The sequence below is a fragment of the Argentina anserina genome, chromosome 5, assembly GCF_933775445.1.
Source record: "Argentina anserina chromosome 5, drPotAnse1.1, whole genome shotgun sequence".
NCBI classification, from domain to species: Eukaryota; Viridiplantae; Streptophyta; class Magnoliopsida; order Rosales; family Rosaceae; genus Argentina; species Argentina anserina.
In genome coordinates, this window is record NC_065876.1 from 1 (window position 1) to 120,197 (window position 120,197).

At 38.0% G+C, this 120,197-nt stretch overlaps 20 protein-coding genes and 1 long non-coding RNA gene across 32 annotated transcripts; 11 read left to right on the forward strand and 10 right to left on the reverse strand.

Annotated features, from left to right (window-relative positions):
• Positions 1-1,961: 1,961 nt before the first annotated feature.
• Positions 1,962-5,237, reverse strand: LOC126793481 (zinc finger CCCH domain-containing protein 17). Its single transcript, XM_050520018.1, has 3 exons — positions 4,947-5,237; positions 4,315-4,425; positions 1,962-4,200 (listed from the first exon to the last, which is right to left on the reverse strand). Exons 1-3 carry the CDS (start codon positions 5,106-5,108, stop codon positions 2,236-2,238), a joined length of 2,238 nt encoding a protein of 745 aa, XP_050375975.1. The 5' UTR covers positions 5,109-5,237; the 3' UTR covers positions 1,962-2,235.
• A 2,022-nt stretch (positions 5,238-7,259) lies between these two features.
• LOC126793482 (uncharacterized) lies at positions 7,260-11,960 on the reverse strand. Of its 4 annotated transcripts, XR_007672069.1 has the most exons (7): positions 11,675-11,958; positions 11,529-11,560; positions 10,239-10,418; positions 9,398-9,448; positions 8,615-8,676; positions 7,897-8,481; positions 7,260-7,810 (listed from the first exon to the last, which is right to left on the reverse strand). XR_007672069.1 is itself a non-coding variant. In XM_050520020.1 (6 exons), exons 1-6 carry the CDS (start codon positions 11,749-11,751, stop codon positions 8,427-8,429), a joined length of 444 nt encoding a protein of 147 aa, XP_050375977.1. In that variant the 5' UTR covers positions 11,752-11,960; the 3' UTR covers positions 7,260-8,426. The 4 variants fall into 4 exon arrangements, 3 of the variants coding, with proteins under 3 accessions (XP_050375977.1, XP_050375978.1, XP_050375976.1); XM_050520020.1 differs by having other exon boundaries at positions 7,260-8,468; positions 11,675-11,960; XM_050520021.1 differs by having other exon boundaries at positions 7,260-8,465.
• Positions 11,961-19,850: 7,890 nt separating this feature from the next.
• On the reverse strand, positions 19,851-28,224 carry LOC126794859 (uncharacterized). Of its 2 annotated transcripts, none has more exons than XR_007672188.1 (2): positions 28,199-28,224; positions 19,851-20,611 (listed from the first exon to the last, which is right to left on the reverse strand). It is a non-coding gene; the product is annotated as an uncharacterized LOC126794859 (long non-coding RNA). The 2 variants fall into 2 exon arrangements; XR_007672187.1 differs by lacking the exon at positions 28,199-28,224 and adding an exon at positions 21,624-21,649.
• A 1,627-nt stretch (positions 28,225-29,851) lies between these two features.
• LOC126793797 (uncharacterized) lies at positions 29,852-36,981 on the reverse strand. Its single transcript, XM_050520420.1, has 7 exons — positions 36,808-36,981; positions 36,412-36,644; positions 35,374-36,067; positions 34,296-34,662; positions 33,999-34,093; positions 30,863-31,057; positions 29,852-30,394 (listed from the first exon to the last, which is right to left on the reverse strand). Exons 1-7 carry the CDS (start codon positions 36,979-36,981, stop codon positions 29,852-29,854), a joined length of 2,301 nt encoding a protein of 766 aa, XP_050376377.1.
• On the forward strand, positions 36,958-104,092 carry LOC126794855 (basic transcription factor 3-like). Of its 4 annotated transcripts, none has more exons than XM_050521647.1 (6): positions 36,958-36,962; positions 102,506-102,575; positions 102,874-103,022; positions 103,108-103,164; positions 103,574-103,612; positions 103,731-104,092. In XM_050521647.1, exons 2-6 carry the CDS (start codon positions 102,508-102,510, stop codon positions 103,922-103,924), a joined length of 507 nt encoding a protein of 168 aa, XP_050377604.1. In that variant the 5' UTR covers positions 36,958-36,962; positions 102,506-102,507; the 3' UTR covers positions 103,925-104,092. The 4 variants fall into 4 exon arrangements, with proteins under 4 accessions (XP_050377604.1, XP_050377602.1, XP_050377603.1 ...); XM_050521645.1 differs by lacking the exon at positions 36,958-36,962 and adding an exon at positions 101,858-101,955 and having other exon boundaries at positions 102,508-102,575; XM_050521646.1 differs by lacking the exon at positions 36,958-36,962 and adding an exon at positions 101,896-101,960 and having other exon boundaries at positions 102,508-102,575.
• Positions 41,803-46,817, forward strand: LOC126793798 (type I inositol polyphosphate 5-phosphatase 12-like). The gene is made up of 11 exons (XM_050520421.1): positions 41,803-42,649; positions 42,858-43,110; positions 43,308-44,118; positions 44,362-44,486; positions 44,638-44,722; positions 44,934-45,096; positions 45,199-45,239; positions 45,338-45,608; positions 45,814-45,937; positions 46,034-46,394; positions 46,482-46,817. The coding sequence occupies exons 1-11, from the start codon at positions 41,803-41,805 to the stop codon at positions 46,815-46,817; spliced, it is 3,417 nt and encodes a 1,138-aa protein (XP_050376378.1).
• LOC126794857 (uncharacterized) lies at positions 49,716-56,483 on the forward strand. The gene is given in 9 exon segments (XM_050521650.1): positions 49,716-50,040; positions 50,042-50,147; positions 50,447-50,565; positions 50,697-50,751; positions 50,867-51,030; positions 52,210-52,386; positions 53,070-54,108; positions 54,276-54,428; positions 55,920-56,483. Coding segments are annotated over 7 exon segments (1,125 nt in total). The 5' UTR covers positions 49,716-49,747; the 3' UTR covers positions 53,281-54,108; positions 54,276-54,428; positions 55,920-56,483.
• On the reverse strand, positions 54,422-55,926 carry LOC126794853 (probable aquaporin TIP3-2). The gene is made up of 3 exons (XM_050521642.1): positions 55,656-55,926; positions 55,274-55,524; positions 54,422-55,199 (listed from the first exon to the last, which is right to left on the reverse strand). Exons 1-3 carry the CDS (start codon positions 55,792-55,794, stop codon positions 54,807-54,809), a joined length of 783 nt encoding a protein of 260 aa, XP_050377599.1. The 5' UTR covers positions 55,795-55,926; the 3' UTR covers positions 54,422-54,806.
• On the reverse strand, positions 56,627-58,938 carry LOC126794845 (probable leucine-rich repeat receptor-like protein kinase At1g68400). Its single transcript, XM_050521631.1, has 3 exons — positions 57,888-58,938; positions 57,371-57,775; positions 56,627-57,252 (listed from the first exon to the last, which is right to left on the reverse strand). The coding sequence occupies exons 1-3, from the start codon at positions 58,762-58,764 to the stop codon at positions 56,660-56,662; spliced, it is 1,875 nt and encodes a 624-aa protein (XP_050377588.1). The 5' UTR covers positions 58,765-58,938; the 3' UTR covers positions 56,627-56,659.
• LOC126794847 (abietadienol/abietadienal oxidase) lies at positions 63,864-68,029 on the reverse strand. Its single transcript, XM_050521633.1, has 9 exons — positions 67,757-68,029; positions 67,184-67,514; positions 66,410-66,559; positions 65,825-66,061; positions 65,242-65,331; positions 64,844-64,922; positions 64,573-64,694; positions 64,270-64,397; positions 63,864-64,165 (listed from the first exon to the last, which is right to left on the reverse strand). The coding sequence occupies exons 1-9, from the start codon at positions 67,996-67,998 to the stop codon at positions 64,063-64,065; spliced, it is 1,482 nt and encodes a 493-aa protein (XP_050377590.1). The 5' UTR covers positions 67,999-68,029; the 3' UTR covers positions 63,864-64,062.
• Positions 74,995-77,304, forward strand: LOC126794851 (uncharacterized). The gene is made up of 5 exons (XM_050521639.1): positions 74,995-75,350; positions 75,792-75,934; positions 76,238-76,422; positions 76,737-76,850; positions 76,928-77,304. The coding sequence occupies exons 1-5, from the start codon at positions 75,069-75,071 to the stop codon at positions 77,068-77,070; spliced, it is 867 nt and encodes a 288-aa protein (XP_050377596.1). The 5' UTR covers positions 74,995-75,068; the 3' UTR covers positions 77,071-77,304.
• On the forward strand, positions 77,524-79,419 carry LOC126793801 (alcohol dehydrogenase-like 6). The gene is given in 9 exon segments (XM_050520424.1): positions 77,524-77,608; positions 77,700-77,826; positions 78,011-78,067; positions 78,177-78,281; positions 78,283-78,479; positions 78,686-78,768; positions 78,863-78,938; positions 79,042-79,103; positions 79,270-79,419. Coding segments are annotated over 9 exon segments (882 nt in total). The 5' UTR covers positions 77,524-77,568; the 3' UTR covers positions 79,405-79,419.
• LOC126794852 (NDR1/HIN1-like protein 6) lies at positions 79,781-80,815 on the forward strand. Its single transcript, XM_050521640.1, has one exon. It carries the CDS (start codon positions 79,809-79,811, stop codon positions 80,643-80,645), a length of 837 nt encoding a protein of 278 aa, XP_050377597.1. The 5' UTR covers positions 79,781-79,808; the 3' UTR covers positions 80,646-80,815.
• Positions 81,216-83,937, reverse strand: LOC126794848 (uncharacterized). The gene is made up of 4 exons (XM_050521634.1): positions 83,770-83,937; positions 82,898-83,669; positions 82,340-82,506; positions 81,216-81,731 (listed from the first exon to the last, which is right to left on the reverse strand). Exons 1-4 carry the CDS (start codon positions 83,916-83,918, stop codon positions 81,524-81,526), a joined length of 1,296 nt encoding a protein of 431 aa, XP_050377591.1. The 5' UTR covers positions 83,919-83,937; the 3' UTR covers positions 81,216-81,523.
• Positions 84,051-85,701, forward strand: LOC126794856 (uncharacterized). 2 transcript variants are annotated; one of them, XM_050521648.1, is made up of 4 exons: positions 84,051-84,246; positions 84,346-84,478; positions 84,570-84,684; positions 85,329-85,701. In XM_050521648.1, exons 1-4 carry the CDS (start codon positions 84,110-84,112, stop codon positions 85,382-85,384), a joined length of 441 nt encoding a protein of 146 aa, XP_050377605.1. In that variant the 5' UTR covers positions 84,051-84,109; the 3' UTR covers positions 85,385-85,701. The 2 variants fall into 2 exon arrangements, with proteins under 2 accessions (XP_050377605.1, XP_050377606.1); XM_050521649.1 differs by having other exon boundaries at positions 84,349-84,478.
• Positions 85,925-92,056, reverse strand: LOC126794849 (uncharacterized). Of its 4 annotated transcripts, none has more exons than XM_050521638.1 (13): positions 91,871-92,056; positions 91,413-91,455; positions 90,718-90,982; positions 90,559-90,633; positions 90,413-90,471; positions 90,118-90,253; positions 89,214-89,310; positions 89,053-89,119; positions 88,628-88,726; positions 87,647-87,736; positions 86,918-87,072; positions 86,459-86,560; positions 85,925-86,344 (listed from the first exon to the last, which is right to left on the reverse strand). In XM_050521638.1, the coding sequence occupies exons 3-13, from the start codon at positions 90,962-90,964 to the stop codon at positions 86,194-86,196; spliced, it is 1,278 nt and encodes a 425-aa protein (XP_050377595.1). In that variant the 5' UTR covers positions 90,965-90,982; positions 91,413-91,455; positions 91,871-92,056; the 3' UTR covers positions 85,925-86,193. The 4 variants fall into 4 exon arrangements, with proteins under 4 accessions (XP_050377595.1, XP_050377592.1, XP_050377593.1 ...); XM_050521635.1 differs by having other exon boundaries at positions 91,819-92,056; XM_050521636.1 differs by lacking the exon at positions 91,871-92,056 and adding an exon at positions 91,611-91,795.
• LOC126794846 (CDT1-like protein b) lies at positions 96,800-101,438 on the forward strand. Its single transcript, XM_050521632.1, is given in 10 exon segments — positions 96,800-97,073; positions 97,150-97,269; positions 97,998-98,178; positions 98,180-98,221; positions 98,971-99,037; positions 99,040-99,320; positions 99,323-99,700; positions 100,154-100,355; positions 100,443-100,533; positions 101,153-101,438. Coding segments are annotated over 10 exon segments (1,599 nt in total). The 5' UTR covers positions 96,800-96,936; the 3' UTR covers positions 101,253-101,438.
• Positions 104,093-104,201: 109 nt separating the features above from the next.
• Positions 104,202-105,216, forward strand: LOC126794854 (kunitz trypsin inhibitor 5-like). Its single transcript, XM_050521643.1, is given in 4 exon segments — positions 104,202-104,314; positions 104,424-104,803; positions 104,806-105,000; positions 105,003-105,216. Coding segments are annotated over 3 exon segments (612 nt in total). The 5' UTR covers positions 104,202-104,314; positions 104,424-104,475; the 3' UTR covers positions 105,092-105,216.
• An 854-nt stretch (positions 105,217-106,070) lies between these two features.
• LOC126794478 (GEM-like protein 4) lies at positions 106,071-107,524 on the reverse strand. The gene is made up of 4 exons (XM_050521210.1): positions 107,225-107,524; positions 107,053-107,139; positions 106,552-106,832; positions 106,071-106,429 (listed from the first exon to the last, which is right to left on the reverse strand). Exons 1-4 carry the CDS (start codon positions 107,397-107,399, stop codon positions 106,241-106,243), a joined length of 732 nt encoding a protein of 243 aa, XP_050377167.1. The 5' UTR covers positions 107,400-107,524; the 3' UTR covers positions 106,071-106,240.
• Positions 107,525-109,230: 1,706 nt separating this feature from the next.
• On the forward strand, positions 109,231-110,373 carry LOC126794877 (DNA-directed RNA polymerases II, IV and V subunit 12). The gene is made up of 3 exons (XM_050521670.1): positions 109,231-109,380; positions 109,475-109,567; positions 110,142-110,373. The coding sequence occupies exons 1-3, from the start codon at positions 109,335-109,337 to the stop codon at positions 110,162-110,164; spliced, it is 162 nt and encodes a 53-aa protein (XP_050377627.1). The 5' UTR covers positions 109,231-109,334; the 3' UTR covers positions 110,165-110,373.
• A 666-nt stretch (positions 110,374-111,039) lies between these two features.
• On the forward strand, positions 111,040-118,218 carry LOC126793543 (uncharacterized). Its single transcript, XM_050520094.1, has 7 exons — positions 111,040-111,169; positions 112,677-112,784; positions 112,897-112,940; positions 113,805-116,672; positions 117,207-117,308; positions 117,485-117,659; positions 117,776-118,218. Exons 1-7 carry the CDS (start codon positions 111,167-111,169, stop codon positions 117,989-117,991), a joined length of 3,516 nt encoding a protein of 1,171 aa, XP_050376051.1. The 5' UTR covers positions 111,040-111,166; the 3' UTR covers positions 117,992-118,218.
• The last annotated feature ends 1,979 nt before the right edge of the window (positions 118,219-120,197 follow it).

Genomic DNA, 120,197 nt, shown 5'->3' on the forward strand with positions numbered 1-120,197 from the left:
CCCTAAACCCTAAACCCTAAACCCTAAACCCTAAACCCTAAACCCTAAACCCTAAACCCTAAACCCTAAACCCTAAACCCTAAACCCTAAACCCTAAACCCTAAACCCTAAACCCTAAACCCTAAACCCTAAACCCTAAACCCTAAACCCTAAACCCTAAACCCTAAACCCTAAACCCTAAACCCTAAACCCTAAACCCTAAACCCTAAACCCTAAACCCTAAACCCTAAACCCTAAACCCTAAACCCTAAACCCTAAACCCTAAACCCTAAACCCTAAACCCTAAACCCTAAACCCTAAACCCTAAACCCTAAACCCTAAACCCTAAACCCTAAACCCTAAACCCTAAACCCTAAACCCTAAACCCTAAACCCTAAACCCTAAACCCTAAACCCTAAACCCTAAACCCTAAACCCTAAACCCTAAACCCTAAACCCTAAACCCTAAACCCTAAACCCTAAACCCTAAACCCTAAACCCTAAACCCTAAACCCTAAACCCTAAACCCTAAACCCTAAACCCTAAACCCTAAACCCTAAACCCTAAACCCTAAACCCTAAACCCTAAACCCTAAACCCTAAACCCTAAACCCTAAACCCTAAACCCTAAACCCTAAACCCTAAACCCTAAACCCTAAACCCTAAACCCTAAACCCTAAACCCTAAACCCTAAACCCTAAACCCTAAACCCTAAACCCTAAACCCTAAACCCTAAACCCTAAACCCTAAACCCTAAACCCTAAACCCTAAACCCTAAACCCTAAACCCTAAACCCTAAACCCTAAACCCTAAACCCTAAACCCTAAACCCTAAACCCTAAACCCTAAACCCTAAACCCTAAACCCTAAACCCTAAACCCTAAACCCTAAACCCTAAACCCTAAACCCTAAACCCTAAACCCTAAACCCTAAACCCTAAACCCTAAACCCTAAACCCTAAACCCTAAACCCTAAACCCTAAACCCTAAACCCTAAACCCTAAACCCTAAACCCTAAACCCTAAACCCTAAACCCTAAACCCTAAACCCTAAACCCTAAACCCTAAACCCTAAACCCTAAACCCTAAACCCTAAACCCTAAACCCTAAACCCTAAACCCTAAACCCTAAACCCTAAACCCTAAACCCTAAACCCTAAACCCTAAACCCTAAACCCTAAACCCTAAACCCTAAACCCTAAACCCTAAACCCTAAACCCTAAACCCTAAACCCTAAACCCTAAACCCTAAACCCTAAACCCTAAACCCTAAACCCTAAACCCTAAACCCTAAACCCTAAACCCTAAACCCTAAACCCTAAACCCTAAACCCTAAACCCTAAACCCTAAACCCTAAACCCTAAACCCTAAACCCTAAACCCTAAACCCTAAACCCTAAACCCTAAACCCTAAACCCTAAACCCTAAACCCTAAACCCTAAACCCTAAACCCTAAACCCTAAACCCTAAACCCTAAACCCTAAACCCTAAACCCTAAACCCTAAACCCTAAACCCTAAACCCTAAACCCTAAACCCTAAACCCTAAACCCTAAACCCTAAACCCTAAACCCTAAACCCTAAACCCTAAACCCTAAACCCTAAACCCTAAACCCTAAACCCTAAACCCTAAACCCTAAACCCTAAACCCTAAACCCTAAACCCTAAACCCTAAACCCTAAACCCTAAACCCTAAACCCTAAACCCTAAACCCTAAACCCTAAACCCTAAACCCTAAAACCCTAAACCCAAAACCCTAAACCCTTAACCCTAAACCCTTAACCCTTAACCCTTAAACCCTAAACCCTTAAACCCTAAACCCTTAAACCCTAAACCCTTAAACCCTAAACCCGTTTAGATGAAATTTTCACTGGAATATCTATGAGATATCGATAGGATGCTGTAACCTTTTCAATTGAATAAGATCCGGTCATCCACAGAAAATGCAATTGATAAACTAGCGAGAAATTATTATGTATGAACAAGTGGGAGAGATGATACTAATAGAGATCTTATTGTTATCTATTGTTACAGCAGCCATGCACACAAACAAGCACAGCAAAATGCCTAAAGCACAAGGAAAACTCCCATTAAATCAGAGTAAATACAATGAAAAGGATTCAATTAACCAAAAAGGTCCCTAATTCGTAAAGAAACCAGAGCAGCCACGTTAGTTGAACAGAATCAAACGAGTTTGAGGTTCTGGAAAAGAGCAGCCACTCCTGTAATTGTTGCTCATCTCCCACCTATTTCCCATTACCTCGGATCAAGAGAACATGACACCAATCTTCTTAGCAAAGTCATCCCCGTCTTCCTCCTCCGGGTATTCCTCTTCACCATCAGCATTTTCACCTTCTTCGTAAGTGTATTCACCATCCTCTCCTTGCTCATAATCATATTCCCCTTCCCTATTATCTTTGGCCTCAAGATCATGATCCTCAGGTGTTTCATCATATATCACACCGTCTTCAGTCTCCTGCTCCCCCTCACTCTGCTCATTGGAAGGCTGCCCAGGAGCCGTATCAATCTTTTCATTTTGAATTCCAACCGCATCAATGGTTGCAGACTTGCTCTCTTCTTTGGCCACAGGAGGCTGACTGTCAAGCGTCCCTGAAACAGCTCCTGTCCCAAAGCCACCTGGATCGGTCACTGGGCTTTCTTTCACGCTGTTGCCTAGTTTATCAACAGAAAACTTTTTCCTGCTCCCAGAAGATCCGGCAGCTGCTTCAGCTTCTCTCTTCCTCTTCAGAATCTCGCTAAGAGGCTTTGGCCCTTCAAATGAGAGTTCACCTTCGGATTGCTGATTTTTATCCGTGTTTACATTACTTGGTTTTCCAAGGTAAGAGTGCTCCCTAATTTCTGCATCTATCGCACCTTTCAGCTCTGAAGGACGTTTTGAACGAGAGAACTCGTTGCCTCCTTCATCCATTACCTCTCTCCTGATGCGAGGAGGCCCGAAATGTCTCCCCTCATTATTAGAGTCGTCTTGCACCCTTCCTTGTATTCTGTCTCGAAGCCTTCCTTGGTGGGACATACTTTGGGGCCTTCTGGGCGACATCCTATCTCTACTTCTGTCACGACTTCTTCCTCCGGCTTCCCTCTCCTGGCGCAAGTCACTACCATTTACTGGGGAAGTCCCAACTGGAAGCTTTATTCTGCCACGGAGACGACTGCTGAGGGAGCTCTCATGTAAGGGCAATTGCTGTGAATCCCTATGAGGACGATTTTTTCGCTCGTTAACACGGCCATCGTAGTCATTGCTAATGATGGATCTCAGACCATTTCCCCCCCTATGTTTGGACAAACGGTGCCGCAGGTCTGACCCATCCATGTGATCTGGACTATCAGATTTACGATGACCCCTCCTCTCTGAATGCGCAGGGCCGACAAGCAGTCTCTCAGATGAAGCCCTGTGCTGCTCCCAAGCATATCTTCCTTGCATCTGATCATAAGGATCATAGCCTCGTGGGTCATGAAACCTTTCTCGATCACCGTCAGCAACTGAATTGTAATCAGCAGGACGGTCCAAATCATACTCATTCATAGAATTCAAGTTTCTTCCATCATGAACTCTTGTTCTTCCAAACTGTTCTTCACCATGGTAGTAATCAGAATCTCCAAGCTCATCGTCTACAAGAACATCAAAGCCAGGAGAAGATTCCCTCAGGTGCTCATCAACATCCTTCCCATTTTGGAATCCATGATTTTCTGGCACATGAGCTTGAAGAAAATGATTGCCCTGACCTGTAGAGTCTCCATTCATAGCAGGGAAAGCACTTCTTGTCTCGTATGTAAGAGCCTCATCATCAAAGTCTCTGCTTGGTCGTACATTCCTATCAATGCCAACTCCATTTCTTGGTGGAGCAGTCTCAACCTCTGGAGCAGGTTTGGGTTGAGGAGCCACTCCAACAACTTTTGAGGCACTTACCTGAGGAAACTTCATCTCTTGAGTGCACTTTTGAATGCCACCAAAAACCTTCTTCAGACTTGAAGGTTCTGTACCATGGGTGGCTGCTGGGGCCTGTGGAGCTTTACTAGTAAAAATAGGATTTGGTCCATGTGAGAAAGGGCATTTATCAGCTTTTGAACAAAATCCCCTTTGAAAGAAGATACATGGGACTGCTTGTTTACTTGAGCTGAAGGTAGCAGCAGGTGTTGTAACAGTATGTGGTAGAGGCAAAGAAGGTCCAGCGGAATTTGCAGCTGGGCTTCCTAGCAAACCATCAAGAGGCTGGAGAGGAACAATAAGGGATTCATGTCAAAAATAAGTGTTTAATTATAAAACATCAATCTTAAAACAAAACAGATAAAAGTTGACGAGTGAAATAAGAAAGAAAAGACTTACTGGATGCCGAAACGAGCATTTCAAATTTAGGCAATTTCCATTCAACCAGAACCAGCAGTCCCTAGGATTGTACAGAGCATGTTCACTGTGGCGATATTCACATTCACTTCCCTACCAAATGGATATCAATGAGGTTATAATCAACCCATCACGAGTTGGTAAATTATTTACTAACAGGACAAAATTTAAAGGCGTTCGAATATTCTAATCAACAACCGTTGCATCGGTAATGTTACAATCCAAAACATGGTACTAGACTTATTGTCATTATGTTCTAATAAGTTTTGTTTTTCATATAAAGTTTAAGGTTTAGGTCTGAGCAGAAAGAAGAATGGGTTCTACGTTCTGTGCATCCTATATATGACTTTGCTTAGAACAAGAAGATGAATCACAAGAGATATTACAATTCAGTTTATCCAACAATCGAATACCTTTAACCCCTTAATCGATTCTGAGTATATGAAAACCCGAAATACTACCGCAGCAGTTACGAAACAAACAGAAGATAGAACTAATTCAGATTTTAAAAGATCCATGAAATCCAATTCCGGAGATGAAATTGATTTAAATCTGAACCGAGCCTAAGATCCCCAACCCCTAAAGAAACCCTAAACCGTGGAGAAAGGCGGAACCTTTTTGCAGGAGACGGGGGAGGCGAGGAAGTAGACGCAATCGGTGTTCCTCTTCAGGGCCTCCTCTTCGGGCGAAGGCTCCGGTTGCTGCTGCTGCGGCGGCTGTTGCTGTTGTTGGGGTTGTGATTGTGGTTGTGGCTTCTGTTGTGCGCCGACTACCATGGCGATTAAACCTCGAGGGATCGAATTTGGGTGACGGATCGATTTGAAAAGCGACAGAAGACAAGCCGATCCGATCTTAAACAAGAGCCGCCACAGAGATAGAAGAAGAAGAAGAAGAAGTGGGGTGTATATGAAATTATGAATAATATGATGATGAGGATTTAAGCTAAGCCTTTTTTTTCTTTTTTTTCGTCTCCTTTTATAAAGAACCAAGGGCCCAAGAAACAAACTGAAGATTGTTAAACCCAAAAAACAAATGAAAATATAAATCAAACGATAAATAAAAAGAGAAAATGTTGATTAAATGAAGATTGCGAGTTGGATTCATAAAAGGAAAAAATGACCAATTTACACAAATTTAGTATTTTTTGACCATTTAAATGACAAAATTTAAATTGTGACAAAGTACCGTATCTATACCTATTTGACTAAATAGTACAAAAATTATGAATTTGGTATATTTTTTAGATTAGTTTACCTTTATCTATTTAAACACTTAGTTAATGAGAGATATCACTTTGCCGGAACTTCACCGGACTCCGAGTTTCGATCACCGGCATCCGGTCACCGATCGTCGGAAAAAAACTCTAACATCCAATAATCCTTAATAATAAATTACTGACACTCAATAACTGTTGTGAAATTATTTTTAAAACTCGCAAACGCACGAATCGTCGTTTGTATAATATGCAAGTATGAGGTCGTTCCAACTAGAGATTGAGAATCTATTTAATCCTAACTTAATTGATCTAAACTAAGAACATAGATTTTAGGTTTTCAAATAACAAATTATAAAATAAACAAACAAGATAAAACCTAGGGTATCAGAATCAACCACTAATAATCTTATTTATGTATCAATGCAACTAATGGATTCTTTTGTATATTTACACGACAATTCTCCTATCTAAGTCCAGGTACGACACTTAGACCATAATTTTCCTTAAGTGTATGATACTCTCCAGGTCCGACAGAAGTCGTATTTCCTAGCATGAAGTATATCCAGGTACGGCATAAATTTAACATGAATGACTCATTACGTTCTAAGAAACAAGAGAACCATGCAAAACATTATTTCATGTACGACAATAATATAATTCATAACTCTTAATCACAAGAAGCTAAGTTGAATTATATTACATGTACGCCTCAAATTTATTTTCTAATTACTATATGCAAAGCTCTGAGTTGATCAATCAAATAACATAAACATAAAACATTAATTCAAATAGTGACTACAAATTCATCATACATAAACTATAAATCCATCAATTAAACATTAAACTACACAAACAATCATGAAAGGGCATCATTATAACCCTAGAAAAAGGTTTAACAAACTATAATCAAGAAAAACAAAACAAAAAACATAAAAGAATGGAATGAGGAGGATTGATGGATGATCTCTGCTCCTTTGACATCTACATTATGCTCTGGAGGTCCCATTTCATATGAAATTCGTGCTCTTTTATATAGGAAAGATTATTGCTCATCTTTGACTTCAGTTTCCTTATAAGACTTGGTTTAAGACTCCTAACTTGATACGAAACGAGAAAATCTTGAAATATCTTTTATAAAAGTAGGAATCCATATACTTTTTGCATATTCATCTGAATCATTAACATTAATGTATTGGAATTGAATGAAACTTGGCAACATAATTTGAGTTCTCCATAAATGTTAGCAAACCCGGTAGATTTCAGCTCTGACCTCTCGTCACTCAAATGATCATAACTTCCTCTCAGGGTATCGAAATCAAGATCCGTAAAATCTTACATCAGTAACCTCTAATAACAATTACTGACATCCAGTAACCTTTAATAACAAATTACTGACACTCAGTAATATCTAATAACAAATTACTGACATCTAATAACGTCTAATAACAAATTACTAACACCTAATAACTTATAATAACAAATTACTAATACCTAGTAATCATGTTACTGACCCGAGTAAAATTATTATTGACCCTCAGTAACCATGACAATTGTGGTTTTCTCCCATAGATCCTAGAACTCAAAATCGACAAACCTTGCCATTGAACTCTGAAACTGACTCAACGACACAGAGAATTGAACTCTCATCATCCATATAATTCCAAGATATATCAAATCAATCTCCATATCAGCATAAAAGGAACACTAGCTATACCATACAAATCAAATGACTTATTCAGGAACACTAGCTATAACATATATCAGCTGTAATCTAAATGACTTCTTCCAGCAAATTGTGCTCATCCTTCAAGTACAATTCAAAAACACAGAAGAAAGAAATTGACAATTCACAGTTTCATAAAGTGCTCACAAGTACAATCCCTGAATATACCAAAATTGATTTCACAAAACGCAAAAATTAAGCCATAGTCGAACCCATCTTCGCTGACCTGCGCCAGCTTCGTCTCTTCAGTTTGACTAGTGTCAGTCTGATGACACAGTGCTTCTTTGTCCGTCATCTTCAGCCCGGAAATTTGTCTTCTCGTTGACGTGTCGTATCCAAGTCCCAAGTCCCAACGAAACCCAGCTGCGGTGCTAGTAAGTGGTAACCAGAGATCGAATTCCATAGCCCGACGCTAGACTTGGCATCAACACCAACGATCGGTGCTCCTCCGGAGTGTAAAAGAGATAACTCTTATTATCGGCTATTTAGAATGTTATCTTTTTACTGCTTGCAAAATAAAATCTTGCATGACTTTCTACCTAAAAAAAAAAATTATCAGTTTTTGAGCTTTAAGTTTCTTCGGCAGGGCTCAGCACAAGTTTCTTCTTCTTTCTGCAAGGCTTACCCACTTCTTGGATGGCATAATGGTACTTATAACCAGTTTCTGTATTGACTTGTGTCCTGCTGGTGGCATAGTGTATGCTTTCCAATAAGTTCAATACATTATCTATCTTACGAACAAGCAACTAAAAACAAAAAGGTAAGGCAGACCCATGCATCCAAAAGAAAGACGAAGTATCAGACCAAAAAAAAAATGAAAGAAAGACTGAAGTAATAACACAAAAGGTAGCAGATTGTATAGCAACTGTATGTTATACTTATACACGCATTTAAAAACCATCTTGCACTCATACGAGTGAGCAAAGAGGAAAAAGCTAAATGGGGTTGTTTTTTTGAAATGGAAGCTAAATGATTCAGATAACATAAGATTAGAAGAAGTGTCACACGTCTAGAGATACAGGAACCATACTGCTGTTGAAACACTTGAAAGCTTTTTGTAACAAAAATGGCAGATCGGTCGTATTAGATGGACATGAATCACTTTCTAGGTTCCAGAACAGACGTTTGAAATGTGCTTCAAGCGGTGAAGTTCACTCAAGAAGTCCATGGACAAACCAGGCGACCCAGCACCCCCTGCTGGAGCCATTAACTTAAGATTACCAAAACACCCATTATAGCATGTAACTGCTGTGTGTGTGTGTGTGAGAGAGAGAGAGAGAGAGAGAGAGAGAGAGAGAGAGTGTGTGAGTGTGTGTGTGTGTGTGTGTGTGTGTCACATTCACCTGACGAGGGGGTCTGAATTGACCCCATGCTGCTCCGCTTCCTGAGTACATAATGGGTCTTTCTGAAATATAAAAACTAGAAAATTAACTGACAGCTAATTGTCTGGACTTCTCATATGCTGAAAATTTGGTACATTGTAAATACGTTTAGTGATTAGCATATGCTTAAATGAAGTTCATATAAGACCTTATTCTATTTTGGTAGACAAAATGGGAAGCAGAACAAAACAATATATGAAACAAAGGGCTTAGTGGTACATACTGCTTGACTATAGAGGAAGATAGATGAACAAAATTAAATCAGAGCGACAAACACAGATTTGTAAGATATAAAATTTGCCATTTCAAACACACAGTTGGGACACAAAACTCGAGTCCGCCCATGTGTGAGAAGCTTAAATAACATTTAATCCTACTGAGCTTTTTTTTTTTGACTTTCCTAAAGTAGATAAGATTCTTGTAAAAAAAATCATCCTTCTTTTGTTAAGTACAGTTTGATGAGATATGATTTGTCAAGTATGAGTAGATTCTATAGATCAAAATATAATCATATGTAAAAATGTTATTATCCTTCTTATAGTTGACAAAACACTGGCTGGATCACATGCGTGAAGCTCTGAACCACTAGACACTCAGCTGTCTTCAATCCTTTTTTGCTCAAGTTTTTTAGTGAACTATATCATCTATAGCATCAATTTGGATACCATAATCACTTGAATATGTCTTACTTCATGCAGGCTTTAACAGTAAACCTCATAATAACCAACGAAATCTTCCACTGACCTGATAGATCTATAGATGAATCATTGAAGCAGTGCATTACGGCTGCCCAACCTGCATTTGAAGTTAAGTAGAACTCAAGGGTTACCATTTGAAATGCATCATGTTATGCAATTAAGAACCAACTTTAACATGTAATCAAACAAAAAAACAGATGCACCTTATATGTTGTCATGTAGAAAGCAAAGCAGCAAAAATTTAGAGAAAAAAGAAGGTAAATTTCCAGGAGTGGAGAATGTTCGTGCAGTTCAAACCACAAAGAAAAGAGATAAACTCATAGGCCAAGGAATACTAAAATAGTATTCTCTTCTTTTGTAAACATTTTGAGATACAATACAAGAATGACTTTCGAATGAAAGATGTGCAAGATTTAGAAGTACAATCAAAAGACTGTTCAGATGTCCACAATCTGTACCTAAACATCTGCAAATTTGGGTCTTAATAAATTTAACAGCTATTCCTTCTTTGTAGTAAGGATACTTTAAATTTCAGCATTTCCTGATATAAAACTACTAAAATTACAAAAGGAGCACCAAAGCCTAATCTTCAATGAACTTAATATTCTTTTAACATCAGAGTATCTTCTATGCATGGCATGCATCTTCACATACAGTGTGAACAACTTAGATTAAAAGAAATCATATAAATACACGGTAGGCCCTGAATATAAATTATTTTCATACACGCCATGCATACAAGATTTTCTTATTTACCATGCTGAAATACAATGCATCATGAGGGAACATACATGGTGATATCATTTGTATGGCATTGTATACACGTAGTTACATATCATGCCTAAACAAAATATAATAATTCTTTTTCAACACTTGTAGACACATACGATTATTGAAGAGATCAGAAGCTTGACTGCTGCAACACCCCTCTAGAGCAATGAACAAGGGTTGCAAGGTTACATTTAGAAGACTGCTGCTACCTGCATCCCCATGATTACCTCTTGTGGAGGCAATTTGATTCTTTTCCAAATCATTCCCCTGAAGATTGTTAATTTGATGAAACCGCTCTGAAACAATACATGTAACTATAATACATAAAGAGCCAGCACATTTTGCAAGCAGTTTTAAACAGATACATCCACAAATGCCACAATTCATTTGCCATTCAATTCATTAAACAAAAAAATTGAAAGGTATGTAGAGAAAAAAGATACAGAAAACAGCCTTTTGGCCTAAAGGCACCCTCCCTACTATGAGAGACCCAGGATGGTTAGGATCTAATGGAGTTGTTCCAAGACCTTTTAGAATCTCCAGAGACAATTTTTAACGAAGCTTTCCAAGACTTTTAGAATGTCAGTATTACATAACACTAAAGTAGAAGTCTAGTCATATAACACGCTTTCCCGGTGAACTGGAACTTTGGCTTTAGGAAAAAATAAATGATGAGGAGAAAAGGAAAGTTTCAGATTTGTTGGGGTCAGTAGAAAGAATGAGATTAGTGAGTCTGAGAAGGTTTGCCAGGAGATGGAAGGTGGAAGCTAATGGTGCTTCCCTCATGCAAGTCTATCTAGTGACAATAGCTCTCTGATTCAAACTTAATTTTGTCTGGAATGCCAAAGGTCAGGGTCCTAAGTTGGTTGGTGACGCATAAGAATGCAAATCCGTGAGTTGCTTGTGGCTTATTTTTCTCACTAGTAAAGCCACAAAACTATGTTGTCGGGGTAAAATAGGGATTTTTTTTAAAAATGAAATCAATCGCATTTGTTGCAGTGTAATATGACAATTTGGTGAAGATTTAGGCTGCACTTGAACCCTTAAGCCTATATAAAAGTGGTCAAGTTACATGATACGACATAAGAAGTACAACTGCATACAATATACAATTGCCTAGGCGACGAGTGTTAGTCAATGTATCAACTCTAATTCCTGCTGCCAGTTGATTGCAATAGCTCATGTAACAGTAAAATAAAACAAACACACATGAGCCATTCGACGATTCAGTTGATTCATACCCAGTCGTGTAGAAAACTTGCAATGGAACACTATTAGAGACCCAATACATGTAAATGCATCCCGAAAAAACATTGAACACAGAAAAATTGGTCAACAACAATTCAGAAATAGAGGAATTTAATACTCAAAAAACGAACGGAAGAAATAGAATGAAGTGGTGTTACCTGCGGACTTGCGCCTGTTGAGAGCACGATTTCTGCGATGCAGTGAAATGAGATGCATGTCAATGTTTAGTTTTACAAATAAAATTGGAAGAAGACCGATTGTTATTCTATTTTCTCAGATATATAGTAAATAAATGGAATGATACCTCTGATTGGGAGGAGCGTAGCGCCTGACAACTGCGGCTGGATCTGCTGCCGCCGCTGAACTGGAATTTTCCAGCATCGGAATTTTGGTGGCCACTCACAGTCTGTGATGACTTTAGTCCAAACCCTATATCGAAGACCAGAAGACTTCCAAGCTCAAAGCTGCTCAGAGGGATATATGTACACACCGGACACACACTGCCGTATAGATATAAGTATATTTTTTTTTTTGGTTCAAAGAATATAAAACCTTTCTCCCCGTTCTCAAAGAAAGAAAGAAAGAATAATGCCTTTCCAAAAAAATTTCATATTTCCCCCTCTTTTTCTGCTCATATGAGTGCTGGTTCTGGGTGGTCGGATTACTTCATTCGAATTCCACCAACAAAATTATCCGGCGCGGATTAATTTCTGGATTTAGACTGCATTTTCCTTATGGTTTCATCCGTGGTAATTTTTTACTTGAAAGTGTGAAACTATCTATAAGATGCAAACAAACGTCCATTAAAAAAAAATTACGATACAAATATAGTTCTCAATTCATTGCCATAGATATATTTAATCTTTCACCCTATTAATATCTTCTATTATAAGATTTTAACTTGTTATTAGTTGGGATATTCCTCGAAAGAATTTACCTAGTTAAGATCTTTCTCCACTAGATTCAATTAATTGAGCTCTTTCTTTATAGATCTCTCATATTTTAGATTTTCAAAAGAGAGCTTCTATTCATACCTCTCAAAAGAGTATTTAGACTTTGTTTCAGGATGAAATAATTGTGTATTATTGAATGATATGAGGGCCTATATATAGGCATTACAAAACCACAATCTCGTAGGATTCGGAGTCCTAATCTATTACGGAGATGCTAATCTATCTCCTAACATGAAACCTATTAGGCTAAAACACACACAAGGGTATAATATTAATTCTCCCGGAACACTCCCCCTTGTGTCGCATGCCTAGGTTGCATGATGCACACATCGTTGCCTCGGTAAAAACCTTGTCAAGCAAAATAAAAACCTCTTGGGTAAAAACAAAAGCTTGATCGAAGGGAAAAAAAGCACAACGCACCATCTACATTTGATAGCATCATGTGAGGTAGACTCTCCCTGAAGTCTACGAAACAACTCCCCCTGATTAGTGCCATAATCATGGAGTACAAAGAACAACGTATATAACGTTCATTACATGCTTCTCAAACATAGTCTTGGGCCAATGATTAATCATTAATCTAGCCACACATCCTTATATCATACATGCTATACTTAGACAAACTTAGATCTTAGGAAACAAGATTGCATAACAACTCAAAACAAGAGTTTGCAATGAAAATCAGATTCTCAGATAGAATGACATTTACTCACTTAAACGGCCATAACTTCTTCGTTAAAATAGGTATCAGCGAACCATAAAATGTTCTGAAAAGTAGACACCCGTGGCTTTCCAGTGACATAAGGTTCACAACCTCATCCGATCGGAGCAGTTCACAATGCTCTGTCGAAGTTGACTGACTTGCAAATTTCCGGACAGAACTGTCCTACTTTGCTAAAACGGCCATAACTCACTCAATATGATAGCTATGAACAAATGGTTGGTGTCCCTGGAAAGTATACACATAGGCCTTTCCAACGGTACCAATTTCACCATATTCCATTGAGTGATCTGTCTTATAGGTCTCGTTGAAGTTGACCTACGAAACTGGACAGATTCTGATTTGTCACATTCAATGTGTCTTTCGCAAAAAGAATGGGGGAATGGACCAATGAAGGACTGATTTTAGTCCGAGACGGAACCATACGCATCCTCTACGCTACCAGTGTCGACTGCTACACCAAGGTGTACGTTGATGTTGCTGGAGCTGCTGGCGGCGTTGGTGTGGATAGGATTTGTGTTGGTTCACTAAGTGTAGAACTAAACCCATGTCAAAGAAGCAATGCAAGTCCAATGACAATGCGTAGGCGCATAGTTAATCACGTCATAATGAAAGCAATAGTGTCCTAAAAACACTAACATGTATGAATGTATAGCTTATTGAATCTGTTCATCATCTATACTTAGACGGAATAGAGAATCAAGAATTAGCTTCATATGAACACATATGGGTATGAGTTCTTGCAACCGATTGTACTACTTTCTCTCGAACGTCGCAATCTGATTACATAAGCTCTCCGTGGTATAGAGGTATTTAAAGTCCCTCATGCACTCTCATATCTACGTCAAGATCCCTTTACAGATATTCTATGATAACTATCATATGCTGCAAATCAGTTTTCATGGACACTACTACTGATCAAGTAGCGGAAATCAATTATGTCCATAACGAGAGAATATAACTCATCGTAGTCAATACTAGGATAATGAGACAATCTTTGCGCCATAAGTCCTTCATATATCACATGACTTCATATTTCTCATTACACTTACGAACAACGACCAACATAACAAGTCTAGTTCAGCCTGTATTGATTCTTTCCACTTCGGTCAAGTTGCTCATCGTTGATGTTTTACAACGGAATAAGAGCATAAGCGAATACATCATCAATCATGGGAGATCAATCCGTTAAACACACGAGCGCGCTGTATACGATCAATTCGTGAGATTTCTATTCTTCTCTAACATCAACAAAACGAGTCTGTAGCGTCCCACAGAAACTTAGTTGATACACATGTTTAGAGAATATCTCTTGATGATCGGAGAAATACTTGTGCCTACACACTTCGCTTCTTTCTGGTTTTGATTCCAGAGAATAATGGTCTCCCCCTCATCTAAGCAGGAGCCAAGACCGAAGCTATGACCCTTACTAGTCCATCTTTGCGTTTGCCGCCCTTGTTTTGTGGTGCACTACCACGGGCGCTGACAACACCACAGCGTACGATGGTGCCATCGCCGGCTTCCTTCCCACTGTCAGGGATGGTGCCAACGGTGCTAGGACCAGGTCATATGAAATTCTCTCATATTCTGAGAGTTCCAACCTTACCGGCACATCACAGCATTTATGTGCGATCTCGTCACTTTCGCAATATCGGTAAAGTCATTGAGCATCTAATCTTTGACTTTCTGGAGGTAGATAATGCGTTGCACATTTACTCACTTTGAGTAGTGCGGGATCTTAATGAGACATAGTGCCACACCACGTCAATTCCTGGCATTAAAACTGGAATGGGAGCATTCCATATCTCCCCCTAACGACGAGAAGTATGTCTCATCAAAGTGACCGTCTGCTAATATCGCAGGATAGAGATCAACAGTTGTAGATTGGAAATAGCGGACAAGTGTTGGTGATTCATAAATCATAACCAACCAGAATACTTAATCGTTTCAACTAGACCCATTGAGATAACAACAATAGAGGCACATAAACAACTTTAACCAAATAGGCGTTAGTGAAAAGAACGTTGGGACCGTATCCAGTGACCATCTGGTACGCACTAAACGCTTGGCAAGTTTTGGTCTGAAACAAATAAGTGTCGCTGCATGTAACATCAATACATATCCCCATGCAAAAATCGGCAGGTTAGTACCCATAACCAAGTCTGAGCTCTGCTAGATCGTGCGGTGAATGAACATGAGGAATAATATGTTCAACGACGATCCCAGTAGACATGCAAAACGAAATCATCAAAGTCGTGAGGTGAACTCTCCAACGGTATCCATTCAAATAAATTTGAGAGGATAAGAAGGGTGGTGAGCCCTTAGGATGATGATCATAGCTAAAAACTTTAGCGAATGCAGCATTTCTTGTGGAAAGCAAAGCGACGTGTGACCAACGCGTCGATGCTCATAACCTATACCATAAAAATACCGAAAAATGTCCGAATTCGGTTGGATAGGGTCCACTAATGTCACCTTAAATACTTCGTAAGAATGAAATATTCTCGGTTGGAGCCTTAGCAAATAAGGACTTCCTTGAAATCTAGCAAAAGAACAAGCTTTGCAAAATGAGCGATGGGCATCAGAGATTACCATGGAGGCATTAGAAAACACGGGAGGCATCAGAAGCTCCTGTGAAGGAGGGGATGCCGCCACCGACGGCCTTAATGTCATGGAGCCGCCGAAATAGGCAGGCTCGGCCTCACCGTGCATGGCACAGATAGGCTCGGCCTCACCGTGTGGAGCACGGGTGAGGTGGTCCTCCAATCGCTTCGTGAACATGAAAAATAGATGATCATGTGAATTTCAAAGAACTCGAATCATCATATCTTGTTCAAAATGACCAAAAAAAGATCATGTCAAAACCGAGAAGACAGTAAAACCGAACCCATGATTCAAAGAATCTTGAGTTACATAAAGCTACTGATGCAGGCAAGCAAAACTATGTCTGCAGGCTAACAAAGGTACTGTCGAAGCTTGAAAAAGATACTGTCAATGAAATCTGACAGATTTATTCCTCTCCATTCTTAACACAAATATCAAGATGAAAATCCATCATTGGCATGAATGGCCTTTAAAACTTAGCAATGCACGAAGATATACAACACAATCTCCGCACGAGATCCGTAAAACAACTACATGCGTTGTAGGACAGTGTGGGTGGTTACGCAATTAGCAAGACACTCGATTTCACAGCGGACATTCTCAAAATGAAGATTAAGAGAGTCAACGACGCGGTGAACTTCTCTACACAATACGCCGTAGGATATTGTAAGAGATGGGATTGAAACAAATGGCAATCCCATCGAATGTATCACATGGCAATAGAACTACATTCTTCAACTTAAGAGTTGGAAAAACATGGTATTAGAGCAGGTGAATACCAAACAATTACGGTGGAAAACCTTCCATTTGGTGCGGGTGGTCACCAATAATAATAAAATCATTTGAGCTATGAAATGACTTGGAGAAAACCAGAAAATTAACCGGAAAACCATGTCAATATAACTCAAAACCGGGTGAAATTTGGACTGGGAAAACGTGGCAGCAAGAACTGCTGAAATATGCGGAAAACATGACGAGAAACGACGGAAAAAAAAAATCGTCGGAAAAAATCGTCGGAAGCCGACGGCACCGATTGCCGGAAAACTAGCCGGCGGCGGCCGGAGCTGGCCGGTATGGAGTCCGTAACTTCAGGTCTGACATGGAACGCCGTCCGGAACCGGATGGCGGTGCCGGAAACGCCGGAAAATGGTCGAAAGGCGGCGAATACGCCGGAAAACATTCCGGAAATGCCGGAACAGTAACCGGGAAAAACGACGTCAATTTTGACGTTCCGAGGTCCGTTTTCTAAATTTTAAGGTCCAAAATCACAATGTAGTGCTATTGGGGTCCTATGTAACCCAAAAGCGGCCAATTTAAAAACCACGTGAGTTGCAAACGTTGACCATGCATGCTAAGCCAAGTCAAATAAAATTCTCACGAGTCAATCTTGTAAATAAGAAATACGAGAAATTTTATAGAATATGCCAATATTTAATACAACACAAACAAGCTTCCAATTCCAATAGACGACTTAAGCTAAAGTCGAGCAATAATCATGGCAATGCCAACGTCATACTTGAAAAATAGTAAGCAGAAGACATAGTCAAAATAGATTGACTAATCAAAAGTCTGTAGCAACAAAATCTTGCATATCGGATTGGGCGGAGCCTTAGCCTGAGGCTAAAAAATGTGCTTACTTGAGAATGGAAGAATGTTACGTTTCCATCTCCAAAATTCCCTCAAGAAATAGATACATGTGCCAAAAATGGCATGCGTTTCTTTGATGTGGATTATGCATCAAGGTCAACTCTGATAATACAACGTCATAGACGTTCATTAAATCACTTTTAAGTGTGTCCCATAGAATTCGTTATTTTTGGAATATTTTTGTCAGCAAATAGTGTTGCATCAGAGTAATGAATCAACTCAAATAAATGAGTACGTAGACCTTGAGATTATCGTTTATAGACATGAGTTTAAGAAAACTCAAACATTCAAATAACAGTCGCGATGGCGACGCATCCACCCTAAACGAGGGTTGTATATGTTTCAAATAATCAAAACTATTCAAGTATGTAACCAGAATTAGAAGGTTGTGATGTATATGGTCACAAAATAATCGATGCATATCGGCGATTCTCATGATCGCACCCAAAACAGCGGTGCACTCAGGCGACCACACGAAATCGATATCTTCCTTTTTAAATAATAACGTGACTCCCTCAGGACCGTCACACGAAAAACGTCGACCAAGAGGGGAATCATATCCCTCTTTGGTCTCATCGGCGTTATAAGAAAGGCCGGAAAAGAAGACATGAAAAAGGCTAATAGCGCCCGATAATTTATATATATATCTTCAAAAGCAGCAACTTTAAGAAAAACATACTTGTTGGTCTGCCAAATAGACCGCATATAAGTAAATTGCTCTGCAAATCGATCGTTATGCATGAAGTTGCTTGTTGAATTCCTTTTTCGATCTTTGTCCGATGACATAAAAATCTTGGGAGGATACGATCGAAATCGTATGTAGATGGCAAAAGTATCGTCCATCGCAGCATGAATGTCATCACAATAGTATGACGAGCAATGATTTTTCCTCTACGAGCACGTGAAATATCGTTAGAAATAAAAACGTGCCAATGAACATTTAAATAATGAAATAGGAAAAAGGAAAAGGAAAAGAAAATATAGGATGAAGCCCAAATGGCTATTGTGCCCGGCTGCAGGTGTCGCGAGCGGGGATGCAGGGGTCGCGAGCGGGGCTGCAGGTGTCGCGAGCGGGGCTACAGGGGTCGCGAGCGGGGCTACAAGGGTCGCGAGCGGGGGTGCAGGGGTCGCGAGCGGGGCTACAGGTGTCGCGAGCGGGGCTACAGGGGTCGCGAGCGGGGCTGCAGGTGTCGCGAGCGTGTGTGCAGGGGCTGTGCGGGGCTGCATGCGGCTGCGATGCGGGGGCTGTAGGGGTGCATGCAGGGGCAGCGTGCAGGGCTGCGTGCGTGCGTGCAGGGGCAGCGAGCAGGGCTGCATGTGGCTGCGATGGGGGGGCTGCATGGGCAGTGTGCAGGGCTGCGTGCGGGGCTGCGTGCAGGGCAGCAAGGCAGGCTGCGCGCAGGGATGCGGGGCTGCGGGGGTAGCAGCGGGGGGGGCTGCAACAACGGCGAGCAGGGGCTGCGCCGACGAGGAGATGTCGGAGGCCGGAGACGACGACGGCCGGCGGTGGAGAAGAGAAAAAAATTCTAGGGCTCTAAAAGTTCAGGGTTTTAGGGCAACGTGCTGATAACGTGTTTCAAGATGAAATAATTGTGTATTATTGAATGATATGAGGGCATATATATAGGCATTACAAAACCACAACCCCGTAGGATTCGGAGTCCTAATCTATTACGGAGATGCTAATCTATCTCCTAACAGGAAACCTATTAGGCTAAGACACACACAAGGGTAGAATATTAATTCTCCCGGAACAGACCTCTTTTTTTCACAAGTTTGTTTTGACTTTTTCAACGTTTGTGAAATTACCAAAAAAACATATAAGAGTAAAAAAAAAAAACAAGAAAATTCTCAACCAGCCTATTTTTAAATAGCGAATATAAATGATTTTTTTATTTCTCGTCAATCCTTTATTTATATATTTATTTCAGGAAAATCTCAATTCAGAATAATAAGTTGAATAAGATGATTTAATTACTTTTATTTTGTATTATTAAAAATACAATAAAAATAACATTATTATTCTTCATGTATCAATTGAAAAACTACATAAATTTTTTTGAGAAACTTCTGTTAGGATCTGAGAGAATAAAATTTGTTCAATAGATGTTATAATTTTTTGTGTTGATTTTACTATTTTGGTGAGTTTCAAATCAATGAATGAAAAAAAATATTATTAGTCATGAATTTTGGAGGGTTAGAGAAAATAAATTTGAGAATATAGATTATGTAATTATTAAGAATTTTTCGAATTGTTTATAATAATTGAATAAAAGTAGAATTAGAAAGATATTAATGGATAGTAAATTGATTTGATATCTAAGAATGATATATTGATTATGGACATTTTCGAATAAAATAGAGAGGTCTAAATATCATTTTAAGTTTTTGTAAAAGTAAAAGAGAAGTCTGCTAAGTGAGGAGGTCCAAATACCGTTTTTGAAAATATAAATAGAAGCACCTTTTCAAAACTGTACATCACATTAGGCCTCGAGAACATTCTCAAATATTTTTTCTTTTATTATCAACATTAAATATTTCTTTACGTAAGAAAATTGTAACAAAAGAAGAGAGATGCATCAAGCATGTATTTCGACGTAAGAGCAGTACATGGTATCAATCTATAGATACATACGTTCTCGTATTAATGTAATCCTATAGCACCAAAGAAGTTATTTTATAGCATTGTACATGAAACACTGACTACAGCTGAATCGGATAAAACTTTCACATGTACAAGTACAAACACTCGTTTCAGCAATCAAGAATCAGACAAATGGATTTAGCCAAGCAAATGGTGCAAATATAACTGATCAACTGTCTCTTCTGGCTGTTTCATGGACCTCGCATTTTCTCAACGATGTTCCTACTCTTCTCTTCGATGCTCCGCCTCTTTTCTTCCAATTTCTCCCCCATCTTCTTGCCCAGATCAAGCATTCTTGCTCTTCGGCCCACTCTCTTTGGCTTTGATTCATCCTCTTTGTAACGACCCTAAAATTTCGAGCTTCAAAACTCAAAATCTTAGAATCGTTAAACACAAAAATAATCTCAATGAAATCGAAATCATTTTAATGTCGCAGCGGATCACATCTGAGTTTAAAATATAACTCAGTCAAGCCGATTATTACAAACCCAAATGATAATTCAACATATAACAAATGGAATTGTATAATCCTCACAACAACCTCACAAATAAAATCACACCAAATCTCACACACAATCCACGCTGGAACCTCACCACGACTGGATGCGATCGACTTCGAGTTTTCGGAGTCGTCACTCAATCACCACTACTCAGCACCTGCGGAAGTATTCCCTACACCATTGAAATTGGTGCACCGGGATTGCAACACAAACCCGGTAAGCTTTACAGCTCGTATGAGTAAAATATTAAGATAACTCAAGTCTCATAAAAGACACAACTCCACATCAACACAGTAAAATGAAAAATCATGAGAAAACGAGCAACCCATCTGGTTACTCTAATACTTTCACAAAATGGTATCTAATGAGCGCTGGTACACATCCGTTACCCCTCACTTAGTATACCGCTGATGTTGGGTAACCACCCGCCACCCAACATCCAAACAAGCTGAGTACCCATGATCAGATAACCACCCGTTACCTCCATGCAGTACTATGGCAGACAGACTAGAGCTCTAACTGTATCGTAACTTTCGCCCGGCCAAAGGCTAGGTTCCGACTTGCCTCACATGTACAATAATCTCACATCATATTGTACCACAAATCACGTCCGAAGACAAATCACAATATTTCACATTTTCCGTGATAAAATCACATGTACAATAATCTCACATCATATTGTACCACACATCACGTCCGAAACAAATCACAATATTTCACATTTTCCGTGATAAAATCATGTACAATAATCACTCATCATATTGTACGTTTTAAAACTTTCACAATATATCCATAATAAAAATCATAACAGTATATTATATAGCAAACTATATATATTCGTATTTATTTACCATTTATACCGCATATACATAGTCCACTATATCCTATACATGTCATATTTCATAAACACCTGAAAAATTACGTACGATAATCTCACATCATATCGTACCATTGAAATCACATACACATGCACAATTTTTCTGTCACCGAAATGACTATTTTCAATGAATTATTAACAGTACGTAATTTAATGAACGATATATATATTATGTACCTATTACCATTATACTATATATATATAGTCCACTAAATTATATACATGTTATAATTCATTTGATAAACACACTTGCAAAATGTTGAATCACCACGAGGGTAGATTCGTAATTCAGTGAGATTTTACTCACCTTATTGACTTGAGCGTAAATCCTCAATTTCCGATGATACTCCCTTTCCTCGATTTAGCGATCACCTTAAAAAGATAAAAACCAGCATTTAGAATCGTTTCGTAAACCTTTAAATGCCGAAACAGTAATAATCGGTTACTGTTCAGCAATTTTGGTTTATACGAAGTTACTGTCCACTGTTCACTATTCACGGTTACTGTACAATACTCAATTAATACGTATTTCTGTACGTATAATACTATATACGTATTTCTGTACGTATAAATATTATATACGTATTTCTGTACGTATAAATATTAAATACGTATTTCTATACGTATAAATAATAATACGTATTTCTGTACGTATAAATATTAATACGTATTTTCTGTACGTATAAATATTAATACGTATTTTCTGTACGTATAAATATTAATACGTATTTTTGTACGTATACGTACGATTTAAATGTAAATACAACTCAGTAAATAAAATTTACTAAATTACCCTTTTACAAATTACTTTTTACATTTACTGAAAGTAATTTATAATTACATTTACCGAAGGTAAAATTTAATTACATTTACCGCAGTAAATAAAATTTACATTTACATTTCAGTAAATTACCAAAATACCCCTATCGGAAAATATTTTCACACCGCCGCACGTGGCGGCGCGTGGGGCACACGCGCCACCCGCCGGCAGGCGGCGCGTGGGGCTCACTCGCCGAAGCCACCCACGGCGCGTGTGACGCCACCCCGGCCCAAAATCACTCCCTTTTCTTTTCCCTTCCTCCTCCACTGCCTCATGCCGCTCCTAGACTCTTACACACTCCCACACGCGCCGCCTAAGGCGGCGGTGTCTACCATACCCTCCTTCCTCCGATCTTCTCCAAAATCACTCCAATTCGATTCCAAAAATTTCAACAACCCATCAACACAACCAAACAAACGTAAAACTCACCTAATCAAACTCTTGGATGCACCGAAGCTTGTCGGATCGGCAGTGCTCGGCTCGGGTGAGGGGCGGTGTGGCGAGCTTGGGTTTTGGCGAGGGGGAACTCGTGATGCCGTAGGGAGGAGCGGTGTAGCACACAACCACCTGGATGAGGAGATCGTCGGCAATGGAGTTTTCGGAGGGGGAAGGCTCGGTGTCGATCCACCGCGACGAAGGAAGGCGCGTCTTGCTTCGGGAAGGATGCAGACGTGTTGTGGTGGAGCAGCGACCGGCGGTGAGCAGCACGGAGCTGGAGTTCGTCCGGTCTTGGTGGAATTTCTTGAAGAAGGGGGAGTCGGGGGAAGGAGAGAGAGCCGAGAGAGAGAGAGAGAGAGAGAAAAAGGGGGGGCGGCTGTTTGGAGAGAGTGAGAGAATGGGTTTTCCTGAAATGGAAACCCTAATCTCTAAATCATTCTATTTATACTAGTTTCCAAATCGGAAACTAACTTCCGACGTTAATAACTTTTACGTACGTCGTCCGATTAGAACGCGTCACATATCCACGAATTCGTATCGACGTGCTCTACAACTTTCGTGAAGAAAGTTTTCACAACCGAGCGACGAAATAAAAGTCGATAAATTCGTTCGGAAACGTAACGTTTTCTTATTAAACGTTCTCGGAACGTTTCCGTTCCCGTTTCGTAACGTTTGCAAGTAATCGTATTCGGTTTAAATCAACTTCACAACTTAATAGAATTTAATTCAACCAAATATCGTTTTGAAAAATTGGGGTTATTACAATCTACCCCCCTTAAAGGAATTTCGTCCCGAAATTCAAGCTCACTCAACAAACAGCTGTGGATATCTGGTCATCATGTCTGACTCTAGCTCCCAAGATGCATCACCCTCATCATGGTGACTCCACAATACCTTGACTAATCCCACTTCTCTCCTCCGTAGCTTCTTTGTGGATCTATCCAGGATACGAACCGGTTCGACCACAAATGTAGCATTTTCCTTCACCTCAATGGTGCTATGATCAATCACATGTGACTCATCTGGTACATACTTCCTCAGCATGGAAATGTGGAAGACGTTGTGTACACCTGACATGCTAGTAGGCAAGGCTAGTCGATAAGCTAGTTCGCCCACCTTCTCAAGTATGTCAAAGGGTCCAACGTACCTCGGAGCCAACTTTCCCTTCTTGCCAAATCTCACTACACCCAAATTTGGCCCAACAGATAGGTGATCGACATGGACCACCTTAAGTGCCTCATAGGGTACCATGCCGATGCTGGAATGGTAACTGTCGTTGTAGGCGAACTCAATCAATCTCAAATGATTTCACAGCTACCTTACAATCCAGCATACGAGCTCTCAACCTATCTGCTGTTACCTCAAACTTCCTCCATTAGACAATTTGTCACATGTCCTAACAATAATAGTTGCAAGTGAGCTACTCAAAATATAATCATCCTCTCGAAACATAATGATGTTTTCAGCATGGAGGCGTTGACGCCCTATTTTGTCTAGTTCACCCCTCTCTTGCGATTTGACAGACTATCCTCACGTCAAGAGGTAGCTCCTACCACTGAGCAGGGTCAAAACTCTCAACATCTAACATGAGTCAAATCAATGGTTAACACATGCCTCCTACTTACATTACACATAGTGATTTTCAAATAAACATGCTTTATCACGACAATAACTTCATGACTTCACCACAATGCATTGCTAGAATAACGAATCTCCCAATCCTTCCAATCAACAAAATAATCTTATTTCAAGATCATCTTATTATAACCATAAAAGTTGTCGTGCATGATACCCACCCAAGTACCCTATTTGTATCGTTATCACTATAAGGAAATCTTAACTCATCGAGTTCACAACCATCACAGAACACCATCTTGGACTATGAATTACTCTCAAACAGTTCACCAGAGAATCGACTAATATACGCAAAAGGCTGTAGAAAATTCTACCACCACCACAAGAGAGATGCATCACGCATCCTACCCCTCTCATCAAAACTTACCATCGAAAATTAATTTCTGCTTCTTGCTTCCCTGAGTGGTGTGCCACAATTTACAAGTTAGACCAAGGTGGTATTTATCCCACAACGGTGAAACATGAAAATTAAGCGAATTTACAGCGCAAAAGCCTACAAGACCGCGACCGAGATATACTTTACCCCCTGGTTCATACATGCCTCAAATTCATGACATACGGTCCCACACAAACGCCCCAGTGGCATCATCTAACATATTGATTTCCCCCACCGTCGTAGTACTAATAAGTTCTGCAATTAATTCAACAACGGAAGCTGGTTATTGGGTCTATTGTCTCCTCAAAATCAACCCAAAAATGGTTGCTACACCACCACTATAAACAGTTGTTTCTTTACTTTCATTAAGGACTCTCATGGTCGACACATTCGGCCAACATAACTTCTCCGCAAACAGCAATATAATTGATTACTCTTTATCGTAGAATTATCCCTTATTGAACACCTCAGTCAACTTCGCCTTATCCAACAATAATAATCTGATGCATGGAGGGAAGAAGTGCATCTAAGTCTTCCCATACTAACACCACTTGCACTTGAAAAGAAAATTGATTTTTCAACCATTTCTTTATCGGTTGGAAGGTGCTTGTCACGAAAATTCGTCAAAACACCATTAAGCTAAGGTCATCTCATACCTTACCTTCAATAGAGTTACTTCACCGCCATTGCGTCTCATTTGGACCTGTAGCATTGTGAAGTTCAAATCCCCAACACCAAAATAATTAAATCCTGAAAGATCAGCGTTCTCAATTAAATGCTCATCTAGCAAAATAATTAATTCGTGACGTCAAAAATGAAATTTCTCTAACACATTAGATTTCTTGCTCAGCCAAGAACAATGTGTAACTTCAATTGTCAATGTCCGAAACAAAACGAGTTGAAACGCAACCACGACGTATGAGAATCTCAGTTTAATAATTGTATCACCACCTTAAGGACGTATCACACACATCATCAATCCTAGGTAAATGATACATAGTCTTGATGGTCACCTTAATCATTCCCCTATAATTCACACTCAACCGCATGAGACTTCTTTTTATTCACGAATAACACCGGCACCACTCAAGCTGAGACACTAGGTTTGATGCACCCTAGGTCTAATATGTCATCTATCTGCTCTTTCAATTCCTTAAACTCGTTCTTTCCCAATCCCATAAGGCGCCTTTGATACAGATGCTATACCAAGCACATCATCAATAAGGAAATCACCAACTCTCGAAGAAGGTAACTCCGCATCTCCTGAAACACCTCACTATACTCGAATAGTAGAACAATGTCTGTGATAGCCACTTCTAGATCCACAAACTCCACATTTTCCAAGACTCTAGCTATCATGGCATTATCCGACTCGAGGCACAGATACGAAACTCTGGTTTCCTGGGTCTATGAAAGAACTCATCATGTCCACACAATCAATCACCGCGTACTGCGGCCTCAACCAATCAATTCCTCAGATCACATCATAGTGTGGTCCGGAATCACTATCAAATAAGCAGAGAACTCTCTACTTCCAATCACAATAGGACAAGCCTTTCATTGTCTCCAATTTCGAGGAACACTCCAAAAGCGAAGTGACACATAAAGAGTTTCCCATAGGCGTAGGAATCAATCCTAACCCCTCCACTGCCAACTATCAATAAATGAATATGGCTATCATCCTCTTTTCTAACTCAGAGTACTCAATCATCACCAAGTAGGTCCCAATACTCTGATCCAGTGGTCCGCTACCATATGATCCAAGCGTCATGAAATGACAGCACTAGTAGCTCACTCATGTCCTTGATCAACCTCAACACACGACTATCGTCTCTAACGATAGCAACAAGATCAACTTGTCCTTCCAGTGGAGCAGCCTCCTCAAAAAGGTTCTCCACATTGCGGACTCGGCCTGCAGCCCTAACTCGGCCTCGACCTCTCGTCCGTCCTCGGCCCTGTCCACGGCCATTTTCCAATTTCATCACCATTCAACAATTAACACTCAGTCATATATGTGAAGTCTCGAATTCGACAAAATAGACCCGACTGATATCAATCATGAAATTTCAGAAGGAGGTGAATCATCGGAGTATCGTCACAATACTCTCTACAGGACCAAACCATAAGGTGTGGCTCCTAACACTCTCGCGTACCCGACGACATATCAATACCGAGGAGCATGTGATGGGAGCCCGCCTGCAGTCGGATCATCGCTCCTGGATGGTATTGATAATCGCCAAACACGCACTTAGGCTCTGATACCAACTGTAACGACCCTAAAATTTCGAGCTTCAAAACTCAAAATCTTAGAATCGTTAAACACAAAAATAATCTCAATGAAATCGAAATCATTTTAATGTCGCAGCGGATCACATCTGAGTTTAAAATATAACTCAGTCAAGCCGATTATTACAAACCCAAATGATAATTCAACATATAACAAATGGAATTGTATAATCCTCACAACAACCTCACAAATAAAATCACACCAAATCTCACACACAATCCACGCTGGAACCTCACCACGACTGGATGCGATCGACTTCGAGTTTTCGGAGTCGTCACTCAATCACCACTACTCAGCACCTGCGGAAGTATTCCCTACACCATTGAAATTGGTGCACCGGGATTGCAACACAAACCCGGTAAGCTTTACAGCTCGTATGAGTAAAATATTAAGATAACTCAAGTCTCATAAAAGACACAACTCCACATCAACACAGTAAAATGAAAAATCATGAGAAAACGAGCAACCCATCTGGTTACTCTAATACTTTCACAAAATGGTATCTAATGAGCGCTGGTACACATCCGTTACCCCTCACTTAGTATACCGCTGATGTTGGGTAACCACCCGCCACCCAACATCCAAACAAGCTGAGTACCCATGATCAGATAACCACCCGTTACCTCCATGCAGTACTATGGCAGACAGACTAGAGCTCTAACTGTATCGTAACTTTCGCCCGGCCAAAGGCTAGGTTCCGACTTGCCTCACATGTACAATAATCTCACATCATATTGTACCACAAATCACGTCCGAAGACAAATCACAATATTTCACATTTTCCGTGATAAAATCACATGTACAATAATCTCACATCATATTGTACCACACATCACGTCCGAAACAAATCACAATATTTCACATTTTCCGTGATAAAATCATGTACAATAATCACTCATCATATTGTACGTTTTAAAACTTTCACAATATATCCATAATAAAAATCATAACAGTATATTATATAGCAAACTATATATATTCGTATTTATTTACCATTTATACCGCATATACATAGTCCACTATATCCTATACATGTCATATTTCATAAACACCTGAAAAATTACGTACGATAATCTCACATCATATCGTACCATTGAAATCACATACACATGCACAATTTTTCTGTCACCGAAATGACTATTTTCAATGAATTATTAACAGTACGTAATTTAATGAACGATATATATATTATGTACCTATTACCATTATACTATATATATATAGTCCACTAAATTATATACATGTTATAATTCATTTGATAAACACACTTGCAAAATGTTGAATCACCACGAGGGTAGATTCGTAATTCAGTGAGATTTTACTCACCTTATTGACTTGAGCGTAAATCCTCAATTTCCGATGATACTCCCTTTCCTCGATTTAGCGATCACCTTAAAAAGATAAAAACCAGCATTTAGAATCGTTTCGTAAACCTTTAAATGCCGAAACAGTAATAATCGGTTACTGTTCAGCAATTTTGGTTTATACGAAGTTACTGTCCACTGTTCACTATTCACGGTTACTGTACAATACTCAATTAATACGTATTTCTGTACGTATAATACTATATACGTATTTCTGTACGTATAAATATTATATACGTATTTCTGTACGTATAAATATTAAATACGTATTTCTATACGTATAAATAATAATACGTATTTCTGTACGTATAAATATTAATACGTATTTTCTGTACGTATAAATATTAATACGTATTTTCTGTACGTATAAATATTAATACGTATTTTTGTACGTATACGTACGATTTAAATGTAAATACAACTCAGTAAATAAAATTTACTAAATTACCCTTTTACAAATTACTTTTTACATTTACTGAAAGTAATTTATAATTACATTTACCGAAGGTAAAATTTAATTACATTTACCGCAGTAAATAAAATTTACATTTACATTTCAGTAAATTACCAAAATACCCCTATCGGAAAATATTTTCACACCGCCGCACGTGGCGGCGCGTGGGGCACACGCGCCACCCGCCGGCAGGCGGCGCGTGGGGCTCACTCGCCGAAGCCACCCACGGCGCGTGTGACGCCACCCCGGCCCAAAATCACTCCCTTTTCTTTTCCCTTCCTCCTCCACTGCCTCATGCCGCTCCTAGACTCTTACACACTCCCACACGCGCCGCCTAAGGCGGCGGTGTCTACCATACCCTCCTTCCTCCGATCTTCTCCAAAATCACTCCAATTCGATTCCAAAAATTTCAACAACCCATCAACACAACCAAACAAACGTAAAACTCACCTAATCAAACTCTTGGATGCACCGAAGCTTGTCGGATCGGCAGTGCTCGGCTCGGGTGAGGGGCGGTGTGGCGAGCTTGGGTTTTGGCGAGGGGGAACTCGTGATGCCGTAGGGAGGAGCGGTGTAGCACACAACCACCTGGATGAGGAGATCGTCGGCAATGGAGTTTTCGGAGGGGGAAGGCTCGGTGTCGATCCACCGCGACGAAGGAAGGCGCGTCTTGCTTCGGGAAGGATGCAGACGTGTTGTGGTGGAGCAGCGACCGGCGGTGAGCAGCACGGAGCCGGAGTTCGTCCGGTCTTGGTGGAATTTCTTGAAGAAGGGGGAGTCGGGGGAAGGAGAGAGAGCCGAGAGAGAGAGAGAGAGAGAAAAAGGGGGGGCGGCTGTTTGGAGAGAGTGAGAGAATGGGTTTTCCTGAAATGGAAACCCTAATCTCTAAATCATTCTATTTATACTAGTTTCCAAATCGGAAACTAACTTCCGACGTTAATAACTTTTACGTACGTCGTCCGATTAGAACGCGTCACATATCCACGAATTCGTATCGACGTGCTCTACAACTTTCGTGAAGAAAGTTTTCACAACCGAGCGACGAAATAAAAGTCGATAAATTCGTTCGGAAACGTAACGTTTTCTTATTAAACGTTCTCGGAACGTTTCCGTTCCCGTTTCGTAACGTTTGCAAGTAATCGTATTCGGTTTAAATCAACTTCACAACTTAATAGAATTTAATTCAACCAAATATCGTTTTGAAAAATTGGGGTTATTACACTCTTCACTGTCAAGACTACCCTGCTTATCAAACAAAATTAGAGACCTCGATGGAGATTGACACTCCACCATATCATCTAGCTTTTGTGTGTGAGGTTCTTGCGGTTCACCATTCACCAATAATGGAGTTCTTAGTTCTCGGCTGGTCCCATTGCTAGTCCCAGCTGACAGATCATTGGAACTCACTTGAAAGGCTAACATATTTGTGGATTCATGCCTCTTTTTTTCAACAGAATCGGCTTTTTTTAGTTTTTGATTCTTGCCCTGTGATTGATCACTAGAGGTTCCCCCACCAGATTCCGTCCTGTATTTTTCCTCAGTTGGCACTTCACATAGAATAGTAGGGGAATCATTCATGGATTCTTGGTTAACCCATATGAAAGGAGCAATCATCCGAGGTACCCAGTCATCCTTTTCTGCAAGCATCCATGGTATGCATACATTATCAAAGTTTGGAAGCACTAGGGTTTCACGGATGGCGGCCTGTACCAGTGAAATGAAGCTTCAGCGGAAGATCTAGCAATATTTGGTACTTCATGTTGAAACAAATATTCAAGCATAGCAATGATATCATCATGCACATGGATACTACTATCATATGTGATCAATGCCTAAGATCAATTAAAAAATTGGAGCAGTTTCAGTCAAATTATTCGTTAATACAATAAATCAATAAAAGAGGGGCACAACTGATAACTGACTTAAAGTTTAGGGTAGTAAACTGAAATTACTCCTAATTAAAATCATAAAAATTTATTGTATTTGTATAAAGGCTACTGTCAAACTAAGCTGAGCAATCTAGCCAGAAAATTTAAGAAAGCAACAATAACTTGTGGGCTTATTTAGGCGAAATAAATCAATCACTCGTGTAAGTTGTTTCTTTATACGTTATAAGCATATTGAAGGAATGAATAAAAGGAGAACTAGTGAAGATGAAAGAAAATTATGTACCTTAAATCGGCTGATCAGAAACAAAGCTATGCGGCCACTAGTAATCTTGTGATCTCCCACTGATGAGTCCAGGTTGAAATCAATATCAGGCATGGATGTAAAGCTAAACCACAACCGATCTGAAGGAGGCGGCTTGATGTGTAACCGCAATGTTCCTCGAAGGGAAGTTATCCTTATTGCCAAAGATAGAGGCACCTTTAATTAAATTTAATCAGTCAGTGAACGCATAAGTTCTATTAATTAAAACTTTAAAGTTTGAATCCACATATAAATAAGAGAATGTATGAACTGTTGGGGTGTCTGTGTGAGAGAGAGAGAGAGGGAGAGGGAGGGAGAGGGAGAGAGATGTCCTAATAACAGAAGCACATACTAAAACAAGTTTAATAATTAATAATTTACCATTATTAATCTAGCTGATCATCAAAACATTTGGCAACTGCCTCTCCAGAAACGGCACCTTGGTTTACAATATTACTACGTTTAAAACGCTTGTTTCCTAAAAACTATGGTTTTATTCATTAACCATGATCCTTTGTACCCTCATGGTTTAATACACTATCTACATAACATAAAAATAACATTAGCTCAACTCGTATGTCTATACGATCATGGCTTTCTCTTCTTATGAAAGAGGAGACGAAAGAAGGTGGACAAGAAGTCCATCAAGAGAAAACACCCCAGGGTTCAATAGAAGTCCCACAAAACCCCAAAGTGAAACAAGCTAACAGTCTCATTTAAGCTGAAAGGTCAAACAAATCCGACTTGACCATCCCAAGCATAGTACCCTTGAAATACAGTTGCCTGAGGGAGGAAATAAATCTGATCCAGACAAAGACGACATCTCCTATTCAGAGTTCTCCATTCCTCTCGAGTAAACAACCAATGAATTGGAAGTATTGCAAAATTCCCCAGACTTGTGGCCCACCCATTACCTCCACCTACCAATGTCGAAGATAAAATATGTATTTCAAAGGTTTCTTCGCTGTTTTGCGCAGCATCCTGATGGAGGATAAAAAAAAAGGGAGGGGGGGCTAACTTCTTATGGAATCATTAACTTGGCGCACCAGTTGGGAGATATAAACATATCCTTTGAACCACATGACAACTATCAGTTATAAGGTAAGAGTGTAAGACCACTGGCCAAACAGTGGAAGCCATAAATTAGGTAGGGATCTGAGCTTTCCAAATAAAATAAAAGACCAAAAGTAGGAAGGTCTGGATTCGAACAACAATGAAATGGAGTCGAGAAGATCCACATAAGCCTGAACAACCTAAATCTCCCACACATGACAATGAAACACAAAGGCTTGTGACTTAGATTCCTCCTAAGGGGTTGGTTCCAACATAATTTCAGCAAATCAGAGTAAGACTAAAGAAGGTGTGACCAAGTAAAAATTTGGGAATTGTGTACAAATATAACAAGGGTAAATTCCTCTTATGGTACCTGATGTTTGGCTACTTGGACAATTTGGTACCTGATGTATGAAAGCGGACAATTTGGTACCTAAAGTTCTCAAATTTAGGCCATTTTGGTACTTATGTCAATTTTGACCATATTTTCAGGGTTATTTTAGTCATCTTATCTCAACTTTACTTCATTTTTTTATAATACCTCTAAATTGCCTCTAAGTTATCACTAAAAATTTGATAACTCATCTACTTAGTATCTGTGATGATTTACGTATATACGTTTTCATAATGTAGCTATCAATCTAAATTAATTTTAATTATAAGTAATTAAAAAATTTTTGATAAAAATTACAATTGCATAAAGGCAATTTATTTCCTTTGCAGAAAATAATTAGGATACAATAAGTATATTAAGAAAAAAAATTATTTTCGATATATGCGAAGTAGATGCTAAGTGGATTAGATATATCAATTTAATTATCTCCAAAGAGAGGTAATTATAGGAAGAAATGAAGAAAAATGTGAATTTAATGAATTTAGGACTAGAATGACGGAAATAACCTTGAAAATATGGTCAAAATTGATAGAGGTACCAAAATGGCCTAAATTTGAGAACTTTAGGTACCAAATTGTCCGCTTTCATACATCAGGTACCATATTGTCCAAGTAGCCAAACATCAGGTACCATAGGAGGAATTTACCCATATAACAACATAATTGATACTTGCAAATGAAAAAAAAAACTCAAGAATCCATGCAAAAAAAAAAAGTCCTACTCCCCCACATTGGAAAGAGGACTAAAAGAGCAAAGGAAGGATAAATCGTGAGATTACATTTGCATGGCATGATGTACCTTGTTATCCACCCTCTAAAGTCCCAATAGTTGGAAGCCAACCCATCCTCGATTCTAATAACAGTATACCAGAGTTCTGCTCAAGTCTACCACCATTGTCAAAAAGACACTGTAATTTGTAATTTTTGGGTTCCCCTCTTCCTGTTTCAGCCTCTAAACTATTTCCCAGTTTATGAAGGATACTTCATTCCTTTGTCACAAGTCACAACCCTACCAAACTCGCATGTTCTAATAAATCGCAATCAGCATAGTCACAAGCGTTGCAATTCTTAACAAAGGCTCCTTCTGCTCTGGAAGTTGTTTTGACAGTGCTTCTTAAAGATCAACGAAACAAACCTTAAGTATTGACAGTCCAATTGATAATTTATGCAAATGTTCAGAAAGTCATACTTGACCACATCCTATATAGTCTAGAAAAACTGCCCAACATCTGGGCAAAGGGACTTCTCATAATACATTTAATAATTGCACTTCTAATTACTTCCTCCTCAAGAAGCTTTTCTAGCCAAATAGCGAGGGCTAATAGCACCACCTACCCGCCATAAAGGTCAAATCTAGCCCACCATCAGATAAGGCGATCACCTCTTCCAATTTTTTACTATGTTAACCTACTCATTAAGCACCTCGATTCTTCACCTTATAACTAATCTATGAATGACTACGAATTGAATAGTTATTATAAACTAATTTAAACAGGACAAAAGAAAAACTGAATGCTGCTCAAAGCAAAAACCTAACTGCCATAATTAGCTTCTGGATTGAAGTACAGATATGCAGTAGTCATGGTGATGGTGTGTGTGGAGTCGAGCTAAAAAAAAGGGGGGAATGCACATGACATTAGAAATGAACACGTGCATCTACCCATCTACAAACCTGGGAAACATGTTTGGCTATAGAATTTAGAAGCGATTTCCACCTAGATCCATTACTTGATGCAGGCATACTGCTCTTAGAGATTTTTAATCCATCTGCAACACAATTGAAACTTCCATCATATTTCATTAAGAGTTGTTGAACCAGTTTAACGCATAAACATTAAGTCATTTCTAAAATCACCAAAACTACAAGCTCCTATCTAGTGCATACACACGATTAACAATCAAAAGTTCAAAAGGTGTATGTGGAAGACAGTAAAATACACAAAAAGATTAATTAGTTCTACATGCTAACCTGGTTTTGGATCGCACTCCTCCTTAGGCTCTACTGCATCAACTTCACCTTCAACAAGATTCAAATGCTTTCCAAAATACTCAAATTCTTCAAAAAGATCGGTTGACATATCCCTAGCAGAGCCTGAATCGGAACTTGCATCCCCAATGCCTTTAGGGAAATCTAATTCACGAACTTCCAATCTTGTTTCAACGTCTAACACCGCACCACCATAATACCCAATATCAACCTCTAAAGCCCACACATCACTCATGTCCATGGGGATGACTCTCATGCCATGTATATAAGGTGGGAGATTCCCAATATTAAGTTCTGTACAGATCACATCACCTACATAACTCGGGGTCCTCATATTGGACAATGTCCTCTGTCAAGGAAGAAGAATCAGACACGGTAAAAGTTATATTTTTATGTACAGACGAACTATATAACTATAAGAAGAGAATTTGTGAAAATACAGAAAACAATCCAGTATCTGCATATACACAATAGTTATATAGTCCTAACCTATGAAGAACTGTTCCTCAATAATGGAGATTAGGGTTCTATTAAAACAATATGGAAACTAGAGTTAAGATGCCCACATGCCCTGGAGCATGTAGTCTATCTGGAGGTCCAGTTACATGAAAGAGACCCAAATACTGAATTAAAAAGTTAATGTAACCTATATACTTGGTCTGAAAATTAGATATGCTCATCCTTAGCTGTCATTTGTTAAACAACAAGAGTAACGAGTACTCCAAACTAACAATAGAAAGCACACAATCAATGTGTACGCGCACATATTCATGAATCCATTAATAGGTCGATTTCTTCAGTGTTTAACAATCATATTTTGATGCAGGAAATTTCAGAAGATGACTCATGTCCCTTAACATAATCATCTTGTCGACATGAAGGCAACACATACAATGATCAACTAAAACTCTTGAGAAATATGGTGTACAGTGCCTAAGCATTGTTGCCTGCATTCATGTGAGTGTGTGTAAAGGTGCACATAAGAGCAAGTATGACATATGAGAAGGTGAATTCATGTCCAGCTACATAACTAATTAGATGCCATTGACATATAGTAGACCTGAATCTGAGCTTGTATGGATGTTTTCATCTCCATGCTACTTTTGGCGTCAAAGAATAGCCGTGAAAGTAACAAATTCAAACAAAGTGTTCCATCATCACTATTAAGCTTTTCCTCAGAGTCAGCATCGGATATGACAGAAGTATGACTTTGGCTACCGGTATGAATTAAGGTTGACGATAGTGGGATAGCCGTATTCCCTTCAGAAAAACTTTGAGCTCTCTTCACTGGTGGACTAGGATCACCCGAGCTAATCACAGAAACAGAATCCTGGCATGGTCGAAATTTCTCAAACACCTTCCTTTCTTCGCGACCTAAGGATGAAATCCAGCTCAGCTTGTTATCTGGGCCAACTTTAGTATTCTTCTTAGTGAGTTTTTTCAAGAACAGACGAACCTTCGAGGAAGTACCATCAATTCTGCTTGCCCTATCAGCAGACTCCGTAGCAGATAACACTCCAGAATATTTCATGAATGAGGGGTATCCAGCATTTAACAATGTCAAGTAACATTGAAATTGTTCGTGCAACTTGGCAAACCGGTCAAGTTTCTCTTTGTCATCACAAGATGCTGAACGTAGAGCTTTACACCATGATTCCTTCTCCCATGAAGTTTCAAGATATATATAGAATATCTTACTTCCCTTGTAGATTATGGTAGTCTTGCTTTCCAATTTTAATGGGAACCGTTTGGCCCTAAAAGAAATGATACTTCTGTTAACCGGAGACCAAATGCAGCAGTGACCATTATAAGATAAATTATGGAACCATGAGTTAAAAACAAAAATATGGAACTTATACCATAGGGTAATGGACAAACTTCCCAAAAATAATTTTGTGGAATGACTGTCAAACAGAAGCCCTTCTTAATAGGGACAGACTAAGGTTTATTTATTTATTTTAATAAATGTTCATACCCTTCATCTTATTCAAATCAATTATAAGTAAGCAAGGAAGTAATGATTAAAACATACAAGGCACTTAATGGGTAAGTAGTGTGTCAAATAGCATTTAAAGTAGAAGGATGTGCGGTTTATTACCATTTTCTAGAAGCAAGACTAGTGGAAGAAACCGCTTCAACAGTGCAGCTCTTTAACGGAACGGCTGACTGGGAACCATCTGATTCTGTAAGAAGGAGTAGTTGATTCTTCAATTTTGCATACTTTTTAATAGGAGAAATCTCGTAGAATTCCTTCTTTCTCTTTTGCTCTCTTGATACTCTATCCTGCCATATTTTTGGAACTTTTTCTGGTTCTAGAACCCAAACAACTCCCTAAGACATAATGAAGACACTAGAATGTAAACTATGAGGTGTCAAGCTGCTGATAATGCATTGTGTTAAGTGTATAATTAAGATAAATACATAGAGTAGAGTTGATTGAATTGGCTGCAATGGTAAGAGAACATCAATTAAGAGAAAAGCAGTAGAATCTGACCTGTTTGAATTCTAGGGATTGGCGAGGGATTTCCTGAGATTTTGGGATATCTGTGTGCTGGGGCTTTTTGGTTTTGAATTGTAATTTGTTGATGACCAAGTAGAGTAGCACGGCTTCAGCGCCCAAAATCGCCAATACCCCGAACAAAAACCCAATACTCAACGACACCAACATTTTGAGAATCTGAATATCACACGAGTTGCTGTTGTTGGTGAGAAGAGAGGCCTCGAGTGGTTGAGGGTGTCCGATCCATGAGGCCAGAATCTGATACGCGGAGGAAGAGGAAGAGTGTGAAATTTGGATTTGTTCAAGAATCGGGTGCTGCTGGAGAAGCTTCGCATTTAGTCATTTACTATTGCTTTCTGCGTCGTAGGTGGGGAAGGAGGAACATCATGGTCTCGAGTCTGGACTCACGGTTGTGACTGTACGACCACACATGAGGAGTTGATATTAAAGTCTAGTGCCCAATCCAAAGTAATTATCGATCTACGGACCGTAGATTATGAGCGGCGGTGGGTGAAACCCATTGAGGAGACTCGGAGAGCATCTCCAACTCTTGGCTTAAAAATTCAAATCTGAATGACTGGATTTAAATTTTAAACCACCTATAGCTCTCTATTATAATTTTTTAGTTATTTTAGAAAATATTTATTTATTTTTATAGAAAAAAGTAAAAGTTATATCAAACTCTCTATCATACTTGTTTGTTCTGTTGTTCATCATCAAATTGATCCATATTTCGTGAACTTATAATATATTGTCATTGCATATAGCTTAATCTGATTGATAAAAAGTATACCAAAGGAACATCCCAATAGATTCAAGACTAGTTTGCCAAGTTTCAAACGGAAACCTAGCATAAGTGGCGCGATCCTAACTGAACTCATGAGTAAAGTCTAGTATGTTGCTATTGTCGCTAATGAAAAACAACCTAGTTGTTGTGTCGCTAACACAAACACCACAATAACTGGAAAAACCCATCTACAACTAGCGTTATGAGGAAAAACAATCTAACCCGTTCCTTCACTTCTAACTTAGTATAAATGATAGTTTTTATTTTTGAATAGAATGATAGTTTTTATTCATTTAGGGAGTGACCCTCGACTTTTCAACGATATGAGATCATATATATACTAATCGGAAATGATCTTGAGAAAGAATAGGAGATAAAATGTTAGTTATGAGAGAGAGAGAAAAACAATCAACATAAGAATGTTTTCTAATTTATCTGGAATTTGAAACAATCACAATGTTGATTCTTGTTCATGTGTTTACCAAAATGAGTCTTCATTATGAATAAGAACCATCAGTCTTCATTATGAATAAGAACCATGAGTTTTCATAAGAGTACTACAGGATCATCAATATTTAATGAGAATAGTTTTAGCAAAGGATACGTAAATGTAGCATATCCATACTGTATCCGTACCCGATAAGAGTATGATACGGGCATTCAATTTTTCCCACGTATATGTGCATCACATATTTTATGAGACATCATCTCCCTGTAAAAGTGTGGGCATCTAATATATGGCGGTATTACATTCCTCCTCGTTATTTTTTTTTGGTTTTGAGAATTATATTCGACCGGCTACCTACTAATGATAGGATGCAAATATGTGGAATTCATGTGGTGTCTATCTGTCAGCTTTGTTATTGTTATGTTGAGACTTCTTTGCACTTATTTTTACAATGTCATTTTTCTCAACGTGCCTGGAGGTGGCCGACAGTTCAGTTTGCCACTTCTTTTTCTACTTCAGCCTCTTTGATAGATTTTTGGGTAAGCTATTGTCGAAAACCTTTCTCCTCTCAACTTTATAATATGTGGCTAGTGACAGGCATGTTTACCTTCATGGCCTTATGGAAGGTTCATAATAGGCTACGGTTTGACAATCGTCCCCCAATTTTTTTTAACTTGTGTTGCTCAATTCTGGCTTGGATTCGTCAAATTAGCCATTTTGCTCTTGGTCACTTTAAAGGTGTTCTTGATGCCCGTTTATTGGCCTCTATGGGTGTTGTTCCCAACCGTTGTAAGGATAAAAAAAAATACAACATGTTTTATGACATACACCAATTTATCATTGGGTTAAAGTTAACACTGACGGATTGGCTAAAGGTAACCCAGGTCCAGCAGCATGTGAGGGTGTTTTTCGGGATTCTTCAGGTGATTTTTAGGGGTTTTTTGTCAATCACTTGGTTGGAATTCCTCTTTTTATTCAGAGCTTTTATATTGTGATTTTGGCAATTGAAATTGCTATTGCTAGAGGTTAGTTATACTTATTGTTGGAAAGTGACTCTGTAAGTGTGGTGTCATGTTTTTCTTCTAAATCTTTTCTCTCCCCCGTGAAACTTAAAAGTCCGTTGACACAACTGTCTATCTAAAGTCCGTCAGATGTCTTTTCGATGCAGTCATATATTCAGAGAATGAAATGCGGTAGTTGACAGAATGACCAATTTAGGCCTCACCAATGACTTTTTTGCTTGGTATGATAGCCCCCTAGTATGCTCGTTAAGTTTTTACAAACTGATTACTTGGAATTTCCGAATTATCAGTTTTCATAATAGAATTATCTACTTTCTTTTTATTTTTCTTTTGAGATTTCTCGGTAGGGTTTTAGTCTTACCCTACTTTATTAAATAAATATTAAAAAAACCGTCGTCATTCATGCAGACGCATGGAATCTCTAACAAAAAAAAAACTTATGAGCTTTGTCTAAAATTAAAATGCACCTTAGTCTGGCATGTTATTGAAGATTGGTAGAAGCTAGGTGACTTCTTCTACTGTAGAATTTCACCACTTTAAACAGAGACTACAGATAATTTTTGACCAACTTCGATAGGTGAGTCCTGATAACAATAGGTTGGTAGGGTCAACTAAATATATCCTATATATAATATTCTTAAGGAAATTCTAAAGAAACTGCTATCCTTATCTAATTATATCCTGCATTACAAAGGTTATGTTCTGTATTCCTGAAATGATATAAAGGTGAGGAACTAAAAGGTACAGAGGAGACCTCCCCACTAGTTTTAGCCGTATTCATGAAGCATCTTCTCAGATGGCATAGTTTATCTAGGGATTTGTACACGGTGAAGTTAAGACGGTGATAAGTTATATATGTAAGATTTGTCTTACTCGTGATTTTTTATTATTTTACAAGAGATTTTATCGAAGTTGAACTAGAATAAATCCCATATCCACTTTTTTTTATAGGGTATCCCTAATATTCACATTTTTGTTATATAATCCTATACCAAAGACAGAGATTAAAGCCTTTAATAAATAAATACACAGAGATTAAAGCCATAGCTAGTTTTGACATGTGATATCGTTCCATTGTTATTCTTATCAATTTCGATAGTGAATATGATTATTCTTGAGTTTTATGTCTGAACTTGCTATTGATGGTTGTTATAGTTTTACTACTTGTGGTTGAATCAGATTGTCTGGAACGCTGTTGTACCTTGAATTGAGGAGTCTGTTTGAATCTGATTGTCTGGAACGCTGTTGTACCTTGAATTGAGGAGTCTGTTTGAATCTGATTGTCTAGACAGATTAAATGCTTAATAATTGAAGAAAGTAGAATCTTTACGACACTGCTTCTCAGATTTTGATGTCTGATATAGTCCAATCCGTCATCCAGTTGCTCGGTTTGTTTTTCAGGAATGTGATCTTATCATTTGGTTAAAAGATGATGTTTGATATCATGTGTGATTTCTAAGGCAGTTATGCTCATTCCCGGGCAGTCTGGGTTTTGTCTAATCACTCTAATGGCAATGTCCCCCTACGTCTTTAAAGCTTCAGATTGCTATAAAACCACCATCTGTTGTTGATAAAGAAAATTATCCTTTTGATGCATTCTTTGATCAAAGTAAGAAATGTTTTCAATCTGTTGTTAGTGGTGTATGACTATAACTTATCAACATTGTTTTAAATTCAGATCGACAATGAGAACTGATCAACGTTGGTCTGGGACACAGACTTTTCTGAAGCTCTCGGACCCTTGTATATAACGCAAACCACAGCATAGCCATAAACAGACCTCCGACACCAAAAGCAACTTAGCTGCATGTGCCCCTATTACTGTTATAACAATCCTTCAGCCTATACTGCTGCATGCCTCTATTAAATCTATTATTCTTATCAATGATGTTGCAAATTTGCAATGTTTTGCCAGGTTGATCGCAGACGGCCTTTGAATTGATCTTGCCCGGCCATGGCAGGTACCCAACAAGTTTTTTGGTATGTTAATTTGCAATTTATGTGCGTTTTAGCATACTTGCAGTTACACCATTTTCCTAGATTGGCTCTTCTGGATAATCATTTAAGTATAGTTATTATTCTCTTCAATCAGGTTGATTCATCCAACGTATCTTATGTACAATGATTTTCTCCGCATAAGCTTTTCATTTGCACATGGATTCATCTGACTTTTCAATCGTTTTCACTTATCAGGTTTTGGTCTTCAATGAATTTGGTCAGAAACAAATATATATGTAATGGCATGGGTTGTTTATCCATAAACAGTTATTTTCAATAGATTTATTTACGCACTAGTGATATCCATTAGGAACTTCTGTGTCTTATGTTAGTATTACTCTTACATGGAATTTTCTATCCAAAAAAAAAATTCATACATGGAATTTAATCTTCTCATTCCCTTTTTGACTTTTTGGCATACGACCTTTATATTGGAATTTTTTTTGCCCTCCTTGATCCATTTTTTCCGCGAGTTCTCTTTGCCTTCCTTGCCAACTAACTCAAAACGTTTAGACCCTTTCTTCCAATCGTTTCTGGGTTTCAACGTGTTTTCGATCAGATCGTGACCATCAACCATTTCCTATAGTATTGATCAGCTTCTTGTGTAGCACGTCTGACCAGTGACCATCCAAAATGATCGACATTAATGTCAAATCATTTACGCTCATGATATGAATGCAGGTAGCTTAGCTAGCAAGCCAAGAACATAGCTCTTCTTCTAAACGTAGAAAAGTATGGACGAAAGGAGTGAGGATGAGGACAGAGATGCACTGGCAGGGTTAAGCTCCGCTCCTGCTCCGCCCCGGAAATCGCACTCATTGAGCCAGCAACTGCGTGGAACCACAGCTCAGAAACGGCACCAACTACGCAAGCATAGCCTCGATGACGTGCAGGTACCCAAGAACGTTGTTAATGCCGACCCCTACTACGATTCTTCGGACGATGATTTCTTTCCTTACTCCTCCAACACCACCACTTCGTCATCCAACGTTCCCATGAGTGCTGAGGAGTACGTCTCCTCCTCGCAGAGATTAGACCAAGGCCTGTGCATGGAGGGTGGTATCGATCATCATGATGCCGGCAGCGCCAAGGAAAGCCAGCCATTACCTGAATTCATAGGGAGTGGCGGTGGAACAGGAATCTTTAAGTTTCCAACGCGAGCTGCAGTGCATCCAGGTAGGCCTCCATGTTTGGAGTTGAGACCACACCCTTTGAGGGAAACTCAGGTAGGGAGGTTCCTTAGAACCATTGCGTGCACCGAGACACAACTGTGGGCTGGTCAGGAGGGTGGAGTCAGGGTCTGGAATCTTAAGGATGTATTTGAACCCGGGTGCGGTCTTGGAGGCAGGGTCCTGAGGGGTGATGAAGATGCAGCGCCTTACTATGAATCTGCAAATACCTCTCCTGCCATGTCTTTGATGGTTGATGTGGGGAATAAGTTGATTTGGTCTGGGCATAAGGATGGAAAGATTAGATCGTGGAAGATGGATCAGCCTTTGGACGCTTCTACTCCTTTTAAGGAAGGGCTTTCATGGCAGGCGCACCGCGGTCCTGTTCTTGCCATGGTTATGACTTCTTATGGTAAATTAACTTACAACCTTTACTATCCATAACATTACTTTATATCTCAGTGTTTTTCTGGTGTCATGTCAGTTCCTTTCGTTTATGAGACTGTATGTTGATCTGATTGCAAATTACTCCAGGCCAGAATTTATGCATTATATGTGTAACTGTTGTGCAGCAGTTCCCAATTTTAACAAATCTCTGATATCATGTTGCTGTGATCCAGGTGATATGTGGTCAGGTTCTGAGGGTGGTGTTATTAAGATCTGGCCATGGGAATCCCTTGAAAAATCTCTTTCTTTGAAGCCGGAGGAAAGACACATGGCAGCTTTACTGGTGGAGAGGTCATGCATTGACCTCAGGAGCCAGGTTACTGTAAATGGTGTTTGCAGTATATCTTCTCAGGATGTGAAGGGTTTGTTATCTGATTATTTTAGAGCAAAAGTTTGGTGTACTGGGTCCATGTCTTTCTCATTGTGGTTAGTATTTGATTTGATCCGTAGTTTACATGTTATGACTGTTTTTTGGCTAAAAAACATAATCTGCATCCTTGTGGATTGCCAATGATTTGGTCATTATCAACATAATGATGATTACATCGCACAAAAGTCAATTTTCATTGAAAATTTGAAATAAAATGTGTAAAGATATGTGATGTTGATTTACCTGGCTCCAGGGATGCTCGTACACGAGAGCTTGTAAAAGTGTTTAATATAGAAGGTCAGATTGAGAATAGAGTTGACATGTCGTCAGTGCAGCAAGAACAAGCATCAATGGAAGATGAGATGAAGGTGAAATTCGTTTCAAATAAGAAGGATAAACCGCATGGCTTCTTGCAACGGTCACGCAATGCTATAATGGGAGCGGCAGATGCTGTTCGCCGAGTTGCAACCAGAGGGGCAGGGGCATTTGTAGAAGAAACCAAGAAAACGGAAGCACTGGTGCTAACTGCAGATGGCATGATATGGAGCGGATGTACAAATGGTTTGTTGATACAGTGGGATGGGAATGGAAACCGTGTTCGAGATTTTAATCACTTCTCTTCGGCTGTCCAGTGCTTTTGCACTTTTGGGGCACGTATATATGTAGGATATGTGAGTGGTCACATTCAGGTCTTGGATCTTGAGGGAAATCTGATTGCAGGATGGGTTGCACACAGTTGTCCAGTCATAAAATTGGCAAGTGGAACTGGTTGTATCTATAGCTTGGCTACTCATGGTGGTATACGTGAATGGAATATCAAATCTCCAGGACCTACTGATGACATAGTACGTTCTGAATTGGCTGCCAAGGAAAGTTCATACACTAGAAGAGACAATGTCAGAATTTTAATTGGCACATGGAATGTTGGTCAAGGAAGAGCATCTCATGAGTCCCTCATGTCATGGTTGGGTTCTGCTGTGCCAGACGTTGGTATTGTAGTTGTTGGGTTGCAAGAAGTAGAAATGGGTGCAGGTTTTCTTGCAATGTCTGCGGCGAAAGAAACTGTAAGATCTTTGCTCGATCGATCAATTAGAGATGATTGTGGATTGATTATGGTTAACTACTTGAGTGAATGCGAATAATTTGGCTAACAAGTTGTCAATCATTCTTTCAAGTAGTTTAAACTCTGGTTTATATATATTGTAGATAATAGGAAAATAACAATTAAGTCGTAGATAGATGTATATCATCTCTATTCTTTGTGTGTGTACATTCAATTTATCAACCACTTACTATTGCACTTGTAGGTAGGGCTTGAAGGGAGTTCTGTCGGGAACTGGTGGCTGGATAATATAGGAAAGGCTTTAGAAGAAGGAAAAACTTTTGAACGTATGGGTTCTAGGCAGCTAGCAGGCTTGCTCATATCTCTTTGGTAAGTGATTAGCGTGAAGGAAACTCTGGGCTCACCTAATGTAATATATGCCTGCATCATATCCCATGTTTTGATATATCCATATATATGGATCATGTTATTCATTTGTCCTCATATTTGACTTAATTATTAGTTGATACTGCTCATTTAGGGTAAGAAAGAACCTTAGAACCCACGTCGGAGATATAGATGCTGGAGCAGTTCCATGCGGCTTTGGTCGAGCCATTGGTAACAAGGTTCGTATATCTCCATTCATAGTGCTCAATGTTGAATGTATAGTCTTGTACTCGTATATCTTTCATATTATTTATTTAATGCACAAATTAGATTGCTTCGGCACCCTTGCAAGTACTGGTTGATTATTAATTCTTAGAAATGGAATAGTAGAAACAAATTCAGTACCTATGAGTTTATGATAGTGAGCAAGCTCATTATGATGTCAACCAGGGAGGTGTGGGTTTGAGAATCAGAGTCTATGATCGGATAATGTGCTTTGTGAACTGTCACTTGGCTGCACACTTGGAAGCTGTCAATCGCCGCAATGCTGATTTTGATCACATTTATCGAAATATGGTCTTCAATCGATCATCTCTACTTAACACAGCAGCTGGTATGATAGCATACCTGTTTTTGTCTTGCTCTCTTGCCTTCTCTACATATTTATTTTGGCTGCTTTACTCTTCTGGCTTGCCATGGGTCCTCTGTCTTGCAGCAGGTGTGTCTACTACTGTCAACACAGTTCGGACTACAAATGTATGTACTTGTTCCATTCATTTGTATATAATTCCCTTATCTACCTTAAATTCTTATCTTAATTAGCCAAGAATACTTACAAGAAGTTGGGACTTTAGGCTGCAGGCAATAACTCTGAAGAAGCAGCAAGACCTGAATTAGCCGAAGCTGATGTGGTTGTTTTTCTGGGTGATTTCAATTACCGACTGTTTGGTATATCTTATGATGAAGCAAGGGACTTTGTTTCCCAAAGATGCTTTGACTGGCTCAGAGAAAAAGATCAGCTTAGAGCAGAGATGAAAGCAGGGAAAGTATTCCAAGGGATGCGTGAGGCACTCATCAGATTCCCTCCAACTTACAAGTTTGAAAGACACCAAGCAGGTTTAGCAGGTATTTGACAATGCATGAAAGTACGTACTATTAGTTTCTGAATTAGCTAGCTTGCTATTTGAGCTTTTGGCTTGTTCATGTATATACTCAAAACTCATTGATCCATATCCAAATAATATATAAAGGTAATTGACCATTAAGAACACCTGCATAAGCTTTGTGTCAACAACTTGACAACAAATTTAAATATATGCATCTTTTCTAGGATATGACGCTGGTGAGAAGAAACGAATTCCTGCCTGGTGTGACAGAATAATATATCGTGATAATCGGTCAGTTCAAGTGTCCGAGTGCAGTTTAGAGTGCCCTGTCGTCTCAGCAATTTTACAGTAAGCTCCTATGACTTGAAAATATAAATGTTAATACTGCCTTCTATTCTTCAACTTCTTATTTTTCTCAAAGTTTGTCCATCAACTTTGAAATAGGTATGATGCATGCATGGATGTAACTGACAGTGATCACAAACCCGTCCGGTGTAAATTAACTGTACAAATTGCCCATGTTGATAGATCGGTAAGAAGAATGGAGTTTGGGGAAATCATTAGATCCAATGAGAAAATCAGGTCTATTCTTGAAGAACTTAATTATGTTCCTGAAACTACTGTGAACACAAACAACATAATCCTCCAAAGTCAGGATACATCCATACTGCGTATCACCAATAAATGTATGAAGGATGTGGCCATTTTTAAAATCATTTGTGAAGGTCAGTCCACTGTCAAGGAGGACGGAGAAGAGGCCGATTATCGCCCAAGAGGTGCGAACGGACTTCCCAGATGGCTTGAGGTACAAAATTAACAACTTTTGGCCTGCAGCTGCTTCATGTGGCTAGATTTTATTTATTTCCATCTTTAATTGAATTCTTGACTTTAGGTCACACCAGCAGCTGGCATGATTAAACCTGATCAATCTGCGGAAGTGTCGGTTCATCATGAAGAGTTCCATACTTTAGAAGAATTTGTTGATGGCATCCCTCAGAATTGGTGGTGTGAAGACACTCGCGATAAGGAAGTGATTTTGCAGGTGAATGTCCAAGGTAGCTGCTCAGCGCAAACGTACACTCACCGAATCCGTGTCAGGCATTGCTTCTCAGCCAAGACAGTACCTCGCATTGACATTAAATCCAACAGCTCTAGAAGAGGCCAGGGAAGTCCAGTTCACAAGCAACCTGCTAACAGTTCAAGTGAAACTAACATAAAAAATCATTGAAACTGGCCATTATCAAACACAAATAGCTAGTTTCATGTAGCTAGACACATTGCCTGGTAGGAGAGACAGAGTGAAGACTGAAGACAAATTTAATCTGATGCCAAGTGCGCGGATGCTTCTGCTAGAAATCGTAGGCCAAGAACTTGGTATTTGTATATATTCACTCATAGAGCCGACCTGTTATGCATGACTCAATCAGCAGTATAGAACAGGTTTTAGTTTTATATGAGTAGCGTGCAACATCATTTTTTCTCAATATCAACAGGGTTAATTCTTTCCTTTTTCTTTTTCTTCCGGAAGGACAACAGGGTTCATTCTTTACCTCAAAAGTTTAGTCAAGCAACATTGATTTTTAATTTACTTTCTCATAACAGGTTTGATAGAAATGGCATTCGTTCTCTTGGTAATATGATACAGGATCATCTCATTCATCTGTGATCTCAAATTTCTGTTATAACAATAGAACCATAATTCTATTTTCTTTCAGACAGCAAAGAGAGAAATTAATTCGAAAATAGGTATTCCAAAATGAAAAGCCATTTACATAAAAAAGACTGAAAAGAAGTTAAACCCTAAAAAATAAAAAAAATTACGGAAAAGAAAAGAGTCTTTATAGAGCAACGCTAAATTGCCGACATTGTTTGGTTTGAACTTTGAAAAATAAATAGTCAGAGGCTCCCGCATAAAAATCTTCTACATCCTTCCACATGAGACTGGTTCAGACCCATGATGACCCCTATAACCAGGTCTGATTGAAATGGCATGCATCATACAGTTTTATGCTTACATGATGATCAAAGATAAAAAAAAAAAAACTATGCTTGATATCATCAGTGTTAATCAAGCAAACTAGTCTCGTTCCGTGCGATCCACATATTTTCATCGTATGAGTTTGCACAATTTCATTCAAGTATTTACGTAATTCTATTTACCCCGAGAGATAATTTTGACAAAAAACAAATTGGTTAAACATTTGTGGTTTTATGTAATTATCTTATTGTCTTATGTGTGAGTGTAAAATTACAAAGGCGTATATTCAGAAATTCATATTTTGGTGATTTTCTTGAGCGCTCGCTTTATAATAGTAGAGATAGGCCTTATGTAACTGCCAGCGATTTAATTTTCAGAAATCCCTACAATTGTCCTCCTCCTATTATCATCATTCTCTCTGTTTTTAATTTCTTTAACTTCATTGTTTAGATAACTGAATTATTTATTTCTTCATTTGTGTTAGCAGCAATCCAATTGGAACGGTCTACATGGGATCAATTTATACAGTTTTATTCAAGTGTCATAGTTTCTTGATGAATCAACCATCGTAGTTGAAGTAGCAAGTTTCCACTTTTGTTTTTCTCTTCCTTTTGCGTCTTTGTTCTTATCAATGATGTTGCAAATTTGCAATGTTTTGCCAGGTTGATCGCAGACGGCCTTTGAATTGATCTTGCCCGGCCATGGCAGGTACCCAACAAGTTTTTTGGTATGTTAATTTGCAATTTATGTGCGTTTTAGCATACTTGCAGTTACACCATTTTCCTAGATTGGCTCTTCTGGATAATCATTTAAGTATAGTTATTATTCTCTTCAATCAGGTTGATTCATCCAACGTATCTTATGTACAATGATTTTCTCCGCATAAGCTTTTCATTTGCACATGGATTCATCTGACTTTTCAATCGTTTTCACTTATCAGGTTTTGGTCTTCAATGAATTTGGTCAGAAACAAATATATATGTAATGGCATGGGTTGTTTATCCATAAACAGTTATTTTCAATAGATTTATTTACGCACTAGTGATATCCATTAGGAACTTCTGTGTCTTATGTTAGTATTACTCTTACATGGAATTTTCTATCCAAAAAAAAAAATTCATACATGGAATTTAATCTTCTCATTCCTTTTTGACTTTTTGGCATACGACCTTTATATTGGAATTTTTAATGGCATATTCTTTTTTTTTTGAGTTTACTGTTTTATAGGTGATTTGTCTTTGCTTTCCGGATTCGAATACTGAAAATCAAATTTACGCGCATTGGCGACCTCTCGCACGCACATAGAAAACTGAATAACGCAAAACACAACTTAGTATATGAATACCGCAAGAGTTAAGTAAACTATAAGACAACCAAATAATACACATCGCTTAAAACGCAACATGATGAGACGAGGGAAGCCAATGCATAGGTCAATGTTTAGTCTAAAAAAACTAAATAAACGCACGCGCAAGTGCGACCAATACACAAGCGCATCGCGCGTGTAGGAATGTTAGTATATATATACACGCACATGTATAGCTAGCATTTTGGTAAATTCAGTATTTTCCAAAAACCAATTAACTTTAATCGGTATCTTTCGGCTTTTCCGATTCACTGAAATTCAGTCAGCCCCAACTTCTAGAACGGTGCTATAGACTTCAGGATAGTACTCCAGTGACCAAAAGCTAACACAAGACGGCAGTTCTATTCTATTCTAATCCTCTGTTTTGTTTCCATCGCGTGCATACATTCAGCCATTCAGGGATAACCCAGCTTTGGTTTCTCGAAACTAGAATCGCTCTGCGTCCGGCGGCCCTTATAAGGTTTACAATTTTGCATTCTCACCCAATTATCGTCTTCTTCTTCTGATCTGACAGATTAGGTGGTGGACTGCAGCTGTGTAAGCAAATTTATGTTTGAACTATCAACTTCATTCAAAGACTGAGATTTTAGGGATATCCATTGTTTTGAAACATATAATTTAGCTTACCACAAGTTTTGATTCCATGGATTAGATGGAACAAACAGTAGGGATTTAACTTAGAATAGATTCAGTTGCAACATCTGCGTTTTGTTGTTTTGTTTCTTTATGGGAAGATGAGATGAGACGAGTTACCTGAGCTTTCAGTTGTATTATTGCATATCAGAAGTCAAGCTCTGCAGTTTCACTTGTACACATGGTACCAATTGTTGCCGTATCATCTTGCTTGAGCTTATCACAATACGGTTATCATTCAAACTACGTGTCGAAACATGTATCATTAAGTAAGTATAGCAGAGACATAAGGAGGGGTTGCATTACAAGGTCTCAAATTTTGCCTTCAGCTCTTGGAGATGCTGATGGGTTACGTGTTTTTGTGCTGTCTGATTTGCATACTGACTATACGGAAAATATAAAATGGGTCAAGGACTTGTCGTCTGTCAGATACAAGAATGATATTCTTATTGTTGCTGGTGATGTTTCTGAGACACAAGAATTTTTTGATGACCATGTCTCTCTTGAAGAATAAATTTGAACATGTCCTCTATGTTCCAGGGAACCATGACATATGGTGCCGTCGCGAGGCAGAAATCTATGTGAGCAATGCTGTTTATTTTCTTTTATAGTGTTTGAACTACATTCTGTTCAGTATTTCTCATCAGTTAGCATCGTAATGTATATACATCTTTATGTGTTATGTGTCTTTAAGAGTATATATATGTCAGCACAAACTGCAATACCAGCTTTCTACCAAGTTAATATTTCACATATATATATATATATGGTTTAAAATATTAATTTATGACTCTTATCAATACTGTTTATTCAGCTTTCTTCACATGAATAGTGTGGAAGTTCCTACTTGTGAAAATTTATATGTGATTCTGTTTTTCAGCTTGATTCTCATCAGAAGTTAAATAAAGTGCTTGATGTGTGTAGAGATCTTGGAGTTGAGACCAATCCAATAGCTTTAGATGGCTTGGGAATTATTCCTTTGTTCTCATGGTATCATGAGGTAATTTCCCCTATGATATATTTGGAACTGAAAATTTCAGCTCCCTGATTTTTTTGTTATGGATTAATTATTGTAATTAGTAATGCTCAGAATCACATTAACATATATAAATATATTTCATTATTGTGCTGAGCTTCGATAAGGAAGAGGAAATAACCAATATTCGCATTCCACCTTTAGAGATGGTAATTTATGCTTTTCGTCTAACTATTGTCATAGAACGATTTTTATGCTTCCAGCCAGTTCTGGTCTGGTCTGGTCTGATCTTTCTAAAAGATTAATGCGAGTCTTCACATCTAGGCATGCAAGGACTTCTCGGCATGTAGATGGTCTGGGGAACTATCAAATGGAGATATCTCGCTTGCTTTATATTTTGATGCAATGAATGATAAAAATCAAAACCTGATCGAGGAGATCCAGAACACATGTAGCCAGATAATTACCTTCTCTCACTTTGTCCCCAGGTCAGTATATTGTTATTTACTCTTCTGAGATAATAAAGTTTGACTGGTTGCTTTTGCACGTGATTACTTTGAAGTTTGAACGGCTTCCCAGATCATGTATGTTGTTGATTGCAATTTGTACTGAGTAGTAGAAAATTTAACCTATATAATATTCATAATCGTAATCTAAATTGATGTGCTTCAGAACTAATTCAGCTCAAGTAATATGCCAATCAACTCAAATCACTTGTCAAATTTTATTTCCTTCCCAACTCCCAATTTCCTTTTCGTCATTATCCATAATATCTGGTCTCTGGTTTTGGGCTTTTGGTTTCAAATTCCAATCATGCATTGAAGCTCTGCCTAGTGGTGGCAACAATACTGGTGAGGCAAAGGTGGTTGCTACAAAATGTTGCGGTTATGTACATGGTGTTTCAGCATACTGTCAGCTTATGTGTTTAATTGTTTTGTTTTTATCTGGCCAAGCCACATGCCTATGCACTCTTAAGCCTCAGATTTAAGAATCTATAACTTCACAGGCCTCCTCCACTGAGTTGAGGCATATGAAAGAAAGATCAATATGCAACTTTAACTAAGATTCATTTTAGTTCTTCCCATTTAAAATACTGTTCTATGCTCTTGTCCTTCTTTCTAGTTTCGTTTTTTATACATCAATGTCGTCAAACTTTACTCTATGTGGATCTTTGTTACTTGTGGTCGTTGAGAATAAAATTTGGAGTCCGATATTGAGAAATTTTTCCAATTCTCCTTCGAGGCACATCAACCTTTCTAATTAAAATTGACAGTTTGCTCAGACTACAAGAAGTCATATATGAATTTACTCTCTTGATTGTCATTATTCAGTTTTGACTGTCCATACAAATGTCATTATTAGATATATTTTTCTTTGTCTAAAAACTATCAAATTAATAAGGTAATATTTGAAAGCTTTGGCCCAGGTTTCAATTTTCATTGCAGTAGTCCTCATCACAAAAGCTTGGGAGCTTTAGTTGCTTGATTTGTTAGAATCCAAACTTGCTAGATATGAAGATGAGGACAAAACAATTTTCAAATCAACCACATATTTGAGTGTGCATCATTATTGTGTTCTTCTTCTGTATCTAATGTGTGAGTAAGTTTTTGGCTCCTCCTTCTTTGCTTTATAGTAGCTTGACAATGGCTTGCATACCATGTGACCAGGCAAGAGCTGTGTCCAGAGAAGAGAATGCTATTCTATCCGAAGCTTCCAAAGATTATTGGCTCTGATAGTCTTGAAGCCCGTATAAGGTCCATCCATGGGGTAAAAGGAAGTTCATCTGCATGTCATGTGTTTGGCCATACACATTTCTGCTGGGATGCTGTGCTTGATGGTGTCAGGTACATTCAACCCCATTTGCATATTGTGCAGTAAATTTATTAGGAATATACTGCTTAAGAGAGAACAAAGGAGACGAGAGCCTGTAGAGAAATATAAAGTGCAGGAGAATGTCAATAGAAATAATTAGTCAAAAAGAGGATATGATATGAAGCCGCTAATTAACTCAAGAAAATAGCAAAAAAAAAATTGCCACTGTTCTTCTTACAGCTATCTCTCTTGAGTTAAGACATTTTCTTATACATGTACTCAATACTATTCTTACATCGTTCAATGAGAGGATCCACTTTTTTTTTTCTCAGTACAGTTTAAAAGTGATCAATATGATCAGTTCTCAGAACAGAAGCATGTAGCTGAATGGTTTGTAGAGACCTAATTACACATTGTGGGATTTATACTTGTCTGCATCAACGTCTAATTTTGTTGTTTGAATCTGTCCATAAATGGATCATTGAATAGTTTTATTGGGAAATGTTTGTGTTCTTTTCTGTCTTGGGACTACAAACCTAAATGTACAGACACCAAAGAAAATCTACTGACCTTGTAGACCAGAGATATTTCTTTAATTGGAGTTTCCCTTTGTACAGTTTAGAACCATTTTTTGTAGTCCCTACATTGGTAGGGTTATTCCTAAGAATTATCATCTCCCTTCATCATCTATATCACATCAAGATTCATAATGCAGGTATGTGCAGGCTCCGTTAGCGTACCCGAGGGAACGGAAGAGGAGGATGAATGGGGGTGAAAGTTGGTTGCCATTTTGTATCTATTCTAATGGGAAATTGTCTGATAGGCTTTCGCCGTGTTATTGGTCTGATTATTACTCTTCCAACCCAAGAACACCTCATATTACTGAGCTTGCTCCTTGGGTTGCCAGGTTTTATAACCAACCGTGAAAGTTTAATGATCTCATGACCAATGTTTTAAAAAAAACTCATCTGAAAGCTCGCCTGAGGTTTAAAAAGCTTAAGACTACTTATATAACGTTTCTATTTTTCGGTCTAGGCAATGAAGCTTAAAAAACTTACGCTTTTTACATCTATAGCTACGTTTTTCACATCTTTTGCGTCTTTTATTACACCTTAGAAAATAATATTTTTAGGTATCTTTATATATATATATATATAATGTGTTTAAATTGATGAAAATTATCTAAAAAGTTTGAATATGAATTTCATCATTTAGATAGGTAATATATTGGTGAGTTCTCATGTATATTTGTTCTTTGAGAAATTATTATATATACCTGCCACATCTCAAGTGGCGTACCCCTTTAATGTTATTAGTACATTTTTACCGTGATTGTTTCTTATTGGTTTCTTATATATAAATAAATTTTTACCATTTTCACGCGCGTGCATGTTAATTATATCATGACGTAATATGATTGACTAGGTACATCACATGGTAATGTCACGTGGTGTGACGGGTACACAGAATATTACTCATATTCTTTTTGTATGTGTATAATTATATATTTACATATTTAAGTACTAATTTTTTATAACATAAGACTCAAAATTCTAAAAACACACATTGGGGTACGCCTTCACGTTTTAAAATATTGCTCATGATCACACTGAATTTTATTGATTTTATTTGTTTCATATTTAAATCCCCTGAGTTGCTATTATCCAACCAGTTCTGCTCAGACGAACAGTTACTGCTCCGCTCCTTGCGAAGTTGCACAAATGGATGTTTTCCTGTAAAAGCTATCCTGCGCGGTAAAGGTCTCCGATTTTGGTTCTTTTTTTGCTAAGGAGAGTTGCATTTGCATTTTTGAATATTTTATTTTGAAACTGAACGTCAGAACCGTTTTTGGCAGCGGTACTGAAACATCATGTTAATGTAGAAACATACTCAAACTCCTAACTTTGTTTTTGGAATACAGAATTTGGAGACCTCTATGGCCATGCCAATATTCAGAGCGGAGTATGGGATGATCGAACTACATGAAGATCTGACAGGAAGATAGATGTTTGAGGGGATCCTTATGAGATACCATCAACCCACCTGATTGAATCGGCCTTTGGGGCTAGGTCAGGTAAGCCCCCTGCCTTGAATAAAGCTCGCTGCTGTGAAAATTATTCGTTGTTTTCTTAGTGTAATGGATGTTGGTGCCTTGGTGAATCCGATTATTCTTTGTTGCTAGAGCGTCATAATAAGCGAGAAGCTTTTAATGATAACCATAAGAAATAACTGTTTGGCAATTTATTAGCTTTACAATCACATATGTGAATGTAATGCACACAACTTCTACACAATTGAACACAACAAAGTTCCCAAACCCAACCCAACAAAAAGAGCACCAAGAAAATTACATAACCAACAGGAACACTTCCAAACTTTAAATGGCACAAAGAGGTAGCTAGCAGAGGCCATTCTCCAATGCATATATCGACATTATTACACCACAAAGGAACTAGTAGTCTTCAGGAGCCAAGGGCTGGTGAGTGTGGTGGGCGTGGGGGGCCTCGGTCGGTATGATCATGTATTCATATATGAGACCTGCCAATCCACCTCCTATAAATGGTCCAAGCCAGTAGATCCAGTGGTTTTTCCATCTCCACCCAACCAGTGCTGGTCCGAATGCCCTTGCCGGGTTCATGGATGCCCCGTCAAATGGCCCACCCACCAGGATATTTGCGCCAACAATGAATCCAATGGCCAGAGGAGCGATGGTTCCCAAGCTTCCCTTCTTAGGATCAATGGCTGTAGCATATACGGTGTAGACTAAACCAAATGTCATCACGATCTCTAGTATTAGTCCATGCACCTCGCCAACACCAGGGGCGACGTTGAAACCCACGGTTCTCTAAATACGTATTTATAAAAATCCAGTAAGTATCTAATTAAGTAATTGGGCCATTAAAAAGAATGGACAGTTACCATGTTATTTGTGACAAGCCTTAGAAGAAGGGAAGCCACAATAGCCCCAAGGAGCTGAGCCACCCAGTAATAGAAGGCGCGAACAACCGAAATCCTTCCACCAAGAAGAGCCCCAAAGGTTACTGCAGGGTTGACATGGCCACCAGAGATATTAATGCTGGCTGAGATGGCCGCAAAGAGAGCAAACGCATGTGCAATAGCTATGGCTATCAACTCTGCCACGGGTGTGTCCCCGTCCTTGTAAATTTTCCCTGCGTCAGAAATAACAAGTGTGTTCAAAAGACATGATACAACGGAACTATCTTATGATCATAATGCTCATGGTTCAGTTTATATCAAATGCATGCCGCAGCAAGCTATATGCGTTTGTATGGACATGTACCCAGAGCGAGGATAGAGCCTTCCCCAGCAAAGACAAAGATGAGAGTGGCAATGAATTCGGCTAGAGTAGCTCTGATGGAATCAGGGTGGGCGGCCTCGTCGGCCCTCCCAAACGCATATCTACGATGAGGCTGCCACATGGTTGCAACTGCTTGAGGCTAGCTAGTGCTATAGCTCTTTCTAATCACGTATGGAGCCTATATATATGTATAGGGATGATGATGCGTTGATGATAGAGGTAACGGGTTATATGATTTGCCGGCAGGGTAGCTGCTGTACGTTGCTTGATTCTTCAAGCGGATTCTCGACTTCTTATTTTTGCTAGAAGATGGCAACAAGATGGAGATGGAGGTAGGCAGGGAAAGAGAGATAGAGACTACTGGCGTTGAGAGAGAAATGGTAGTGGGATTGATAGACGATGAGGACAGGAGGGCGTTTGCATGTTTGAAATGTGGAGGCCGGTGTGTTAGTCTTAAATTAGCCAAAAGGCCTTGGATTCATACGGGACACTTGGGGAGTTGCTATGCAGGAACGATGACACATATGCAGGATATGTGTAGGCAGTGTAGCTACCTGGTAAATCCTATAGAGGAACTAAAACTGCCTTGGAATATGGATAATCATTGCATCATCTGGAACGGTCTCTATCTCTTAGCTTGCAAGCAACTCCTTTGAATTTATCCTTATTCTTGCTTTGCATGTGTTTTATTTTGGCTAGAGGACTTGATTCATTGTAGTGATCTCTAGTAGGTTCGCCACATTGAGTGTTTGACACTTTGTTTCTATTGTTTGTCAGATAAACGAGAATTTTTGTGAATTGAATTGAAGGATCGGATATGGTTTTGCATTGTATTAATTAGTTGGGTGCATGGTATCAGTGGGATGGGAATGTCCCTGAAGAGTTGAATACCAAACTACCAACTCACCTGAGACATTTAAAATTAACTGCATTTGAATTATATAAGTAAATTAAGTATAAGATCAAACTTTCCCCTAGCAATCAGATTATCTTGAACTGCTCTCTATTTCTTGAATGCTTTTCAATACTTGAATCATTTTAGGCCGATTCTCTGGGGAGATGTCTGTACACTCTAGGGCAATGTTGGTCAGCTTCAACATGTCATTGTGATCATCTTTTACTGCCAGCATTTCTATATCCAGAATATCTGTGGACCAATCATTGTTTACCACCATTCTAACCCAATCGGAAAGATCATCAAGTCTTTCATCGCTTCCCGGTGAGACTTCGCCTGGGATCTTTCCGGTAATGACCTCCAGTAGGACAATGCCAAAGCAATAGACGTCGGCTTTCTGTGACAGCTTCTTTGCCTGAGCCAACTCCGGCGACTTGCCAATTGCTAGAATACCATTTTGGGAGCATTCTCGAGCAGGTAGGAGTGGCAAGAATCCGAAATTCGCAAGCTTCACATTGTAGTTTCCGTCTAGGGCAACTAGTACATTTGACGATTTAAGGTTGGCATGAGGAACTTTATGTGAACGCAAGGATTGGTGTAGGAATATCAGACCATGTACTATGCCTTTGATGATTGATAGTCTTGTTGCCCAAGTCAAAGGTTCTCTTCCAACTCCTCTATTCCCTGTCATTAACATAGCAAGCAATACATAGAGAACCGATTAGTGATTGGGACTTGGGAGAACAGATCGATGATTGGAAAGTTCAATGGCATTAATAAAGAGAAATTGAATTAAACTGACCATGTAAAAGCTCAAACAAAGTAGCGGCACCAGGGACAAACTTATAGATGAGGAGCTTCTCCTCCTTAGTATAATAGAAAGAGAGAATCTCTAGAAGGTTTTCGTGTCGCATCTGCCCTAGCAATTGCATTTGCTGGACAAATTCCTTTTTGCTCAACTCGTTCATGCTTCTAAGCCTCTTCACCACCACGACAGGGCCCGATTCTAGTGTTACTTTGTATGAAGTGCCCAGCTTCCCCCTTCCCAATACTTCCGCTGAAGCCCCAAGTAAATCATCCAAATCGAAAAATGCCTCGGCGGGCAAGTCCTTGTCGAAAAATTCCAGCTGAACCCTCTTTTCAAAATCCCCCAACCTCTCATCCAAATGATCATCATCACGCACTTTGTTTTGTGCTACTACCCACTCTGAATAACAAGTTCAACGAATTAGGAATTCACACACAAAGTCATCGATCGGATGAGAAATTTACAAGAAAATTTCAGAGACATGCATGCTACTAGCTAGAGATAGTTGTACCTGTATGCTCATCCTGATCTGTTGACGTCGTTTGGTCTTTTCCATGCACTTTCTTATAATAACATAAGAAAGCAAATATAACGAGAAAAGGAACCACTGCTGCCGCCGCCACAATCAAAGAGAGAGGGAGGCGATCATTTTCTGAATTTTTATGCCGGGAATGTGGAGAAGGAGAAGGAGAACAAGAAATCCCCAGAGGACTGCCACAAAGATTTGCGTTGTGATCGTAAGAGCTTTTCGGGAACTTCTGCAGCACACTAGTGTTAGGAATTGGACCCTCGAGATGATTATGAGAAACATTAAAAGCTCTTAGTGTAAATTGGTCGAAAGACGGGATTGTCCCGTCTAAGGAATTCTCTTGCAACTCTAGCACTTCCAGCTTTGGCAGATCAGTAGCATACTCGAAAGGTATGGAACCCCAGAAACAGTTGTATGAGAAATCTACAAATTCCAGGTTCACAAGATTTGATAGGTTTGGAAGAGGGCCGGAGAAGGTGTTGTTTCTAAAGCTAAGTTTGCTCAGGAGAGTCAGATTCTGTAGAAATGTGGGTGGAAGAGGGCCATCTGGTGATATAGTAGCTGCTAGCTGAGTTTCTTCAAGGACAAGGTGAACTACGTGCCAATTTGAACAAGAAATACCAGACCATGTGCTGCTATTAATGTAGCTGCAAGGAGGGCCGGTCCAATTTGAATGCAAGTCGGATGAGTTTGAACTCACTGAGTCTCTCAACTTTATTAGAGCCTCTCTTTCTTCCGGGTAGAATTCATCAAATGCTTCCGACGTTGAGAACGACGATATTAGTATCGGATCGATCAGAAAAATTATCGTCGTCGTCATGGCAACGAGTATGTACTTGTTCTTAGAAGAGGCCATCATGCTGAGGGATTGGATCTTCGGCTAATGGAGGAAGCAAGAAAAGACATGGGGGTCTGAGATTAAACTAATGTCGATCGTTAAATTCCTATCATGTCTAGGTCATAACTTTCTTAAACTATTGTTTTAGTGACAGTACTTTGACGAAGTGCGCAAGGTATGGGAACTATGGGGTTTGCCAAGAGAGTCAAGACTCAAGAGCCTTAATTTTGGCATATAAACTTATATAGCAACAAAGAATATGTCCAGCACAGTGCAAGTTTATAAACGTGACAGCTTGTCCATACTAAGAAAACAAGTATTGAAATATTCTCTTTTATAATATTTATTTTATGAATGGATGAATTCATTCATAAGCACGTCTATACTAAGAAAACATTACATATATTTCATGCTAAGAAGACAATTACATATATTTACACTCACTAGCTATCACTTCAAGGATAGACAAGACTTCATGTTGTGTACGCCACTCTGATATATAAGATAAACCAACATTATTAGAAATTGTTGTCTGATGCAATGTAAAAAAAAAAAAAAACTAGAATCCATGATTACCCACATGTATTAAAGCAAAGTACCTAACACAAAACTAATACAAAAGCTAAACAACAGAGTTGGGTCTAAGTCCAACATACTATTGGGACTAAGGTCTGAAAAATCGAAATTATCGTCGAAATATCGGGATAAAAAACTTACACTGAGGGGACTCAAACCCAGTTCTATCCAAATGAAACTCAAAGACTTACCAACTTGACTAAGTTTACTTCCATATAAATCAAGAAAACTAAAAATGTAGATATTACCAATCTCAACTAAGTTTACTATATTTGTTCCCTACATTTAATTATTCACCTATAAGTCTATTTTTAACTATTTTATAAAAATAAAATTACTATGAATACATCCATTTTAGATGCATTGTTCAATCGTTGCACAATATACTCGGGGCTCTACTTAAAGAAACGACGAATATAGTAAATAATTTGTACCTGATAGATCTTTTTAGGGTTTAGGGTTTAGGGTGTAAAAATAATAATGTAATTTCGTGTTCAATATATTATATGCATAAAAACAAGAGATGTTTAAAGTAATATTTTTAAAGAATTCTCAACTATTTCATAAAAAAATTGCTACTACTTTCTATAGAGTAGTGTTTATATAAGGTTACCGTATGAAATATAATAGATAGTAATTATTGATATGAAAGTTTCATTTATAATTTCCATATTTTTCTTCAAGTTTCCACTAATTTTATCAATATATTTTTAAAAAATCAATATTTCTCGAAATTTTTAATTTTCAGACTCTCGATATTTCTGTTTTCACTGATATTTTAATCCTTGATTGGGACAATCCAACATCACGGCCTAAGGTACACGCCCAAAGACCGGATCCGTCCTAATCCTAGGTCCAAACCGAAGCAGCATGGCAGTAGCAGTTGTCACGACCAAGAGCACAACGAACTTGGATCCCTGCCACTGATAATGACATCTTCGTAGAGGACTAATCCAGAATTTAGAACCGAGTAGGACTTAGAATTATATATTTTTAAAAAAAATACGATGACAAGAGGGCAACTATCGATTGAGAAGAAAAATATACTTAGACACGTGGGATGTGGTGAGCCGCGCCTTATTCCTATTATGCATGCGAATATAAACTAAAATTCATATAACTCTCTACATGTAAGATGCCCACAACTCTAAATGAGAATCTATGGAGTGTTTAAAGTTGGAGCATAACTATAAGATGGTATGGATGACCAACAGTGAATCTTGAAGGCTGACAATTGATCGAGTTAAGTAAATTACGAACTAATTAAGTTTGTTTTCCTCTTTTTTGGTTGTTCATTAGGTAAAACAATGTGCTATCAACAATTTATAACTCCTCTTTTTTTAGGAGTTATAGTTTTAGACTTTAGAAGTTCATATAATTTGGTCAGTTATAGTTTGTGCTAACAGCAATTTTTCTTCTGTGTGTACGTATTTTCTTCCCCAAATGTATTTTTGTGGGACTTGAGTCCGAGGGACTCATAACCTAGCTCTGCCCCTGCTGCCTCGGATCTAGATGTCCCCCTAGGTAGGTAGCCATCTAATTAGACGAAGAAGAGCCTCTCGAAGCACATATCGGATAATTAGCAATTTGCCTCAGCATTAATTAGTGTTATGATCAAATTAAGTGGTTTTTTTTTTACCTTTTTAGTGTCGGTTTTCTAAAAATGTTCTAATCTAAATCACACTTTTTCTAACAGTGGTATCTTCTTCCATTTAACTTCCTCAAACAAAGGGAAAAACATAGTGATATGTTAGCGCCTCTCTCTCCATACACTAGGGGCTTCATCTGTCCCTCTTACCAATCCGGCTGCGCCTTGGTGCCGGCGATAGCCTCTGGCCTAGCCAGTGCACGAGTGGTGTGGCCAGATGAGAGTTTGTTGGCGTATCTCTGCTTTGAAGGATAGGGTCGGGGTCGGTTCATCATTTTCAACGAGAGAGGAGGATTGGATCACGGATGAGTGAGCGGAGTGAAGGTGAGATCAATGGAGATCGGAGTTGGGTCACCAATGGGGATGCATTGTGTCAATGGGATTTCAGACGTTGGCTTGTTTGTGAGGATGATGGCGGCTCTCGGAGTTTCAATTTGGTTTCAACAGTGGATCTCCGATCTGGGGGTTGGCATCGCATGGTGCCCTTGAAGGTTGAGGTTATCCCTAGAGATGGTGTTGTCTTGATGGTGGTGCTGATCAGTTTCCGACGTTGACGCATCGATCATGGAAGATGGGCGGTTGGTTTGACCAGGTCTTGGGCTAAGCAAGATGAGCATGGCCCGCCTTAGACTTTTGGGCTTGGATATTGCTTGTTGGCCCGATATGGGCAAGAGTCTGGGTATGGGCTCTGAGACCCTTCCCTAGTATGTTTTTCATTTTTTTAATTGTTTTTTATTTTTATTTAATAATTATGTTGTGCTTTTGCGCATAATAAGCCTCTGTTTAGGGCGTGTTGAACTGCTTGTCTAGTCTAAGTCGGTGGTGAAATTAACTTATTGTTATATAAGCCGTATGATGGTGAAGTAAGAATAAAAAGAGTGTCGGCTAGTGTTAGTTTCCGACACTCTTTTTATTCTTACTTCGCCAAATGATCATTGCCGGCTAGTAGTATGATGAAATTAAGTGTCGTCATATTTATTTTACAGCAGTAACATAGTTTGAGAGCTGTTTTATTGGACATTAGGATATATAGGCGATGCTTCGTCGTTTTTAGAGTTACATATCTATTGTGCTCTCAACAATATCACCGATGTTTCAAAACAAATAGTCGCAATTAGTGTAATACTCTTTGCTAGTTGGTGTTTTGTTGGGTACATGTTTGTAGGGATGTATGGTGACATTATTACAGGCAAAGACTAAAATATCCATAATTTTCTCGGTATTTATGCGAAAGTTTCCATTTTTTTGCATATGAATATATTCGTTACATACCAAGTATTTTTTTATGGAAATTTTTAAAATTTCCCGATATATCCGGAAACTTTATAAATTTCTCGATATTTTCATAATACTGCCCACGTATAAGACATACTTCAAATAAAATAAAAAAATCACTGGTTAGAATAATCGAATTTCTGATCCATCATTTTGCAAACACAAAGTTATAGTTAGCTCTACTACATCAACTTATTGTTGTATATGACTCTTTTTATTATATATTACATTTCAACATTCACCTAAAATTGAAATAAAACTGAACTAGTTGTTGAGGGGAAACAAACACAAAGTTATAGTTAGCTCTACTACATCAACTTATTGTTATATATGACTCTTTTTATTATATATTACATTTCAACATTCACCTAAAATTAAAATTAAACTGAACTAGTTGTTGAGGGGAAACAAACCCCTTTGGTCTATGAGGAAGCAATGATATACCTTACCCTTATGAGGGAAACTCAACATGCTTTAACTACAATATTTATTCTCTAATGAGATACAATCAAATGAAAACTTATGGACACAATCTGATGCACAATCTTCACAAAGCTATGGATATGGTCAAAGTCAATAAATGTTTGATCCAAACGGGAACTACCAGTACCACAACTCACAATTAATCACCTACGACCCCTATGGTTAGCATATAAGTCAGTATATGCAAAATGTAGAAAGGGATGTATCATTTAATGACTATTCTTCACAATATACTCAGAATTTTACTCAAAGACATGATGAAGATAATAAATATTTTTTACCTCATCGATCTTTTATGTGGTTCTAAATCACTTATGTAATTTCATATTTAATGTATCATAAGTAAATATGGCGTGGTGAGCTAATCTCCCTTTATATATATTATATATATATTAAGTAGATTTGTAATAATCCTCGACGATTATTTCACCTTAAAATTACTATAACTCACTATAAACTAATAGTTATATAATAATTTCTTATGACGTATAGTAGATAATTGATCAAATAAACATCTCTCAAAGTTTTATTCAAAATTTTCACGTTTTTATATAAATTTTCATCAATTTACTTAATTATTTTTTGTTTAATCAAAATTTCTAATTTTTGGATCTTTAATATTTTCGTTCTTGCTGAAATTTTATTCTTTTATTTCAGATATTTGTAATCAGAGATTTAGGCTTCTTATTCCCTCTTTGTATTCGGCACATGCTCTTTTTAAAAAACAATTCTTCAAATAAATACGTTTGAGGTTTCTTCAATTCAACAAACACATCACCTTTCATATTCCAGTGACTGTGAACCTATTTGAAGAACTCTCTAAAATAAGAATAGGAGGGAAAACAATGTCAGTTTAATTGATAATTGTTTTAGCTATACAGTTGTATTGAGCAGATGATGTCATCAAAATGGATTGTTTCTGATACAATTAGATGCATACGTGGTAAAATGATGAAACATTCAATTACTTCATTATCGTTTTACATCATGTGAAAACATATGAAAGGTTCGAATTATACGTTAGAAATACATGAATCTTAAAATGGGTTGGGGAGTTAGGGGTGAACACAAGTCCAAAAAAAAAAACAAATAGGTTCATAAATCATGATCATCAGAAAGGGCAAATCAATTAAAAAGAGTGAGAGAAAATTAAGTAACTTTTGTTTAGATCCATTAACGGATCTAAAGTACGTAACTAATTAACGGGTACAGTATTACCATAATTAATTTATTTTTACGGCGATTTACACGACTTGCAGTTAAGTGAATAAACAAATTAAATAGAGTAAGACTTAATCTAAAATCACACCTCGATCATTTCCATCACTCCATGGCTACTAGATTGTTCGATCATGTCGTCTAGTTAAGCAGATTTGGAAGCCATTCACTAAACGAGCCGAGGGAAAGAATGACATACGATCCTCTTTGAGTTGGGTCCAACTGATCGATTTTAAGAATATGTGAGCTAGTGTAATGAAAATATGATGAGAAAGAACAAAAACATACTAAACCATCTCCTAAATAGTATACACTACGATTATTACCTATATGAAGTGACTAAGTAATGGAGGAAAATGGAAATTTGAAGACGAGCTAACTCAGCTCCTGGACAGAATCTGGCTCCTCCACCAAATGGTGCAAAGTAAAGGCTACTTCTCCAATTTCTTTTATCCTGTTCACGTACATAGAATATCGATAAAAGATTGAATCAAGTACGTACACATTAATTTATTTGCGTTGTAGCATATACGTAGTTGCGTTGGGTACGTAGCTAGCTATAGGTATAGAAATGTATTTCCATGCCATTAACTAGATCGAACATCGAATAACAGTAGAGACTAGTTAACCTGATTTTCACTGTCCATCCATCTCCAAGGATTGAAGGCGATCGCTTCCTTATACACATTCTCATCCAAATGAACTGCTGAGAGGAATGGAACGACAAAGCATCCTTTGGGAATAACATAGTCTGCACTCCGAAGTTAGTATTTTGATTATACGCGCGTACGACACTTGCTTACCGGGTGAAAAAAATAATATATGTATCATAGGAACTGTGTTTCAGATATCAAATTAATGTTATTAGCTAGCTCACGACACAGACACACACGTACACACCTTGGTACTCAACGTCTTCTTTTGCCTCCCTCAGTAGCCAAATTGCAATTCCTCCTAGTCGAAGTGTTTCATCGATGACCTTCACATATCAAACATGGCTAAATTGTTAGCTATATTTGAATGAAATACATGCACACAGAAGTGACAGAACTTCTTCTGCATATATATCTGGCTGTGCTGCGTATTAGTCTGAAATAAAAGAATATCAATGGAAAAAAAATCTGCAATATGAAATCAGACATGGATGGATGCATGCATGCATGCAGCTCCGTAGATAACACATGTGCTCGGTGAGTTAATGGTATATAATTCGGATTAAAAGTGAAAAGAAAACCGTATATACTTTTTCATTTGTCCAAACATTTTTTTTTTCATAGGCCAAAATTAAATACACTTACACACTGAGTAAAAGGCATTGCTTTATAATCCTGCCATGTAAGCAGTTCTTCCCCAACAGATTTGCTTCTTTTGAGACTGTCTTGTTCATCCTGGAGACGACCAATCCAGGTGACAATTAATTAATTAATCGCGTAATCAACTGAGAAATCAACAAACTTAGACTTAAACATATGTATATTACGTATGGCGTGCATTCTTAAATACTTTTTATGCGTTATATTGCTACGCACACTTTTAGAGTACATGTAATGCACTAACTCTTTGATATATCAGATCGACAAGCGTACGTTTGCAATCTAACTTTAAAACTTTCAAATATGTAAACGTTCATTTTTCAAGGTTTAATTATACCTCATGCGTGTTTTTAATTTGAATGAATACTTCATTCCATAGATTTAATAGCCTACAACCATTATGTACCACGCTTACAATCAAAGCAAGAAGTGAATTAATAAAACAGGAATATATCGTGTGTGTTTATTTATTTGAAGGGGAAATGTAATATAATATAATATCCTAAAAATTCAACAAAATTTGAAATGTATGTACATCATCATACATCTGAATGGAATTTGAACATACCAGTAATTGTTGCATTGCTCTAGGACACTGGGTGAGGAAATAGATTGCAAATAGCATCGTTTTGGCAGTTGTTTCGTTGCCAGCAAAGAGAAGATTGATAATGAAGTCGGCAACAGACTCATCAGCTAAGCTTTCTTCCTTCAGTATTCTTCCTAGCACGCCATTACCGATATCATGTGCACCTTCTCTCTGTCCTTTGATTATCCTATATATGTTAGTTATGATTTTCTCCCTTGCCTGCATTAATTCATGTCAAACGGTTAATTACGAAACATCCTACGTACATATTTATATACATACGCGTACTTGAGCAGCATTCCAAAACTAATTACTAATAATGAGGTTATCCACTCGTATTCAAGAAATTTAATTTTCGATGCAGCCAGTATATGGTTTAGACATTTTTTTTTGGTTTAGACTTATAAACAGTGTGCTAGACTGCTAGCATTATATTAAGTGAATGTACGTAGGAATTTCTAAAGTTGGCCTTTGATGGCAGATGTATATATAGTAAGGCACAGCCGCTACGCATATATGGCAGTGCGAGGCAAATGCATGCATGCAGCTACTTAATTAATTACGCACCTTCATGGCAGTGTAATAAGGAAAACCGGGCAAGTTTATTGGAACAGAGAGACAACCATCAACAAAATCCGAGAAACTCTGAGCCATTTCATTAATCTCTGACTCACTCGAAACTCCCAATAGTTGATTAACCATAAGATGTATGGCTAGCTGTAATGGACATGTACTGTATGTTATACATATATATGAGATTGTACTTGGATATATTTTATCTCAAGGATATAATGGTACATATTTATATATAATACAAGGTTTTTCCCATAATGAGGTCCTTATTTATTCTTATGGTACGAATTCTCATTTTTGACAAACTTTCCGATTAAGTTTTTACATCTCCACGGTAAAATATCTATAATAACGTATAAATCATTTCTACAAAATTTCAGTCAATTCGATGATCGCTAAAGTATCAAATTAATCAAAAACAACAGACGGATTGACAACTGCCAAATTTAAACCTGTCATATTTTAAGTATAAAATCGAAATTATAAGTATCTTAACGGTTATCAAAATGACTGAAATTTTGTAGAGATGATCTATACGTTATATTTAGACATTAGACGGTGGAAATGTAAAAACTCAATCAAAAAGTTGGTTAAAAATGAACAAATGTACCGTAAAAATAAATAAAGACTTCCTTACGGGAAAAGTCATGTATAAATGTATAATTATATATACATATATCATATATTAACAGTACTCATCGTATATATAATATGCTCTCTATAGATCACATATGCATATCCATGACTGGATTTATGACAATTACTTACCTTTCTACAAACATCCTGGAGACGTAATGGCTGATCATTGGTTGCAAAGTCGCTCAAAGTTTTAGTGGTAACCATTTGAACATCGTTCAATAAATTAATCTTAAGAAGCTTATCAAGACGCATCATATTGGACGCGATGCTGTGGAGTTTCCTCTGTTGCTCACCGTGGACCGTGATCACACCATTTTTCCCGACCAAGTCTTTGAAAGATTTTGGATAGCTGGACTGAAACCATTTACCTTCATTTTGCATTACAAACCGGTTAAAGCTCGGGTCGGCTGATACTACACACCGTTTTCCAAACAAACTGCAGGAGAATATCTTCCCAAACCTGCAGCAAGCCAGAACTTACAAAAATGAGATATATACATGTTTGTATCATGTGTAGTTAACCGATAACCGGATGATATGATGTATATCAATTTGGAATATAAATATATATATATATATATATATATATATCATGTGTGTGTATATAACTATATATACAGCAACTGGCTAGTCATGAACTCGATTGATCTGGTTGAAGTATAACCTAAATCGAGCTTGCTAGCTCCATGTAATTATGTATACCTCTTGATCTGTTGTTGTACAAACTGCGGGGGATGAGAACTTGCAACAGCATTGTACCATTCGAGGCTGTCTCCAACTATCGGCCAGCCTCTTCTTCCCGGCGGAAACTTGTACATCCTTGATCCTACCACCTTCTTTTCCTTAATCTTCTGCAAAAACTTCGCAACAAATAATACGCAGAATACGGACAAGATCATAATAACCAGGTAGCTCTTGGTCCCTGGTGAAAAAAGGTCTCCCATTTCCGGCCTTAGCTTGACTCAGATGATAGAATTTTCAGGCTGGTCTAGAGAGCTAGCTAGCTGAAGCCTGAACCCAGCCAAAAGACTTGGTAATATAAATTGAAATAATAAACAACGGTATGTAAGTATAATCAGTGTATCAAGCATGCGTCATTGACTAAAATATTGAAGATATAGTAGAGCCACGTCGAGCTGCAATAATATAATAAAATTATTTCATAAAAAGATCATCCGTGACAGGTTCGAGATTTGGATGCACATTCTCTATATTTTCAAAGATTTTGGGGTTCAATTCAATATGACTATATATATATATATAGATATATAGTGTGTATATGCAAAAAGATTTATACACACTGAAGTGAAGCATATACATACCCGGATTCCCTTAACTTGCTAACATTTACATAGGCATGCATGAGCAACTCATATGAGATACTAGCCACTCTTAAAAACGATCGACGCTCGTACATAACATATAGAGGTGTTCACAGCCAGGTCCACCCTTTTTGGGTGCATATATATACAAGTCATATTAGTATAGGCTATTAATTGGCTCCACCCAACGGCAGAAGCCTAAATCAAGGGTGAGTGGTCTTCAAGTTGAAGAGATCGATATCCTCGATCAACTCATAGCTAGCTAGAAGATAGTCTTATACAATTAAGTTATCGAGATAGCTTGACTTTGACCCCTCTGTATGTTATCATTTGCATGTGTTCAAATAAATTGATATAAGGAGAATTCAACGAACCGTTTTCTAATTATTAATCATTCTAACTTTTAGTACTTCATATTTAAAAATTATCTCATTGATATCTTAAATTTATATTTTAGGCTAATTTTAGTTATTTTTGTCAATTAACACCGTTAGTAGTTTCATTTTTCACTGATTTCACTTAGTTTATAGCCAACATTTTCTACCATTCAAACTAATTATTATATACATTTAAATTCTTTGATAGAGTTTTTGAGCATATTATTATAATAATATGATTGTTGGTTGTTGGTTGATGGACATATACAATATGAAATATATGCTGGTTTGTTTTATAATTGCAAACTTTAGCTTGTTGTGCAGAAGCGGCCAACAATCTCAAACACACGGGTCTAGTAATGTCGATACTCTCCCCACTTTAACCACCCGGTAGAGTTCGGGTATGAGGTTTTCTACAAAAGGCATCGGCATTATTGTGTATGGTAGCAATTTTCATAACTCAAGAATGACTCTTCATCTTTTCCAATGTGAGATTCCAAATAACTCAAATCTAAGCCAATCAATTTCCAACATAGCTTGCTTATAATAGTTGTGATAAATAAATGATGCTTATTAATTTTATAATGAAATGATATGAATTAATCAACTTGTTTAAAAAAATAGAAGTTAAAATTGGAGAAAAATAAAAAATGCACATACAAATTGGTGGGAAATAAAGTTACTACCGTGTTAATTGACAAAATAAATTTAAATTAGTCTAAAATAAAAACTTGAGATATAAATGTCATAATTTTTAAATTGAAGGTATTACAAAATTTAGAATAATCAATCATTGAGATATTGTTTTATGAATTCTCCCAACTGATATCACTCGGGTATATCATGTCCCCCTTTAAGTCTATAACACATAATTTGACGGGGTTTGATGTCCTCCTTTCCAAGCCACAGGCAACGGCCAAGTACTTTACCTCGTGAGTTGTGACGTCCAGTCGGTCCGGAGAAAGGTTTGGCAAATGAATGTGTGCGCGTGTGAAACGCAGCTTTGACTTTGCTCAACCAATTGGCAAACCAGCTACATGCCTGCAAGATGATCGAACATACATACTTTTATGACTATTTAAAAGGTTTAAATTTAGATTCATAGCAGATATTGTGGCTTTTGGCATAGACGAATTTGTCACTTCAATTCCAGTGATGCATAATGGAACCAACTAAAGATTAATAAATGAGTAGAACTCTAGCCTAGTTAAGTAGATTCCAAGCTCATACCTCCCAAGAATCAAGTTCCTATATTTGTGCCATGATTTAAGGGTGCCCACAAGTCATCTCAGGCCGGTCTCTCAAAAATTAAAATTGTTATCGAACCATAAATTGTATTGAACTTAATTTAAATGTTGTTTTAATAGACCACTGTGGATTTAATATATACAATGTGGAGAAATTTTTCAGAACAATCGTAGTCCCACGTGACAATGGCTAGTTGTCTATTATTTTAATCATAATTTTACACGCAATATTTAATCAGAAACATTATATTTCAACTATTTTAGGTTTCTTTCTAAAATCTTATACCATATACCTTAAATTCTAAATTCTAAACCTGAAATCTTAATTCAAAATCATCAATACTTATTAATATCATTTAACAAATAAAAAATATTTTTAAATTATAATTTTAGTATAATAAATCTACGTGTCGAAATATAATAGGTAAGAAGTACCACTATGTATTGTCACGTGACACTACGGTAACATATAAAATTTTCTCTACGATATGTTATGATAGCTATTACATAAACCATCCAATGCAAATTGTCACGATAGTTATCGATTTTCGCGATAGCTATATCAGATGACTACTCATTGGAGTCATCCACGCTTGTTATGAAGCGAGCCTATAGATGTTACAAGACATACCCAAATACAAGACCTAGAGAAGTCATACAAAAAATAGCATTTAGACTAAGATTATAGCCAAGTTTGAGTTTGTAAGAAAAAAAATTCAAAAATAGCAAAACTCAATTTTTATTAAACATAATCTCATCTATTTTCAAAATCATAGTAATCTGAGTTAAATTTCATAAATAAACACTTTATGAAAAGTTTTTAAACATTAAAATAACTCATAATAGTAGATTTAAGTGTTTTATTTTCCTCAAATCTCAATACTAAATTAAGCTTAATGTAGGCATGAGCCAATTCTAAAACCACCAGAGTCACAAATTACATAGTAATAATATATGTATGACTTTGAGCTAATCTCACAAATGACCCGACCCATGCCCATTAAGCACATGCTTACCTCATTGAATCTCCAAAGGCTAGCATGCCATGACTGTAGTCGGCCGACACGCCACCGCCTTCTGGCTACAAGGAAGTCATCCCATTGACGACGATCATCACCAAAAGCTACTGCCAGATTGTGACAAAAGGACATCTTACCCCTTCTGGAAACAACCTAGCACAAGGCGTCTAGAACCGATCCAGACTTGCAAAGTAACCCGGGCAAGTCGTCACCGCCTCCGACTCCCCATCTTTGACCACCGCATCATACCAACTCCAACCTTCAACGAAACTCGACCAACAACTCAAGAGCGATAACCATCATCGCAGCCATAATCAACCCCTACAAATCAGATGAGCAGCAACACCTCCGACGACGACTAGAGCCACCAACCTCTCTTGATCCACCCCTGGAAACCCGCCAAGCGAGGCCGCCACAACTAACAATTGATTGTTTTTTTTATTAAATACCATAACTAATATGCTACAATGAGAGCAGAGCCACCAAATGACCCGCCACAACCGATGTTACACCCCGGGACCATAATGCAACAATATTCGCCGTTGCCCTGAATTAGTAAGCAACTGACACCTATCAACACGAAACTACAAGCTATGAATATAAATAAAAATAAACTTACGATAAGACATGAGGAACAAACGAAATATAAACGCAAATAAACAAACGCGGAAAGTAGCAATGTAAAACTCAAACATCAAACAAAGAACATGTCTAAGTCTCAATAGCCAACTTAGTCAAACAAGAAGGTAAATGACAAGGTCGGAAAACGAGGAATACCAGAGTATGCCAATTAAGTCAACTGGATCCAACTCGGAGATCGAAAAGCTGAACACTGTGAAGTAAGATCTTCAGTACTGGACAGCAACCAACGAGCCTCAAACGCTATCAGACTACTAGCCTCCAGACCAACGCCACTAGATACCTACAAAACAGGAGGTGATCACTCATCCTCACTAACCCATTTTAGGGCTGATACCATACCGAGGTAGGTTTAAAAAATGAAAGAAAATAAGATAAGGCTGCAATGCTCAAGTGTAAGAACATATAAATGAGCGCTCAAGTAGAAAGTGAGAAAATGGAGTGAAGGAACAACCAAAACAACGTTTGGTTATTGATAGGTATAAATATACATAGTCGGTACCGGATATCAGGATGACGGTATCACCGATAATACAGTATGGTGTTGAACATCAGGAGAACGAGATCACCAATACTAAATAAGACACGGTGTTAGATATGAAGACGATGAAATCACTGATAACAAAGAATGGTGTTGGATATCAGAACAACGGAATCACCATAGATAAAGTATATATGGTGTCGGACATCAGGACAACGCAATCACCGATATATTATATAGATAAATATCGTATGTGGATAAATATAGTTTATAAACCGTACTAACAGGTGCCACGGTTCACCCGAGCGAATGAACTGAGTACTAACTACTAGTTAATTAAGAGTAACGCTACTAGAAATCAGGTTTACGTGTACCACTCGTAAATAGATATTAAATTAATAACTATATTATCTAGTCTCGAATGGGGGCTCGAGAAGTATACTAGATTGACCTTTAATAAAGTATCTCGATAAATTTTATATTTAACTCGAGTGAAGTATTCGAGACATCGACTAAATAAACACACGAATAATGATAAATACGATAATAAGAAATAAATTAAATAAAGTTGCGCATTACACAATTTAAAAAATATCACTAACGCGAAAAGGTAACAGCCTACCTTAGCGGGCGGCTCACCCCTTACCTGGTATGTTGAATCCATAGTCCACGTGCTCCAAGCCTCGATCCAAGTGCTCTAAGTGTAGGTGTAAACTCTGAAATCCCGTCACAAAAAGACATCAATAACCAAACGATACAAAAGTCAAAGATGTATAGTGTGATAAATGTCATGGTCAAATATCTATTTCGTAGCTTGACTAGAAAAGGTCAAAGGTTGACCTTATCGGTGACCAAGTCCACCAAGTCCACCAAGTCCACCAAACGTCAGTACACACGATAATTGTCGATTTAGGTTACCGAATGATATTAACTGCGCTTTAGGAGTTTAAGGCACTTGATAACGTAATGATGATTTACTTTATTATTTCTGACAATTCTAAGTTAAGTGCGTCATTGATCTTTGATCGGGGTGAGAATTGATGTTAGTGAATAAATATAAATAAACGTCATTATTTACGTTGTCAAGTTATTAAATCAAAATACGTAGAACAACTTTAGGTTTTTAAACAAACCCAAAAATCAATTTATAGATTCATAAAAGTAATTTCTAAATTCATAGGTAGATGACACAACCGTAAACTGTAACTCCGTAATAGTAAAATAGTAACCAAGGGCCTAACAATAGATACTAAACACCTTAGTGGCAAAACTGTCATTTCACATAACGGTAAAAAAGGTTATTCTAAAATGGTAAAAACTAGGGGAGTTACCCAATCTCTTCTCTGCGCCCAAATCCGTCCTAAAAACTTACCCCAATCTACTCCACTTCGACATGCAATACCACAACAACCCAATGATTTAGAAACACAAAATTAAAGGAAAGAAGGTAGGATTGCTACTTCGACGAATCACATAAATGAGAACGATGATTTCAGCGGCTACCATCGTCTTCCCCGAGTTGGTACTGCTCGCCCAACGCTCCTTAGTGCCTAGAGCTACTGCCCATAAGCACCACGGAGGAAGAGAAGCACGTCGGAGTTCGAAATATCGCCGAAGTCGCCAAGAACACATCCACTATCTTTATCCTGATTTGGTGAAGCGAGTGCTCAAATTTAACATGCAATATAGGGCTTTACATAAAAAATAGAGAGGAATATTTTGGAGGTGGTGCGCCGACCCAGTTCGGTCGAATAGCAGCGGCGCAAGGCGGCAAAGCCGATGTGGTTTCTAGGTTCGCAGAGGGAGGGAGAGAGACCGAGCGGAGAGAGAGGAAGAAGAAGAAAAAAGAAAAAGAAATGAGCTTGGCCTTTTAAGTAGAAAATGGACGGCCAGTATTTCATGATCTAGAATCAATGACAAAGATTTAAAATCGGAAAAGTAAGAAATTTCTGACAACAATTTTAAAACACAAAAACTTTTAGAAAAAATATTAAAAATAAACTGAGCGTTAGAAAAATATTATGCGAATACTTCTGCGCTCGTGACGACATGTGGTTTACTACAAAAATACTAAACTTAATATTGAACATCCCGGAAAAAATATCAGTTAGTGTGTTTCGTGTATCGGAAAATGAAAGAAAATTTCAAGGGCTCACAACTGATAATTGATTGTTTTTTTTATCAAATACAACAACTAATATGTTATAACGAGTATCTTGTAAATCGAATTCATGACCTTTCAAAGCATTTTAGTTTTTGTTAAAGGCATAATAGCCAATTTGCTACTCTAAGAATCACATCAGTGTCAATTTGTTTCTAAAATTAACTAATTTTCTATCAATTTGTCATATCAATTTTTTAATTCTCCCTAACAAGTGACTTGATATGAAAATCTAAATAAACAAATTGGTTAATATCGAAAAGTCTAAAGTAGTAAATTTTTCTTAACTAACTTTAATTGATAAAATTAATACTTAGGGTAGCAAATTTGTAAGTTATGTAAAATTATGGTAGTCAATTGGCATAAATAAAAAATTAGAAAATTACTTAGTGGTACTAAATCACATTTGAATTAACTAAAAACTCATTTTTCATATTTCTTATATAAATTAGGACATGTGTCAACTTGCCATTATTTATAAATTTTGGTCCTTATTTGTTTTATTAATTTAAGTAGTGAGTTATTTATAAACTAAATTGTTGTTTAATATTTTTGAGTAGTTGGTAATAAAAGATAGAGTAACAAATTGATACTAAGTTGATTCCTAAGATAGGAAATGATCTATTAAACCTTTTTTTAAAGAGTGAAGCACCATGGCTTGGCTTGGCTTAAAAGTGCTGAAATTGGGCAAAAACCCCAGTAAACGAGAATAAAATCGTTCGAGAATTCCAGAATTATATCCCATAAAAAAAATTCCAGAATTGTATCATGGCCAGTGACCTAAGTGAGGTAGAAGAAGAAGAGAAGGAAACATGGGTAACAATGGGATCGTACGGAGGAACAGTGAGGCAGCTGAGGGGCGCCACAAAAGGAGAAGGAGAAGGAGAATCATGTGCCGCTACGGCAGCTGAAGAGGAGATTATGTTGCTGTGGGGAATCCAACAGCCAACTCTCTCCAGACCAAACGCATTCGTCGCCCAATCCTCTCTTCAACTCAAACTCGATTCTTGTGGCCATTCTCTCTCTATTTTCCAGTCCCCTTCCTCCCTGGTATTTCCTCAAGAAATTCATCTTTAATTCATTATACTATTTTGATATTTTCACATACGAAGAAAACAATGCTTGTTGACCAAATATGATTGTGACACTTAGAGAGACATATGTATGCATTTGTAGCTAGTTTCTGGAAGCATTTTGGTCATCTTTGTCGATGTGGAGATTTTACGGTAACACCTGAATTATTAGACATAAGTGGGTGATGGGTTCAAACACCAACCCTGCTTGTTGTCTCCAGAATCTGTTTCTGTTGTGCGCATGCTGAGATGATTGCATTCTTTGATTGAAGTTTGCCTCAACTTCTTATCTCAATCGGTTCTTCTTTACATAAATCATGTATTCATGTTAGATGACAGCTTTAAGTTTTAACTTTCTAGGACAGTCTTTCTGTATGCAACTGCTTGTGCTCGAATGACTTGATTAATTGAACTGCAGAGCACGCCTGGGGTCACTGGTTCCGTCATGTGGGACAGTGGAATTGTATTGGGGAAGTTTCTAGAGCATGCTGTGGACTCGGAGTTGTTACTTCTGCAAGGCAAGAAAGTTGTTGAACTGGGCTCTGGCTGTGGTTTAGTCGGGTGAGTTGTATACAACCTCTATTTAAGAAATAAGAACTCTACTTTTTTTTATAAACATCTGTGACATAAAAGTTTAAGTTATAACTAAGGGAATTCTACTCACTCTTCTATCATATTTCCACCCAGCTGGATTTTGAAATGGGTGCAATTTGAGCGTTGCACTGTTAGATTTACCTTATCGAACAGAACACTTTGTTTGCAGAGTTTCAGTTCACTTTGATTTTTAGTGTGTAGGTCAGCCTGAAAATAAATAGTTCTCTGACTCGATTTATGCTATGATTCTCTGTTCATCGGTTCTTCCAGTTGCATTGCAGCCCTTTTAGGTGCTCAAGTTGTCCTTACCGATCTTCCTGATAGATTGAGGCTACTAAAAAAAAACATTGAGGCCAATCTGATACATGGAGATGTGCGAGGTTCAGCAACAGTGATGGAATTACTATGGGGAGATGATCCTGACCCGGAACTGATAGAACCTCAACCTGATTTTGGTAACAACCGTTTGGTTATATCTCATATAGAAAAACATGCAATATGTTACTTGTCAGGCATTTTGAAACATGAAATTTAGCTTTCTGAAACATTTTTAGTTAGTAACTTACAAGTTGTCTATCAGTTGCACTGCAGTAAAATTATCTGTATTGTCAGCCAAATAATGTCAGTTTACTCCATTCTTCCCACTGCCCATTCTTGATCAATAGACCTATAGGTGGATCCTCTAAGTAGGAATCAGTGAATCACTCTCATGTCCTTAAATACTCAACCAAAACGTTTCTAAGACTTGTTTGTTCACCAATTATTTCAGTTCTAGGATCTGATGTAATCTATAGTGAGGGAGCAGTACTGGATCTGCTGACTACCTTGCAACAACTCTGTGGGTCTGATACAACAGTGTTCTTGGCTGGAGAACTTCGAAATGGTACTGATTATCATCTCTATCTCTTAAATTTGCGTTCCCTTTTCCCACATTGTTCTCAAATTTGTGTTATGCAACAGATGCTGTCCTTGAATACTTCTTAGATTGTGCAATGGAGAATTTCATAATTGGACGTCTGGAGCAGAGTCAGTGGCATCCAGACTATTGTAGCAGTCGCATTGTTTTGTATGTTCTGGTCAAGAAAGTGATTGTGGATGTTTAGGAAGAAAACAAAGATCTTTCTACAAATACCGTCCGTCGAACTCGTACGGTTGTACCATGTAACTGAAAATTCTCTTTATACTGTAACATTTGATACCTGGCATTCATCTTTTGTAGTCTGAAGTTTTTATGATCTTCAGAAGAGGGGGGACTGGTAAGAGACTCATTGAGGTTCTTTGCGTTTGTTTACCCGTGCAAAAACTATCCTATTTGTGAAGATCAAAGACTTGATTTATGTTTTGATGTGTGCTAAGATTAGTCGAGTGGCATAGCATAAAACCTTCATGTTCGCCCTTTCATAAAACCTGGCTAATTGAGATGGCTGGCTTCCCAAACAAAATAAATAATAATCCTGGAAGACTCTCGTTTCCGTGTTAGGTGAGGAATTATTTGTGTCTTACTAAACCAACCCCCAGCTGTGCGCCTTCATATCATTTGCAGTTGCATACACAAGTCTTCTTCTTCTTGGCTATTATATGCAGTAGACAAATTTTAACCAATGTCGTTGCCGAAACAAGCCAGTGTCATCACCTGCAAAGGTACTACTAAATTTCTGTAATCTGCTTAGTTGATACAGCAGAATCACCCATTTTATCTAATTGGGTCTTTTCCCAAATGTGAATGTAAAAGCTGCGGTGGCATGGGGACCTGGGCAGCCTTTGGTGATAGAGCAAGTCGATGTAAGTCCACCTCAGCCATCGGAGATAAGGATCAAAATCGTGCATATTCACCGATTAAGCACCGAAACAGCCATATAAATTGACGAGTATGAATCCAACATTGAATTTTTTGGATAGATTGATATCATGTCTCAAGTTATACATATGAATCTACAAATAAAACTCCAAGTGAAGCACGGTGACATGTTGTTTACTGTAATTAAGTTGTACCCCATTGCATAAAGATACTGGTATATCATAATCATTAATCAATGTCCCCTGCTACTCTGCACTTTTGCAGGCTATTTTTCCTAGGATATTCGGCCGTGAAGCAACAGGGTTGGTTTTCACCCAATTCCATCAAGTAGTTCAAGTTTATTTCTAGTGCGGACTGTGGTTGGACTACGTATTTGATATTAGTATCTTCTTCTTCACACGCTATTTGCAGGATTGTTGAGAGTGTTGGCCAGGGAGTGACTGAATTTGCAGAAGGAGACCATGTGCTAACAGTCTTCACTGGAGAATGCGGAACATGCAGGCAATGTGTATCGGGTACTGGGTCTAGAAAGGAGAGGTGTAATGCATGGTGATCAAGGGACACGCTTCGCCATAAATGGGAAACCCGTATATCATTATTGTGCAGTTTCGAGTTTCAGTGAATATACTGTCGTGCACTCTGGATGTGCTGTCAAAATAAACCCAATTGTGCCTCTGGACAAAGTATGCCTTCTCAGTTGTGGACTAGCTGCAGGTAGAGTTTCACTTCAACAACATTCTCATGACCTTTTGTTCGTTCATTATGTATATACTGACACACGCGCACTTACACACTGACTAAATGCTAAGAATTCGTAGGGACAATAGAGTAGAAGTTTCTAACTGATGCCCAAACTAATTTGGCTGGCAATAACATTTCAAATACCAAAATGTAACCTGGCATTGTGCATATAATTGTAGGCTTGGGTGCAGCTTGGAATGTTGCTGATATATCTAAAGGATCAAGTGTGGTGATATTTGGTCTTGGAACCGTAGGCCTTTCTGTATGTGCAGACTTGTAAACAGTGTTCCCACTAATTTCTTTCATGAGGAACAGTAGAAGACCACCATACTTGATACCGATTTCTTGAATGATAGGTTGCACAGGGTGCTAAGATCAGGGGCGCATCAGCCATAATTGGTGTTGACACTAATTCTGAAAAAGGGGAAATCGGTAATTAGCTATTTTCTTCTTCTTTCCCACTTGAGTTTTTGGGTACGAGTCATTATGTATATTTCAGTAAAATGAGTAAATAATGATGTTCTTGTTGGTGCAGCAAAAGCTTTTGGAGTTACCAAATTTATTAACCCAAATGACTGTAAAGAACCTGTTCAACAGGTAATTGTTGAACCGAGAGAAAGATCAGACCCCTCGTTGTATATTTAATGCGAAAGAAACAAGGGTTTAAGCTTCCAGCCTGTCTTAAGTTTATTTTTAAACGTTTGAGAAATAACCAGATGGTTGAACCGATCAGACTGGTTGTAATTAGCTTACTCGCTTTCAGGTTGTCAAGCATCTCACAGGTGGAGGAGCAGACTACGCATTTGAATGTATAGGTGACACAAGAATGGTAACTACTGCAATGCAGGCCTGTTGCGATGTAATATTCTTTATCCCAATTTTTGAACTTCTTTCCTAAGCATATCTCAGCTTTCATGAAGATGTTGCTATTTCACTCCACAACATTGTCATTTGGATTCACATGGTACTTACCGCAAATTCTCAGTCGAAGATTCAAAGTCTTGACGCTTGTTTAATCGTTGTTTTGGCCCTTGTTTATAGGTACTGCTGTTCTGATTTTGTATCAGACTCCCACGAGGTTATTGGAATGCTTCCTCATCACTTAGCTGAACTACCCTCGAACTCCTGGCCGTTTATAGGTATATGTTGTTGCGAGTTGGTGAGGAAGGTGATCAGACACCCAGGGCTTTTTCCTTGAATTGGAATGTAAATACCCCTCTAGTCTGAAGAATGAATAACCCTCATTTACTTTTCAGAGGTCTGATCGTTGCATTTAGTTTGTAGTCTGATTTAAGAGTACTAATGGCTGATCATCAAAAAATTCACCCTGCAATGGATTTGGAGGCACCACGAATGCCAACAGTGCCGCCTATTGCGCCTCATGGACACCAGCGTTCATCAACAGTTGCACATAAAGAGATGAATGAAAAAGGTCGTCCAAGTACTACTCCAGTTGATCAGCCACATCGCCGCCCAATAGGTTCACAACCATCACAGGTAGTAAACACCATTCCGGCAATCTCTGCAGCGCCAAAGCAACCAGAAAAGAGAAGCTCATCATCTATTTGTTGCAGATGTATGTGTTGGGCGCTGAGCATCCTTCTCCTCGCATTGATAATAATAGGAGCCACTGCAGGAATACTCTACCTTATCTTCCGCCCAAAACTTCCGAGTTACTCTGTTAACAGCTTGAAGATAAGCGATTTAAGGCTCAATTTGGACATGAGCTTATATGCTAAATTCGACGTTAAGATAACAGCTGAAAACCCAAACAAAAAGATTGGGATTTACTATGAGCAAGGTGGCCGGTTGAGCGTGTGGTATACAAACATGAGGCTTTGTGAAGGGGCACTGCCAAAGTTTTACCAAGGTCACCAGAACAAAACAGTACTCTATGTGGCCTTGACTGGCCAAAACCAATATGGAAACGTACTGATGAATGCACTGCAACAGCAACAACAAACTGGAAGCATCCCCTTGGATCTCAATGTTAATGCACCAGTAGCAATTGAACTGGGGACACTGAAGCTCAGGAAGGTCAGGATTTTGGGGAAGTGTTTGTTGGTTGTGGATAGTCTCACTGCTAATAATTTTATTAGCATAAAAGCTGATAATTGTAAATTTAGATTGAAGCTTTGAGTTAATTTAGCAGAAACTTAATCTTCAATTTTGGGTGGATTAGGGAGCTGTTTAACTTTCCTTCATTTTGTTTCCATCTACTTACTGAGATGGCATGTTTGTTTATTTCTTTTTAATTTATGCAATTGTGCATTTAATTTAATAAACAAGACCAGTAATCAGGACTGATCCATCAAGACAGTTTGATAACATCACGACCGTAATCAGGCAGATCTTCGGTGATCAAATTGGCCCTTCATGATCTAGTAAAGCAAAGTTTTAGATTATAAAGGAAAAAAATGAAAAGGGCAACAAATTTGGAAACCGAGAGGAAACAATTCTTTAAACCCAGATACAGAAAGTAGCCACCCAGTCATTCCGATGACCATACTCCGTACTCAATTCTCTTTGGTTCAATTTTCTCTGGTTGGTGGACCTCAATTTCTTGTGTTTCCATGAATCCCAAAGCACATATACATACCACACAAGTTTCACTAATTCCAGTAGTTAAAGAAGCCACTTTAAAGCCGGCCTACTAAATACTAGCAAAGAATATGCAGAAGCACGATTTCCTTTGGTTTCAAAAGTATATCTATAGTGAATAGCAGCCAACTCTTATGATTGAAATTTAAGTGGGTGGTTTGCAGGTGGACATGAATTATTCTTCAAGTTTCATACAGTTGTAACCAACCATTTTAGCCACAAACTTACAAATAAACAATTATATTACATAATTCAATATCTCATTTTCAAACACACTTTCAATCAAACAATTACCAGTTAAGCTAGGGATGCATGCAGAGACAGACCCAAGATCTTATTTTTGTAAACTGTCATAGCTTTACCTGCCATTGCTATCCAAGTATGCATGTTTCAGCTTTTGATCTGAAGACATAATACTAATCCCCAGTTAATGCACGTGGTCCGTGCTCAATGGTACGCAAGGACATCCCAGCTTGTGAAACCGCTCTCACAAATGCCATATTAGCTGTTGCAGTCGGAGCATACCAGTAATCACCAGTACCAAAAACAACCTTACACTTCAAAGCCAGTTTTCGAGTGGTCGGAAGGCTCATCATGCGTTTAGAGGGGCTATCAGGAACAACTCTATACCAAACATAAAGCTTGTTAGAGCATGATAGAAAATCAATCGTTATTATTCAAGCACATATGCAAATATCATAGTAACTAATGACCGAAGGATGTTCCAAAGTTGGGCCTCAGGGTCCCGTGAGGTAACTGACATAGCAAACCAATTGGGGAAGTCAATACTGACAGAAGCATATTAAGATGGTAGTATGATATCCACACCAGGTAACTTAATGCTATTTATCCCAATAGTCCAATACTGTCCTCATTACTGAGCTTTAATCTTTTCTCTCTTACATGTGATCGTTTAATGTGGGTTAGTTACTTCACAATATTCAGAAATCATAAACTCAGCCCTCTGGTGTAAGGTTAAAATTATAACAATCAATGCAAGAGTTTGTTCTCAGGACACCATTGTATTGTTTACCATTAGAACATCTTTAAATGAAAGACAAAAGGAAGCTTACGGCTTTGAATTTTAAATTATAAGAACAAGATTTCTGGAGAGTTAATTACAGAGGATGCGACACAAGTAGTTTTCGTCATGACATTATTTCTAACCTTTAGAAAATTAATCAACGTAAAAGAAACTTTTCAAGAAAGAAGAATAACTGGTCAAAACTTACCTGAGATATTTTAAGAGGTGACTAGTTCTCAACTTCTCATTAGGCCCTCCATACATTGTCACTAATTCCTTGAACTCTGAATGAACAGTTTCACAAATAATGCCCCCCTTTCCAGATATTGTGCTATCAAGTTCGACAAGAATTGGATTCTGAATTTCAGACATCACCTGGCAGAAGAGATCAAGAAATCTTAAAAAATGGATCCTAAAGCCAGCTATATGTATTGAAGATTAAAAGATCTGAACCTTTTTGATAGGATAAACAGTCCTCAAGAGTCTGTACAGTAGTGACCATCACAAAACATTGCAGGAAAAAAAAACACACTCATACTAGTTAAACAGTCGGGAACAAAGAGGAATAAGATATATTCTTTTACTTATGAATACTACATGGCAGAAGAGTGATTCAGGTTATCAAGTGTAATCAACAATACCAAGCATGGTGCTCACATACTCTATGCTCATGCAATCAGGGCAAAGGTGTGTGGATTTACTGCATTAATAAACCCAGGCCTAGTAATCAAGAAACAAATGAGCAATACTAGGATGGCGAAATAACCTGTCCAATCACAAACTCATAGTTGCCTTTAAAACGGCGCCTCAATTCACTTTCTGGAGTAGCCAAAAGTTTCTGTGTGCCTCCGTTACTAATAGCCGAAACAAGAGCAATCAAAGCTGTGGTATCAAAGTTGACAACTTCACAGTGACCCATTTTGGCTGTCTCCATGGTTTCCACATCCAAAGGGAACAAGTGCATTTTGGAGAGCAGCGAAGTAAATGGTGGAAACAGTGGTGAGGAGGTGTCCTCTGGCAAATCCCAATGGGCAGCCATGACATGAGATTGTAAACATGAAACATGATCAGGTTTTGGATCACCAAGTTTGATCTCAAAAACAGAAGCCTCCTGATATGTCCTGGGAAGGAGTACATGGATCCAATCGCCGGCTTCCTCAATGAGATGGAAATGAAAACTAGGATGGCCCAGCAGAACCAGGGTGGCCCCAAATTCATGCATGAGTTTATCAGATAAGAAGCTGCTGAGTCCATGAGAGAAGAAAAGAATAAGGGAGGAGGGTCTGAGAGCCACACTAGCAGAGGCGGCGGCGGCAGTGAGTTGGTGGAGGCGGGAATGCAAGCCGTTGCAGGTGATGTAGTTGGGGTTTCGATCGGAAACAATAATCCAGACAGGGTTGGTGTTGAGGGTGCAGGCAATATCAACATGAACATTAAGGGAAGGAGAGAGAGGAATAGGCTTGCAAACGCGAGAGACGCCGGTGATGCAAGGGAGGTGGAGAATGTGAACAACTGCCTCGATGTGCCCGATATTTAAACTGCCGCCATACACAATACATACATTAATTGGAGTTGAGTTTCTCTTCTGAGAGAGGAAGAAGGAGAGTGAGAGAGTGTAGAAGAAGAAGGAATAGAGACCTGAGAGGCCGCTCGGAGGTGGCGGCGCGGGAGAGGAAGGAGAGTTCAGAGTGCGCCAACTTGAGGAGAGTGCGTTTGCAAGAAGCCGGTAAACTCTCTATTCTCTCTATTACATCTCTGCATCGCCTCTTGGCTTCTCCCAATTCCATCTCTGACCCGTCTCTCACAGGCACAAGAGTAGCGTAGAGTTTCGCAAACTTTAAATCAAATTCAGAACAAAGGAACGACAGGTCGTCGTTTTGGATATTTTCTTTTCTTTACTTTTATATATGTACTGAGTAACTGAGGTGAATAGAGAGTTGTAAGGAGGAGAAATCGAACCCTAATTCTCATCTCTGCGATGGCTGCGGAAGAGGAGTCCCTGGAAGAAATAGTTGCGGCTCGGAAAGAGAGGCTGAGAGCTCTCAAAGCTGCGCAGCAACTGCTGAACACTCCGGATGAGGATGACCAGAATCAGCCTGATGACGTCGATCAAACGTGAGTATTCATTTGATTTGATATAACCTACTGTAACAGTTCAAAAGGGGGAGCTGTAAATAAATTTGTGATTGATCGATTGATTGATTTGTGCACTAGTAGTACCAACATGAAATTCCGAAATTATGTTCCTCATGATAAGAAGCTTCAGGAAGGGAAGCTAGAGCCGCCAAAACCATCCAAGTTTGAAGACCCTGTTGCAGCGGTGCCACCTCCATCTAACAAGACCGAGGTAATTCATTCATGCACCTATTTGTTTTGGTTCTGAAAAGTGAATACTATCTCCTACCTTTTGACTTATTTTGTTCTCCATCTGTTTTCAGGACCCATTCCTGAATATTGCTCCTAAGAAACCAAACTGGGAACTTCGTAGGGATGTGCAGAAGAAGCTGGATAAGCTTGAAAGGCGAACCCAGAAGGCAATGTGTAAACTCATGGGTAATTATTTATATTATTAGATTCCTCTATCTGAATACATAAATGGATTTTTATTGCTGCAAATGTCCCATCTTTAAACCAAGTGCCCCATCTCTTCATTTGTCTTCTCATCTTCTTTGATATTCAGCTCGCAGTTGTTATTTATCAGCAATCTTACTTTGTTTGATGAACTATTTATGAACTTCAACTGGTGGCCTCTTGGATCCTGTTGCATTGTGTAGTGGTTTTTTTTTCTTTTTTGAACAACCATGATTTTGAGGTCTTATATTTTCCTCTGCATCAATCAATATCGCGTTGTCTTTGCTTATGTGCTTGTCACAGAATAGACAGACTAGCAGTACACTAAAGAGCGGGTTGGGGATCGGGGTTGGACAGACTGCATACACTGAATTTCCTCTATGTTTAATTCCTAGTTGCATAAGAATTTTATCAGATTTACGCTGCATATAATTATATTTACTTTCACTTCTCTTTATCCTCTTCATTTTGGAAAATCAATTGTGAAGTTCTTATCCTTGTCTATTAGCAGCATTTTAGTGATTTCAGTATCTCTCACTTGTCCAGTTCATCATCAAATGCTTCATCTTGCACTTTTCATCATATATTGGGTGCATAACTCACCATTTCCTTCTTTATTTTGGTAGAACAAGAAAAGCAGAAGCAATTGGAAGAAGATGCCATCAGTGGTGCTGGTGACTAGCGTTAGAAGTTCAAGAGTTTACTTGACCACATAAAAGAGGAGGCCAGTACCAATAAAAAATGGATTGTGTTCAATTTCGAACTGGTGGAGTATAGTTTCTCTGTATTCTCGGGCCATGAATTGAAGAAATTCCTTTTGAATGTTTGATGGATGGATGACCTGGTCTTAACTCTGAGATGACAATTGGAAGCATGCCTATGTGAAACAAAAATACAGCTTTGGTGCATGTAAAGATGTTAACTTGGTAAAAATATGTTCTGCATGATAATTCAGAATTTTCGTTAGTTGCTTGATTAGTTCTGCTTGAATTCTGTTTATCTCTTAAGTCTGAACCCTCGAGCGTTTGAGTCATGACACAGTGCTTGATTAGTTCTGCTTGAATTCTGTTTCTCTTAAGTCTGAACCCTCGAACGTTTTGAGTCACGACATAGGTCGGTGTGAAACCCTTTAATCCTCTCTAGCAGGAAAAAAGAATTACTGTTTAATGTTTGAAAGGGCAAACAGTGATGGACAATTGTATTGAACTCTTGAACTGGCATATACCAATCACTGGGAATTTGCAAGTTAATCATTGCTCTTTCCCCTGTAGCAGACGATTTACAATTTTACAGAGATCTATCAAAGTAAAGCTACAAATGGGAACCGAGGAACAAAACAATTTTATAGAAGAAAAATATATTAAAAGGAAAGAAAAGAACAATAGAAGGGAGCAAACGTTACATAATCCACCTGATTTGTTTGCATAATCCACCAATGGCCATCCATTCCCCCTTTCTACTTCTGCTAGCAGAAAAATATCATACATGGACTCATTTCCTGTCATTCTTGAGTTGGTCGGAAGCAGTAGGTTCCCTATTTGTGTGCTCCATGTTCCAAGAGGGATCCACCGGAGGAAGTTGATATTCATCCGGTTTCAAGGCCAGAGAAAAGTCTGGCAATGTCGGTGCCGTCTCCATGATTCTGTAGTCAAGACATCCAAAATATAACTCTCAACAAACAACACCGTGACTGCAGTCAGGCCCCAAGAGTGAAAGAAAAGTAACATTTGACACAATATTCTTAAGCTGGACATACTTTTGATGAGAGTACAGATCACGGTTTATCCGTACTTTGCTTGAAGTGTCTTTTGGGATTTTCTCAGACAGATATTTAATGGTTCCCCAAAGCGGTGGGTTTCTGCAAAAGTGTTTACTGAATAAGCAATTGTATATATTGACAGAAAACTCGATCTTATAAACAAATGCTAGACAATAGACCTTCACATATATACACACGAACACAGTTCTATAAGGGAGTTCTGAGAAAAACTTCACCAATATAACATATTTCTTCTCTCACAAGATTAATTTGAACAATTTGCTTGGGAAAATGCTAATGGCATTTGGGAAATTCTCAAAAAACTTATTGCTGTGAAATTGACTGCATGCTCGTACCGGTGATACCGCTTTTCCAATATTAGTGTAAATAATCAGGTCAAGATATCATATTCATCTATCAGCTTAAACTAACATGTAAATTCAGGCCTCTACCTACCTGGACAAAGGAGGAGCAGCATTGAATGCCTCACATGCCCTCTTACTCTCTTTAAAATACTCGTCAGTGGCTTGCAAAGCAGCTACTGCCATTCCATGAAACTTTTCGGTGTTACCCTCATCAAGTATTAAACCATGATAATAATATGCTGCAGCCTGTTTAATATTTGAGCAAAGAGATGAGGTTCTTGCGGCTGTGCGAATTTCAATTATAATACTGAAATAAAGTATCCAAATGGCAGAGCTCTATCAGCTTCATAAAACAAAGTAATCAATGAGCATGCAAGACTCTTGCATGAGTAGTTGAGTTTTTAAGCTTGATAACAAGTTTAGAAATCAACTAACACTTTATTATTGGAAAGTTTTGACGAAAAGTAATATGACTAGTGAAAGAACCTACGGTGGTAGTCTTCCATATACTTCTACTTGACAAAAACAGAATCTATACGCCTGACATTAAGGTAAGAAAATCAATAATAAAAATAGAAACAGTGACCAGGTTGACAATCTCTTTCAAAATACACAACCAAACAATCCAACAATGTAAAGGAATCATTATATGTCAAAGAAAATTTCCACAAAAAAATTAGAAGGAAATTAAAACTACATGTGAATTATGAATTTGATTTCCTTATAAAAAGAACATGGGGAATGCTATCATTGTAGTGAAAGAAAATTCAGGAGAGGCAAAATTAAGCAAGGAAAAACACAACAAGAAATTGGTTCATACCTTTGCCTCAACATACTTCCACTTTACAAAGAGTTTATGCTTCTCACCCCAACCGTTCACTAATGGAAGATTCATAATGTTATCTTGAGCCTATAAACATATGACATAAAGAAAGCATGATTCACCAACTAAGACATGATCCAACAAATATTTGTACTGAGACATGATTGTATCCGTCTAGAAAAATAGTGAACAATTATTATTAACTACAATAAATGGCATGTGACTATTATGGAATAAATAAAAATTTCTCACAATGTTCAGTGGATGGAAACAGCTAAATTAACTTGATGTCAGAAGCAAAGAGGAAAACCTGGTAAGCTACGTTTTAGACCAAATAAGAGAAATTATAGAGATGGCAAGGGTTGTAGCCAAAAAGGCCAAGCCAATTAGGTCTGGGAGAGTGTGGACACAAATCCAGCATAACGGGACTGCATTATTCATGCATTATACAGGCATGAAGACGCATAACCCCAAAATCAAACTGACTTTACAAAATTATTCAATGATTACATCAAAATATAGTATCTAGAACCACACACTCTCAGTAGTAAATAGAGCCAACATGTTGAAATGGGTACTCTACTCAAGGATCAGTAAAATATTTTTTGTTACCAATGCTTAATAAAGGTGTGCTTGTAACTGTTTCATTTGGTTTCTCACAACCAGTGAAATTGACTTGGTGAGGGTGTTGGTATCTCTACAGGACTTGTCTAGAGTCGGGTCTTAATACGATGTGATCTGGAATACTGAATAAAGTAGTCTGTAGGAGTAATGTTCTACTTTTTTAATAACAAACGGTTGAAGGTGCACATTGTTAAAAGATGTGCAGCCAAGCTTAGAAATAAATATGTAGAACAAAAGAACATTAATAAAAAGGGGATGAACAAGTTATGCAAAAAGAATTTTATGATAAATATCCAATACTTTGTTGACTTATGAAATCAAATAATAGCACATCAACAATAGGTAGCATCTCACCTGCTGCCAATACTTTACCATCTCACATGCAAGCCTTCGCTTAACTGCAAGAGTCGCTTTTGTACTATCAATTGCGATTCCAAGTTGAATATCTACACCCTACATTAGTAAATAAGAAAGAGTAAGTTCCTAAAAATCCAAGCAAACAAGAAACAGGATACCTACTCATTAAATATCATCGATAAAAGGACAGATGTTTCAAACGTAATATCATTTCAAAATTAATTCCAGTATTGATAGATTCAGGCTCTACTCCTGTTTTCTTATTAAGTTAACAGTGAAATATGCAAGTATTACATATAACTGATATAAGTTAATTGGAACCAGTTAGCCGGCATGATATTGAGTTTACCAGTATACTACTTATAATGGATGATCAACTGCAGAAAGCTTGTCAGATTTGTCCATTTAAATAAACTAAGTACCTGTCCTAGTGCTTGTAAGCAAAGAGCTCGAAGAACTCCTTCTGCTAGGTCGACTGGTAGGTTTCTCCTGCATCAAGCAATAGTCTTAATAATGACAGCATGAGAAGATCATGATAACCACAAGGACGCAAGATTCAATGTATTAGGGTTTTTATACGAACTTGAGCTCAACAGGCAACTGTGGGAGAACATGCCGGACAGCACAGTCAAGGTGTCCTGCTGCCTTCAGAAATATATCAACTGAAGCCCGTCTACTCTCTGTGACAAAACCACAAACAATGAAACCTTCAGAGGACACGGAAAGCAAAAGAAATCATGTGGGGCACAAACCTCTTTAACAAGTAAGTTGACTGATGACTAACTACTGCTTGTACTAGTCAAAACTAAGTACAGACACCACAACTTAACATAAAACAGGAGATGTTTTAGTTTTTCCAGGGTTCACTTTTTAAGATATCAGGATTTTTTGTATGGGTTTGAAGAGATACTCTCATGAGCTCAGTGTTCTCCATAGCTCTAGCTTTCACCTATTTTTCATTAGTTCTCATGACTCATGTCATGCATGCTAGGTTGCAATCGAAACTGATACTTGAGTATGACCACCAGCAGATTGAAAACACGTAGATGGAAGATAAGATATTAGATAAATCTCACCTATCCACAGCTTCATTCAGAGCTCTATACTTTATATCTAACAGGATTTGTGGCATAAAAATTGCAACCAAAAACAATGTTATACATGCTGTGGATATAAGTGCAAATACAAATAAAAGTGGTATTGTTTGTATGACCGAGGCTGATGCATAGCATCTGCTACAAGAATCTGTCCGCAGGATAAATTTATATTATCAGCAGAACAGCTTACTGAACTTTTTTTTTTAATCTCAGCAAAGTGTTTCAGGCTTTACAGTGCAGCTTTCTGAGAAAATTCTCAACAAAGATAAGTCTTCAGTACTAATAAAGGTCCGATCTAATTGTAGAAAGCTTCGGCAATTCTACTGTTCTTATTGGCAGAACAAGCAACATTTAGAAAACAATTGAGATAACGAAATGAAAAGGAACTACCTTCTGATACTTTTGGCTGGTGACCGTCAGCAGATGTTCTCGGAAGAAGCAATAAGTTAGCTTGTGATAATGATAGCATTGCCATTAAATGCAAAACTGACAGCACCTCATACCATGCATTAGACATAGTTGTTTCCTGAAAGAAAAAAAAGATGAAAAAAACCGTTCAAATCAAGCCAGATTTCCCGTGACAAAATTATGGAATCTCAACCCTACTTTAAAAAAAGCAAATAAAAAAAAACAATATATATGTTGATCAGAGAAATTTGAACTTTGAGTTGTCCAACATGCTCACCTCTGCATCATCCTCTTGATTAACCCACACAAATTTTACCTTGTGCTGTAGCTGACTTCCTTCACAAGAGACATAAGAGACAGACTTTAAGGTGTTATCTAACCATGAGGACACAGTAGACAAGATAAATAAGGCAAATTAATTACCATCTTTCATCAGTCCCAAAAGAACAGGTAAGTAATCCTCGAGAGCCTGCTGGAGATCGGCTAATGTTGAGCCACCTGTGGAGAGAACTGATTAAGATATTGAAGTACCTGAATTGACATGTTACTTGGATGAAGCAATGAATTGGGTTTATGACTAACCATGCTGGGTTCTTCTCCTTGTTCTTGTGATTGTGGGACCTTCTTGGCCAGCCATTACAACTATACGAGTTCTTAAAGCAGATAGACGTTCTACTAAACTCTTGGACAAGTGATCACCAAGTGACTGAGAAAAATCAACAGGTTTAGGTAGCCGCAGACCAGGAACATAAACAGATACTTCACCAATGTTTGATGGCCTCCTCCTATTTCCAATGGTATCTTTCGGTGTTGACACCAGGCATCCCATGTCCTTATATTCCTATATCTGTCAGTTCAAATGAAACTTAGTTGATCAGCAATTTGGCATCAGCACCAAAGAAATCGAAGCTGTATATGCAGATGCATCTGTAAAGCCTCTCCAGATGCAAGAGTGGTGATCAGAACGAAATGCAGGAAATAGACTTCCATACGAAAGAGAATTGGAAGTTCAAATATAATGATGCAAGAAATGCTGATATGCGTCACAAGGAAGGTGGAACATAAGCAGTAAACAAAGCGTAATTAAATGTCAACCAACAAAGCACAAGTAATAGCAGGTTGCTCACGAGCAACACCGAAATGGCTCTGACTAGAAATCTCTATGAAAATTACTAGTGTGAAAATAGAAATTAGAAATCTCTCCATCTCCAAAAGCAAAAGGAGACTACTTTGTGAATATACAACAACAAAAAATCGAAAATTGTAGTAACTCTCACCTCAGACGATGATGGACTGACAGGCCAAAAGTTGTGCTAATTTCTGCAGAAAATCACAATTAGAGGTTATAGCTGAAACAAGAAACACGCATTCAGAGAAGTATGTAACCATTTTCTTTTAAAGGCAAAAATGAAAATAAAATCACATGAATGGCATGGACAAGAGTTGGAAAGAAGAAAAAAAAGTGGTCTTCAAACTTGATAAAGAGACGGTGAGTTCTCGTGCAGCCCCATACGTTGAAATGTGTTCAAGTGAAGCAATTCAAAACGAATCCAATTGCCATTTTGCAACTTATAGGAGTAGTCAACAGTTGAGCTCAAGATTATGCGGGTAAAGGAAACAAGCAACAGATACCCAGCAAATTCAACAGAAAATGTAAAGCAAGAGCAATTAACAGAGTCTCACCAATTAAAAGAAGGAGATAAAACATGAAATGAAGCCGGTGACATTGACGAACCAATTGGACGGCCCAGAAGATCGCAGGAGTTGAAACGAGTAAAACCAAAGTAAAAACAGTCTCCCCCGACCAAATTAAGAAAGAGGATATTTCGGATTGGCAATCGTTTCAGCTTTTCTTCTTTGTTATTGGAAATCGCTTTAAGCTTGTTCGATCGACTCCAACACTCAACAACAGCGTCAATATATATAATATTGAGTTTATAGACCCAAATTGGTTTTGTATATATCGGCATCCCCAGCCGGTCGCTTTCCAGTTTTTCCCTTTTTCTGTCTCAAATTTTTATTCTTTTTCACTTAATAGCGTTTCAATTACGAATCCAACTCGTCTGTTATTCTTGTCATTTCTACTTTTACCACCTTTTCCACTCTCATAGAGACTCCAGCTTTTTTCCCACCTTCTAAATCCAGTGATATGGATTATACTATGAACCATCCAACCTTGTATCCCTTTTCTGACCTGGGATCTATTTCTTGACCAATGTGATTGACAAGTGTAAGCAATTCGTCACTACTGGGAGGAGGCATACAGCAGTCGCATACTAATTAAATACGGGGAAGCTGTGTCCCTGTGTCGACTGCGTATAATGGCAAACAGGCAATCAGGCATCGATCTCCTTCTCCCGGGGAATGATCAACACCAGCACATCAATTATCAACTGAGATAACTTTTTTTTACTATGCGAGAATAAATTTCATTGGTTAAAATACCACACGAATAAGATACTGTCATGAAGTCGAAAGTCACGAAAGAAAATACCATAAACCGTACAAACAATTTTTACTTACTGGTATCACAATTAAACATTTCCGTTTATTCAAATGAGTGGTGTTATTGATACACACTTTGTTTGTTATTCACACGCCCCATTAATAATACGAGACAATGAGAACAAGTGGTAAGTTGCATTATATGAGTAATAAGAAATTGTATAAGGTGTGTTAATTAATAGATAAACAAGCGTGATAAGAAATCACTCCCGAAAATGTTTGGTTGTATACAATGGTCTAAATATCGTTTTCGGCATCGTATCGGTCGAGAGGTAAAACGATATATCGGGGGATATATCGGTTTTATCGGGGATATATCGGTTTTATCGGATTTGCTTATTTTCAATAAAATTTATAAAATTATACTTCAATATGTACCAAATAAACTAAAAAAAGGTACTAAGTAAACTAAAGAAAATAAATACTTGATTTAATGACAATTAAAGTACACGAACGACATCTAATAATAAAAATAGGTATTTAAAAATAATTATTTAGACTTGAAATTCATCATATATATTTAAAATTTATATAAATTAAAAATATATATGAAAAAATGAAGAAAAAAATATAAGTTTTTCCAAAAAAAAAGGAAATAAATAATAAAAAATAAAACAAAAATTAAAAAAATAATAAAAAATCGAAGTTTGACCGATATTTGACTGTTGACCATCATTTTTGCGTTGACCGATAAATTTTGACCGATATGCTCTTATCGTATCGGATTTGAAATATCAGCGATATATCGGGGATATATTGGCCATATCACCGATATTTCGAACAGAGATTGTATAGTTAGTTAACACCGGTGGATATAGATGGCAAACGGGCCCCTTGCCCATTTTTAAGCGGGTCAAAACCGTGCTCGAGTCGGCTCATTTTTTTATCGTGTTGGGTTCGGGATAACCCATTTACTTAAATATTAAGTCCGGCCCGACCCACGACCCAAGCTCATGTCGGGCCGAGCCCGGGCCCGTGTCGAGCCAAGAAGCGGGCCGATCCAGCCTATTAGCATTATATGACACAATTAAAATAAAAAATATTATGTACTTATAATATTTGTTTTATATAACTATTTAGAATAGTAAAATAAATAAAACATCACAACATATTTCGTAATTTTATTTCTAAAACGTTATGTATGTTAAAAATGACGTTTTCTTCACTACGTTGAAAATATTTGTGAAATATTATAGTTAAAATAATGAAAAAATCAATAGATTTTAATTTTTAAAAGTCTAATATTCAAGTCTAATAATGATAATTTTTTAAATATTTATATAAATAATATAAAATTATGTGTTTAATGGGCTGGTCCATAAATTTATCGTGTCCGGAACGTACCATGCTAAAAACGGGCATGGCAGTACGGGCCAAAATATCTTGGCCCGACTCATTACAATAACGGAGCGCTAACGTGCCGGCCGATTTTTAACGGGCTGACCCGGGCCGAGCTTGAGCTTTTGTGCCCATTTAGCACCTTGGTGGATTAGTAATTATATATGTACCAAAAATTCATTATTGCTGACTTGATGTATCAAAGCACGTGCATTAGACTTGCTAACGTAGATAAATTTATTGCACCCAAAAATGGTGATAGATATTAGGAAGTTTGAATGGGATGGATAGTAGTTTGCATATGTATCTAGTTTTAGACTTTTAGTTGACTACGACAAGGCGATGGGTGTCCAAAACATTAATAAGACGCTGAAAAAGGACATGAACTGATATGTAAAGGGGACATCTATCGTCGCAATATCAAATTATATCTTTGTGACACATATATAGCAATTGTCATTAGCATTCGAAAGTATTTGATTTATATAGTTATTGCGAAACAAGATCTAGTTTCCTCTCGGACATGCAACTCATTCCACACAGCATCCTGTCTAAAATAATGTTTTGGACGAATTACTGTTAACACGCGCGTGTAAATAATTTTAGTAGTTTTACATTTTGAAAGTAATTAGATATGTGCGTTCGTTCATGAAGACTCACGATATAATTGAATTTCTAATATTTCACATACATTGTATGCTCGTCAGCTCCTCAAGATCTACACGGTGTTTACAAAATTTATGGCATCTCTTTGTAGGTTTTCCGAAAGGATTCCATTTCATTTTGTTGCGGACTGGTGGATGTGGACAGTGAGACCATAGTCACCAGACAGACACAGGCCCACAGGAAGGCAGCTACATGAGCCCACCGTCCAAGAGCTCTAAGCCCTCCACGTCTATGCATACGTGGCGTCGCCGAAGCATGTCGTCACTCCTGATTTGCTCAGGCCGGTGATTTTATTGATGCTGGTAGGAGAACAAAAATATCTAATTTTATAAGTGAGATGTATTTGAAGAAACTCAACACGTGGCAACCCCGCAAGTTTTCAGCTAAGGTTATAGGGGCAGTGTTAGGTTGGTATGGAGCTGCATAAAGAACTCGATCACTCAATGTGTGCCATGTGGTGAATTCTGTACACCTGCCCTTTGCCCTTGGCCTCCGGCTCGCCTGACTGAGATCATGTCCGGCGCCCAAACCACAAATTCATGACGTTTTAGGGCGGACAATGAGTGGTTGTAGCTTATAGCTAGGGTCAATATTACAAAATCAAACTATCAAAGAGTAGCTCTTTTAACCTTTTTGAGTTACTAACATGGGTGATTGATATTGTATCAATTTGGGATAAGACTGAACCTGAGGAAAGGCTAAAGTAGAATGGGACATGGCTTTGGAAAATAGATGCTGGTAGAAATTCATATCTTATTTCATCATGTTGTCTTCAATTCATGTCGTTGAGAGAGAAAATAAACCATTCTCATTTAGCTGTCTACTTGTTCAATGGAAGTAAAAGAAAAAAATAAGGGTAATTTTTTTTGTGCAAGCACTTTTAGAGAATAAAGTCGATAATTTTTTGTATGCATAGTCATGGATTTTCATAAAACCATGATGTTAATCTTACAATGAGATGACTCAATGAGGAATCATAATTCATAACTAATATAGTACGTCAATAAACTCAGATTTAGAGGTGAACAAAAAAGACTTTCTATTAATTCATTTTTATTTGAGCAAACAGTGCTTTGATTTTTCTATTTGGTTACTAAATGTTTTAGTGAGAATTTGGTTATGCTATACCATAATTGGCAGGGCAAACCTGTAACTTCAACCATTAAGGATTTACAACAGACACGTACTTGTCACACAACTCTCATGTATGAATTTTCACAAGAGAAATTACATATCGTGAACCAACAAGGCCTGCTGATATTGGGGATCAAACCTGTATGGGTGATATACCACAAGTCCGTCCTTGCCAACTACGTCAAACCTTGTTGGCGAGAGTGCTTTAATTTTTGTTGTTGAAAAGCATTTTTTATTTTTTTGGTTACTAAAAAGCAAAAAAAATTCGTAAACAAAACAAAAATGAGAAAAATATATCTGTCGTATGTAGAGGTGACAAATGGGTCGAAAAGCCCGAGCTCGGCCAGCTAAAAATCTGCTTGGCACGGTTTGAGCTCGTTATTGCAATGGGTTGGGTTGGGTCGAGATATATTAGCGCATGGGTCGGGCACGATAACTTCATTTGTTGGCCCGTTAACACAACATAATTTTATATTATTTATATAAATATTTAAATAATTATCATTATTAGACTTGAATATTAGACATTTTAAATTAAAATCTCTTCATTATTTCATTATTTCATTATTTTAACTACAATATTTCACAAATATTATAAAAGTATTGAAAAAAAACGGTACTGTTTCAACATACATAATATTTTAATAATAAGATTATGAAATATGTTGTAGTATTTTATTTATTTTACTATTCTAAAAAATTATATAAAATAAATATTCTAATTATATAATATTTTTTCTTTTAATTGTGTTTTATGCCCGACACTGGCCTGAGTCCGGCCAAACATATACTTCGGTCATGGACCGGGCCGGATTTAATGTTTAATAAATAGACTGACCAAAATACGACACAGTCACGGTTTTAACTGCTTAAAATAGATCGGCCCGGCCGGTTGGCAACCTCTGGTCGGATGGATCAAGGATATCTGAAAAATAAAATGTTAACAGAATGAAGCGTGGTATCACTGGTATGTGATTAGCTAAACCCAAATTCTACGGCCCAACAGTCCAAGTCAGAAAAAACTAGCCGCAGATTCAAAATGCACAGAGTTCCCTTCGAAAACCTGGGGAAGCGGAAACCCTAAATAAGGCTGCGCAATCGCAACCCCAATCCCAAATCCTTGGTTTTGTTCATCAAGCAAGCTTGGGTGAGAGTTCAATGTATTTGCAGTGCCAAAAGTTTTTGACTGGAGTTGAGAAATCAGTTTGTCAGGTAAAAAGTAAGATTGAATGTCCGACGCCGGAGAAGCTAAGCGACCATTTGCCCACCAATTTACAGCAGGAACTGCCGGACAAGTAACCCTTTTAAATTCGATCTTTATTACTTTTGATGTGAATGCTTAGATCTGAAAATTTAATTGTGAATGTGCAGTTACAGGATTGCAGCTGATTTCCTGGATCATATGAATTGTTCGTTAAGATTGCTTCGGCTGCGTAAAAGGTCTACTACGTTTCAGAATGTATCTCGTCAGGTCGAAATTCTGGCCAAAAGGTATTCCTTGCCTTTCTCTTTTACTGTCTCTCAATCATTCTGGTCATAAATGGAGTCATGATTCAGATTCGAACCCCCCCCAGCCTCAGTAATAACATTATTAAAAAAACATTGGGCTATCAGTCAGGGTTTAGTTTTTGTTTTCTGATATTTGTGCTTGTGTTCTTTTCATTCATTTGAAGCTCTGTTAATTCAACTCAATGCGCTAAACCACACCATGTGCCTGCCCATATACAGTGGCAAAGAGTTCCTGCTAAATCAGAATGGATTATAGACTTTAGGTTATCCAATATCCAGGATTGTGAAACTATAATACTATAACTGCACAAACATCATCATCTATTTTTAGTTTTTTGAACTCTCTAGTGTCTTCTATCCAATATCAGACCCATACCTTGATTCGTACCCGATAATGTGGTTATCCTGTGGTCAATCCCTGGGATTTGGATCTGGTTAGAGCACCATTTGGAACTATTTCAATGGTTAAGGCACGTGGTAAGTTCTACTGCATGTTTTATTTTATTCTTTGAAGGACTCCTCCAAGTGTTTTTCAATGGGAGGACCATATGTGCCCCTCCTAATTGACTGCGGCTCCTTATCTTGTATCCTGAAAAGCTAGTAACATTTTGAACTGGTTTTAAACTTTTAATTAAACCTAGAATTTTTTCTTTCTCTCATGTGGTTATTACTAAATAGTGAAATATACTGATTTTTTTTACCTTTTGCAGAAAGTTCTCATACAGGCATCTTGCTCAGATCAAATTTATACTTCCTGAAGCCATAAAGATAAATTGGGTTTTGTCTGACATGGAAACTCAAATCATGAAGCCGGATTGAAACATCACCTTGCTATTTGATATTGTAAAAGGCCACCGTGAGATATCTGAGTTTACAGCTTTGCGTCAAGTTTTTTGCTTCTAGGCTTATGAGTTTCTTTGCAATGCATCCGGAGGTACTGCTCAAACACTTTTTTCAGTATTGTATTTATTCTGTTTTTGTTTTTGGAAGCTGTGCAAGATCATCCTAACTTCACTCTGGGAAACAATCAGGAAATGGGTGGATAATTATGGAGTATCCACCCATTTGTCAGACGAACATAAAAGAAAAGGAGAAAAACCTTCATATGGAAAGTGTCTTAGAACAACTTGATAGACTGTTGCAGCCTCCTTGGTTGTGCCTATAAAATGATACAAATATTTAGTAATTTCTTAATTGTTAGTCTTATATTGGTAGGGGATAAATTGATTAAATGAAACAGGAGAAGTGGATATGAGCTGTACCATAGTTTAGAGGCTAGGTTAATTACACACAGGAGTTGAATCAATTACTTATGAACTATTATTTTCATAGAGTAATTGGCATATAGTGGCCAGACAGTTCCATGGTTTATAAAATGTTAGGTCATGAGAATGAGATTGATTCAACTTACTGATATTTGGGTGGCTTGGGGTTAGCTCTTTGGTGCCACCTAAGAGATGAAACCTTTCAGATGTAAAGATTTGTTAATTAACTGATAGATGAAGTCCCAATTTGTATTACATGTATATCAAATGAATTCGTGATTTTGTTTTGTTTCCTCTTAGCGCTCTTTTCTTCATGCATTTTATTCCTTTTGTCAATATTTATGTAGTTCTGTGGCATTTCATATTCTTGTTACATCATAAAAGAAATGAACTCACTTGTTTGTATTCTGGTGTCAAGGCATCTGATGTTCCAGAGACCATATTTCCAGAGCCTTTTAGCAAAAGAAGTCAGATACCTGTCCTGAAGCATTTTCCACAGATTCTTCCACACAGCCTAAACCAATGTCAGTTGAAACTGAGCCGTTGTCAGAATTTTTTTGTTTATATCCATATATCAGTAGGCATTTTTCGCGGGATGATATTGTATCTGAGACAGAAATGACCCAAGACTTATCTTCTCCACTACCTTTGCTATCTGCTGATGGTATGAATAACCAAGGTAGAAAAAGTGGGCTGCAGAAAGAGTTTCTTAATCTATCTCAAGACATCAATATTTGTCAGCGGAAAGAGATATGCTCCAAAAGTCCGAATCCATTATTATTGATCACTCAATACATATGAATCACCCTCAGCCTTCTATTGGTTCTCACATACCTGATAGCCCCGTGGTGAAGCCCACCTCATCTGTCAATAGTTTGATGATAGAAACACCTCAACCATCAACACCAAGGAGATCGATGCCCAGTTGTGATGCCAAGCATGAGATCTCGAACACCCAAAACTCAACATCTTGTTATAAGCCTGCAAAAAGAGTTTTAGACTTCTCAGACCTAGAAGGTGATAAAAGTGCACTTGACATCAGTGCAGATGAGTCAGCATGCTACAATCTTGTACGGCAAGGCATCCCTAAAGCTGCAGGAAAAACTATCGAAGATAGACACCTCAATTTTTCTCCAGCATTGCAAGAGGTATGCTTGTTCCGCTTGTTACTAATTATTTTATTAATTACTGGCATTGTCAGAATGTTTACTGTCGTCTTGGATTTGCATTGTATATATGTTGTATTTGCTTAGGCTCTTTATTGATTTGATTTGAATTTAAATGTGTCAAAACAATTACTAGATCAAGTTTCATCATAAGATAAACCAGATTCGGTAGCATCAAAACTCTGGTATGTGTAACATCACTAACATGTATGCTGATATGTATATTTTTGAGAAAGGCTTTTACTATAAGCCTTCAATTGCGGGCATTGACATTATGAAATGACAATATTTCTTCTGGCCAAGTAGGTAATTCTTCTATATGATCTACTGTTATGCTAACTTTTGCTGCATGCAGTATTTTCGTTCATAGTGATGAGGTTGTCATGTTTGTCTCTATATGGTTTTTCCTTTATGGTTACCTGTTTGTCTCTCTAGGTAGAACAGGTCCTTGGTTGCTCTAATGAGGATTGCAAGCAGATTCAAACAAGCTCATCAATGCGCCTGCGGATGTCTACTCGCCTACCTGACTTGGTTACTCTAATTTATGGTGTTTTGAAGTCTTTTAACTGGTCTCCTATCACCAAAGAGGAGCTTGTGCGCAAGATAATGATGAATAGTCTTGATATTATTGAAAGAAGTGTGTATCAATGTCTTTAATAGTGGTATGTGTTATGATTGATTTGTAAGCTTTGTGACTGGTGACTTTATCTTGTTTTCTTTGCAGAAGAAGTTGAAGAACAGTTTGGGCTTCTTGAGAAGCATGTTCCAGATTGGATCCAGAGAAAGATGCTTTCTAGTGGGGATATCATGTACAGGTGAGTTTTTTTTATCTTCATTTTATTACTTCGGCGTTCTGATATGTGTCTCATTCTGGTTGTGCATGGTCATTGTTGTTATTATTATGCTTTTGGAGATACACAAGGTCAATCCTGATGAACCTTAGTTCCAGTAGCATCAGTTACTCATAAGTCATAAGCACTCAGGTGTGCACTACAGGCCAGGAGATTATAAACTAGGACAAGGTTGTCTTTTGAGCCAATTGAGGCCATCTAAAATTGATTAGGGAAGATTTGTTTCTGATTTGTGTAGGCTTTTTCACAATCAGATTATATCAAGGTCTCTAGTTTCATTTCAATCTTTAATAGAACTGGAGCCCCATGGGAGTTGTTGAATTTATAGGTTTTTTAGTGAATTTGCTTAGGATGTTTCTGGTGTGGCATGTATTAGTGTAGATCGATGCAGCCTGTTTCGGTCACATTATAGTTGAAAACTAAGATAAACTCAATTAAGCCGGACTGCAGGAGCAACTAAGGTGATAAAGTGATGTTTAGTCCTTGGAATATTAGACGCAAGCTGTATATTGCACATCTTCTTGTCAATAAATTTTGTTGCAACTTGACTTATGTCAATTATGTTTGTCTAATTGCCATGCAGTGTGGAGAAAGTGCCAAATTTGGACTCAGTTCTATCAAAGTTTAAGGATCAGATAGTTTCAGACGAAAAGGTGGAAGCATCTGATTCCACTCACCAGTAGGATGAAGCCGGTATGACTATTGCTGGCCGGTATGGTAGTCTGCGTTGGAAAGGGAACTGTGAAGAGTCTTTTTGTATCAAGTTGCTTTGCTTCTTCAGTCTAGTGATGGAGTGTGATTTATATTTCCAATTAGACCACAAGGATTCATTTGGTTTGTTGTAATGTAGATATAAAAATATATGACATGTTTACCGACCGTGGATGGTGTATTCGATCTGTTACCACTATTCCTTCGATGTTTACGAGTTGGGCGCCCGGGTTAATCAATCGGCTCTCAAAATTAGACTCTAGACTCTAGCTTCGCCAGACGAATTGTGGAATGCAATCGATCAACATGTTTGAGACTCGTTTTACTTACTAACACATGTTGAACACACGCTGATTTAAGTGCTGAGTTAAGTGCAGTCTTATGAAATTAAGAACAAAATCAGAAAAAAGAATATACAATAACAATAAGGAGGGCAAAAGGGAAATAAGTAAAAGAAAAGGTGCTTGCTTGCTTCTTTGTTTGGGGTGATCAGCCGCTTAATACAGTGCCACGTGGCAAGCGAGGTGGTATGGTGACCGTCAGATGAGGAGGAGAGGCGAGAAGGGGCTTTTATAGGGCCGAGAAAACCTAACCCATGCGCCGTCTGAGGTCCTCGCTTCCCATCTCCTCTTCTTATCTCACTCACAAAAACCCCAAGGACTCCAAAACCCGAAGGTAAGGTCTCTCTCTCGCTTCCTTTGTCTCTCTGCACTTGACTCTATCGCTATTGGTTTCTTGGTTGATTCTGAAAATTATCGGATTAGGGTTTTTGTACCTGGTGTTCTCAACTCTTTTCTACCCCGTGTTTGCGAATCTGCTATAGTCGGTGTCCGATTTCTTTCTTTTGGGCTCAAGTATCTATCTCGATTCGTGGGTCTTTTGTATTTGTGTTGTTTAATTGTTGGAATACTGTGTTTTATTCACACAATCCTCCGACTCATCCCCTTGCTTAGTCGTAATCTTGGTCTTTCATAGTTTTGAGATGCCAGACATCTGACGATAGAGCTGAGTTTAGTTGGCTGAATTTGGAAATGCTAAAAGCTGCAGCTGATTTGAGATAGATAGATTAGATAAAGAACCCACCAACTACTGCAACTTAATAGCTCAAGTGACAAAAGTTGTGGTTGTGTGCAAACATACATGAATCTGCTCGTGTGTTTCTTTTCATGTAGGTTGCAGTTGATGTTTAGTTCTTCCTCTTACTTTTACTCTCCTTTTCAAATGCAGATGAATCGAGAGAAACTTATGAAGATGGCTGGTGCCGTTCGCACTGGTGGAAAGGGTAGCATGAGGAGGTGGGATACCTTTTATTTTGAAACTTTTATGTTATATGCCTAGTGTACTCGCAAGCCTGTTTGTCACTTTACTTTTATCATTCTGGTTTTGATCAAACACACCCACTGTACTCACAAGGCTGTTTGTCAGTTGACTTTTATCATTCTGATTTTGATCAAACACACGATCAAATTGCTTCTAACTTGGAAGTTAAACTTCTATACTTTCATGTGGAAGGAGTAATATTGGGCAACTGTCTTCTTTATTTTCTACACATGTTGTTAACCTGATTTAATTCGTTTTTATCTGCTTCTACAGAAAGAAGAAGGCTGTCCACAAGACAACTACCACAGATGACAAAAGACTTCAGAGTACTCTCAAGAGAATAGGGGTGAATGCTATTCCAGCAATTGAGGAGGTCAACATTTTTAAAGATGATGTAGTTATTCAGTTCATGAATCCCAAAGGTGAAGCCATACCATCTGTGACTGTTATTTTAAATACTATTTAGTGTTTCAATGCCTCTTATTTAATTCTTCTTTTGTATTTCAGTTCAAGCTTCTATTGCTGCCAACACTTGGGTTGTTAGTGGTTCTCCTCAAACAAAGAGTATTCATCTATTCTTGTATTTTATATTTGAACCAGTGTTCAACCTGGGTTATTATCAATACATGATCGCGTAGTTTCTGCCTTTATGATAAATTCTCTGTTCCATCTATCATCCAGTCTATTTTGATGATTAGGTTATGGAATCTTTCTTTTAAGTTGTCAACTTAACTCCAAATCGTGTTTGTCTTTGTGAGAGATTGTGAATTATATATGCAATCTCTGTGGCAAGCCTACTTTTTATTCAAAGTTATTTGCATTTAGAGTTGAATTTTGTTTAGGATAGTAAACCAATTCTCTTGAAAACATGTGTCTTCATGCTTCTCTTGTGCTGCCTTTTTTGTCCTTCTATATTCTCACTTTGTTGTTCTCTATCCTAACTGTGACTAAATGTATGTCTTCTCTCTTGTAGAGTTGCAGGACATTCTACCTAGTATTATCAGCCACTTGGGTAAGTGTGCTTGTGGTCTATTTACTGTTTACTTTTTTCTTTGTTACTGCTTGTGTTCTTCAGTCTCTTTTGAAGATGGTTTTGGAGATGGGAATAAAACCTTTTGGTCATTTTTCAGGGCCGGATAACTTGGACAACTTGAAGAAACTAGCAGAGCAGTTTCAAAAGCAAGCCCCTAATGCTGGTGCTGGTGGAGCCACTGCTCCCGAGGACGATGATGATGAGGTCCCTGAGCTTGTTGCTGGGGAGACCTTTGAAGCTGCCGCGCAGGAGAAGGATAGCAAGGATAAGGAGGAGAGTCAAGCCTCTTAGGAGAATCAAGTGTCTTGGATTATGTTATTTATATACTTTCAATGTGAAAGTTTTTTGATTTTGCCTTTACATTGTTAAGTCTGACCATGTTTGATTCAACCGTCCTTGTGCTACTCTGGATAGTCATCTTTTATCCTTGGTTTTAATCTAGTTTTACTATTTCTGAAACCTGGTCGATTGGTGGCATAGGCAGTATTTGCATTTAATTAATGATTTTATGGGATTATCTTTTATTTTTTCTCTTGACCAATTGCTTTCCTAAAGAAATATATTAATCCATGGTCATTGCCGCTCCCACCCAAACTAAATTTATCTGATATTGGCCGGGATCTAGCGAGTTTGTTCATTATATCACGCTGCTGGTGAAATGCGAAAAATGGGATGACTTGTGTATGGATATTTTGACGTTTGACTTGCTTTTATTTCAAAGATTTGACTAGAGCTGGTATGGATAATTGATCTGAGTTAATGCCAACCATGATTGCTGGAAATTGCGCAGAACTTGCTATAAATGAAAGCCAGCGCTCCATGTTTACCAGTTCATTCCAGCTATGAGACTCTGCATATTGGGATCACTAGCTCTCTACCTCAGTCTCCTTGCCTTGAGAGGCAAGCCGTTGGTTGTAGTCGCCGCCGCTGCTGCCGCTGCTCCTGCTCCCGCTGCTCCTGCTCCAGCTGCTCCTGCTCCAGTGCTTGACTATCACCTTTGATATCTCCGAACTGGAGTTGAGTATCGGATCCTGCCTGTCATTCGTGTTAGAGGCGGGGGGCTGACACTCGCCACCACTGGCAACAGAAACAAGACTAACTGCCCTCTTGATGTTGTTCAAGAGCAACAAGAGGTATCCAATGGTATTCCACTCACATTATCGCCTGTGAATTGAAGAAAGGAATCGTTCGCCTGTCCACTGATCTCAACATCAAGTTCTCTACTTCTGCGGCAGTGACAGTCTGTTTGCACACTTCAAAGGTTTGGAAGTTGGACAACTTCATTGAGTCAGGAGGGCAATGGTTTGTCACCAGTGGCGGCGTTGAAGGCAATCCGGGTCGTAAAACTATAAGCAGCTGGCTTAAGATAGCAGAGATGTTGACGTTTATCTTGTAAATGGAATTAGGCGTCTGGCTCTAAGTGATATACCACTTAAAGTCATGTTCAAGAGGGTTTGAACTGATTCAGATCAGATGCTTTCTTACGTCAAAAACTAATTTGCTTTTAAATAAGACAGCTGCGACGATTGCCTGTTAATCAATATGTCTATGATGCTCGGGCCTTCCTTGATGATATTGCTTCTGCTTCTAGAGCTAGAAAGTGCTCTTATGTAAACTCTAAAGTTCTTTGCTTTTCTTGTTTGGGTCTTTTTGACCCCGTTTGTAACCAAAAATATTTTGACACGAGTTCGTTATTGTAATGGGCCGGGTCTGGGCTGAAATATTTTAGCCCATGGGCTCATCCTGATCCAGTTTTGAGCCTGGTACGGCCCGGACACGATAAATTCATGGGCCGGACCGTTAAACATATAATTTTATAGTATTTATATAAATATTTAAATAATTATCATTATTAAACTTGAATATTAGAACTTTTAAATTAAAATGTCTTGATTATTTCATTATTTTAACTACAATATTTCACAAATATTATCAAAGTAGTGAAAAAAACGTGATTGTTTTGATATACATAACATTTTAAAAATAAAATTATATAATATGTTGTAATATTTTATTTATTTTACTATTTTAAATAGTTATATAAAACAAATATTCTAATTACATAATATTTTCTTATTGTTATTGTGTCTTATAATGCTAATGGGCCGGACCGGCCCGACATAGGTATGGTCATAGACCGGGCCGGGCTTGATGTTTAAGTAAATGGATCGACCCGAGTACGGTTTTGACCCGCATAAAATAGACCGGGCCGGTCTGGCCCGTTTGCCACCTCTACCTGAGGATAGACAACTTTCTTCGATTAAGAAACAGAAACAGAAACAGAGTTGCAGGTTCTATTACTCTACTTATTAGAATAGAAAAAGGGTCCATCATTCATCATCTTCCCGCCCTAGTAATTTTCACGAGAATTATGTGTGACCAAGGGATTATTCATCGAAAGTTAAATCATAAATAGTCAAGAGACTCAAAACATGACTAACTGGAAAACAAGAGTGGCCTTGAAGATAATATGTAACAGACACACATAAAGCTCATTGGCATTATACATTGACAAAAAAAAAGGTCACTGATTCTAATGACATCAATCTATCTCCAAAAACATGTTTTGTGGGAATTGTGGAGAATCCCCCTCAATCAACTTTCTACTCAATCTTGATTGCTCATACTCATAGAAATAGCCTTCTGAAGATTTCTGAAAGCTTTTTCATACCGTAAGAATCCCATAAACCAGAACTCGAAATCATCATCAGTAACTATCTCTAAGTACTTCTGCTGTGGTTTGTCCACATTCTCACTCTGACTAGCTATCTTGATCTTTGTAATAGGTATCACAACCTGCAATCATACCATAAAAAGTTTCAATGTAGTTCATTCATGTGTTTGTGATTCAAAAGGATGACTAGGATTCCAAATTTGAACTTGCGAGAAGAGAAAATAAAAACATGCAAGTTTGTTACCTTGTAAGGAGTCCTAACAAGTTGGTTGGTATTAGTTGCAGATGGGACAATGATAGATCTTTCACTGCAAAAAGCAAGCTTCTGAGTAGAAATGAAAAGGAGTCCAGAAATAGGACCAGCAGTCGTTGATAGGTAGCACTGTGAGGCCTTCAACAGCTCTTCACCTTCATTCACTCCAAATATCTGTTTAAATATATTTCCCCTTCCACCTTCTTGAATAATTCTTTTCCCCAAATTCAACTTTCCCTTGACAGTTTCAGAAAACTTTTGCCCAAGTTTCACTGCAAAAGCAAATTAATATCATCATCAAATTCAACTAATCTCATTCTTAGCTAATTATGCACTTTCTAGTTAATAGATAATAACCATGTAATACTACTATACTAGGGATCAAATGAAGTACATGAATGACATATATACTTGATAAAATAACACATGAAAATCTAGTTCAAGGCTAGTTAGAGTTGGCCAAGGAAAGAAAAAAGAAAGAAAGATCCTCACCGTGCTCGCGTATCCTGTAGGCAAAACTGCTGCTTTTCCTGTCACCAAATGTTTTCTTGAGGCTTTTCCTGGAGTTTGAATCACGACCTGATATTCAGCAGTAGGTACTTGAGTTGGTACTTGTTCATATGGATTAAGCAAGGTAAGCAAACAAGCTAGTACAAAAAATTACTGGTTTTGAAGGAGGAAGAGCCCTCTGAAACAGAAGAAGATGAGGGGCTGTGCCACAAGCTCCCAGGTTCGGATAGAGAAGAGTGTTGCTGCTGCAGCGCCTCTCTCTCTGGTGTTGTGTCATATGAGTTCATATACGGACTGGCCACAAATTCATCTCCATATCTCTCCCTCATATTCTCTCAGCTCTCTCGATCAAAGATGGCCGGGTTCTATCTTTCTCTCTCACAAGTCACGACCAAATTAGCTGTCCAGACTTACCGTGCCACTCCGTTACTTCCATTTTATATAAGAGCACTGCATCTACTGACTATGAGTTATAATAATAATAATGATCCTGAGAAGAAGGCCAAAGATGGTGATGGAGTGAAGAAGTAGACAGGAACCAAGCACTAGACGACTTTCAAAGATTCCCCTTGTGGCGTTGAACAATATTTTTGAACAGATTTAATTATTATTATCAAAGGGTGTGAGAGAGAGAATGGCACTCCACTTCTAGAACATGATCCACTTTCCTGGCAATGAGAGACCTCTATGGCTCTATTCATAGATAAAAATGCAAAGTTGCTTGGCTTTCTAATTCCTCCAAGTCAACAAAAGCTGGCTGATTTGGACGCCACCCTTTTTCTCCTATCTCGACTACCTGTATCCTGTTGTTGCCAAACTCGATCTATTCCAAACTCATTGCTTGTTTTCTTCATAGATTTTTAATTCTAAAGCAATCAACAAATAATCACACTAACCAATACAGAGACCATCTCATCCAACATATTTTTATTATAAGCCATAAAATGTCTGTAATTGATTTTCTGAAGCAGAAATTGTTGGAAAAATAGTCTAATAAATCATTTAAAATTAAATTTTTAATTGATTAATTAAATTAAGTTAAACTTATAATTAATCAAAGATGAACATAAATTTGAGTTCTCCATAATGAGGGCTACAAGATCATATGTTTGTTTGTGTAATTTGGTTAGTGGGTGAATAAGAAATTGTCACTCAAATATACTACTTAAAATGATAAAAAGTGTTTGTTTCACATTGAAAAAAAGAAGTGTTGAAAATACTTTACATGAAATCCATTGTTTATGGATTGTAAAATGTGTAAGCATTTTTATACCCACTCGCGCACGTGCAGTACGGGTTCAAATCTCAGGTCACAAGGGAAACTCGGACACGAATGCAACACTAAATTGAGGGTCGGAACGCAGATTCTTTTTGGACGTTTCAACTTCTATTTACTGTTCAAATTATTCTTTTTGTAATAACTATAATAAAATGTTATGTGTGTTATGGAGAAGTTTGTAACAGATTGAAATCATTGCTTGTAACATATGTAACTCGTGTATGTTATGATCTTTTAATTTCCTATAATAGCCATTTTATTCATTACAGATTGCAAATCCCCACTGTATAAATAGTCACCATCATTTCATTGTAAAATCCTTCCAAACACAATCAGCTCTCACTCTCTCAAAGTGTTCTTAGTTTTTCACTAGTGATAGAAATATGTATTTTTCGAGTTTGTTGAGAGTTCTAGTTAGTAGTGTCACTTCCTATAATTGTTTAGTCGTTTTATCGTGGGAGACAAGCGCCAAACATCTTTGCACCGGTAGAGGAGGCTTAAACGTCTTAAGGACAGTGTGGTATGACACACGTCTCGATTAGTTTTTCAATCATCAATCATTCGGTATTATGGTTGAATTTATATTGAATTTCTTTCGTGTTATTTGTCATTAAATTTTAATGTTGAGTTATAATTATTTATAATTCAATTTATTAAACTTTATATGCAATATATCATTGTTTTTCTAACCGAAACTTCTAACTCCTTGATCTCTTCATCTAAAGCTCAACTCTAAATGACCAAACACTTGATCAAATTTCGTAGAGGTAACTCCCCTGAGAACAAGGAGTTTACCGGGGTAAAGCCGTAAAGATAGCAAGTTAGTTACCTCTCGGTTAAGTTAATACTCTGAAAAGCCCAATATGGCACACGACAACTGAAAGCCCAATAATGAACCCGACCCGAGACTATCTTCGCATATATACCTCAAAGAACCCCCGTTGGCATGAATCCCAAAGGCATTTGAAACCCTAGAAGGTCAACCATGGATCCTCAGCAGCCGGCAGAGCCTGTGTACTACATCTGTGGAGGTACTCGGTTCTTTCTTCCCTTGAGCTTTCTTGTGAGAATTTTGAATTTGTGAAACTAAAACTGTACGTGTTAATTGGTTGGCGGGTGTTGTAGATTGCGGCATGGAGATCCCTTTGAAGCCCAACGACGTGATTCAATGCCGCGAGTGTGGCTACCGCATCTTGTACAAGAAACGCACTCGTCGCAGTAAGTTTCTCTACTGGGTGCTTGCTTCTTTTGCACATGTATTCTCGATTGGGATGCCTAGCTTTGTATTTTGGAACTTGAACATGAGCTGGTGCTTGAGTAGATTGGGTTCTTAATTGTGCTATTTCCCCAATTGAAACATTGAACCCAAACTTGTTTTTACTCTAGTCTGCAATTCCTAGGGATAATTTGCTGGTAGTGGCTATGGATCATATTGTTTGTTTCAGTCAGCTAGCTTCCATATGTGAATAAGGTTATTTCTATTGTTGTCTCTCATGATGGATTCTCCAGTTGAGTTGTTCACTATCACTGCAATTATCTCACTGTTTTTCTCATAGACAAGTTCTATTGATTTGGTAATATTCCGACTGTAAACATTAGTGCTCATCGATTTGGAATGATAAAGACACTATGAATGCTTCCTAATCAGCAACGAAGAGCCATGTTCCGCAGTTTTGATTACAAGTTCCTGTCCAAGTATTGATCTTGGGCCCTTTTGCTTCTGTGCTGATCATGTCAGCCAATCTATCATATTCTGTGTCACAATATTGAACTATGTATGTGGTTGTTTCAGTTGTTCAGTATGAGGCACGCTGAAGACACCCTGCAGGTGATGGCCATTGATCAAGATTCATGTGCTTTGGTCCGTTTGAAAGTAGCCTTGGACTGGTTCTTCAATCTGTAATAATTTAGGTGCTGACTGATTATGTAATGATAATTATCATATGAGTCTATTAATCTAAGAAATATTCTTTGACCATCTGTGGAATGATAATAATACTCTGCTTAGAGTCCTGAACAACAGATCAGAACATGAGCTTGACAAACCGAATTAAATAACTTTATATCCGTTCGAGAGACTCTTCCTAGTCTATCCTCTTGCTTCCTCACGGTCTCGTTTAGTTTAGGGAAAATAATCATAGTCTAGGGATTAACTCATTTAGAGAAATTGAAATTGTTGTTCATCATGTTTTGAGAGCTCAAGCTGAGTGTGGGCTTAGCATGTGCTTTTAGATATATTCGGTACTTTTACTTTTGTAAAAAGTAAAACATTTTAATCAATGTAACAAGTGATCGATCACTTGCCCATTCAATTGCAAGTAACAACAAAAATTATCAACCTACATTGTAAACCTTCACAACTCGATTGAAACAATTAAATTGTTTGTCGCAAATAAATGAGCGTTGATTTATAGTTCTATTAATTGTTCGATGATTTTATGACGGTTTTAGTTATTATATATTAGCGTAACTATTTTATTAAATAACTCTTTGTTAGTTAGTGCCGGGGTTTGAGTACGCAGTTTATCGTAGAGAATTGTGATTGGCGCCTGTAGTAGTAGACTGTTAGTAGTAGTAGCAGCAGTAGTAAAACTAGTAAGGGAAAAAATCAAGCAGTAAGGTAAAAATGGTAATTGGTAATAAAAAGGAAAGAGGTGGGATGCAGTCAAAAAAGGAAGAAGAAGGAAATTGGAGGCAAAAGTAGTAACGCCTGGGTTGGCTGGCACTGAGCCTGAGGTTGAGCAGGGACCTCCTCTCGTCACTCGTCACTTCGTAACGCCTCCGCATACAACTGCCCACTCCCTCGTGTTTATCGTCATGGTCAGCTTTTCTTCTTCCTCTTATTTATTCACTCCTCTCTTTACGGCTTTCCTTAATTCTGCTCATTTCGTCCGCAATTCAATCTAGTTCCTGTAGGTATTTCCCATTCGTTTCTTGAATTATGTTTTTCAGGTTCTTGACTAGCTTTTATAATCTCTATTTTTCTGGTGATTGATTCATGCAATTCAGCTCTAGATTCCTCATCATTGGTCCCGTTTAAATGTTGGAGCTGCTAAATCTAATAATCGGGAATCTTTGCTTTACTGCGCACATATTATTCGATTGTAATTCCATGTTTTACGCTTTTGGATTGTCTGCCTCTGTGTTTTTACTTTCAGTCCTTTTGTTGATCACTCACTCGCTCAACTAGTACTACACTGCTCTATCTTTTCGTTTTGAGCTTGTCCCTTTTTTGAGTACGAGCTTGTAAGTTTTGGAGCAGTAGCTTTTATTTTTGTTATGGTCGAAAGGGATTATGTTGTATCTGATTCTTAGGTTTGTGTTTCTTGACCTTCATATTGAGCCTTTTTTGCATTTTAATCGTCTAGGCTTTGATGATGCCTATCTGTAGGTTTAGAATCTTATAAAATGAGGCTTCTTTATCTTGGAAGCTTTCATGCTTTTGTCTCAGTTCTTCTCTCAAGTTCAATAGCTGTTTTTCGTTTGCATGATTAGTGTATAAATATTGATTTTATTGGTCTAAGAAACCGTTAGTTCAGGTAATACCGTTTTCTATTGTCATTATTGTATTTGCTGTCGCAATTTTGATCATATCAAATCATTGCTGTTGTTTTGTTAGGAAGATCTGTTGTAATGTATGGATTACGGATGTGATCCAGCTGATTGACACGTTGTAGTGTAAAGAAAACCGTTTCATAAAAAAAAGAAAAATCCGAGGAAATGTTTGCTGACATGTTCTTGCCATTTCCAAACATTAAGAACATTCCAATTCTTTGGTTGTGTTGAGAATATACATTCCACATTGGAAATTTAACCTGTGGGTTTATAAAGGTTTGAGTCACTACATCCATTGCCAATTGGTTTTGAATGTGAACCTCATATCACTTTATCATGGTATCAGAACGGGTTACCCACATCCATGTGTGAAGTCCAAATGGCTACACATACTCCACGTCACTCAAAATGTTGTCCACGTGTATGGTTTGAAAATTCGCCACACATGCGAGGGCGTGTTGAGAATATACATCCCACATCGGGTTGTTACCTAAATAAATTACCAATTTTAATAGTCGGCACATCTAGCTGGTTTCATTCCTTATTATACATATCATTGTAGTCTTTACATCACAAACTTCTGCTGAAGTTTAACTGTATAATTGGTGATTCGAATTAACTTGTTTGGTTATCTTTTTTTGGCACCTTTAGCAACTCAATGCGTTCTGTTTTTAGTTTTTGCTGGAAGTGCTCTACTAGCTGCTTCACACCTTCTAGTATTCAGTAGAGCAGCATTATCTGTTTTTATATCTTCTTCTATTTATGTGGGCAGGCAACAGAAAAGATGCATCGTTGCCTACTAAGAACAAATAATGATAGTCAAAAGTTATCAATCAGCAGAAATTTTAAAGAAAACAATAGTTTGCGGACATCCTTAGAGGTAATATATATATCTTTTACATAACAGATTTTTGGATATACTTTACTTACAATGCCATGACTTCAATATTCTTGTCTGAGTAGTTATCTTGGAATGTCTTTTTCTTTTTCAGGATTGGGAAGCGGCTTCTGTTGCACGGAGGAACTTTGACCGTAGGTAAACATGTTTCAGTTGTCATTGACTATTAGCTTGTTTCTCACAGCTGCAACCAAGAAAACTACCTAGCAACCTTGTCATTTTCTGGGGATTCTTGCCTCCAAAAAATTGTATGTCTCGGCAGAAGTCCCCAGATTTGAGCAGGGTTCTATAAAGTGGGTTTCGGGAAGTTTTTGATTCACATTATGGATAACCATACCTCTATTTCTGTAATCTTCTGCATATCTGTCAATATTGAGATATTCCCCCACCCTCTCACCTAAGAAAAAAATAAAATAAAAGAAAAGAACAACAAAAATTTTGAATTTGGTGATATCTCCTGCTTGCAAACCATGCACAGCCGTGTACTGTGCATTACAGAACTATGAATTACAGATACTTGGTCCCTATCCTTAGTTTCAAGGTGGTCTGCCCTGCTTTCACATGGCACCCCTTTGTGACATGATCATATAGTCATCATGTTTGCCATGCTATCATTTTCCATCTATGCCAATGCATGATACAGTTGTCTGATATATATTCTCACACATGAATTGGGTTCATGGGCTGGGAGAATTTTGTTGTCATTGGAACACGGTGATGAGCAAGTTCACTTGTAAGTAGTATCATATATCTCAAGCTTAAACTTATCATGCTTCAGCTTTTCTTTTGTGCCATCTCTTTAGGCATACTTGGCCAAAGTTGAGTTATAAGTCGTAATTCAGTGAAGTGGGAGTAGTTTAGTGTATGGGCATAAACAAATTATTTAAAATGTGCAATTAGTGATTGGTCTGAAGTGTTGAACCATTCTGCATGCCCGAAAGTATTAATTGTTTTTATATAACTGCAAATGATCATTAATCAATCTCCATTTTTGACAATTAGGTCTGATTTCCTTACATTTCTAGCCCTCGGACCTGACGGTATTGTGAGGATTGTGTCATTACCATTGCGATATCCTGACTGTACAAATTCCTCAGGATCTGGTGCCCAGGTGAATGTGGAAAGTTTGCGTCTGTTCTATACCAAGCCACCAGATCCACTCAAGGTTATTCGACCAAAGGTGCAGCAAGGTTCTCAGCTTGCTGGTTCTTTTTTTGGAAGTTCATTTATGAATAATTTTGCTCTTTCTTATGTGAGACACCAATCTCCAAATAAAGAATTGGCTCATGGAGCTATGAAACAGAATGAGGTTTCCCGGGAATCTTATCAAAAGTCAGTGACCTGCAGTACTTCTGCTTTCTCAAGCATGATTGAAACTGGTTCCAGTTCTAACAACTTTTCAGATACAGCGAGTGGTAGTGAAAAAGTTGACAAAGTAAAGAGAAATTCAAGAAAGAAGAGTAGAAATAAGGGAAAAAAGGGCAAGAAGATTTCAGGCGCCAGTAGCTCTACTAAACCTCACTTTCTTTCTGTAGAATGTGCCGATGGAAGTTTGGCATCTGAAATCTGTGGTAACAGTGATGGAGATAGACACTGGGGGCCAGTATCTCTTTCAACTGCCGCAGAAGTTTTGTTGCTTGAGACTGGGAATGAATCCCCAAAACCATGCATCTCTCATCATGCTGCACTGGAAGTTGATATACCTTTTTCCGGTAATCTGGGACATCAGGGTGTACTCCAAGATTCTGAATTCCCTATCAAAGATGGGGTAGGGAGTATTCCTCATACAGAAATGGATCATTGTAATGATCTCCATACCAGAGGTTACTCTGATATGCATGACTCCTTTGTTATGGATTCAATTTCAGTTGGTTCAAGCTGTGATGACTATAATAGTGATGGTCATGATGAAAAACACGCTGAGAAGGAAATTCACAGATTATATGAAGTATCAAGTTTCAGTTCCAAAATAGGATATGTCTCCAATCAAAGTTTGATGAATGATGTTTTGGATACTCATGACAGTAGTGAAGGAATGAGGCATGGGATTCAGAACAGCTATGGTGATGACATGAAATCAGCTGTGCCTAGCAAGAGAAGCAACCACCACGAAACAGAAAAAACAAGTGCAAATTTCTTGAAACTCGGAAGTACCGTGAATCTCCATGTACCTACAGTTAAGGGAAAAAATCATTCTGTCTGGCAAAAGGTCCAGAAGAATGGTGAAAATGACTGCAATTGGGAGTTGATGAAAGAAAGTTCTGTTTACTCACAAAATTTTCCGACTTTGGTAGAGTCTGCTTTTCTGAATAGATCCAGTACTGCTGTTCGAGTAAAAGTCTCTCCAAAGAGTGGGCAGAAAATGCAGCAAGAAGATGGGGATTTTAAGGAGTTAAAAAGAAAAGATGGTCCACCTCCAAAACAAATACACTGTGCCCAGAAAGGAGCTTATGCCAACATTCCCGGCTCAGATGGCTGTCTGAAAGCTAGGATGGAACAGAATGATATGTCAGATGTCTTGTCTCCGGTAAAGGATAATAAAGGATCAAGTCTCGTCTCAGGATCTTGTTCTCGGCCTAGTTCTCCAAGGGTTTTTTTTCAGAGACATAAAGAAGGATGTGTGACTTCTGATTCAGTTCACGGCATGCAACTCTCTCCAAATGAAATGGATCATGTGGAAGGTGTGTGTGCTACTTCCTCTGCCATGAACAATCCAATTCCACCAAATCAGGATAACGCAATGCAGAAGATATCTGAGTCCCTGGGTGAATTTAATATGCTTCAGGTGCAGCCTCAACCAATCTACCTGCCTCATTTACTTTGTGATACAACCTCGCCTGCCGAAGGCAGCAGAATTTATCCCAGTTTTGGATGTGTAAACCACATGTTCGTACCAACTCAGTTAGAGGATCCGGTGACAAGCTCTAATTCCAGTTTAGCCCATGTACATTCGGAGGAGCCAGCTGATAAGAGCTGGACCTCCACTGACACTGCTAAAGAGATTACTCAGAATATTAGTTCTGGAGCAGCAGTAGACTGTGTCAGTCAGTGTTCAGGAGATGTGACTTGTTATTCTGATACAACTGAGGACATGCTACCAAAAATAGGCTTTCAGGATCCAAGTACAATTGAAGAACTAAAAGACAAGCTTATAGCAGCTGAATGCATCAATTTTGAATCCAAAGATCTGAATGCAGTTGAAGCCGAGTCAAACAGAATATTAGAAGCAGTGCACAATGCTTACAGGGCACAACTGGCATCGGAAGCTGTTCAAATGGTCACTGGTGATCCGATTGCTGAATTTGAAAGACTTCTTTATCATTCATCCCCAGTTATTCCTCAATCACCAAATTTTATAAGGTGCCAAATTTGCTCAATGAACCTGGTAACAGGTTTTCCAATTTGCAGACACGAGACAACAACCATCTCTTTAGGATGCCTATGGAAGTGGTATCAAAGAATTGGGAGCTATGGATTGGAAATAAGAACAGAGGATTTCAGAAATTCAAAGGGAGTGGGTGCTGATCGTTGTGCATTTCATGCTTATTTTGTTCCTTACTTGTCAGCGATTCAGCTTTTCCAGAGAGGTAGGAGTGATGCAGTTTGTAGTACTGAGGTGTTAGGGGTGAAATCAGAAAACCTCTCCAACCTTGTTCATCTTCCAATAAATTCCATTAGTTTTCCTCTGCCTGGCAAGGAAAATCAAGTTGGCAAATCACTTGTTCACGAGCTTTGTATTTCACAACAATCTTCAGCTCCTGCCAATGATTCTATCCAGATAACTAGTGCAATGGGGTCGAGTGACTTGGACCTGCTTTTTGAATATTTTGAATCACAACAGCCTCAGCAGAGACAACCTTTGTATGACAAGTAAGTACACTCAACACTTGCTACTGAAATTTCTTGTTTAATCCTACTAACATTAAAGCTGATAATCTTTTGGTCATATTTTAAGTGCTATTTGAACATACGTAAACCTGAGGTAAACTGAATTATGCGAGTCACATCCTTCAAGCCAAACACCCTATAACTTGAGTCTGTTCCTAGAAGTGTATAATTGTAGTTTATAATTATGTATATCATATTGACTGATTTGACCATGAGACATCTAATTATTAATGTCGAATCCTATAATTAAAAACAGCATAGGCAACGATTGATTTTATTATTTCTCCTGTATAAGATACCGAGCACAAATGATGTTATTTATTTTGTTTCTGTTGGTTGCTAAACATGATTGACTGAACCTAGTTGCTTTATCAGTTACCAAGTGAGCACGAAGGAGATATATCTTTTGTGTTTCTCAGAAGGGAAAGAAAAAGTATTTAACTGCTTTGTCAGTTAGTATATTTGTGATACTGTAAGTAACTCTTTGCCTGGATTCTATGTTTCTGTATATTTCAGGATAAAGGAACTTATCAGAGGTGATCGACCAGATTTGATAGTTTATGGAGATCCAACTAAACTAGAAACGATAAATCTGAATGATCTCCATCCCAGATCCTGGTTAGTAATAAACACACTTCCAACTGTTTAAAAAAAATTTATTGTTTGCAATATGTCCATGGCAGTAGTATGTGATGAGTTAAATTTAAAATCTCTGTTTTTCATATCCTTGGAACAAATTCAATCGAAACTGTCCGGTGATTTCTGAACTGACTTTCAGTGGCCATAATTTTCAGGTATTCAGTGGCATGGTATCCCATCTACAGGATACCTAATGGCAACTTGCGTGCTGCCTTTTTGACCTACCATTCACTTGGTCATTTGGTCGTTAGAAGTGCCAATTTTGAGTGTCCAAGTGTGGATGCACACATAGTATCTCCAGTTGTGGGCCTTCAGAGTTACAATGCTCAGGTAGTCGTTGATTGCAGATATATCATGCAGCTTTTACGTGGATTTTGACATGTAATCATGCACACTGTGTGGTGTCATTGGTGTGCCAGGCGTAATCTAATATGCTTTTTGAATAGGATGAATGCTGGTTCCAGCCGAGGCACTCAGGACCAAGGCAGACAAGTATAACACCAGGGCCAGGCATAAACAGTGTTGATGGAATTCTGAGGGAGCGTCTCAGAACACTTGATGAGACGGCATCTCTTATGGCAAAAGCTGTTGTAAAGAAAGGAAGTATGACTTCTGTTAACAGGCATCCGGACTATGAGTTCTTCCTTTCTAGGCGTCGTTAGCTGGTGCCAGTACAATTCTCCATTTTAACAACTCATTCAGTGGTTTTCAATTCCCAAGTTAAATATGCTATATTGTGATAGCATTTAACCTCATGCGGGGAGAGAGGTAATTATGTGCCTTATTAGCTAGTTTCGTATGTACATGTGGCTTTTCCTTTCAGCATTTGAGTGACTAAAATAAAAAATTAATAATGAAGTTTTATAGATCATGAAGTTTTATCCTGTTAGCACCTAGCAGTCAATGTAAATGTATAGTTCACTTTCAAGTTTCAACTTTCAGGACAATTTCGGACCAAAGAAAATTGGCTCTAAAATTTTCTGTTGGAGTTGTGCTGTTATGGCCGCAGGGCATGTTGGTATATGTAAATATACTTTCATATACCAAGGAGAACTTCATGGGCAGAAATGTTTTAAAGTTGGTTTTCTAGCTGTTGGATATGGCTGCCGACTTGTTGGTATATATATGCAGTTTCAGTTGTTCAGTAGACAGTAGTGGATAAATGTTTGTAGCTTGGTCAGATCGGCAGTCGTCTGATCCAGTCGAACTTGTGTAAAACTCGAACCACCCATTTGTTCAGCCCAGCGCTGCAAAACTGGTCATTTGATCTGGCCAACCAGTTTTGCAGTAGCCTAAGTGCCGGCGGGAGTTTTTTGTGAATTAATTACGCATCTACCAAAATAAATAGAAACACTGTTGAATCTAGAATTGACATTAAAAAAAGAATACAATAATTTGGTGTGTTCCCACTTGTCCACTTGCTCTAGTATGAATGAATATAAAATATAGAGTTAGGATTTAAAAAAGAAATTCCCGGGAAACATTCAAACCAGAATCTTCCGAAGATACACCCCTGGGGTTTGTAGCAAATTGCACTTATTGGGGCGAATGTTGATGCGATAGATTATTAGTGTAAAATCACACATCGGTTAATGGAGAGGAGGTGATATGCCTTATATGTAAATGTCCACCTCCAATTAACACGAGGCATTTTAGGGACTCAATGGCTTCGAAGGGGATGACAATTCTAAAGTTAAGTTTGCTCAGGCTAGAACAATCTTAGGATGTGTGATCCACAAAGAAGTTGCTCGTGAGCTCCCATAAATAATTAGTTTGATCATCGATATGCGAAAAACACTCAACAGAAAAGACCCGTAACGTATTTATTCTCCAGCCCGGAGTAATTGACTTACTCATCCACCATTTTGTATAAAAAAACCGGGCCATAATTCTCTTTGACAATCGAACTTGAAGAATACAAGTCTGGGCTTGCTTCGGTTACTTGGCACCACCATCCACCCACTAAAGACAAATACATCATATTCCTCGCCTCACCACAACTCAACAAGGGACTGGGTGGCGGATCCTTTTAAGGTCAAGTTCATATTTTCCTTTAATTTATTATCTAATTATAGTATAATTACATCATTACGATATAGATAATTATATTATTCTAATTATAGTATAATTGTTGCGTGGTCGAGTCCGGGGTAGGCTCAAATCTACGCAGCACAAAACAAGTCCCCGTGATCTGATCAACCTGCATAAAGCCGGGGTTAGAGTCGATGGTCAACAATGCGCCGGCTTTTGACTTTCCGAAGTTTAAGTTAGTTACCGAGAAAGAATTTAAGCTCGAAGATTAAAAATTTAGGAATACATTAACTTTTTAAGTGGGGGTTAATGGTTGACTTTATAGGCAGGAGGAGAGCATTTCCCTTTTCTTGTTGTGGGTGAGAATGTCAACCTAGGAGGCTTTCTGCATTGTGGGTGGTATATATTGAGATATACCAGTAGCTTAATGTTGAATATATATACCTCATCAATATCAATATCATTAGACATGATGTATATGAATATTAAGCAAGACCAATATCATTAATCGAGAATATATAGCAAGCCTAAGCTTAATTGGTGAAATCTCTTGTATATATATAATTTGCAATACAAATGACCAAGTAATTGTTGAACGCATTAATCGTTTCTTTCTTCTGGATTTGTAGTAGACTAGTAGTCCTAACAATCAAACACAAAATTTATCAAACCCATAAACAAAAATTATCAAGAACAGATCATTTGATCATGTAAAAAAGAGCTGCAGGTGAGTTTACCTCTTACAATTGGGGAGACGCTCCGCTACCAAGTTTTTGACGAGAATCATTGTTCTTGATTGAGTCTATTTCAATAATGGATCTGAGATTTGACGGATGA

Bases quoted from the DNA above. Each gene is read 5' to 3' on its own strand.
- LOC126793481 (XM_050520018.1), bottom strand. From the start codon at position 5,108: ATGGTAGTCGGCGCACAACAGAAGCCACAACCACAATCACAACCCCAA. The intron at 4,426-4,946 runs GTTCCGCCTTTC...TCCATTTGGTAG, and splicing joins CCCCCGTCTCCTGCAAAAAG to GGAAGTGAATGTGAATATCG. The intron at 4,201-4,314 runs GTAAGTCTTTTC...GTTCCTCTCCAG, and splicing joins AATGCTCGTTTCGGCATCCA to CCTCTTGATGGTTTGCTAGG.
- LOC126794853 (XM_050521642.1), bottom strand. From the start codon at position 55,794: ATGTGGCAGCCTCATCGTAGATATGCGTTTGGGAGGGCCGACGAGGCC. The intron at 55,525-55,655 runs GTACATGTCCAT...TTTCTGACGCAG, and splicing joins AGGCTCTATCCTCGCTCTGG to GGAAAATTTACAAGGACGGG. The intron at 55,200-55,273 runs GTAACTGTCCAT...ATACGTATTTAG, and splicing joins GGCTTGTCACAAATAACATG to AGAACCGTGGGTTTCAACGT.
- LOC126794845 (XM_050521631.1), bottom strand. From the start codon at position 58,764: ATGATGGCCTCTTCTAAGAACAAGTACATACTCGTTGCCATGACGACG. The intron at 57,776-57,887 runs GTACAACTATCT...CTTGTTATTCAG, and splicing joins AGATCAGGATGAGCATACAG to AGTGGGTAGTAGCACAAAAC. The intron at 57,253-57,370 runs GTCAGTTTAATT...TGTTAATGACAG, and splicing joins TTTGTTTGAGCTTTTACATG to GGAATAGAGGAGTTGGAAGA.
- LOC126794855 (XM_050521644.1), top strand. From the start codon at position 102,502: ATGCAGATGAATCGAGAGAAACTTATGAAGATGGCTGGTGCCGTTCGC. The intron at 102,576-102,873 runs GTGGGATACCTT...CTGCTTCTACAG, and splicing joins GGAAAGGGTAGCATGAGGAG to AAAGAAGAAGGCTGTCCACA. The intron at 103,165-103,573 runs GTATTCATCTAT...TCTCTCTTGTAG, and splicing joins TGGTTCTCCTCAAACAAAGA to AGTTGCAGGACATTCTACCT.
- LOC126793543 (XM_050520094.1), top strand. The intron at 112,785-112,896 runs GTAATATATATA...TTTCTTTTTCAG, and splicing joins GTTTGCGGACATCCTTAGAG to GATTGGGAAGCGGCTTCTGT. The intron at 112,941-113,804 runs GTAAACATGTTT...TTTGACAATTAG, and splicing joins CGGAGGAACTTTGACCGTAG to GTCTGATTTCCTTACATTTC.
- LOC126794856 (XM_050521648.1), top strand. From the start codon at position 84,110: ATGGCTGCGGAAGAGGAGTCCCTGGAAGAAATAGTTGCGGCTCGGAAA. The intron at 84,247-84,345 runs GTGAGTATTCAT...TTTGTGCACTAG, and splicing joins CCTGATGACGTCGATCAAAC to TAGTACCAACATGAAATTCC. The intron at 84,685-85,328 runs GTAATTATTTAT...TTATTTTGGTAG, and splicing joins GGCAATGTGTAAACTCATGG to AACAAGAAAAGCAGAAGCAA.
- LOC126794849 (XM_050521638.1), bottom strand. From the start codon at position 90,964: ATGGGATGCCTGGTGTCAACACCGAAAGATACCATTGGAAATAGGAGG. The intron at 90,634-90,717 runs GTTAGTCATAAA...TTCTCTCCACAG, and splicing joins AAGGAGAAGAACCCAGCATG to GTGGCTCAACATTAGCCGAT. The intron at 88,727-89,052 runs GTACTTAGTTTA...TTACTAATGTAG, and splicing joins GCTTACAAGCACTAGGACAG to GGTGTAGATATTCAACTTGG.
- LOC126793797 (XM_050520420.1), bottom strand. From the start codon at position 36,981: ATGTTGGTGTCGTTGAGTATTGGGTTTTTGTTCGGGGTATTGGCGATT. The intron at 34,094-34,295 runs GTTAGCATGTAG...ATTGTGTTGCAG, and splicing joins GGAGTGCGATCCAAAACCAG to ATGGATTAAAAATCTCTAAG. The intron at 31,058-33,998 runs GTTTGTAGATGG...ATTTAATTAAAG, and splicing joins TAGCCAAACATGTTTCCCAG to GTGCCTCTATCTTTGGCAAT.
- LOC126794848 (XM_050521634.1), bottom strand. From the start codon at position 83,918: ATGGAATTGGGAGAAGCCAAGAGGCGATGCAGAGATGTAATAGAGAGA. The intron at 82,507-82,897 runs GTTATTTCGCCA...CTCTTCTGCCAG, and splicing joins ATGAGTTTGTGATTGGACAG to GTGATGTCTGAAATTCAGAA. The intron at 81,732-82,339 runs GTAAGTTTTGAC...TGTTTGGTATAG, and splicing joins CACCTCTTAAAATATCTCAG to AGTTGTTCCTGATAGCCCCT.
- LOC126794877 (XM_050521670.1), top strand. From the start codon at position 109,335: ATGGATCCTCAGCAGCCGGCAGAGCCTGTGTACTACATCTGTGGAG. The intron at 109,381-109,474 runs GTACTCGGTTCT...CGGGTGTTGTAG, and splicing joins TGTGTACTACATCTGTGGAG to ATTGCGGCATGGAGATCCCT. The intron at 109,568-110,141 runs GTAAGTTTCTCT...TGGTTGTTTCAG, and splicing joins CAAGAAACGCACTCGTCGCA to TTGTTCAGTATGAGGCACGC.
- LOC126793798 (XM_050520421.1), top strand. From the start codon at position 41,803: ATGGACGAAAGGAGTGAGGATGAGGACAGAGATGCACTGGCAGGGTTA. The intron at 43,111-43,307 runs GTTAGTATTTGA...ACCTGGCTCCAG, and splicing joins TCCATGTCTTTCTCATTGTG to GGATGCTCGTACACGAGAGC. The intron at 46,395-46,481 runs GTACAAAATTAA...TCTTGACTTTAG, and splicing joins GACTTCCCAGATGGCTTGAG to GTCACACCAGCAGCTGGCAT.
- LOC126794852 (XM_050521640.1), top strand. From the start codon at position 79,809: ATGGCTGATCATCAAAAAATTCACCCTGCAATGGATTTGGAGGCACCA.
- LOC126793482 (XM_050520019.1), bottom strand. From the start codon at position 11,751: ATGCTGGAAAATTCCAGTTCAGCGGCGGCAGCAGATCCAGCCGCAGTT. The intron at 9,449-10,238 runs GTATGTGTCTAC...CTTCAAATGCAG, and splicing joins TTCTGATCTCTTCAATAATC to GTTGGGCAGCCGTAATGCAC. The intron at 8,482-8,614 runs GTGAATGTGACA...GGTAATCTTAAG, and splicing joins AATTCAGACCCCCTCGTCAG to TTAATGGCTCCAGCAGGGGG.
- LOC126794851 (XM_050521639.1), top strand. From the start codon at position 75,069: ATGGCCAGTGACCTAAGTGAGGTAGAAGAAGAAGAGAAGGAAACATGG. The intron at 75,351-75,791 runs GTATTTCCTCAA...ATTGAACTGCAG, and splicing joins TCCAGTCCCCTTCCTCCCTG to AGCACGCCTGGGGTCACTGG. The intron at 76,851-76,927 runs GTACTGATTATC...GTTATGCAACAG, and splicing joins GGCTGGAGAACTTCGAAATG to ATGCTGTCCTTGAATACTTC.
- LOC126794847 (XM_050521633.1), bottom strand. From the start codon at position 67,998: ATGGGAGACCTTTTTTCACCAGGGACCAAGAGCTACCTGGTTATTATG. The intron at 65,332-65,824 runs GTATGTTCAAAT...GGTCGTCTCCAG, and splicing joins GAGCAATGCAACAATTACTG to GATGAACAAGACAGTCTCAA. The intron at 64,695-64,843 runs GTGTGTACGTGT...TTCGGAGTGCAG, and splicing joins AGAAGACGTTGAGTACCAAG to ACTATGTTATTCCCAAAGGA.
- LOC126794478 (XM_050521210.1), bottom strand. From the start codon at position 107,399: ATGAGGGAGAGATATGGAGATGAATTTGTGGCCAGTCCGTATATGAAC. The intron at 107,140-107,224 runs GTAATTTTTTGT...GCTGAATATCAG, and splicing joins CTCTTCCTCCTTCAAAACCA to GTCGTGATTCAAACTCCAGG. The intron at 106,430-106,551 runs GTAACAAACTTG...GTATGATTGCAG, and splicing joins TTGTTAGGACTCCTTACAAG to GTTGTGATACCTATTACAAA.